This window comes from Sturnus vulgaris, chromosome 12, assembly GCF_052056855.1.
Source record: "Sturnus vulgaris isolate bStuVul1 chromosome 12, bStuVul1.hap1, whole genome shotgun sequence".
NCBI classification, from domain to species: domain Eukaryota; kingdom Metazoa; phylum Chordata; class Aves; order Passeriformes; family Sturnidae; genus Sturnus; species Sturnus vulgaris.
The window spans coordinates 10,462,773-10,606,951 of NC_142254.1; the positions used below are offsets into that span (position 1 = coordinate 10,462,773).

Genomic DNA, 144,179 nt, shown 5'->3' on the forward strand with positions numbered 1-144,179 from the left:
ACCCTCCCTGGGCTCCATCCGGCACGTGTACCCTCACATCCTGCCCCAGCCCCTCCATGGGCAGCCTCATTATGCACCAGCAGTTGACACAGAGCAGTGGTTTCCAAATTCTTGCTGTGAAAAGCTTTTGAGGTGTTTCAGCAGAAGGCTGCTGGTTGTGAATACGAAAGCAGGGGCTTTCCCCTGTGCAGAGGCCCCTTCTTAAGTATAAAGTACAAACAATGAAAATGAAAAGCAATAAAAAAAAGAAAGATCTGGGCTTTGAATGCTTCTTAGGGTCAAGCACTAAACCCTCTTTTGACAGCTACACAACCCACACTTGTTCTCCTCAAGAGAATTTGACCTCAAGTAAGGAATTGAACAAAGTGCATATTTTGTCTACAGTGGACAATTACGTTGTTCTAAAGCAACAAACTGCAGATAAAATATACAGATAACGATAGGGGAAAAAACCCCCCACTCCCTAAAATGAAACCCCACTATAATTTATGCACATTAAAAAAAAAAAAAAAAGAACAAAGTATTTTATTATTTCATTGACTTTGTGTTGTATGGCAGAATCTTATTAAAACATTATATTTCTCCTCTGTTATTGATTAACCAAAGTCAAATAACATTATCATTTTGCTTAATGCATTTAAAGCACAAATATTTTCCCAGATGCTCTGCACAGGCACTTTGCAGATTTCAGTGGAAGTTGTTTACATGCTGAAACATTGAGCCTGGATAGAAACACTTTGCTGTGATAGCAACACACACCCAACAGTTTTCATTTTCTCAATTCAGAAGGAAAATTGCTGTTCCTCCCTCTCCTTCAAATTCTTTTTCTCCAAGAAATATTCCAACGTCATTGGAAAAAATTACAAGTGTGCTCATAATGGCTGCATTTCTCTGTCCATTTTCAGCTAAGTCCTGGTCCAAAGTATCCTGAAATAATTTGGATTATTTTTACTGGCTCGTATTTAGCCCTGAGCATGCTGCAAAGCCCGTTTAAATTTTCCGTAGGTGCAGTGCTCAGTGGTGCTGCTGGTGCCCCTGGCACTGGGGACATCTCCTGCCCCACGGAGTGCACTGCACACCCCATGGCCACGGGGACCAGGGCATGCAGAGCCCACCGTGGGCTGCTCTGCTCCCTCTGAGATGATCACTTATACCTTGCTTTTTAACGCCAAAGTGACATGAAATGAGATAAACATGGAGCCTGCTGTGCCTGGGACCAGCACCCATTCCCAGTGGGAGCTCCTGTTGTGCAGCTGGATGGGCAGGGATGCAGAACAGTGCATCAGTTCTTTTTCTGCTGATCAGCAGCTTTTAAAATGGAAAGAAATAATCAGAACAAACTCCACCTTCAGTTTAAAGCCAAGTACAGCTACAGGAAACATCAACAGAAATGAAAGTATCACAATTTTTGTTCAAGGGTGTTTAATTTGTCCAAGCCTGCCAGCAAGTTCTGGTCATTTTCTGAAGTGAAGGATAACTTAATTTGCCTTGGGTTAAAGGAAAAAAGGAAGGAAAAAAAGAGATTTCCCAGCCTTTACAGAAACACAAGAATCTAAACAGACACTCAGAATTACATGTATTTCACCATGGGCTCAAGATTTGCTGTAATACACCTGTCTGCTGTAAGTGACCAAAACTCTTATAGATTTATCTGCCACCATTCTACAAGAGAGAAAGTCTGTTTACACAAGGATGATAATTATCACTAGCTTCAGCTATATTCTGTCAGTGCCAAGGCATGCTAAGCAGTAGCCAAATCCTTTGGCAGTCCATGCAGAAAGGCACCTAACATGTTAACACCAAAATCCCCAAAAGCATGCCCATTTATGATATTTGTATATTTTAGACATTTTAGACATTTAGACATACAATTAAGTGCACCCATCTGGACATCTCTTTAGTAAAACAAATACGTGTTGTGTATGTGCAAAATCTATCAATTTCCTTGTGATCTGCTGGAACAGGAGGAACATGAAGGGAGGCTGAAAGAGAAGTTCTTCAGGAGAAGCTTTCCACAGATGATGAGATAGGAGCAGGGTACAAGATTTTATTCATTTTATATGTATATATGTACACACACACATCAGGGCAGCAGTGATAATCCCCTGATCAACAGTCCATACAGCAGAATTTTCCAAAGTGAGTAATGATTTCCAGACACTGAATATTCTTCACTTCCAAAATTAGGAAGAGGAGAGTAAGAAATGGTACAGCTACTTACTATTTCTTTAAATGTAACAGGCAATTCTTATGATTCCTGGAACATAAAAACCAATTCCAAGATAAAGTAGCTTTAACTACCAGCAAGAAAATTATAACATGAGGGATTTATTATTTATGTACTTTGTGCTAGTGCAATGTATATGTTTCCTATCAGTACAGTATGGGCTATAGCACTACAATAAACCAGCCTGCAGCAACTGCACCCTTCAGGTTTCACAAATATTGCCAGCAGGTACCCTGGCACTTTGTTTGCCTGCATTTACTTCTCTGTTTTGTAATTACAAATATTTGGTTAAGGCATCTGCTCAGTCAAGAGCTGTGACTGCTGATCGAGGTAGAACTTTTCAGACCTGTGCACAGATGACTGCAGATACAATTCGCCATCAGATGGGTAATTCTTTACACATTTATGATGATTCAGTCATTGAACCAGCACTAAGGTTAGATATCTGTACTTGAAAATGAGACCTGTGACTTGTTTTGAATAGAATTTAATAAAAGAAAGTGCAGAGAATGCAAGATTACTTTCAGGTTCTGATTATTATTATAAATACGTGGATCTGTTTGGAAAACAAATACAATGTTTTGCAATTTGACCCCTGATCTATGAAAGCACTTGAGAACTGTATAACAGAGCATATGAGTAGTCACTTCAATGAAATGACCACTTTTATGCATGAATTATCAGTTCATTTCAAATTATTTTCTGGATCAAACCTCTCTTTTACAATTAGAGCAGCAGAATTACAATGATGTAGCAACTCCAGTTTGGAGAAAAGCAACAGACCACAGGTAACTGCATCATAAAGATATTCCTAGAGAGGGGAGAGAATAAATGATACCTGCAAGAGTGTCCATATAACTGCAAGACGATTATCTGTTCAACTTTTTTGACCTAGAATATTAAAATAAATTTAATTTCAAACCTTCTAAGTAAACTCTCCACTACTTTGGTTTGTTTAGGGGCTGAAGATGTTAATGCTCCAAGAACTTGGACAAAACACACTATTTAAAATACCATTTCTGGTTTTTAACTGAAGTAAACAGAATGCATTCTAAATCTCTAATGTAGCCTATTCAAGTGTCACAGCAACTTGTTCAAAGCAATACATTCACTTCTCAAAGATTTTAGTATTATAATCGAAAATTCTCTCCCTTCGATGCACCTGAGAAGCATTAACTTCTTGGTGACTTTAAGAACCAAATCCTTTAATACAAACCTAGCTTTTCCCACAGGCACTTGAAAATATTTAGCATTTTTTCAGTTGGATGCAATTTTCATAATAAAGTAGCTCACTTGGCTACCTGACACCACAGACAAAGACGCCGAGTGAGCAGCTCCTGCCAACTTAGAGCATGATCACAACCCTCAGTTACATATTAAGTAGGCTTTGAAACATCCAATTGCTGTAACAATGCAAGCAATTTATGTATTATATATTACTGTTGTGTATTTTTTCATGATTCATAACATATTTATTTTCTTCTGTAACATTCAGGCACAAGTCTTTCATGTCTCATGTCTTTCAGTCAGCCTTAACAGAGTATACAACAGTTCTTACGTTTATGCAACATTTAAATTCCACTTCTCTGACCAGTTTTAGGTTACCAAAGCAGCCCTTTGGTACTATTCTGAATGGAACTGGCCCATCCCTATAGATGCTGCTCCCTACATTTGTTTAAATTTCACTGGCAAACTTCACAGAAGTTTATGGGAATTACATGTATTTTTTTTTCTGAGACAAAATACTCAGCCTCAGTCTATCAAATCAGAAATGTTCATAGTTCACTGCATTTCTGGCAGTTTCAAGGGTACAATTGTAAAACTACAGTATATTTTGTCAAATCAAACCCTACAATGATCCTGGTTTACTTCCATCCACTTAGCCTATTAATGCAGGGTAATACTGCATGTTCTTGTGGCAGCAAACCCTAAAGTGTACCAGGAGACTCTGGTGATAGATTACATGTACATGCTGTGTCATATCCAATTAACTCAAATTGACTGTGTACTGCATTATGCTGTTAGTGCATGGAAGATCAATAAATATGGAGAAAATCCAACGAGGCGCTCTCCATTCCCATCCAATTCTAGTAGGTCTGAGACAGATCATGCTCCTATGATGTGTGTGCTGCTGCTGAAGAGGGCAGGTGGTGCATAGACACCATTCAAACTTGGCCTATTCAATCTAAACTCCTCTAACTCGCCATTCATGCATAGCAAAACACCATCTGGTCCTATTTTGCCTCCAGCAATCACAGCTGACCAAAAACGATAATAACAGCTGTTGCAAAACAAAAGCCAAACAAAGGGGGGAGGGAAAGGTTAGAATGCAGTCCAGTGCTGCAAAATACTCCATGAAGTGAGAAATGGAAAAGGAGCCATTCAAATAGGAATCCCCACTGAAAAGAGTCAGTGCAAGACTCGTGGTTAAACTTGAGATATTTAATCCATCTGTCCTGCAAACCACAGTGTTCAGGTGATAATATAAAATTGAGATTATGTTGCACAGAGGTATTTAAAGGCTTTGTTCTCCAAGTTAGAAACTAATGACCCTGTGTCAGCTAAAAATTAAACCTCCGTATGTTCTTTCATCATGTGTCAACCTGGGTTAATGTGAAAGTAGAATGTGGTTAACCGAGGTGATAAAGCATCTGAAACCTTGGGAAAAGAAGGGAGCAGTTAAGTGCTTGTAAATGCTATGAAGAAAAACATTCTTAAAAGCCATGCCTGACACTGAAACCATACAGATTATTGCATTTTTCTTGTATAAATTGCATATCAAGCGATTTAAACTAACAGTTTTATTTATGACCTATGATAGCACAGTTATTCACTTAGACTTAGGGAACATGAACACAAACTTGCACAGTTTGAAACACAAGATGTTCTGCAATATGCTATTGTGGGTAATGCAAAATATAATTTTGTGGCAAGCAGGGGAATGCTCCAGTATTTCAAGATTCAAATTTTGATATTTAAAATCTATAGTCCTGCTTGATGATTAATTTTCTTTTCTTTTTTTTTTTAAGCTGCAGTAATTAAAACTATTTTTCCTGGAATTGAACATCAGTAGTTCAGCAGCTCTTAATCAAATGTGATAAAACCCAGGATTTATGAAACCATTTAATGAGTGTAATAACACCTGCTTCTCGCTGCAAATAGTTGAAAACAGACTTCAGTTGTAATTAACTCTTATCACTTGTGACATTTTTCCAACGATACTTCATAGGTCTTCAAAATGACAATTATAGAACTAATACACAATTACTGTCACATGTAGTTTAGCAATTATTTCTGAAGACATTTGTCTAAAGGTTTCAAAAACTACTATAAAATGGTTCCCTTTGTTATGTAACATTGGTTAAAACTGACACACACAAAGTCTCTCCCAGGCAGGCTCTGTCGTGCCATTTCTAAAGCAGACAGGCTTCCTTGCACTTGGAATAAACACCCTCCATCCCAGGCATTATTAGATATCATGCTAAGGCTATTAGGAGCATGGGTAGCTGTCAACTAACACCTATTATGAAAAGCTTCAATTTATACATGATTTTTTCTGCTCCAAGAAATCTATAAATTTATAATTAGAATCTCTTGCTGTTCAATATTTGTACATAATAAACAGAGTACCTGAGGATGATGAAATATTGAAAGCTGAATTCATTATGAAGAAATTCACATGGCATAGTACTTCTTCCCTCAAGCCTGGCTGCAACTTTTTGAGGATCTCTGTTCCATTATTTTGGGGTTGTGGTCTGAGCATGGGAGCCATGCCTCAAACAGGATTAGGATTCTGCTCAGGCTTGACACTTGCTGTTTTTAATTTTCATTTTATCATAAGCAGTTTAAGATTGTTGCCAGTGGTAATTTGCAATTTTTATCAAGACCTCTTCATTATAGCTTCTGACAGGACAGATGCTGTAATTAATCATGCCAGACAACTGGGGATAGTGGTCAGACTGCACTCACAGCACAGATATTGCAGGCAAAGAAGGGAAACAAGAAAATAAAGGCTCTCTTCCTTTCTGTTCAGAGCAAAAATATATGAACAGCACACATAACCTGACACCACACTGGACGTAAATGTTTCGAAACCCTTCATATGAAAGACCTGCCCCCTCCATCCTCCCCACTCCATCACCGTCCACCTTAATGAGAAAATAAAAGTCAGACAACTCAGGACCAGCCCAAGCCAAGAGCTGCTTACAGAGGGAAGGCCACAGCAGTAGCTGCGTTTACATCTGAAACTCTTGGATGCACAGAAACCCACAGTTTGTGCTGATTTGCATTTCTGAACAGGACTGCTGAGAGACAGGTTCAGTTCCCTGTTCCTGGAGATCATCAGCACAGGGCACCATGACTGTTCTGTGACTCCAGCACTTGCTGTCTCTCTCTGAAGTCACAGACACCTCAGAGAAGTTGCCCACAACTCTTCAGCAGAGCATCCTGGAGGGTACAAGAGCCAAGTGCTTACCCTGTTCCCACTGGAATGTTCGATAAAAATCCAAGGGCGTTTAAAAAAGTCCAAGAAAGCATTTGCAGAAGGAAACATTTCTGGCTTCACTATCAAAGACTTACAGCTCCATCAGTTTTACTGAAATGTGTTTATTCTATAGCAAGATAAAAGCATTTATTTTAGATAAGCAAAATACAAACAACTTAATTGCTGCTATCATAACTCATAAAAAAGTATAAAACAGCATAAAAACACAATAAGCAATGTAGCAATTAATAATTCATGTTACCAGTGTTTACATTAAAGCCTCATTTATGAAAACTTTACAACACATGATATGAAAACTTACAACTTTTAAAGAAAATATTTACATTGATTATTCAGTTGTGGAGTTTCATTTAAATATTCTACTGGTTTTACAGCGTATTAATAACTTGCATTTCTCATCTTAGCTTTCTGTAATAACAGTTTTATTTAAGTGCATTTCCCTTTTAAAAATACAGTGTATTAAATCTGAAACTCATCACTTCGACACAGAATATAATATTCACATTTGTTCTGTAATTGGAATTAACGTAAGAGGGTAAATGTCAATATATATTATCTTACGAACTATGGCAGGTTTATTTGGAGAAATGAAGTGAAAAGTTGGGTCAAACATTTAAGTCCAGTTACTTGCATTTGTTTTTCTGAAGACATTTAAGAGAGAGAAAAAAAATAAGAGCTTTGGCAAAAATCTGTGATTTACTCTATTTTTTCATGACAAAAAATGCCATCAACTAACTCATGTCATACAAGTATGATTGTATGAAATCCAATCATAATTTTACAGGTAGTTACAACTGTGCTTTAAGGGCTCCATGAGTTCATACTGCCTTGAAGTGCATTACTCACTTTTAGAGAAAGAAGGGTTATAGCAAATAACTCTGAAAGGCCATTTTGCAGTCATAAGGTCCAGGCATTTATTAGGCCAGTTGATTCACATATTGTAGGTAAAGCTTAAATAAATTAAAAAGGCATCACATGAAAAAGAGAACAGCATTTTTTCTTTTAAACAAAATGATTTATAGTCAGCTAAAAGATGATACACAGCTACATTGTAGTTCTTTATTGCCTATCTAATAGACACTTTAGAGGATCATTTGATCTGTTATGCATCCCTGCATAACTACCATCAACAATTTACAGTTTTCAGCCAAATATGGTTTACCCCTAACCCCTCCATCAACACAAAGCCATGTTGCAAGATCATTTATCTTCAGAAAATACTGACCTGCGACAATACTTGAGTCTGTGTCTGAGATTGTATTTGTGACTGGTGCTGCTGAGGTGCTGGCTGAGGGCTCCCAATGGCAGGGATGGGAGAAGTGATCTGCGGGGCTCCTGGAGAATGCTGCTGAGGAGAAGGCTGTGACTGGTGTTGCATATGCTGCATTTGCTGCTGCTGCATTTGCTGAAGCTGTATGTGCTGCAGTTGCTGTTGCATTTGCTGCTGATTAATCTGCTGCTGAAGATGCTGCTGCTGCTGCAAATGTTGCTGCATGTGGTGCTGAAAATGCTGCTGCTGCATTTGCTGTTGTATTTGCTGATGCATTTGATGCTGATGTAGCTGCTGCTGCTGCATCTGCTGCATCTGCTGTTGCTGGAGCTGCTGCATCTGGTGCTGCTGGCTTTGCAGGGAGGGACTGACTTGAGATGAGGACGGCGTTGCCACCATGTTTGTGCCCATGGAGCTTATCAAGGGAGCTGCAATGTTTGTCGGCATGTTTGGTGCAATGGTAACAGAGGCTACAATCTGATTCATTGGCAGTCTCATGGTCAAGGGTTTTGGAGCAATTGCTCTGGAAAGGGGCTGCTGGAGAGATTGGGGAGACGCCGACACCGCCGCGTGTTGAGAAAGAGAACTATTCAGAATAAGGGAGGAAGACAAATTTGTGGATGCCAGTGTTTGCTGAACAGAACGAATTGTCTGGGCCTCAGCAGATTCTGCAGCAGCCTGCGTTTGGAAGAGAAATTAATTGTCTTTTCAACAGAAAAAAACATAGTTACTGTTTACATGGTAATAAAAGTAACAGCTACTCAGAGACCTTTGCCATCTTTTGTTTTCTATCAGAAAAGATCAATTTGCAGTCTGAAAACAATCACTCATCACCAATACATTGTATCACCTCTTTATCTGCCTCCCTATATGGTACCTCCAGGTCTTACTTGGACAAAAACTAACTTGTGCCCTTGATCAACACCAGAAAGTCACAGATGTCACATACACTTTGTCACTGAACAGGCCCAACACGTTTACATGTTTTATAAAAAACTCTGCTCTTTGGGAGTCAGCAGCACACACACTCCTCACCCCATAAGTTACCAACCAATGAGCAATTAACTGACACTCTTTAGACATTTCCCTGAGAATGTAATAAATTGTGCTGCACGAGTATCTATCCCATCCCTACCCTGAGCAACCATCCCACATGAAAAAGCTACAGCAAGGATGTCTTAATTTAGAGGAGATGAGATACAATGACTTTGGGTGTCATTTCTACCTGCAATCTACCCAGAAGTTACTTGGTGGTCCTGGTCCCATGGATTTGGGGAAAAAAAAATATGATTTCTGATGGTTTTCAAACGGGAACTTAAGATTTACAAAATAATATCCCACAAAGGTATTTAGACTTCCTGATGCTCTTAAACTTAGCATTGTGATACTGAAGGCTTGGCTTTTAAAATATTATCTGAGTCCAGAGGCAACAGAAAAACATAGCTTCTTAACACAAGGAGAAGAAATCTTCCAGCTTTCAAAAACATGTGTATAATTTGTACTTTTAATCATTAATTAAAACACACAGCAACTTTCTGTATGATTTACTAATGCTGTGCAGTTGTACGTTCAAATAAATATTCTCAGGACTTAAGACATCATCACCCTCTCTTGCTTTCTTGTGATTGAATATATTTTTGTAATTGACCTTTATAAAATATTATTAGATAAATAACCACCTTGGTAATGTTTTACCCATATTTTAGATGTCTGTAAGCTCATTTCCATTTATTATATTCAGATGCAACAGAACCACAACCTGCATAGTGCTGCCATCTAGAAAGGTAAATTCTCAAGTATGATAGCAGAGCTTTTTTTTCTTCACAGATTTTATTTTAACTCAGGATCCACTGAAACACTCCATGTGGCTCACTGCCAGCTAGTCCATTTTTTTAGTACTCTCCAAATTCAGAGCCACTACGAATTCCTTTCCCCTCACCTGCAAGAACACTTAAGCTTTGTCACACAACAATTGCCTCCAACTCCACGCAAAGCAAGCCTGTCCTCTGAGAAGCAGCACTTGAGGAAAAACAAACCTCTGCAAATATTCATGTCAAAAGGTCAGTATATTTTTCATGACTGAATTTTATTTTCGTGGTGAAGTGCATTATTTTGCCTCCACAGCTCAAGGAAGATATACAATTACAGAGATGTTTTCTGGTAATCATTCTGCCAGTCGAGAGATAAAATTATTTTTACAGAGACTAAGCAGGGTTTAAGCAGCAGCACAGCATCTTGTAGAGATGTATTACAGAAATCCTAGGATTCTACTTCTGTTGTGCATAGCATCCCCCCCCTTACCCCAAATATTTCAATATCATTGGTAAAAGCTCACTTGCATTACATCGAAGGCAATATTAGGCTTACCTTAGAAACAAGGCTTGCTCTGTAGGCAGCAAGTGCCTTTAGGTATTCTTTTTTGGCAGCTTCAGTTTTTCTTTTATATACCTATTAAAAGAGACCACAATTTCACCAACTTCAGCTATTAAAATGTTTTTGCCAGAATGCTCTCACAATCACTTGCAAAGAAACAAAACACATAGACCAAAACTTCTGAAAACACTCTAATATTAGATGTGCTTTTTCTTCCTTGAGAGTTCTAAATATTCTTGCAGGTGGTTACAGACTTTCAGGTCTACTTGCTGAACTTTATCAGTTTATGTTGATTATCAGGAATAACAAAAGGCTGCTATACATCAGTCTGAGCAGCCAGCTGATTGACAAGACTTTCCTTCCCCAGAAAACAAGTAGCATAGAGATATTGAGTATTTCATATGGCAAAATGTATCAGTAGTAATCTAGAACAGCAAAATACACCTGTGCACTTTTTTTCAAAACAAGTATTTGAACTACATATTAAAAAACCTGTATACCTTTGAAAAAAAGTGGATCAAAGAGCTTGGACTTGCTCCAAAGGCAGCATGAGAAAAATCCCATTGAGTTAAACAAGAAAATTTAGGCAAAAATTACTAAATCTGTGTTTTTAATTATCAGTATATTTAAAGTTCACCTTTAAATCATGTTCATTATCATCTATTAGATCAGACTAAAAGTTTCCAAATGTATTTCAGAAACAAGTAGCATTCATCTCTTGCCAAAAGGTATCCTGTCTGGGAATCTCTTCTCTCATAAAAGTTTCTATTAACTGTTACTGGGAACAGACAAACAAAGGGGATTTTTTTAGCCCCCTTAAATCCATGTGCAGCAGTTCCATGTGTATAGGAAGAAGAATAACCCTCAAGGAAGTACAAAACTCATCACTCTGTACCAAGTTGGAGTTGGAGATAGCATTTCACACACAACATTGTAATGAGACTCAGAGGATTGGCTTCAAAGGTTAGAAATCAACACGCTTTGTAACAAATTCATAAGGCAGATCAAAGGAAATGGTAAATATGCTGTACCTTCCTCTTTTCTAACTTATTAATAGGAAACAAGGGCTTTGAAATAGGAATCATCAAAAGATGGTTTTAAGAGGACTCTAGGACACTATAACCTGAGCTCTTTTACAAACTGCCCTTTAAAATTTAAAGACAAATACAGTCATTTAACACTACCTGTTGGCTCTTAGAAAAAAATTTTTAGATGACAGGTCTTCAGCAAGTTCAAAACTCAGTGTAGCCCTACAGAGGTAGAGTTCTACATCAGCAAGTAGCATGGTCCACTCAGAGCAGAGGTAGGAAGATTTTTTTACAGGGATTACTATATCTTGTGAGACAACCCTGCACCAATTTACCTGTTTTTGTTCTTCTCCTAAGCTGTCCCACATAGATGCCACTATTTTTGAAACATCTCCAAATGTAGCATTCGGGTTCTGTCCTTTAATTGCAGCCTGTGTGTCCCTGAAGAAAAGGGCATATGCTGACACTGGCTTTTGTGGCTCGTTGGGGTCTTTCTTTTTCTTCTTCTTTGGAGTCTTGGGCTTCTTGCCAGAATCTGGGGCAGCTCTTTTTTCTCCAGTAGCCTAAAAAACAGTAAGAACAAGAATAGTCGATAAATGCATGAAATAACTCAGATAAATTGCAAAAACTTATTGACAGTCTTATTATATGGATAAAGCTATTATGTAGGCAACTCTTGAGAGAGTCCTGTTGTGCAGGCCCTTCTCTCTAACAAAGAGTAATTAGTCTCAGCATAATCTCATTGGATCTACTGGAACTAAACACGAGTAGCTACTACTCATTTTAAGCATGGATCTGAGTGTCACATCTTATGAGCTTGACCTGAAAAAGGAGACCCCAATGCTAATTTCTATTAAAAAAAAAATTAAGATTTAGTTAATAGCATATTTTGAAGAGACCATCTATGTTTTTCCATTAAGATACAATCTCAACAGTTGAGAGTCAAAAGGCAAAAGTTTGGAGGAATTTCCAAATTCCCAGGCTTAGACTGGAAACTTAGACACGGGCCAGGGGTCAAAAATTCTCACCTTCCTGCAGTTTGTGTTCACCTGCAGGGGCACTGGCTGTGCCCCCGGGCAGGGCAGTGATGTGGGGGAGCTCTGGCCAGGCACAGACAGCCTCTCTCTTCCCTCTGGGACAGGGATCCCAGCAGCACACTCAGGATTACAGCAGCTCTGCTCCCTGCCTGTGCCTCGTGCCCTGGACTTGCTTTTGTTGAACTATGCACAGATTATTGCAACAAGGGGATCAAGTGGCTCTAAATATACCTCTATGATAGTAATTTACTTTGATATTTTGAGGATCCTGTACAATGAGCTTTCCACATGTATAACTTCCATCAACTTAATGAGAAGACCTTTCATGGAGCTCTTAAATTAGGCCTTATACTGCTATAACAACATTTGTACTTCATTTGATCGATATTTTTTTTCCTTTTATAAGAGATTCATTTAAAGGAAAATATAAGTTAATTAAACTTTCAGTTAAAAGAAAGCTTATTTTATTTCTCTCTAAACACATCTATGTTTTACATGACTCCAGAGAATACCAAAATGACAAAACTGTCCAAATAGGTTTATTATTATGGGGTTAGTATGGAAACTTCTTAAGTAAAGATGAAAATCAGGAAATTAATCATATTCCATTTTACCATAACACTTGTATTTTAAATGACCACACTGCAGCTGAGCTGACACTGCCACATCCTTGAAAATACAGCGTGTGGATGCATGAAGCTTGCTCAGTGCAGCACATGGAATAACTTACTCTGTTTGATTCATCTGCATCTTCTTCATTGATAGAGCTAGATGGGGAAGGAGTGGCTGATTTACTTGCAGGAGGGGAGGGAGAAGTGTGTGGCAAATTAGTGCCTCCTAAATTTAGCCCCAGCTGCGCACTCAGCTGAGACTGGTTAATGGTGGTGAGCTGAGATGGAGGCATAATTCCCGAATGAGCAGCATCAGTCATATGGACAATAGATCTCATAATCAGAGAGTGATCCTGGCGGTACTGGGAAACTTGTGTGTGACTCTGATCCTAAAAGAGATGGAAATGTTGTTTAGATATTAGCAGTTACCATACAGCAGTATCAGGTGAAGTTATTTTCACAGGCTTACAGAACCAACACTGGCAACGTGCAGTTTGCTTCCTTTCTTTTACATGAATTAAATATATTTTTAACAAATTAAGTGCAGCAACAGTTACTATAATTGCCCCAGGCTTCACTTTTCCTCCAACTAGGGCTGGTTATTTTGTTTTTTTGACTAAGAATTTCATTTCTCTATTTTTAAACATTTCTTCTCTTGATGTAGTGAGAAATACCCACATAAACAACAGGAAAACAGGATGACTGAGGATTCAGGAAAACACTGCAAATGAGGAGACACAAACTGTTGCCAGAAAGTAAACAAAATTAGGGCAGGATGACAGGACATATATATATATATATAGGAGAGAGAAAATCATCTTCCTTTACTGACTTTCAATTATTCTTGGCCATTACCAGTAACAGCAGCAGGCATAAACCAGTCCTGTCTGAGTGGGATCAGCAGGTATAAACCAGTCCTGTCTGAGTGGGATTTTAAAGCTGTTTTAAACACAGAACACTGCCAGGTCTGGAGTGCATTCACTGCAGCAGGCTGGAGAACGAGTCCAGTAATCCTAAACACTCCTAAAGATCCCTGTTGGCAAGTACCACATAAAACTGCACATTTTTATCTTTAATCTAACAAGCAAACGTGTGGAAGTAACAATCAATGTACAAATCACCAACTTTATTTTTCTTGTACTCCACGTCTCAGAAACACAAGTGCTTGCATGGTTTGGTTTCTACTGTTTCTTGAGGGCACAAACTGTGTCTCCTACATCTGCACAACATTGACCACATTTGTAAATAAAAAGAAGCAAGACCCTGAAGGTAAAGTCAACTGCAATCTGCCTATGAAAACTATTTTTTTGTGACCACACACAGATCAATACACAATGAAGGAACATGTAAACAGAAAAGAAGATTTTTTTAAAAGTTAATAAGAGAATAAATAGCTCACAAATTGATTCAGCAACCTGATTAATCTACAGTCATTGTTTGAACAGCCAGAAACATGAGAAATAAATTAGATTTTGAAAACTCTTTCATTATTAATAAGCCACATTGCAATTAGCAGCAGGTGCAATGATCCTTAATGAAATGACACAGAACAAAACAGCAATTGTGGCAGCCTACTGGACTTCCACAACAGAGTCTGACCTTCCTGGTGCTCTCTTATTAAGTACGGATAAGTAAAAACCAGTTTTCAAAAATCTGTGTCAGCATGGAGGTAAAAGTTTAGCCCAAATGTCTTTCCCTTACTTTTTAAAACTCTGCCCTCAACAGAGGCAGTGGTTCCATGCTCCTGGAAGCCTTTCCTTGGCTGGGACAAGGGTGGCCACACAAAGAAGCAACACCTGTGTCAGAGAAGAGGCACACCCTGCCTTCGTGTATCTTCATACACAAATACTGCAACTCACTGCTTCCCCACAGCAGGAAATCACGTTAATTCTGAATTTGACATTCGTGTCTCTTTCAGCTGAAGCCTGTACAGTACAAACCTATCCTTCTTCAGCACAAAAGTACACGTGGTGGTGCAGCTGGGTCCAGCACAGACCAGGTTAAGCTCACAGGCTCCCAATGCAGATCCTGTGCACCAGGGCTCACCCTCATTTTTCCTGTGCTTCCCCAGCCATTGCCAGCTTGGCTCATCATCCCTACCATACCACACTGCTTTTCCTACCTCTTAAATGCTTTTAATATTTTCAGTAAAGGACTGTAGCTCCTTAGAGATGAGAGTGTGTGCCAAAAGTGGAGCACTTGATAGAGAGAGATCAAAACATCAGACTTATTGGCTGAAATACCCATTTGCTTCAGGGCACCTTTCTGTGAAAATTTACTGCTGTTAACCACAGGGTCATTTTGATTGTGACTTGTATTGGCAGTGGCATCTGGAAGTCATTCAAAGTCTTTTGTGAAACGATATCACTCTGCCTATTACTCCAATCATTTTAGCTTACAGACTTTATTGCATGAAGAAAAACTCTGCTGGTTTTTTTTTTTTTTTTCAGCAAAGCTGAAGATCATCAGAATAACCTTCTCTCATAAAAACTAACTTTCTTCATTATTGTACAGACAGTACTTTCTTGGAGGTGTTCTACCCCTAAAAGCCTTGCTTTTGTTCTCCCTTTATTGCTACACAATACAAGCCTTTCTGGCCTTTACACTGAGGCAACAAAATATGATGACATGGGTTACAAACCATTTACTCCAAGTCTTGTCATTTTGGTTGCATCTATGATTTTATTGAGACTAAATTCTCTTGACTTGCACTGACCCAGAATCTAATTTTATACACAAGCCCATGAATTCTTAACTGTCCCTTTTTCTGATACTATTTGATGCTTGTGTGGGTTTTCTGCATCCACTTACTTAATTTCAGTTTTTCTTTTCTGTATCTTTTCCTGATTTCTTTAGCCGTTGTTTTTTTTTTTTTTTTTTAAATCTGAAGCGCTTCAGTAAAATTTTGTAACTGGCCATTTAGAACTAAACTGATAAGATATATTATATGAAAGAAAATGTTTCATATAATATCCAATCCCTTATTGTTCATATTGTATGTACATATGAAAACAACAAACCATGTATTTTCTGCACTTTCAGTTTAAGTTGTATGGCTGATCAATATTAAAAAAAGAAAAGAATAGGAGTTTCATTTTTTTGCTTTGTGCTGTGGGCTTGAACAACCTATGATACCTATACAAGAGCTTTCAGACAAAGAAGGATAAGCCATTTTTTATGTGTGTACAGTGGTTTGAAAAGAAGGCAGGGAGGCTAGTTCATAGCAATATTAAAGTCCATGGCATTTTTCTATAGCTCCTGAGCAAACAAAAGTCTTCTAAGGGAGCTAAAATCAAGAAAACAAAATTTCCATCAATTATGTTTACTCAGATTTTTTTCCCTGATACTACCAAAGGCCAATGCCAAACTGAAAGGATCAGTAGCATTTCAATTATGCTTGAGATGTTTATCAAAGAAATGTTTAACAACAAAAATCATCCTATATCAGAAGCACACATGGAAATACAAGAGCACTGATGCACCCACATGACATCCTAATTACATTAGTACATGAAAATTGAAAAGCTCACATATCCAAAAATAATCCACTGAGAATACTGGGAGAATTTTAGAGAATAACACAAGCTCTTTTACATTAACTTATCCCAAAGTAAATGTGATACACAAGTATTAAAAGCATTCAAGATTTTTTTAACATTAAGCAAAAACAAGAGATTCATTCTGACAAAAATTCATTAATTTCTCAAGCAGACAGTATTGAGTTTTGATTGAGTCTGATCTGCTTTACAGCCTCAGATTGAAGTTAGGCAAAACCTGGTGATCTTAAAACAAGTCAGGCAAAGCTCAACCACTGATTTACTCAGCATGACAATCAAACAAGGACATAATGTGTGAAACCAAAACCAAAAGAGAAATAACTTGTCTAATTCCTCTGCAGACTGGGATGGCTTTGACTCAGATCAATCTGCTGTCATCCTACATGAGTGCTTCAAACCCCTGAGGTACAGAGACATTTATTGAGGGGAACATTGGCCACCTCTCTGGGCTCTTCAGTGACAGAGCTCTAAACGGAGAGCAAGGGCCTTGGATAAGGTATTAAGGAGCAATCCCCTTTAATGCGAGGGTGATGAAGCCTTGGACAGAGAAGCTCAAGGCCAGGCAGGATGGGGCCCTGACCAACCTGGCTGGAAGGTTTCCTGCCCATAGCAGGAGGGTTGGAACGAGATGATCTTTAAGGTCTCTTCCAACCCAAATAATTTTACCCTTCTACAATTCTAATTATACACACAGATTTTAAAAAAAATCAAAATATAGACCAAAATGTTTTCCCCTTCTCAAAACAACTTTATGGTGACTGTGTAGACACACTGTCTTACACAGCTGTCACCACCCTGCTGCACACATTATAAAGACATTCAGCACTTGGTTCATAGAAGGCCTCATCAAAGGAAACATAAAGATATCTGTCCATCAAACTATCCTACTCTCAACAATTCTAACCACTTTAGAAAGTCATGCCATAAAAGTCCTATTATTCCTATTGCTAAAGGACACATCTCACAGCCTATAACAAACATATAGCTTATTTAACATTGGTTTGTAAAAGAACAAGTTCTCAAAAATATATAAAACAGCAATGGATCAATAGACACTGAAAAGCAAATAATGGAGTAAGGAGACTTTAAAAAAAAGAAAATAAAAAGAAAGGAATGTGTAAACTCTCAGATTTTAATTTATACAGTTTTATCAAAGGTGTTTTTCAAAGTACCATAGAGTACTAAGTGAAAAAAATATATTAATAGAAGATAGTTTGTTCTTCTGTTAGCAACTCATTAAGCATCCAGTACTAAGTATAGCTTGTAATAGAGTTAGTATTTATTTTGACAGATAAATGCATCCAGCCATTACATTGAGAGATGTCCTAATTTCCACTTACTTACCCTGCATTTTAAGAATCATTTCCATACAGTAATTCTATCCTGAATTCCTATCCTGATATAATTTTAATTTCTGGGAATATTCAACAAGACATTTAAAAATATAACTAGGAAATTACTTTTCAGAACATTTTTGAGCAATACTGAAGTCTTGATTAAAATCAATGTCTACAGCCTTCCATCATTCAAATATGCAATACCTCCAATGAGACTCTGGTCATGTGAGGACTGATGGAAGTGCCCCATGGAAGTGCCTACAAGAGGATGGAGGGCTGGGATCTGACCCTACACTGCATGAGATAGTTTAAGGGAACTGAGAAATCTGCCAACCTAAATAACTAAGGAATAACTAAGCAAAACCCAACATTTATGGTTATGTTCAGTGTGCCCTGGTTTCAGAAGTTGACTTAAACTATTATATATTCTATTGCCTGAGGAATTCATCACTGTCAATGGAACATAAGCTGATGCAATATTTTAAAGGATGTATTTAAGTTGAAGCAAATGCACTGCATTGTAGAGTGAAATCCTCAGTTGTCCCTGACTGTAAATTACTCCCTTTGCTTTTAGTTAAGTCAGCATATCTCTAGAAGAAATCCTCAATATTCTTTTTCTCCACAAGTAAAGCATAGATAAAAGAATCCATTAATCTAAATTTTTACAGGATTGGACTTCACTGCCAATCAAAACAAATCAAACTAACAGGATGCTTTTCTCTGTCAGAGATTAAATCCTTACTTAATAGAATACAAAACAGTTGCACTTGGTACTGCCACCACTGAAGAAGTGTCCTTCCTCTCCCCTCCACACACACACCATCATCACTAATAGAGCTGTCAAACTGCAGTTATCAGGAGATCCTACAAGCAGCAGTTTCTTTTCTCTGGCAGTGAAAAAACTCCCATGTTCCACTTCATGTCTCTGTAGAAAAGTAAACCTTACCTAATTTGATTCCCAAAAAAAGTGTACAAGAAACAGTACATGTCAATTAGTAAAAAAAATTATATCTTCATCTGGATCTAAGAGGTGGGTTGGTGACAAGAGGTTCTCACCCATTCCATTGCCTGAAGAACATAAAGAACATGCCATTTTTTGGTGTGCCCATCCAGTCCCTCTACTCTCTTCTGTTCATACATAAACCACAGAAAAGACATGAAAAGAAAACAAACAAACAAAACCCAACTGATTTGTTCTTTAAATCTGAGCAACTTATTTTGGGGGTCATGGGGGCTACTATGGGGGTCATGCAAGACAGGTATTCTCAAAATCAAATCATTCATTTGTGGCACCAGTACTTGCACAGAGTTGTTATATAACATACTGCAGAATATACTGCATATATAATGGAGCCTGGCAGTGCAAAGTATCAATTTTGTTCCTGCCTATCCCAGGACTGAAATTTTGCCCCTTTGTGGTTTGTGCATAATGCCTTGAGAGGCTGCCTGGAAGAGAGGTAGGCAGTGCTAAAGGAATAAAGTAGGTATTTACTAAAAGGCCTTCAAAGGCTACAGCTTGGGCAGCACAAGAGCCTGGCAATGGCTACACCCAAGATGGATGACATCCCATGAATTTTCACACTTTATAAGTTTTGGTCCATTTACATATTAGGGTTAATTGTCCAATTCCAGCTCCAGGTTATGCAGTCCCATCCTCCCAGATTGCTCTCCTCAGTTCACTGTTTACACTTTTTGAGTCTGAAGCTGCAATGGTGCCCTTGGTTCTCAGGCTGGAAAAGGTTTTGTCTAACTAAACTGTGAAGAGAGCTTGCTAACACTTCATATGAAGTTCAGAGTTATGTGCTAATGCAGTACAAAATCTGGAAAATATGAAAGCTAAAACTTAAGGCATCAGCATAGGCACCCGGAATGTTTTCTGCAACAATTTTCACCACTGAGCACTTTAGTTAAAGGCACATACTGCAAGTGTCATTAATGCTCTCCTTGCACTCTGACAGGGGTGGGAGGTGCCATGTGAGGCCAGCAAACCACAAGTGAAAACCCTTCTGTGGAAGCACACTCAGGGGTCAGGCAGTAGGAGCACAGTGACACCAGGCATGCAGCACCTCAGAGATGTGATTCCAAACACCAAGGGGCCAGGGCAGGGACAACCACCCGGGTACCTGCCAGACCAACACAACTCCACATCCCAGGACTCACCACCTCTGCAACATGGTGCTGTGGCCTCTGCTGGAACCAGTCATTCACAGCATGCTCAGCTGTGAATCTCTAACAAAACACTCTGTTATGTGATGTAGAAATACACAAAACTCAAAACAAGGTCAAAATGACACAACTACCAAACTAAGGACAAAGACTTCTCTCAAATGCTTACAATTCAAATTCAAATTCTTACTGGAGATGCCCCACCATCCTGTCCTGGAGTGTTTTCTCTTTGGAACTGTGTTTTTACCCAGTTACTTTCCTGTGAGCTCACAGATTCCTCTCATGATCCCCAACCCAGGCTGAAGGGGTCACACGTCTTGGTTGCCTCATTTGCTATTGAGTCCTTCTGCTCTTGCAGACAAGGACAGGCTGGTCACAGCCCTCCACCCACTTACAGTGGCTGCTGCTGCTGTTTTAGCACCACCTAATTGACAACTTCTTTATAATTTACTTTTTACACCATTTTGTAGAGGCATATTAACACAGACTCGCCGCTCTCTTCCTCCCAAGCTTCTACCATACTTTAAAGCATATTGAATCGCACTCCTCCTGGGCAAGGCACCCAACAGCATGATCACAATTCATGTGGCTCAGATCACAGAGCTGGGCTCTGATCTGATGAGTCTCTTGGCATGAGGAGCTTCTCTCCAAATTAGCAGTGCAAGTTTAGGTCTGCCGTATGCAAACAGTGACGACACATTGCAAACAAATCCTGGATAGTTGAAATTAAGTCCCAGAACGTCAGATAAATACTGTTAGCAGTTTTGTTACAACCTCCACAACTCAGGTGCTTCAGCTCCCAAATCAAAGGCAGACTTCAAAGGTTCTTATTATGCAGTAAGGAACATGGGGAGAGAGTGTGAGGGAGCATGACAATTAACAAACATTATCAAAGGTAACAAGAATTGTGCAAGGAATTGCAGAGGGACGGACTCAGGGGTTACATGGCATTTTTATGTTTAAAAATTGCTAGAAGTGTTGGTAGCTACGTTCAGGGATATGTTTTCTTTAGGTTTTGAGGGGATTTTTCTTTTCTGTGAGGTTTCTTTGTTTACTTATTTTTGGTTTCTAAAGTAAATCAGAAAAGTAGGTCTCATGTTTTGTATTACAGACCCAGGTACCTGACAACAAAGAGTAATTAAAAACTCTAAAGAGAATTCACATTTCCTCAACACTTGCAAACTCGAAGTGGAAGCTGAGTATTGGTTAAGGGGAAACATGAGTGGTAACAGCAGAGAATAGCAGGAATTTCCAAGAAAGTTTTCAAATCACCCAAGAGCGAGGGTGGCTGGACCCAACTAAGCCTTTGGCCAGCATCTGCCTCATTCAGCTGGCTTATGAAAACAACACCTGATTTTAGAGTTTAAACTCAGGAGGCAGAATAGCTTAAAGCCATGGTCTAGGCTTAAGGCACAGTTGGTGTCAACAGCCATATATGTCTGAGTTCCTTCTGAGCTCAGCTCTTAGGAATATCAGACACTCCACTTCCACTCCAATTCCTGACAGCTTTCCCAGTGAGCTATATCCTTTACCCCAGATGCATATGGACCTCACAATATTTTCTGGAGCTGATGGCTCTTGATTTAGGCACTACTGTTATAAAATAGTCACAGTCTCTTTTCCCAGACTGTTCTCCCACAGTTACTGTCCTTCTCTTCTTTCATGCAGGAGTCCCTCATGACCTCAATAGGTAATAACCTACTTGTTTCAATTTTTATTATTTTATAGTTTAGCTTAGTGCCTGCTATTCAGACAGGGGTCTTTGGCAACTGCTGCCACTTCGTTTCCTATGGACAGACCCTGTCTAGCAGTTACTATAAGTGGCCTATTTTTAAGAACAGCAGAAGAAATTTCCCTCTCTCATTAACAGGGGGCCCATTCATTGGTCTGTACCAATGAGCAATGAGAAAAGAGTATGTCTCAGAAAAATGATGCTCTATCATCCACACTGGGAATTACAATGTCACCAAAGATATGAAAATCTTCACACTATTGTTTAGCAGCCCAGCACCACCTTCCATCAGGCCAAGGCCACAGCACACAGCCCCTGTGCCAGAGCCACTGCTGCCTCCAGGGCTGTCACCCACCTGTCCCCCAGGGCCCTTCAGCTGGGCACCCACATGCTCTGAAAGGTAACTGCAAAATGCCCAACTACCTCATCAGGTATAAAATAAAATATTTAATTCCACACCAAAGAAAAAGAAATTACTCAGTAAAGACTTGGGAGTTCATCAGCAAAGCCCCCAGCTCTGAGCTGTGCCCCAGCCCAGCTGGGAGCAGCCACCAGAGCTGCCAGCTGAGTCCTAAAGGTCTCATTTTCCAGAGCCTCCCTCTTGTTCTGTGCATGGCCAAATGTCACTGCTCAGAGCCGCCCGAGCATCCTTTAATTCAGGGTTGCTTGAGATTAATTTTTCCTGGTACCACAAATTCTGAAGACCAGTGGCAGTAACAGCTGCCATTTCTGCTGGGAAAGGCCAGTGCAAACCAGACTAACACTGGTTTGATTTAAAGCTCAAGCTCAGCAACCCAGCACAAAAATCCAAGAAAAAACAGAAGAGAATCTCTTTTTCCAGTAAGAGTAATTGCTACTTCTATAAACTAATACCTAGAAACTTGTGAAATTCATTGTACATTTTGTATCAAAGATGACAATAAACACATTCATAACAATAACAAGAGCTTGTTTTAATAAACCATTCCAGGCGTTAAACACATTAATGACCCATGAAATAACTGTTTCATCTGCAACAACATTAAACAATGTTGTTATAACATTTTATTAATTGAAAACCTACTCCATTCTCTCCAGATAGGAGAATACTGACTGAGTATTAAAAGAGAGATATAGAAATAAGTTTCTTTGTAAAGGAAAATTAAACATATAAATGAGAGGCACCCAGTCAGGTGAGTAGTGAAATAATCATCTTTTGCCAATTTCAAAGCAACATTTTTAGCTTTTAGTCTTCCAATCTTATGTTAATCTATTCACTTAAAGTTCATTAGTAATTTGGGAATTTAAACTACTAAAAAAAGATTCTGAGCTGTAAGTAAAAGGCACCACTGTTCTGAAATATTAATAATATTTCTATTGTATGCAGCCTTTAATAAGCTCAAATTTGCACCTCATTTCTTTAAAACCACATTCTTGAGATGTTTATTTTAGAAGTCTCTTCTTCAAATAAAATGAATAGTCACCATTGTGTCTTTGATTTGAGCACAGTGCCATTCTTAAGGAGTAATATAATTAAAGATGAACGTATTCCACTATGAATTAGCCTTATCTGTGCAGAATCCTGACTGCACTGGCAGCACTGCAACAATTATAAAATATAAACAGGCTCAAATCTTCATCAAATAGGAAACACATTTTCTCTAGCAGTATAAGTAATATAGTGAGCAATATATGTAAAACTATCAGCCTGTTTTTCTAATAATCATACATTTTTGAATAAAAGAAAAAATCAGACTGAAAAAAGACAATTATTTTACTGTCTGTTTCTTAGATATCAGAAAGAGAATTTTGAAATTCATCAAAGCTAACCTTCTGTTATGTACAACAGGCTAAGCTGAAAAGAATGTTAACAAGTTCAATTTTCATTCAATCAGCACTACTGCTCTCTGAAATGTTTCATTGCAGGAAAGAAATAAAAATAATCTATATGGTAATTATGAGGATGAATCCCCCAGTAACTTTCAGCTACATGAAAGGTCAGTTCTATTCAAGATATTTTATCAGTCCCCTGCACATACTCCTGTCCTGTCATTTTAAATCTGAACAGCATTTTATTTTCCCATTTACAGCTACCTGCAGAATTAAGTACTTAAGCCAAATAAGAAAAAAAAAAAAAAAAAAAAAGAAATGTTGAATGCTGGCAAAGGCTATAATAGCATGGAGATAAATCGTTCAGCTGCTCTCTCTCAAGCCTCTGGGGCTGCAGATTTTTCTTCTCCTGGTGCACTGTGGGTATTCAAAACTTGTTCAACATGATTTCATTTCATTTCAGGCACTGCCTGAGAAAACTAAATTACAGAATCAATCATACAGAAGGTCAGAGTGAGACTTCATTACAAGTATTGCATGCTTGCATGAATATCTTTCATTTATGACTGACCCAATATGTCACAATAGCTGTCTAGTAAAAATAATCCACTTTCTGAAATTGATGTACTACTGATGTCAATGCTACTCAGCAGGCTGGGCAGATTAGAGAGAGGTGTTAAAAAAAGGAACCCTCAGGAGCAAAACTTGTAGTTTTATAGAATTGCCACAGTTTGCAGATTAAAATATTTTTTTATGGGCAGCTCAACAGAAAACAGCATTAATATAAAATATTGGGGGTTGATTTTTAATGAGAATATTGCTGTTTATTTCTGCTTATTTACATTCAAGTATTTATAGGGATAATATTTGCATCATGTAAATCCAGGCATTCTTTGAAGTCAAATGTACATCAACACTCCATTTTTCAGTAACTCCTTTTTGAACATCAGAATTTTATTTACATGTTATTAAAATATTAAAATTAATCAAACTGCCTCCGTTTTATCTCCTCTTTTTGTTGCTGTTGCCTATTTTTAAGCATTAAAAATGCTGTAAATATAAAAGTGTTGAGTTTCTTGCTAGTAATAATGAAGTTAATCAGCATTGTGATAAATTATCCCTCTTTCCACAGTACGTGTATCATAATACCATGAACAACTGTTAACTCTAATCTTTAGAAATAGCTAAGTCATGTTTATGCTGAGAATAAATATACAGATATCTTTCTTGCACCACTAGTGCTATTTTCAATATAATAGTACATGAAGACTATGTTAAATCTTTTTTTCTTTTTCTTTTTTGTTTTCCATGTGTGTGTCTTCCTGTGAGTAATATGTGAGATACTTGCAGAAGCATTATGTGGTACCCAGCCAACTCCATACCCTAAGGGAGACATAGGAAAACCTTGACATAACCTATTTTTAACCATGCCTCTGGCGATTCTGCATTCAAGTTTATAGGTGAACATGTCAGGTAGTACATAGAAAAAAGCCAAAGACACACAGTATTAATCATAATTCTGTCCAAGCCCGTTTTATTTTTTCAACATTTGTGATTTAAAATCTCATGACATTTCTTCAAGGTGAAATTCTTCTACCAGGCTTTGCAACAGGGTAGGACTACATTTACCTAAATTAAATATTGCTTACAGTAAAGCTCTCTAATGCTTCACGAGATAAGCAATAAACTCAATGCAGTTAATATGAAAATAATTTAAGTTTGTATTCAGCTCAAGAAGCTTTAGTGATTAGCAGTACACCATTAATACAGCGTTTAAATAAGACTATCCCAGCATCGCTGGATAAGAACATTGTTCTGTAAGTGTATACGAACATCATAATTATTTTACAACCCCATCTTTAGTTCTTTCAGATATAGTAAATTCAATTGACCATGAAATGAAATTTCATAGTCAAAATGCCTCCTTTACATTTTTTTATTGCTGCAATAAAGCTTTTATAGCTCCAAGGCAAGGTAATTCATGAAATTTCTAATTTAAAGATGAATTCTAATATTATTAATAAATATTTACCAGTTTAATAAAGTGCACATTTTCTACATAAAATATGATATAATGTTTTAATTTTTTATTTTTGAAATACAGATTAACTGCTGTAAAATTTGACTACCAAAGAGAGCTACGTGAGTTCAGGGCAAAGCTATGCAAGGACCCTCTGTTAATGTTTTTAAACTCCCCAAAGCTACCTAGCATTTATGAGCAGAAGAGAAAAAGACTACTGACTAGAATACCATGGCAGGGGCCACTCCATCTCACAGCATGAAACAAATCAAGCAGTTGTGGGGAATGTCTGACACACAAACCTCCCTATGTGGCTCCTCCATATCAAATCACACAATTCCTCATCAATTCTCTGCAGCAAAACTGTAGCACACAAGTTCCAATCCATAGCTTTGAACTGGAAGTCACCCTAAAAAATACAACTGGACCACTGGGGTAAGAAGGCAGGAGCTTCTCTGCATCTTTTCACCTTTTTCATCTTTTCTTTTTATATGGGAACAAATCTTATCAATGGAGTCAGTGTAAACTGTGCCATTAATTTCTACATTGCGCAGTCAAGGGAAAAGGCAAAGATGTGAAGCCTCCCATTCAGCACCAGAAGAGGTGAGTGAAGAAAGACAAAATCTAGAGGCCTCTTCTGGTTGGAACTGTTAAGGTGACAGCATTTACTCATGGAAGAATCATATTCAGTGAAAGGCTGCAAAATCAAAGGGCAAAACTGGGCCAGGTTACAAACCACTTGGTAACATTGAGGGGGTACTCAGACCCATCACACCAATCCAACTCACAATATTTTCTGACCAAGTTTCATTGTATTCAGAGCATACACTCTCCATCACTTTTGTTTTCAGGAACAACATTCCTAACTCTCATATTTTATTAATCTGATCTTCCTTCAGAAGGTACCCAAAATGTACAGTGCAAAATGATATCTAAACAAATACTATATCCTTCAAAGCCTGTTTTAGGCAGTGCCTGTTTTGGACCCACAGAATGACTGAATTCTGTACCTCCTTAGTAGTGAGCAGCTTGTGGTTCACTCTGCATTAGTGCTAGCTACTCTTCATGACCTCCAAAGAAATATTAAAATTTGAAATGAAGTCAGCAGCCTGTAGAATTACAGAGAAATATTTACTGCCTGTTGGTTTGTAAATCTTTAATTAATTTTCACTTGCCAGAATAATAAAAAAGAAATCACAACATAACAACACAACCTTTATTACAGTCCAGCAGTAAATATGTATTTTCACTATGCCAAGTTCAGCAAAAGGTCCTATATAAAAGAGCTAATCAGAAAAAAATATAGTTGATGTAAAATATCTGTTCAAGCTAAACATTCACTCGCTCTTCAACATGCTACACAGAAATGAATTCTAATTGTAAGCACAGAGTTTAAAATGCTGAGTAGGATAAACTGGCTCACAGCTGTGTCCCATGGCTGGCACTATGGATGTCACTGCACAAAGCTCTTAGAAACCCAGGCTGGGAGATCCCCCGAGCCCAAAGGGAAACACTGCAACACCATGGGAACTGCCCCTCCTTTGGAGACTGCAGCCCTACAGTGCCTATAGGTTCTGCAGGACACTCCACACATCCCTGCTTTTGATTGCTCTAATTAACTCTGGAATTAGCCTCACAGTAACCATCACTCAGCTATTCCACACCCAGATCATGTCTCCATGTTCTTGAGGGCTCAGACAAGCCCAGGAAGAGAAGACCACCCTGCCCCTGCCTCTGTGGCCAGCAAGAGCACTGGACACAACAAGGTCTTTTTATGGCCCTGTATTTCTGAGTATTGTCAAGGTAATACATCCCTATCACTCTATTATGAGTTTTAAAAAAAACCAAAAAACTAATTAATTCCCTTTTATAAAGAGTTAGCCCACGGAATATACAGGGTGAAGGGAAATACACTGCTTTTTACCTGCTGCCATACTGTGTCTGGCTCTCCTGAACTACTCCAAATACTGCACTCTCAGAATATCCTGATGGATGTCAGATGTGGGTCCTACACTTCAAATACAGACAAGGAATTCATTCTAAATGCTGTAGTTCACCCTGGCCAACACTATGGTCTTTCAATTCTTGACACCAGTGCCAACTGTGTAACACATTTCTGAACTTTAGGAGCACTTGGAATGCACATGATGCCAATGAATATGGGCTTCCAAGTCCATTCCCAAAATGAAAATTCTGTGTTTGTAAAGCCTGACTGCTTCTTCACAAGAGATCTGTTCACAAGCACTATAACATTGCACTGTACATTAACAAACATGTTTATCTTGCTGAATCCACCAGTATTTAACCCTTAACCATTTGACAACTGCCTTAGGGAACTGAGTAACAGCGAATCACTGTTTGCTGTGTAACAACACGTGTGTCATCGTTCATACAGAACACGCCTGACACATGACACAGAACCCTGACAAATGCTTGGTCAGGCACCCAATAAAACACACAGATCTTCTGAGGGGTCAATGAAAACTAAGAGATGGCACAGATCTACATGTGACACACACCACTAGGCAATGGGAACACACAAAGAACCAGACCTACCATATGCAGTCCATTGCTGTGGATGACGCCGTCTTGCTCCACGAGATTCCGGGATATTGTAATAGAGGGAAGATCCAAGCTCTGGGGGGGAAACTGAGGTGTAAATTCATTTCCTTGTGCAGGCAGCTGGTCTGCAAGGCCCTGAAAGGGGAGCAGGATATCTGCCATGCCCAGTGCAGGGTCTGATTCGGGCGGGGGGGTAATGGGTGGGATTTCAAACTCCTCGTCCCCAAGGCTTGGCGTATGGAACGTCTGCTGGAAAAGGACAGGCAAACAGTGTTAGGGCACACAGGGCTCAGCAATCACCTCCACACCTGCAGTCCAAATCCTGGTTTGTTCTCAAATGCAAACTCTATAACCAACAAAATTTTTAAATTTCATGTGCTGAATGGGTCTGTGGATCATTCCGATTAAAGATTTAAGTCTCATTATCATATGGCTTAAATGGAGTATCAGTATTAACAGTTTTTTAATGTGTACTTAATTAGCAACATCTGTCTGTTGTTAGTCCGAATATCAGCTACATTGGATTTGGCTGCATAACAAACTGCCACTTTATTGATATGTTAGTAAAATAGCACAAACAGCTTACATTACTCTCACGCTTCATAAAACACTGACAATTTCGTAGCCCACACACAACAGGAATTCAGCACTGACCGTTTCACATCTTTTGTTTGCTTTTATCCACTAACAAACATGAAATATTACCATTCTTTATTTCTTTTCCATCCCCAAAATACAGTGAAGCCTTTTAAACACAGGTTGTAATTTGGAGGAGAGATGTATGAAAGCGTGAGGGTGATTACAGCAGCTTCCAGTGCTTTCTGAAGCAAGCCAGCTTTGTTTGAACAGTAGGTTTGTTATGAACTAAACACCTGTTAAGATGCCTTGAGCAAAACATTTACTGCCAGTTATCTTCAGGGTTTGTGCATGTTCATACATGTGCATGTGTCTGTCAAAGATAATCTTTATTCAGAGCCTGTATCTGGCTTTAACATTGCTGACTTTTATTTGGAAAACAAATGAGCTACGCTTATTCAAATTTTCTGAGAGTTAAATGAACTTTCATGTATTATTTCAGGTCCACTGCTACTTAATAATAGAAATTCAGTGCTAGAAATTAGGCCATTTTAAATGTACCCAAATCAGAACTGCCTTGATCAAATTGGGCAGTTGGCAATCCTAAAATAGGCACTCTTGTCTTGTTCTGGATATGCAAGGCTGCTCTGGGATTTGTTTGTTTCCATTAGTTCAGGATTCAGGTTGGGGTGGGAGGGAGAATTGTTTTATGTATTAATTACATTGTTTGAAAGAGTGACTTAATGCCAGTTAATTTAAAAATGATAAGTTCAGTGAAAGATCTCATTAACTGCTGCAAATTGTCATCCTTCAAACTGTTAATGATGATATAAATTAATAACCGCTTGAGAGAAGATGGAAACTGAAACACAAGAAAAACCTTTGCTTGCATATAGAACCTGTCAGCTGTCATTATTGGTCTCACACCAGAAATGATGGGGTCCCAGATTGCTGCAGTCTGCAGCACCATCAGAGTCTGCTGAGACTGTGCCCATCTCGCTCCAACTGCAAGGCTCTAACTTAATTCTGGATGTGAAGGCTGGGCCTGGATTAGGGAGATGCTTGACTTCCCCACTGCTATATTACAAAAGGTGTGAATTTTTCTTCTCATGGACCCTGTGGTTCACAAGCACAAAGGATGGATTGGCCAGGAGAAGTGGTTGGCTAATGAACATAACCCTATGGCTGCATTTGCAGTTATTTTGGCACTAATGTGGTCTAGTAACAGATGCAACTGTAATTTGTGACTCATTTGCTACCCCATTACTGCTTAATGAAATCTAACATATCACATTAACAATACGGATAAACACTCATTCTTGATATGTGGCATTTGGCTGTTTTCATTACCACTGTAATTAACACTTGAAATATTATTTCAATAAATATTTAAGGTGCTTTAAAATGAGCTGTAGTAATCATGACATAGAGACAGAAAACATAAAGCAAATGTGTGGCTTCTAAGCCTGAATGTGCTCTAGGATTACACTCTTAAGGCATTATTTACAGAAATAAAATGGGATTCTAGCTCAGCAGTGCTCAGGCCCAAAATAATACTGAGAAAGCTACATTCATGTTAATGCAAAACCACTATAATTAAATACATTGTAATGCAGTAATTGCAAAGTAAGGTTCACGCTTTAATATGAACAGTAACACTTAATCATATTTTTATTCCTTGTTCAAGCAAAAGGGTTCAGTGAAATCAGTATTATTATAGTACATTTGAACCTCTCTTTACTTGACATATTTATGAGATATTAGTAATTATAAGAACTGGATCTTTTTTCCCCATCTAACAGAATAATTCCAGGACATCTGCAGAAATATATAGCACAGCTAGATAATAATACAATTTTTTAGTTAGAAAAGTAGCATTCATCTTAATACTTATAGTTTAATACAAATGGGAGAGTAAATTGATGAATACCTTTACATTTTTAAATCCGAATTTAATTCTGAGTGTATAATTTATCCTAATATGCGTATATCTTTAAAAAAAAAACAAAAAAAAAAAACAAAACCGCAAACATAAAATAGACATAAAATTGAGAATAAAATATATGTAATCCAAGAAGAAAGCAAGCCCCTTAGTGAAGTAGCCTTAAATCCAAATCACTGGGCTATTCAGTCTGTAAAAAAAGCCTGAATAGTATGCAATTTGGGACTGCAGAAAGGTGGTGTTATGGCCAAAAGATGGTATAACATTTGTGAGATTTATCTTACCAATCACATTTTTAAAGTTATTAACTTTTCAAATATTTATATCTCACACATATATTAAAAAAAAACCCAAAACTGTGTGCATGGTTAAATGCCATCTGTACTGAAATGTTCAAAACATTTGTTCCTTTTGATAAAAATGCAAATCTGGAGAACTGTTGTATCAACATATAACAGCCAATGTCTGACACGGTGAATTATCACAGCTGGAATTAAATTGTCTCTGAACAGCTGCTGGCAGCAGAGCTTTCATCAATGTTTGATTCAAATGTAGGAAAGAAATTCTACAGAAAGAAACATCATGTTGTCATTACAGATGGGGTTTGTGTTCATTATCACAAATAACACTGGAGCTAGTGCCAAACAATATTCCCTTATCTAAGCAGTCTTGCTGGGTAAAAAGAGATGGTGACCATTGTATAAATGATTCATAAAATCCTACCCTTAATTCTAACCTTCAGATTTATTGTTACACCTTTCTGCTTATTTTCTCTGAGGTCATTGTTTTAGAAATGCACAGGAGTACCTGTGACTGAGTCCCCACTTACAACAAGAAAATCAGGGCTTCCTGGTTTTCTGCCCTTTCCTCATGTTGGGAAGATCATTTATGACATGCACCCTATAAAGAGTTCTTGTTCTCCATATTGCTGTGCACAAACTAGACAGTCCATGGAATAAGAGCTTGGGTTTCAAGGATGAACAAAGGCAGTTTCTGTCTGGACTTGAGGTTGGGATTAGTGTGTTGATAGTCTTTTAACTGGTTATAATATATTTATATGTATATGACATTTAACTGGCCCCACCTAGCAGAAACATGGAGCCTGAAGTTTCCACACTTTCTCCTGTTTCCATTCTCAAAGGCAGTGATCAAATATATCATCTGCACAACCCAGCCAGCCTCCACCAGCCCAGCCTCTGGGTTTGTTCTGGACCCTGGATTCAAAAGGTTCCTTGATGTAACACATGCATTTCATGCAACAGAGCTGGCTTTGGTTTTCTATCTCGTATGAGTATTAAGAACCCAAATTAAACCATTTGTATCTATAACAAAAATTAGAACATTAGCTAGTAATGACTACTACTAAGCTTGCTTTCAAAGTGTACACCTACTGTGCCTTTTATTTGTTTCCTTCTGTTCATAATTTCCATACATAAAGCAGATTTGTTTCTATTGACATGCTATGTAAGTAAAAGCCTTATGGACAGCTAAATTGACTAGTAATGGAGAGCTGTCAGGTTATTTTCTTTCTCATTAAAGTCTTTATTTTGTGCTCCATAAAACACACAGAAATTCGGCACTTCACTCTTCATCCATTCAAAGTCTGTTAAATTATCACCACAAACAGCAGAATATGAGCATAGATAAAAAATAAAAACATCTACCTCATTTGCAGCAAGAAATGCATTATTTGCTTCTGCCATGTTCATGTAGTTGTTATTGTTTCCAAACTGAAAGAAAAATAAATATTTGGATTTAATGTATGCCATGATAAACTTTCCTTTACCCCATCACTGGCATAGAAAAGGTTGGGGGAAGAAAAAAAAAAACAATTAAACCAAAACCAACAAACAGATAAAAAGCATTTGCAGATGTTCTTTGAAATCAGAACTCAATTGGATTCAACATCATCATCATTATTATTATTATTGTTATTGCATACTCTGCATCCCCCAGTCTTTACAAGGAAGATATTCACGTGTATCTCTCCAACTTTCTTTGCCCAGGCAACAAAGCCACCCCAGAGACCTAAAGGTGACTTTGGAAATTAAGAATCCGTTAGGAAGAGACTCCCAGGAAAGACATTTCTCCATCCTTTCTGATGCACATTATAATATTTCTGCCAGTGATCCTGACCCAGAGGATGCTGCCGCCAGAAGTAGCTGCTGTATTCCTACTCCAAGTGGACCAGGCTTCCAAGAGCTGAATCCCAGTAAGGGGAAGAATAAGAATCTGCAATGCTGCTCCTGAAGTCCCATTCTTTCGGTGAAATTGAAAAGCCAAACAATCCCCCTTTGTTTATCTTTCCCTGCAGTGGAGCTCCCACTCTCCCAGTGACCATTAACACCAGAAAATGTTGCAAATCAGACAAACTGTCCAACACTGAGACCCCGAGATGTGCCCAGTGCCCCCTTGCTCCCACTGAGGTGTCACTCTCATGCCACATGCCATGATCACAAGGGATTTCCAAGGCCAGTCATTTCCTCCAAATTCTCAAGTATGAACATTTGTTGAGGAAGGTAGGTACTTTTACTTCTACAGACTGAACACAGACAAGAAAGAGATTATCAGCATAATACTGTGCCTTATGCCCTTGAAGAGCCCTTCCAAAGGCATGCAGGCTGATAACCAGTCCTGCACATGCTCCCAGAGGAGGGAGGCATCCAGAGCCTTTGCTTCAAGGAACAGACACCAGGCATGTCAGGCACCTAGAGTAAAACAGGCTTTCACATGTGCACACTGCTCCTACCAGGCACAGAGCACAGTGCAAGGTACAGTGCTGAGCAGGGGAAAAGTCCCCGTGCTGTCCCTACCACACACTGCTGCCAAAGCCACTCCCTTAACTCCCATTTTCTAGTTTCATGAAACAAATTTTTTAGGAAGGCTTTTTTTTAATCTTCTCTTGCCATATCTTGGTGGACCTGCACCCCCTCCTCAGCCCCACAACAGCCAACACTCCCAACAGCAGCATAAGCTCTGCCAACAGTGCATGGGGACAGGTGACCATGCACTTGCACAGGTTGTTCTTTCCAAACAAGAAACTCCGGGGTGCTTTCAGAGCAGCTGAACCTGTCCTGAAAGGAAAACCACTTTGCTTCTGCTCAATTTGCTACAGCTGCACTTGGTCCCTGACTGTTTTCAGCAGTGAAATGTTTCAGACTCTCCAGTTTCTCACTGGAGGGACCAGTGATCCTTTCAAGAAAGGCTCTTCCCCTGAAAACTGAAACATCCACTTCTGGCAATAAGACCAAGTTAAAAGGAGGTTTAAAAAAATTAAAAAGAAAGCCTTGTGTACCTGTTGGATTGACAGATTGACTAAATAGGACATCAACAAAATTAGGAGACACTCATAGGGGAGGGAAGGAATACAAGATGAGATCTCTCATTCTGAAGTAACAAATTCCATTTGTGTACTTATCATTCTGAATCTTTCAACCTATAACACATGTTAAGCAACAGAGGCCTTAGCACAATATGTGGGCTGCCTCATAGCTATTAAAACTCTGTTATCCCCAGCTATGCAGATACTCAAGTAATGTCATCCATTTTTTAAAAGCCCAGATGTCACCCATGTTTGGAGATTAAAAAATCCAAGTAAAATTGCACATTCAAATGACTGTTTTGGCACATACGGATGTGTGTGTGGATTTGTTGCACAAAGACACTACTTCAGCTCAACAGTGCGATCGACAGGATAGAATTTTTCATGTCAGTTAGTGGCAAACTAAGAATGATTTACATGGAAAACTCGATGGCTCGAATAGAGCTGTTCTTTCTACAGGAACAAATAAAAGAAAAAAAAAAGAAATCAAGTTCTCAAAGGATACCTAAGGGCAAAGGCACACTAGACAAGCATTACTCTAACACTGGATAAATAAGTGGGGACAAACCCTACCCTATTTTAATGACCTTAGCATCCTAAGGGCTCCAGTGCCCAAAACAGAAAGGTGGCTGATTTTTTTTCCTTGAAGAGTAAAATTGTACATTGTTCTGATGTACATGTATTGCTCACAGCACAGCTTTCTCATTGCCAGGGTGGTTTTCTTCTTTTTTGCTTTATTAAAGTAAAACAATGGGGAGAGTGACAATTTAATTTTCCGTTTTATTAAGACTCTGGAAGCAAATGATATAACAAAGAATGTCAAAGCTAAAAGTTACAGGTACATATCCTTCAAGTCATTCTGCTCTTAGGCTATAACATTTAAGACCCCATTGTGTATGACTCAGGCAATGATGTCAGAAATTGGAATATTTCAGCTTTTGTTACTATGATCACAACTAATATTCTTTATTTTTTGTCTCTGAACTAGAAATCCATTGACGGCACATAACAATTATCAGTGAGTATTTCTAAGATTAAACTTCCATATTATTTAATGGTACCTATAACAACAAAAGAAAATAAAATGGTTATTATCTTAAGGACCTAAACAATTCAAAAAACAAATTAAGCTTAGAGTGAAATAAGAACTGGGTTAGAAATCCTCTTCTGAACAGTTAGTCTGCGAATGTAATTACTGAAGAAACTACAGCTAATCAGCTGTGAATTGTATCCATTAATTAGTATTTGCCCTGGAGAAATGAGAAAAATCAGTAACAATGTTAACACTGCAATGCACTGATGAGTACTGAAACACAGGGCCCTCAGCATTTAGTCAAGCAGGTGGCTCCAATGGTCCAAGTAATTTAAAAAGCTCTCACCTGAAGTGCAGAGCTGGAATTACAAAGCACTTCTTGCATATCTTTGTATCTATATAAGGCTATAATTAATGGCTTTTAATTTAGAAACACTTTGTGATCAGCTGGGAACAGTTATAAATCATTCTAAATAGAATGGGTTCTTGCCTATTTTAGCAAAATAATTTTTTGTGAAAAGACAATATTTTTCTCCATTTATTTTCTTCACAATCCCTTGCTCTGACCCCTCATAAACAGCTCAGAGCATTGGTACAGCTGACAGCAGGGATTCAAATTAAAGGGGAGACCCAGAAATTTGGGCTGCCCAGGTGGACTCCCAGAGGCTCCCACCTGTTGGGTTTCCCTGGGACAGAAGAGTAAGATGCAGCACCTAGTCCAGCTGTCTCTTTGTTTTAGGATGCTGTTGGGATGCTTGGCTAAGAACTTTGCCAGAGCAATTAGCAAGGTTTTGCATAAACTTTTTCATCTGAAGAATTCAGAGCATTCTTGCTCTGCAACTAGGAAAGAGTAAAATATCTCCAGCTTCCTTTGGCAATACACACCATTGCATTACAATTTTTTCCCTTTGGTTTCAGTTCAAACTCTCTCTTCAGTTTTGATGAACACATTAAGTGGGAGTACCCAGCTGACTGCCACCACCAACCCATGGAAACCACAGGCATCTGCCCATTTCAGGAAATGAACTGCACACAAACAAAGCCTCTTCTGAACTTGCTGTGAATCACAGCTTCCATTCTTCATGCAAATCACTGCATTAAAACTACAACAGTTCAGTCCTCTACTCTTGTATGTTGGAAGGGCACCTGAATCTTGGCCGTGCTGAAATCCCTCTGGGCAGACATGAAGACTGGAATGAGACTGGATGCTTGGTTTACCAATGCCTTGTATAAAGCATGTCCAGAAAATTCACTCATTCTAAAATAGCTGGTTGAAGCTCAGCTCTTCTCTTTGACTGCCAGACCTGAAGCCAAACACCTGGTCTTTTTCAGCTTCTCTAGCAAAGGTGTATATTTGTAATGCAAAGGGAAATTCACACCCTCTCCTTCCTCAACAGATGCCCTAATGAAGGCCAAATCAACTCCTGCCCAGCATTGTGGATATCAGTCTGTATCACTGCCACACTTCTACAGAGTGTGTGTTTTCTTAGACCAAACCTCTGGGGCCAAATGTTAGGCTGTTTGTAAATCAAGGGATAAGCCACTTGGAACTGACACAGCACAATGCTACTTGGGTTTTCAAACTACCCTTTGTACTCACTAGAGCTTAAAAATTGGTTGGTTATGAAAGCTGAGACTAATGAGCAATTGTTTTAAGGCAGAATTCTGATATGATGAACACCACAGAAAACCCTTGGCAGCTTGGGATAAAAATCAGTGATTAAATGTCCACTGAGTCTGAATTCCTACTAAACATATCTTCAGAAAATCTCAAATGTTGAATTGTGGCCACTCTCTGGGCGCTTTGGCAACTGTGATTGACTCATCGTCACAAGAGATAAAATAGGCAAAAGAGAACTTTACACCACAAAACTGTAAGAGTTTTACAAAAGCTTCAAAACTAAAGTAAATAACATTTAAAGGTGTTACTATTATGGACACACAGAATAACATTTTGAACCTATAAAAGTTAATCAGAATTTTGCTACTGATTTTAATGGAGAAATCATTTTACTTACAATGTTCAGTCATTAGCATTTTTTACAACTTGTCTTTAAATCAACTGACTTGTGGTGCAATTCTAATCTGAAAAAGGTTAGAACTCATATCCAACTATTCATCTCCTCAAGAGGTCACATACAGAAATACATAAGCAACTTAAAACCAGACATAAAGGAGCACAGACATCTCAACAGTATCTCAACAGAACTAAATTGAACGTTTAAAATACCAATACTTTTACACTCAAAAAGAAAATTTAATTCAGCAGGTAAATTTGTTAAATATGCCAAATAATTCTTTTTACAATACTGCTGTTTAATAGTGCAACATGAAGGAAGAACCACCACTGGAAAGGTTATTGTTCCAGCAGAGAACAGCAACAAAACCAAGAAATGTGAATAAATTTCTCAAATGAAAAACTTAAAATATATCCAGAACAGGAATTAAACACATTTTATCATCTACTCATAGCTAATCCATCAACTTAAATTTTGCTTAAAAGGAATGACTGCAATCTATACTCAAAGACTGCATATCATATATCTGAGAATAAATTAAAATAGTAATAGTTACGATAGAATCCACTCCCTTTTTTTTTTGGTTGGTTGGTTTTCTTCGTTTTTTGTTTGGTTTTTTTTTGTTTGTTTGTTTGCTTTGTTTTTTTTTAATTAAAGAAAACCTTATACCAACTCTTACTGGAAAACAGAATTCAGACTTAGTTATCATGACACTAGCAGTCCTTTCATAATTATTAGTTAAAGCTTAGTCAAAATACACATTTCAAGTTTGTCAGGACCGTATTTCGAGTCAAACTTCTCACTGCCTGTAGAACAAGCTCTGAACAGTTCTATCACAGCACTACATGTCCATTGTGTAGGTATTTTAGGCAGTTACACATCCAAATTCTATTATTTCTGACACCAATTTACTGCTCATGGAAAATGGCACCCTCAAATGAGCACACTTTCAGTATTTCTGCAGTAAAATTGGAACCCATATTTTTTAAAATATAGCCATTAATAAAATCATTCTTTTAAGGTGTGACGATTCTTGTGGTTTTCATATAGAGAAATATCAACTAGCACAAATACATATTATGGCAAGAATCTCAGTTTTATCTTCATATTTGGCAAATTAATTCCTCTGAGGTTACACTACTCTTATGAGTAAAATGAAAGATAACAATCCCAAAAGATGTAATTACAGACCAAAACTAAATTACTTTGCAGGTCTAAGTACTGTATCTTAATAATTTCACTGGAGAACATCTTCACTGCATTCGGGCAGATTTGATTTTGCTGCCTGACCAATAATTACAGCTCTGGCAAATACAATGTCTGATAAGGACATCAATTAAGAATGAGCATTGTGTTATTTAAAAAAAAAAAAAATTCATCATGTTCACAGCCTGTCTGATTGAATGAAATGCCAAATTAAATTAATGGAGATTGCTAAGTCTAGCTGGCTGGTGGGGAACCATGCAGAAAGTGGGACAGCATAGACAATAAACTGTCTGTAATTAAAAGATGAGAAGCTGGACTAATGCTACTTCAGCCTGATTATTCCAAACAAAACAATATACACTAAAATTATTCTGGCAACAGAAGTAGAAGGAGTGGGAGGAGGGCTGGGACAGGGGACCTTTTTCTTTAAATAGTATTAACTATCACCATCTACAAGCAGCAGTGTCCTCACCAGATGCATTAAATTAAATACTGAGGGGGTTCTCATCAGAAAGCACAATTTATTTTCTCAGTGAACATAAAATTCTCCAATCCTTTCTGTTCTAGATGGATATCCAGCTAATCTCTGTAGAGGCTTTAGTCCTAAGTTATTATGTCTTCATAGGAGGAGCAGGGAGTTCTTTACTGGAGAAGCAAGTCATTCATGGAAGTTTCAATACTTCTGAAGCAGTAGATGGTATCCACATAATTTTATAAAATACAAGTATTCTATTTTGCTTTTGCTGCTAGAAACAATGAGGCAAATTGTTGTTTGACAGGTGCCACACCAGCAACGTTGTTAGGGATTCATATCATTGTAAGTGAATGAAGAATTGTTTTAAACCTTCCAAATGTAGAAGAAATTTTATCTCAAGATGAATGCAAAATGGTAGCCTTGATTTTGACACTACATTGGTACCCAGAGAAATTTTAGGACTCACTCCTCTGGCAGGATGCCAGTATTTTGGAAGGTACGTGTTGCCCAGCACCAGAAGTATTATCACCACAGACAATAGGCAGCTCTAGGAGGTTTTGGGTTGAGTCACTGAGCAAAAAGGAGCTGGACCAGATGCAGGCAGAAGACATTTGGGTCAGCCTCTGACCACAGGTCAGTCACCACATAAGGTATCCCAGTTCCATCTAAGAGCAAACTGCACAAGGGTAGGGACATGTGCACAGACACAATGCTTCTGTCAGCAAAAGACAACATTTTGAAACACTTTCATGAAATACTGGACCACTAGGTAACATGTACTATATATGCCAAGTTTATATTTGGGATTTTCTGTTCATAATTTTAGAACAAATTTAAGATTAGTGATTTTATAGAATAGTACAGTAGCAATCCACTTTCTGAGACAGACTACACTGTTTGCTTATTATTCAGGAGTTCATTCTGGAAGAGGGTTAATTTCCTGCTAGGTTCTGCCTACAAATCTGCTGGGACACATCTTCATGGACTTATGAAAAGCCACCCAGAAATGTCAGCCTTGGTGACTTTGGCCACCAGAGCCTGCTACACAGCAGTTATTTCTCTCCATTTCTTCCCCATCAGGATTTTCCATCACACCATATCAGGACCCTCCAATGACCTGGAGGGAATGCAGGCCCTGTAGAAAACCAAAGATGTTCCTACAGGGGGATTTCATGCCAGAAAGCTGCATTTGTTTACAACCACATCACTGATGATCAACAAGCCAACAGACAGGAGCACAAAACTTTAAAGTATGAAGTACCCATCTTTGCTGTCACATTCTCAATCCTGAATTTTAGGCAAATGAATAATCTCATTACTGGTTCATTAATTATTGAATCTGTTCATAAATATGTGTAGAATCATACATGTGATGGTCTTTTTGATATTTAAAATCTTAAAGCTTTTAATTCAGGGGACCATTTAGATTCCAATTTTTGAGTCTCAAACATCTGCCACACTAATTGTTATATATATGCTTATATAAGTCAGGCTATGCCTGTATATATATGTATATATACATATTCTCTAACTCTGCTTAGAGCCAAAAAAAAATCTTTGTGGGATAAAATACTTGAGTAGATCCAAAAGAAAAACAGACATTTATATATTATTCATATAGCCTCAATATCCATCAGACACACTGCAGATAGTACAGATTTAAAAATTTTGGAAAGCAATTAGAATGGAAACATTTGAAGTTACTTTAAAAGCTTTCAGCCAGCAAATAAAAACTTTGACAATAACAATAAAAAGCACTGACTTAATCTCTGTGATTCCAGCCAAACGCTTTAATATAAACTCCTTCAGTGAGTTCCACAGCCAAAAGCTGTAACTGAATGATATTTTGCAAAGTGTGATACTGAACGAGTCTTAGGAACAGTAGTGAAAGGAATATTTAATGGTCTCATGTTAGACATTTTCAGATCTCTTAAGGAGGACACATTCTATAAATGTTTTTATATGCAAGAAGTAACGTTGTATGAATATGCACAGTATTATTCTGCTGACTGACAGTCAAGGCAATTCAATATATGCCAGACTTTTAATGCTACTTATTCCATATTGAAATGCATACATATTAAAAGGTGGTTCAAAGAACAGTACTGGTCCTAATATTTATACAAGATTAAGGTGTTATAAAATTAGTCTGGATCTTGAAAGTGTTCTCCAATACAAACATACCAACAATTTCGCTGTTACATGTTCAAAGAGTTTCAATTTACTATTTTGACTCTTTGTAGAAAAGAATGTCTGTCCACAGTCTGTGGAGCTGTGCCTTCAAAGGTGATAAAATGGACACTCAAACATAAATCCTGGATGTATCTCTGTGTCTTCCTACATATGCTAAGATTACTTCTCCTCTGTACAAGCCTAATGCAAATAACCCACTGAGTTTCACGTTAAAAAGACCTTACAAGATCTACAGATGTTACTTCCCATATTTCTGAAGTACATTCCCTATTCACCACACCCTGTTATTGCCTGAAGCTTGAAACACAGAAAGATACCAGATGTTAAGATATTCAGTTATAAATCCAAGGAGAGGCCACTGTAGTTTAAGTCTTTGTTTAAAAATATATGAATATTTAAAGAACATGTTTTCTTGCTTTGTTTTTTAACCTAGACGTGTTTGCAGTGATGAACTATGAAATTATATTCCAAACCACTCTCATGAGCACATACTTGTTGCTAAAATAAACCACATTAGGCATAAATGTCATGGAAGGAAAAGATTGGCAAAATGCAAAAAGAACTTACTTATATTGCCTCTGTTTGTATGTATTTTTCTACAACTGTGTGGCAATTTTGATTCCACACGAGCAAAGGACTTTTCACACATGCAGTTTTCATCTCACCCTCTCAATGTACGTATTTGACATTACTCTAAACAGCTGAAATTCTGCATAAGATTTCATTTGTGATGATATCCAAGGACGTTTGGCAGTTACAACATGCTCTTCTTACACAGCTGCTCTAAAGAACGACTCAGGGCTTGAGCCCAGTCAAGCCTTTTCCATGATCCTGTGAGAAGATGGAAATGTCTCTTTTTTCCATGACATTTATCAAATGGGAGAACCACAGCTTCTCAGAATGGCCTCCAACACACCCACAGAATAATCTGAAAAAAGGACCCAAACCAAGTCTGTGGCCCTGCTGCTGGGGCTGCCCCTCCTTACCTGGTTCCCCAGTCCTGCCCAGGTGGGGGCAGGAGCACTGGGTGCCATGGCTGGAGCCACTGGAGAGCTCCAGCACCACCAGGACCTGAGAGGAGCAGCCCTAAGGCACCAAGAACAGCACCAAGGGCCCTTCTTCAGCCCCCCTCCTACACCTCTGAGCACACCTTTACCCACAGCAGTTCAGCTGCTGCAAGGGATATTCATATAGGGAGTTTTGTTTGGTTGGGTTTTCTTAGAAGGTAAATCCATAAACACACAACTGCTTTTGTCATAATGAACATTTCTGTTTCGCTTCCCCCTTTGAGGAATTAAATTCATACAATCAAGCTGTTAATCATGTCTACCCCCCCTTTATTTTATATATACTGTCTAAGCATTGAACCTAAGCATTTCTTAGCATAATGACAGCATTTTATACTTAGGATCCCAAGAAATACTTTTACATCACTATATTCAAGATTACTGTAACATTTTCGCACACGAATTTAAAGTGATGTGATTATACTGCAATTGGGGCTGTAAGTAGCTTTTCTTACAATCTTATATCAAATTTCACTCACTTCAGTGAAAATTGTGAATTCCATTCTAGACTGTGAATCAGCTCTACTACACTAGCAAATTATATCAAGTTTTAAATGTAAAATTGATAGAGAAAGGGTGAAGCAGATGTAGACAGACATTTTATAACAATCATAATGGAGGATCAGTCAAGATACTTTCAGTCTAAAATCAGTACATGCATAAAATCTTAAATATCTCAACTCTCAGCCATGCTGATAACATGAGTTCCTGCATTTTTACATGAAATTAAATGCTTTCCACTTTAGAAGCATTCATCATAACCAAATAGATAAACAGCATTTTTTAAAAGTCTCCTTTAACTCTACTTCACCATGTGCAAGGCTGTACAAAGCAAGCCTATTGCAAAGACAGCCTGTGGGATGTAACTGCTCTTATTAAACACAGACCCCGGGGAGCAACTGAGGAAAGGCACCCAGAAATGCCCCAAGCCCAGCAGCAGACCTGGCACCAGTCACCTTCCAGTGTTCCTCAGGTGATGACATTTTTCAGTCCGGAAAACTCAGGTGTGTTAATATAGCAAAGATCACAGATGTATTTTGTAAACAGGCACACAACAGATCACTTCCTCCTGTTTCTTTATTTCACATAAATCTGAAACCTGGAGGATTTCTCCACTATTTTTAGTTGGGGCATGATTACAAGTCCCACAGCAGGGAGGCCTCTGGAGAGTCTTCAGCAGCACCTGACTTTATTTAAACATGCAAGATGGAATTGGATGCAATGCTCTAAAATAACAGTATAGGAGAATTAAATTTAAGAGTAGAATAATCCCTCATGGTGGTTTGTATTCCTAATTTATGCCACAGAGACTAATCAGGCTTAATTTATCTATCTTTAGCTTCCCACTGTTTCATTCCAACCTAAAGGCAGCATTTTGGGCAGCAGAAACTTTCTTTTGTAGGTGAGTAACCTACTTTAATTGCATTTTCATCCCTTACTACAGTGAAGCATTTTCTTCACTTAATTGGGTCACTGTATTTCTTCTTGAAAGTGGGCACAGAAATTACTTCTGATATTGATTGCAGCCCCTGAGGTTCAGCTGAGAGTTGAGGACACACAAAGGGTACACAGCAAATTCCATTCATGACAAATGAAACGAATAAAGTTTCAGTCAAACCTTCATATTAAGAAACTCCTGACATTAAAATATAGAGATTCTCTATAAAGCATCAGACATGCAGGGCTGGAAATGCCTGGCACCGTTGCAAAACCATGCCTCTCAAGTCTTCAGGTGATCTTCAGCATCGATGTGTCAAAATATTAATGAGTAATTAGTGTTAGAATTAAGTGCATATTAAAAAGCACATCAGTAATTCCTTCTCATAATTTTCAGATGCCATAGAAAAACCAAAGTTTTTAAATACAAAACTAAAAATGGTAATAAAAGCTCACTTGAACAGTCAAGTACTACCCTTCATGTCTTGATGTAAGCAAGCATGGGCTTTGATACATGCAAATTCTTGCATTTCTTTTCTTGAAGTATGAGAGACACCAGATCCTAGTGGCATTTCTGCTGCCAAGCTGTTCCACAGCTCACAACTCACACTCTGAATACATTCTCCTACTTTAGTGGACTGAGATAATTCAGTCTCATGCTATTCATATCAAAGATGGGCAAAAAGTTGAATACTTCTTAGATGAATTTAAAATGATCAGATGTAGCTTTAGCATGAATTCAAAGTAGATGCATGAACTGTAATCATAATCAGCAGATGTATAAAAGCTGTAATCTCTTCATGATCTTTCTTTGTCTAAATGTTAGAAACTATGCAACATATTCCTAGGGATACCTGTTAATTCCAAGCCAGGTTGAAAACTGGAGGTCAAATCAGAAAAGTCACCAGCTTATATACATGCAGCACTCTTTTCCTTGTCAGCTGATTACATGACTTGTAATCAAAAACATTTCTTTGGCTGTCTCTGAGATAGTATTTTTGATAGAAACCACTCTGAAAGAACCAAGTAGTACTTTGCACCATAACCACATGCTTCTGGCAGGCAGATGCCTGCTACAACTAGCTGCAAACTCCAGGGAGTTCTCTCAATTTGATTTTATATCTTGAACCTTACCATTCCATCCCACTTTTAGAATGGAAAATTTCCCAGAGATCTGAAATCTTTGGGCACTAGAAATGAGTCCTGGAGTCAGGGCACTCTCACAAAATCCTGTATATTCAGGGTTTTGTTTCCCTAATAACCAGGGCTACAGCTGTTTCATTACTATATTATATTTTGGATCACACAGTAACTTTAGCCAAGTTTTACAACACAGACATGTTGTGCTTCTGTGGTATCACAGCTGTGTGTGAAGGTTCAGAACTTCAAATCCCATGTCCAGTTCTAGTGAGCCAGTGAAATGATGTGAAACCATGCAAGGGAGCACAGAACATCCAAATTGCTCTGCCTGTTCACAGTGAGAACAAATCACAGGAAATCCATTCTGTTGGTTGCTTCATCACCTGCCAAATTGGGGTGATTTTGCTCTACCATAAAGTTTCTCACTCACTTTTTCTACCTGAATTGGGAAATGCTGCACAGTGTTAGTGTTAATATAATGGAGAAGGCAGGAACATGGAAAAAGCATGTGATGTTCTAGCAGCTTTTTGCTACCAAAAGAGGAAAATAATAACAAAGAGTGGGAAAAATAACTAATGTGTCAGTTAAAAATAAAAGGTATTATAAATAATTGCTTTCTCTTCATTTATGTAAGCATCTAGAACAGTTTCTGATAATATTATATTGTCCAGTGATTTTAGATTTAGAAAATCCCAAAACCAAGCCATTCTCACACTAATGGTTTTGCCTGTAATTGCTCGCCTGATCTGCCCTGGAATTATAGCAGTTTTCCAGTGAAAGAGACTTCCTTTGCTAATCAAAACAAAGTTGCTGAACTGTATTTTCAAAACTGGTGAAGAACAATAAATGTATTTTAATGGAAGAAGTGAGTTGTCAGATACAATATACATAGTATGGTTTGAAGAGGAACAAAAGGATATACAAGTGGCAGGAAATGCTGTTCAAGTGGTGTGTAATAAGAGGCAGAGAAAGGATGGAATAAAGACCCATAGAAAAGTATAGTAAAACAATGATTATTAGAACAGAATAATAAAAATTAGCTTATCAGATAGATAAGGAAAGGATAAACTGAAACACGTAAAAGTTTAAAGTGAGATTGAAATAAGTTTTGAAGAATGATTAACATAGAAAGGAAAATTTTTCAAAATTTAACGAAAAATATACTATTTTGTAATACCTTGCACAGCATGATTTTGAGAGCATCTAGAAACAATTCAAAACACCCATTTTTACACACACTTTCATATAATGTCATTTTCTCATATTTTTAAAAAATTGACAGCATGTAACAACAAATATGAAATTTAAATCAATCTCATCATTGCAGACCACCAGTAAAGAGGTCTAAAGCAAAGAGATCCCTTTCCTTTGTACCCTACACAATCTTACAGTTTTTCCCTTTTCCAGTTGTCCATGTCCAAGTTCACATTCACCCATGGGAAACTGTGGGTAACATGCTGTGATGACCCTTCACACATTTCCACGTGGGACCTTCCTTAGTGCCACTGAAACCACCAAGGACAGATTCCAAGGGACGGGAAACTCTTCACTGCTCTAACCTCACCTTTGTCCAACCTTACAGACAAAACACTGATTGTAAGAAAGCACTCTGCTTCTGTTTACATACCAAACCCCCAACCTTCACACCCCTCATCAAATCAAAATTCAAACAATAATTTGTATAAAAATTACCTAGGAAAAACAGAAAGCTGCTGCTGTGGTATTCACCAGGGAGAAAAACGCTGAAGGGTTATTTGCCAGCATAAACCAGGCTGTGCCATTTGATTCAGATGGTGGTGCTGGTTTTGTGCCATATTCCACTAAATGGAATATCAGCTGTAGCTAAAATAACTACTATAAAAAAAATAAAAGGGTTATCAATTTTCACATCAACATATATCATCTGAGACAAGGAAAATGTTTTTGCATATTGTTATACCGTGTATGAAAAGGGGCTAAGCAGTATGAACCCTTCACCATTCTCAATTTTAAATTCTCTTTCTACAGTGTTCACTCTTCCTATGTTTTCCTTCATAAACATAAATTTAGGGAAATTCAGACCTGTTTCCAGTCTCTTCCTCCCCTCAGAAGCACAACCCATGCTACTGGCTCAGTAATCCCTGTTTGCTTCAAAGATATGGAATTGTGTTCAGCTTGAGAATATCACAGCCCTTCATTAGAATGATCATCATTAACAATGAAGAATATTCACAGCATTTCCTGCCTCCAAAAAAAGGTTATATGCCATGTAACAATGAAATGGTTATATCAGCAGCAGTGGGAAGCAAACTAAAAGACATTCCAGTGACTCAAAGTCCTGATGTCAGCACTGCCACCAGCAGAAATGATGCTAAGTGACCTCCAGTCCCAGGGAATATCTCAGCGTGCATCATGCTTCAAACCTCCACCCACTTGCTTATTTAGTTATTTGCTCTATAACTCAGTACACCTTTGCTTATGCTGATACAAGTATTTCAGGTCCCACTGCAAAAAATGAAACACAGAATTTGGGGAGGTGAATGTATTTAAAGATTTTCCATCTGGGGCAGAAATGAAGAGTAGATGAAGGGACATGTTGAACTAACAACAGTGACAAACATGGCACCGTGTAAAACCACACACTTATTCACCAATAGAAATCGTAAAATTTTTAGTCTTCATCTTACTGCCATCAGGGGACTTTTTTTTAAAGTCAGCTTTTACACTGAAGCTGAATCATTAGAGACATGGCCCGGAAGGGACATGCTGGACATGTACAAGTCTGACTTACTGCAGTACACCAGAAATTCTGTGTACAACTGAGCCCTGACTAAGGAGAAAGAAATGCACATGACCTAATGGAAGCAGTGATTATTAAGATTTATATAACCTCTAGATAAATTATACTTTGCTGTCGTGCACTAGCAAGAAGCTTACAGGACAGAAGCAGGATTAGTTCAGGGAAATTATTCATGTAACAGTTAAAGCTTAAGAAAAGAGATCTGGCTTATACCAAGTTGAGGTTTCAGATAAGAGACTACATTATAACAGGTTATAGTTGCAAAAATAATTTTGATTGGCATATCATTTATACTAACTACTGCTTGGAACCCACCCAGAATATGCAGCATACTATAAACTGTTAGGACATATATCTGTGTATTGTTCAATATTTACAATGTGCTTTATTTTGTAAATATAAGACCTGGCAGAAAAATTGTAGAGTATTAAAAATAGTTCTGCTTAAAAAGAATGCCCCTTTTTCCTATAAAAAGAAGTATTTCACTAACAGTAGTTTATAATTTTGTTCAAAAACGTTCACAGCGAAGCTAAACAAACTTTCAATGAGGAAAATTTGATTGCTTTGTTCAGCTGCTCACACAGATTTCTATCTGTACTTATTTGCATATTTCTGAATATTCTCTTTCAGGCCCACACCACTTTTGTTAGCAAAATCAATTTTCTGTTGGACAAAAAGTGAGATTTGCTCTAAAGATTTTAAGCTTTTAAATAAACATGAACTGAATGGTGTAAAGAGCTCTCCTTTTAAGAAAAGATTCTTGCTGTTTGGAAAGAAAAGAATTCTTTGCATTCACAGGTATCAATTGACAGCAACAGATTTTTACATGAAGAGAGAAAAAAATATACAAGGGCAAAACAAAAAGAGCTGCAATGTAATTATGTAGCTGTAACAGACTGATGCTACGTTTCATTTTTAAAGAACACATGTCGATATACAAAACATAAAAAATAATAAAATCTGATATAAAAGCTTTATTATTAGCTTTATTATTGATTTTCCAAAGCTCAAAGAATACTCATGATTATGAAATTGTATCCTCTGTATCTGAACAGAAGGATTGTTCTAAAATCCAACAGTTCTACAGAATCCTCAGCAAACACCAAGCAAACACAATTTTTTCTAGGTCTCTCTTCAGCTCTGCTAATAGTTATTGTTTGCACAACTGTAACTAAGTACATTACCAACTAGTTGTTCAATCTATATAAATTTAAGAAACACACATTGCCAAGGAGTGACTCATATATCAGTCTATTATATGCTACAGAGCTGACTGTATTAAACAAATCACTTTCCCTACAGCTGAAGAATAGAAGCTATATACAGAGCAGAGGTTATTGTCTAATTTAAATCTTGGCTCCTTTCCCAGAGCTGTACAAGATTCCAATTTGTGGAAATGTTACTCTCTGCTACTGCCAGAAAGGCTACAGAAAATGGTATTGGGCGCCTTCCAGAAATATGTCTGCAAAATGCCAATCAACAAGTCACTAAAGATTAACAGTATGACTGTACCAAATTAATTTAAATTATAGAAACATATGGCTAGGATGTTTGCACTGCACTTAACACAACACCTGCTTCACAAACAGCTAAGTTTCCTTCCACAGTATAAAATAATATATGTCAAACACCTTGAACCCGATTCCTATAAATGGAAAAAAAAATTAGTTCATAAACAGTAACCACAGGGTACCACTATCAGCTACAAGCCACCATTTTGTAATGGTTAAATCCCTTATTTATTTTAAATTCTACACCAACCCAGACTAGGCAGTCTTTTCCCATCATAGAGAAAGTAATTAGTGACAGCAGAAATTAAGAACAAAAAGATGACAGAAATAAACATCTTTATATTCCATTTTAGAAAACAAGTATTTTAAGTTGATTTTGCTAGAATACTTCCAGACTTATATTAGTCCTTCTAATATGGCGTTATTGTGCCTTCTCTCTCCCCCTCAATGACATTCTTAAGTAAAAGAGTCTCCTGAAAGGCTCTATAAGCTCAAAGAAAGTTTAAAAATTAACAATCACAACCAAATTCAAATATTTTGTATTTCCTCAATGCAGTTTTTCTATTATTTTTTAATTCCTCAATATATATGATCATGTCATCAAATAAATAAAAAAAATTAAAATCTGTGGCAGTCTCAGAAATATTTACACATTAGGGTATGCCATATTTCAGCTGAAGAGGAAGGGAGCTGTTTTATGTTTCTCTCCACTGCTTTTCTATTATTGCCTAGCTAATGGAAATACATCAAACAAATGTTCTACAAGAGCAATAAATATTAAAGTTGACCTATCCATCTGGAAGAAATGAGAACAATACTGCTCACTTTTAGCCCAAATATGACACTGATAAATGAAGCTGTGAGATTCCATCACACTTTCAGCAACCTGGGCTAAGCGCCCACCACGTGATTCTTGTACCAGCAATTTTCTCCATTCATCTTCATTAGGCAGTCGCTTGACCTGCCTCCTAACATCCCTGTCAGATTTGAACCTTTAGGGGGCTGCTTGTAGTTTTTAACAATGCACTCTAAAAGCTTTACTCCCTTTTGGAAAAAACCTCGGATGAACATGAAAGAATACATGAGCCATTTCTTCTGGAGAGAGAACCATGAGCTGCTCATCTGGACGAAGGCAGGGATCACAGCACCCAATGTGTGATGGCAGAACACGATGGCAGCCCTGTCCTTACAGCCCAGAACCAAACCACAGCCTGGCAGGAAGCACAAGTGGGCAAAGCCATCACCCTTTCAGTCATCAAAACACAATTACATGTTGAAAGAAGAATGTGTGTAACCTCGTGCCACAAACAGAACACCCTCCACTTCCTCCCTCACTCGCTGCTTGAAGAAAGCTGGAACAGGCAGCCAGGGCACCCTTCACCCAGCAGAGTAAGAATGCTTCATCACATTAGCAGTGTTACATTATATCCTCGTTAGTTCCTTTTCCAACAGTAACAGCACAAATTTGATTATTCTGTAATAGTGAAAATGAATACCAATTCAACATGAATTTGCCAGTGTAATAAAAAGCTCCTAACAGGATTTTCAGCAACTTCCTCGAAAAACTTCATGGCTTTATGATCACTTAGGGAAATCAGAAAGGCTAAAAGCACCAAAAGGCATTAAGCTTTTGACATTAAAACTATCTCAGACATTCATGCAATTGCAATACCTTCATTAGGGTAGCTCTGCAATGTTTATCTGACAGGCATCTGATGTATTGACTCTTTTCTATTGCATACAAGCAGCTTATCTTTCTTGTTTCAAAGAAGTCTTTAGAATTATAAATATTGTAGACTGTCATGGTAATGTAGCAATTAAAATATACCCACATAGATTTCTTTTAGGCAGTAAGTTCTTCAACCCTTTTTCATGTTGATCAGGTCTTACATGAGTGGTTCCATGCAGCTGCTAAGCACACCAGGGACTTTACTCATCCAGGAAAACATTGCTGAATTCAAGTAAAGACTGCAGAATCAAACAGAAGACAGGTACTCCTGATACAGGCTTGAGATGGATTTCACTGTGATCACCAAAACATGAACAGACATGACTTTTATACAAACCAAATAGAACGCTTTCATGGACAGGTACTTCAGTCATACTAAGCTGGATTTACACCACTACAATTTTTACTTTTCTTTTTAAAAGCAATCAAATATCTTATTCTCCCTTATAATTTAAATGAGTTCTGCAAGTATCAGAAACTCAGCTGAAAACCTGAAAACACTGCCAAAAGTATGGACAAGGAAAACTACTGAGAGATGTGCCATTTAAAATCAAGATCTCGTATAGGTTATTTGTGGTAGGTACATTTAACTTCCTGAGCACAGAAGACATTACAGCAACACACACTGAGCCTCTCTTTGGAAAGAAAATAATGGGGTAGGCTCTGTCTTGCTTGTCTGAGATGCTGAAGATTTCAGTTGCTCTGCATCAATTCCAAGCTCAAAGTTTGTCACATTTCCTTCACTGATGACGTGGCCTCGGTCATTGTCTCTGAATGAACAGATTATTCTCAAGAATGAACAAATGTCTCTGTGATGACAGAGATCTTCACAGAGGTTTTTCACAAGTGGGTCAGTCTATGACTGCTGCAGAGAGCTGATTCTCAACACAAAGCAGCTTGGAAAGATGAGCTTGTAGATCCAATGGTCCTCAAAATCACCCACAAGTCCATTATCTGCCAGGTCTCTTTGTCTGAGGTAACTTCCTCCAAAAGATTAATATCAAGTTAATAATGAAACAAACTGCTCTAAATGGAGTCTCTGTTTACAGGATGACAATGACTTTTCAATATTTTACTGTAATCAGTTCCTGACGGGGGCCTGATAGTGACAAGATTGAAAAAATTGTTTTGCCAAGGTTGGGAGCTATAAAAATCAAAACAAAATACAAAGAAAAAGAGGAGCCTGAGGCAGTTTTCAAAAAACTTGCTATCAAAAAAGTGAGAGAGATCTCAACACAGCTTTAATGATCCCATGTATAGCAAGAAATACAACGTACATGAAAGTCTAAGGTATGCCAGGGAAACCATCCTTAGGTCTCTGAAGACCTAAGGAAAAAAACAACCAATTAATCTGTTCTCAAGAAGACACACATATATATAGGGAGAATTCCTGTCTGTTGAAGTTGAGAGGGAAAACAAAGCAAGCAAATAACAGATATTCCAAGAAGGAGAGTCAAAGAAATGAAGTGTATTTTCATCTATAGCTGATGTGTGCTGGGAAATGTCTCATCCAAAGTGATGACGATGTGCTATGATAATGTCAGCTTTACCAACACCATCATCTGTCATGCCAGAATTATTCTCTGGCTCTTAGTGATGAAGAGGTTCTTCAATTCTTCAAGACTGAGTGACACTGAAGCAACCTGTAAAAGTATTTGCTAAAGACCTTCAGAAAATGAAGTATTCTATATTGCACTAGGCTATGCACACATTAGCACAATATTCTGGTTGGAATTAGTCTTTCTCTGAGTAGAAACTTCAGTAAGCAGTTGTGCCTTGACCACAGACAACTCAAATTTCATTAACTTTTTTCTAAGATACTTTCTTAACTTTCTTCAGAATGCCCCTCAAATGCAGTTCAGTCATGAGCTCTGTCATTCACAGTGCAGCATTGTTTGTGTCGAGTCTTTGCAGCAGGGTTATCACTACAGGTTAATGGATTTGTGTTCTGAGAAGCCATGATTAGAATAGGTGACCTGTGTTCTGCATTATACAGTGAAAAACATATCTAGCAGCACGATTGCTATCATGTGTCAAAAGAGATACTGAGAGCTGTGTGTACAGACAGCACTAAACTCAGACGGTTTTATTACTCCTAGGCATTGTGCAGTGGTTAAATTTGACATGTAAAAATTGCTGAAGTGAAGATTTGCAAAGTAGCAGTATATATCAAGGCTAATGGCTTAGTTAAGAAAACGATGTGCAGGATTTCAAGCCCAGCATGAATATGCATTTAAAATATTTGTGACAGTTTAATGGACATTTTCATTAGCAGAGGTTATAACAGTGGCAAAAATCTGAAATTTTAGACAAGGAGTAATGTTATTACAATAATTCCATAAAATTTGAAGAGAAAAATTCCTACTATTGGAGAAGACATTAAAATTAAGACCTTTGAAGTCCCCTTCTGACACAACTATTCCAATAGAAAAACCAAGTACAAATAAAGGAATACATTTTCTTGTCCCTTCTGGAAAATGTTTCAAGCACTGTTTAGTAGAAAGTAGTAGAAAACTTAAGCTGCCTTGGCTTTTCTCTTCCTCTTTATCATTACAATACATGAGCTGACATCAAGGAGAAAAACCACAGAAATTTATACCTAAAGTGGACTATAGTGCTGCTTGCCATGCTAGCAGGGCATCAGAAGTGGTCATTAGGACAACATTTAATAGTAACTCTAACATTAGTAAGAAAAAGTAGCACATTCGAGGGAGAAGGCAAACTAATCACCTAGTGAATACTAACTTCTGCCAGAACAAACTGCACATGTAATGCAGTCTTGGACTTTCAAACCATTATGTATGCACAGCAACAGCCTTCCCTTCTTCCAAATTGGCCTTTTACACATCGACTCTTTCAGCAAATACAGCGATACTGCATTATGACACTGAACCCAATCAGTTATGAAATGTGCATCAATAAAAAAAAAACTTGCAAGGAGAGACTTCAATGGACACATTCAAAATTTAAGCACTTTCATAGCATTGTGCCTAGAAAGTCATTGACTTTCATGAGAGCTATACCTAGCATGTTTCCAATTCCTGCAAAGGAAAGAATTCTTTCCAAGTTATATTCAGTATGCTTGGAACAACCTGGGCTACGAGGAAGAGTGAATTCAGGCTGTCTGCAGCAGTCTCATTCACGGATATACCTTAGAGAAGTCCAGATTTTGACAACTCTTTGTCCACTATTTCAACTGCTTGCAGGCAGGCATTGCTGTACTCCCCAAGAGTAGCAATCATATTATGTTCCACGTGCACACCTTCTGCCTACACAGCTGAGTTGTAACAATGACACTTAAAAATTCATGTTCCTTTTTTCTCCTCCCCAATAATCAGTCCTGAATCGCCAAACCAGTTAGTTAAGCCAAATGTTTATTACATTTACACAAAATTAAAAAAAAAAAAAACCACATTGCTTCCCTTCAGAGGCAGTAACGTATTAGCATCTGAACCAAGTTGTCCTCAGGATATAATTTCATTGAGCAGCTCTTCCTCATTTATTGTAGTAGCTTAATCTGCCTTAGCTCTTGTTACAGCTTGTTTAAACGGTTCTCAGATTTTTTTCTACCTAACACTTTCTACACTGGCTGTAGAATACTTTTGACATGACATGCTGTGCTAGGAGCTGCTGGTGATCATTTCCAGGGTTGCCACTGACATACTGTTTTCACTAATACTCATAACAGCACTTCCCTTTAGAAGGAGCTGATCCAAACCTGCTAGAAAATCCTTTCTCCCTTGCATATTCTGTTAACCGGGGTGTCTTCATGCAGCACAACTGCAAACTTTGAACTAAAACCTGTTTATGACTTGCCAAAACAGTTAACTCCTCGAAGCATCATCTCCCAGACTTCTCAATGTGAACCTCTGCTACAATGAAATAATGATCTCTGGGATAATGATTCCAAAATAATAACCTGTGTGAACTACTGAAAGACTGAGCCATTAAGTAACTGTCTCAACTTCTGCTGTTACCACAATCAAGTAAACTGCCCTAAAGGCTCTGTTTTCAAAGCCTGGAATTTGTCACTCCACAATTGGTGACAATGTGTTCACCATCACTTGCTCAATGGGATAGGACAATTCAACCCATTCCAGTCAAATAAGCACTTTCAGCATTCTGTTCCAAAAGTCATTACACTCATTTCTGTAGCACAGAGGTAAGTACTTTCTACAGAAGAGCATCTTTCTTACTTGGAACCACTCTGTTTAAAAAAAAATAAATCAATGTGAATGATGGAAAATTAAGGCATTTGGTGAACTGAAGCACCAACCACATAAAACTTTTGTTATCAAGACATTTCCAAGCTGAAAAGGCCCAAGATGTCATTGACTATGAAATATGGATTATTTTTAAAAATCCAGATGATACAAATAAGCTGCTTTGAAAAAAAGCAGTATTTTGAATGTCAAAAAATCAATTTAATGCAATGTGAAGTAGAACACACACTTCAGTATTTTTTTCAGGAAAACATTCACAAACATTACCTTTTCTAATAGGGCTTTGTGTATTTTGAAGTCTACGTAAGGAAAAAAACCCCATAAACTAAAGATTTTCTTTTCAAAGGGTAATATATTTGTCTTTTACTGCTTCAACAAAAAGCTGGTAATTCAGCTCTCTTTTTATTTTGGAGCAAATTAATTTGCAACTTACTGGATGCTAAGGTCTGTTCTTGAAAGCAGAAGGAAAAAAGAATATTAAGAGCACATAAACAACGTCCAGTCCAAGTAAATGCACTTTACTAAAAGTACAAATACCCTATGAGAAGCCCTAGATAACTTTGCTAATTTGAATCTGTATGCCTATGTATGCTCATTTTGAGCTTTTTTTCTTTAAACAATGGTAAGTGCCATTTAAGTTAAAATCATATCTGCAAGTGTTTCTGTCCCTCAGCAATAACCAACAGGAACATATTCCTCTGCATTTTTAATTTTTCTGGCACAAGAAATACTCTCACATCTGTGAGGACTGATTTGGAATCACTACTCTTGGAAGACAGATTCTTTTATTTATTTCTTCAACATGATTCCCTGAAGAGTTAGAGAGGCTTCAGAGACACAAATGGAGTAACCCAACAAAACCCCAATCTGTGCCAAGGGACAAGGGGAATAGTTTTAACACCACAGTGCAATCTCCTGAGCCCAGGGAACTGTAACCAGCCTGGGGACTTTTACTGATTACAGTCCAAGGCAGCTTTTTAATTTCTTCCCTGGAAGCCACTGATACACATTTAACAATCCCAGTGGAGTTCCTTTAGATTTCTACATCTTGCTAAGAAACATTCAAGAGGAAGGATGGAATTACAGCTAAGGAAATACATGTAAAATTCCTGGTTCTGCCACCTGAGTCTCCATGACCTTGATCAAGTTACTTAAGTTCTCTGTAACTCTTGGCCCTGAGCAATTAATGAAAACAGTAACATTTCTAGCATCACCCCGTACAGATTTTAGGTAATGCTAAAATATAAGCAGGAAGACTTAAAGGAGCGTTGTTCCAAAGGCAAGGAGAATAAACCAAAAGCACCAAAATCTCTAAGGATAAGGATAAATGGTGGCATTGCTGGCTACCTGGAGAACACAGGAACTTTTTCTCAGTATAAAGACTTTTGAGAAAAATTACAGGTTCCTATGGACTTAAGGGAAAAGAACACTGAAGCAGAGAATTTTAAAGCTCAAACTTTTAGATTTAGACAATTTCTCTGTAGACCTCAGTCCAACACACTAGGATATAAACTTCTAAAACATTTAGGTTTCTAGATAGCAGAAATAATATTTGGTTAATTAGTTCTTGCCCTACAGGATCAGCACTTATAAGAAACAACTGACGGATTTTATTGTGGTAACTGATCTGTCTGACTCAAGTAAGCTAAGACTTTTTTTTGCTTAGTACAAGGATGATGGTGCAATGCAGAATATTAGGGAATATGAAGCTATCTTAGCTGTACATGCAGTATTCATGTGCAATTCAACAACTCCCCATATATGTGTGTGTATATACATAAATACATATACATATATGCACTGAGCAGCAACTGCTGCTGCTGCCTATGGAAGCACTGAAGAAAGCCAGAACTGAAGATTTATGTTCTTTAAATATTTGCTTAATTCTCTTGAACAGAGACTTTTTTCTATTATCCAACTTGATGATTTAAAATAAAAGTGATACTACCTCTGCACTTTGAGTTAGTGAAGGTTATAAATAGTTTATAGAGCTTAAGAATGGCTGCTCCCTTCGAGCCAACAAAGAATGGATGTTAACACTGGTGTGAGATCACAGTCAATGTCCAGAGCCATTACTTCATGCAGGTAAGAATTCCAAACTCACTTCACTACCACTTAGTTTTATTCTAGTGTGGAGTTGCTGGCCTTATTTTAATCTAGGAAGAACATAAGGATCTATTTCCATTGCATAGTCCTGCAAGGAGAACACATAAAAAGTCTTGCAGGTTGAGTGTGAGATAAGGTTTGTATCTTAGGCCATGACACTCGCAGGACATGTGTTCTCTGTTCACACTGCTGCTGGCACAAGTGGCTCTCCTCGGGCCAGGACCAGCTCCAACATGGCACTCTCCTGCAGAGGAAAGCCAAAGCTTGCCAGGCCAGGAGCTGTGAGCTGGGTAAGGTGACACTGAAACTTCCAAAAGGTTGCCGAGGACAGAGGAAGGAACAGTAGAAACTGCTGTGCTGGAAAATTGCACTGCAACAGAATAAATCATAGGAGAGCCACAGGAGCTGCATTTTTCTCCTTCCTTTTTTTGCTAAGAGAATGAGACAGAGCTTGGCCCAGGAGACTGACTCCAGACAGACTCCTCTATCTGCACATGAAGATTCGTAAGAGGTAAAAAACAACTCCCTTGTTTTAGGATGTGAGAAGTTGGTGTTTTCAAAATTGACTTTATTTGTTTGGAGACAATCTTCCCAACTGCATTTGGAACTAATACTCAACACAGAACTATTCCTACTGCTCTCAATCCTTGGCTTACAATGCCTGTTTCCTTTTTGAACTACCTTCACTGCAAAAGGAGCATCGCACAAAGAATTCTTCCCCAGGAAAAGCAAATCAGAAAGCACGAAAGATGCTACCTTTGCAAAAAACGCAGCATTCAGACAGGAGATTATAATTAGGTTTCTATTCCAAGTATTTCAATGCACAGTTAACCTTAGATGACTGTGCATAAACCTTTTAATTAGCATGTTATCTTTGGAGCAATTAATATCTTGTACCTCATATGTTATCTTCAAATTAAAACTTTCACTTGCTCAGCATTATTAATTAATCATTGTGAATCTGAGATGAAATAGACATCACTCAAGAGAATGTCAGTGTTTTTAGAATGTCACAGCCACTGACATTTCAGAACAATTATTTAGCTGTCTTCCAACAGCACAAGGCTATTGCCTTTAGCTTACACTGTCTCTGTAGAACATACACAAACCCATGACATACATAAATTACATAAATTGTTTTACATCTCCAAACAAATTTTATTGTTGCATTATACAAAACATCTAACTATGGCAGTCAAGATAAATCTTAGTCAAAAATGTGAAAGTACATTTTTTAAAATCCTTAATAATCCCCTCAATACAATTATGAATCTTCCCCTCTGTCAGGGCCTGTAGTAGAGCACATAGCCAGTAGCCACAATTCAAAGTAACAAGCAATATGACTATTTGACCCTGAAGATACCAATATAGATGAAGTTCTCTTATAAGCCACTGTGCCAACTTGATTTACTGTGATGAATGAATAAATTCATAGCCTAATAGCTTGTCTCTGTACGTTTGATTTGAGACATTACAAGAGGAAATAATTTCAAGGGGTGAGTGTCCTTATAAAAGAGTTTAAACTCTGGAATATTTAAATTCTTTTAATATGCATCACATATGACATTTAATGTAAGTAAATACAAACCAGTGTAATGCAACTGCTCTCTATTAACAAATAAAGCTACCTTTTAAAACAATAAATTTCCTGTGCTTAAGCTAGAAACTGTCTTATGTCTGCTCATAAGCAAATAAATCTTCATCTGGACTGCACCAAAGGAAATTAGTATATTTCAAAGAAAACACAACAGGAATCAGTTGGAAAATATTGTGTTTTCTTTAATTGGCTCGGACAATGAAGAGCATGACCTATAAATATTTAACAGACAAGATGAATATTTTCTTAGGGCTGCAGCCCATCTGATTCCCAGTTTTATTCCACAATCACTTGACTCCATACAGACTTAAACATGAAAATTTTCCACAGAAATAAACGTTCTGAGTCAAAACATCTGCGGATTTAAGAAAAAGAATTTGCTCCTACTTCTTCCACCTTTATTCCACAATAATAAATGGAAACAAAAATCTCAGTAGTATCAAAAGATGGGTCATTGGTGAACTATAATTATACAGGATTGTGATGAAACCTGCTGATACACACAATGTATACATATATACCTCATCTATGCCAAAATATATTATGCACAGTTATAATATGCATGAAAGTGTAGAAATGCCTGCAGAGCCCAACACAACAGCCAGGAACTGAGCTACAGAGCACTACCAGGAGATCCCTGTATATCATCAATCATCATCATCATCATCATCATCATCTCTACTTTCACAGGACAATCAGTGAGGGGCAGGCACCACAAACAATGCCCAAGGTCACACAGCCATGTGATAGCTGAAATGTGATTGGATTCCAAAGGCCTGACTTTTATTTTAACAAATACAATATTTCTTCACCTATAGTAAAGAACAGAAAAAGAACATGTATTATTTTAAGAGAACACACTTCCTAGCTTGAAGTAATCAGATTTCATAAGTAGATTTAGAAAAATCTTGAACTCCATTTGGAAATGTACGATGAAAGAAGAACAGGACAAAAGTCTAATAAAAGAACCACCATAAATTTGATAAGGAGTGAGCTAGATTTATATCACAGCCACATCAATGTAAGTGAATTTTTTTTAAAAATATACAATTGTTAAAAAATTGTTGAAAAAGTTTTACCAAAATTAATATCTTTTAAATTTCCTACCAAGAAACTAGATGGCTTTCACTAGATGTTCATAATAAAATGCAAAGGAATTCTGATGGTAGTAGTTGTAAATCAAATATAATCTCTATTTAAATGCATTTTCTTTTTAAAAGTCACTCTCTTTATACAATAAGCCCCAAGAAATATATTTCCTGCTGAAATTACTCCACATCTTTCATGCCACAGGGAGAAATGGAAGTAGAATAATCCAAATGAAGTTCTATTCACTTAAACCATCTCTAGCAAAGCCCACAGCCTGAAGGTCACTTTAGTGCTGCCTCACACCCATGTACATCCAAACTGTCTATTTGGATACTGCTGACTTGCAAACATCCCTAACCCATAAAAATCAAGATAATGGCTAATTACTAATTACTACAGCACAAAACCTACAGATTTTCAACTATTGCTTCTAAAGCAAATCTGGTTTACATTGAATTAATCAGTACAGGTAGCAACAAGGAAGCAAATTCCAGATGTAACTGAAGGAAACAGGGCGGGGGGATCAAAAAACCTCTTTTGTGGCCTTCCAAAGGGAATTTGGAAGAACCAAGGAAGAGCCAAGCCCATTCCTGCTGTGCTTTCTGCCCTGCACAACCTCCCCATGGCTCACACTGGAGTGCATTCCACCCAACTCTCCTCTCTTGCACCACAGTCAGGAATCTTTTCCACAGCAGCAGTGAAGATGGATAGAATATTTGGTTTTGCCCTCACACCTACCCACTGATGGTTGGTTTGCTTTTTTTCAATGTCTACTGAGAAAAATCACCATTGTTACATGTCTCCAGCTTTGAAATTCCAAAGAATTGTATCACAAAATAACAGGAGCTTTCAAACCCAAAGCTATGCCAGAAGTTACTCCTTTTCCTGGCACATCTATAAACTTTTCAATTCTCAGCTAGTGAAATTATCACACACAGTAATTTAAATCTAATCTTAAACAAAACAATGATGAACACTGGAAGAATGATAGACATGATATAATATATTTTAATTTTTTTTTCATTCTTTAATCTGCAACCATTATTCTGTATTTTCCTTTCCAAGGAAATGATGACTCTGATTAAGAGAAGAAATTTACAGAACTTTGTTACAAACAGTTTTCAATTACCTGTAATAAATCTTTGGTATAAATGTGAATAGCTGCTTATGTAGTTGAAGAGCATTAAATAATGAGTTTAATGCTACTGAGCAAATGTCATTAACATTTTTTGAAGACTGGATGAACATTAGCTTTGTTGGTAAATGACATTTTGAATATTTAGGGTTTTATAAGGGTGGTTCACTTCTTTATACAGCAACAAATCTTCAGACAGTACTTGTGTCTGGTTGTAGAAAACTACAATTGATATCTTTTCCATATATACTTAACCTCCTACAGATTTATTTGATTCTCAATAATTACTATTCTCTGGTAAGAGGCATATGTTATTACAGCACACTGCACTCCCACAAGCTGTCCAGTCAGTGTATTTTAATAAATCTCTGCCAAAGCTGTATAAATTTGATCCTGTTTAAATTTAATAAGGATCAGAATATATCAAAGCACAGATTCCCATGAGAGAAATAGATATTTTGCATAGTTATTGAGTGCCCTATTCATAAATACAATGTGTAAGACCTAGACCATCAACCTTGAATTAAAAAAAAGAGAGATTAATGTGTGCAAAGCCAGCTACTTCTTAAATAACTAGTGAAATTAGTGTTTAATAAAACATTTTCCCCATACAACTGTTAAAGACAGCAGCACTGGCACAGTTTTACTATTATGATTGTAACACATAACTATTGAATTCCTGCTGTATAGAAACCTGAGAGTACCTTCTCAAGTACCTTTTACAATTCTTCCATTGAAGATTTACCTACATAAGGACACAGGTTCCTAAACATGTCACTTTGGGGCTGTGCTTCACCCTTTTCTATTCCTCACTGCCTTAGGCAGGAAGCAGATCAGCCACCAAGAGCCACAGCTACTGCAGAACTACTTTAGGACAATGAAGAGCATAAACATGGATTTGACATCCACTTCCTTCCATTTTCTGGAAGGATGTCTAGAGGAGGAACAAATTCTCAATGCTCTATTAATTCTAGGTAAATTTCACTGATTTTATGTAATAGCCCACAAAATTTTATGTTCTATTAAGTAGCTCATGTTTCAGAGTCTGCTGTGCCAAAATACCAGGACACATAACTACGAAATTAGATGCTGATCTAGCAGCTTATGAAGAATTTTGAAGATCACTATCATAAATACAAATACAGCACGTATTCCAAACACAAATACATTTATATAACTAGTTCTTAAGATTCCAATGTTTTCTTTGTTTTTGCTCTAAGGAAAAAACCGTTCATATATAAGGAGAAAAAAAACAAACCCAAACACCTAAACCAGATTTCCACTAACACTTGTAGGGACCACACCTGATAGCTGCTAGTCACAGAAAGAATTCAACAGTCTTCCACTGGAAAACTGCCTTCCTCATCATTAGTTTCAATTAGCAGTCATGTATATAACTGTATGTACAACCTACCACTTTAAAAAGCTCTGTTTCTTTTATCACCTTTGATGTGTACATACTCACAGGTATGGGAAGGAGATCAGATTGTATTTTTCCTGAATTAAAATTCATATTTTAGTGTAAGAGTATGAAAGTCATTTTACACAGAGTAGAGCTCTTTCCCAAGGGGAAAAAATGTACTAAATCAATTTGCCATTGTTTTATAAGTCAGCTACTGAGAATGAAATTACAGACAGCTGAAATTAATGTGAGTTTTGCCATTGACTTCAGTGAGCCAAAGATGTCATCCTCAGTGTTTTACTATACACAGAAGCCTGATGTCAGAACTGGTACAGCTTTATGAAGTACATTACAACATAATTCAATCCATCAAAGTGAAGACAATCATGCCATCACTCAATCATTGGTCCCATTCACATCTAAGGTAAGGTTCATTCTTGCTTTCTTTTTCCCTTAGTGGCATGTAAGTGTTGGAGCTGGGAAACACCCCACCCATGTTTGTCAGCAATATTCCTTTACCACCATCAATGTTATGGTGAAAGTGCAGGTATAAAACTTAAGTTGAAATTCAAACTATACCAACTGAAATGTGTGGAAGCCACACCACAGGAAATGTAACTTTGCCAGAATATTGTAATCAAAATCATAGCATTTAAAGCACAATTCCTTTGAACTGAGATCAAACAATATCAGAATATAACTATTGATCCTGTGTAGACATACACAGTGTAGGCCTTCTATGTACCACCTGTAGCACAGGTCTTTGTTTCCAAGAATTTTTGAAAATTTTAGAAAACACTGTTGGTTCCACTCATTTAAACATCAGCGTTTAAGTACAAAGATGCTGAGTTAAGAGTATGGTGACTTGATTTCCTTACTTTTACAAGGTTTGGGTCTTTCAACTTTAATGTTATTTCAACAAAGGGCCTTGTGTTTATTATGGAGATATTCTGTTGTATTTCCCTTTTCTCAGTTCATGAAATTTTCAATATAAAAAGAAAAAACACAGCTCAAATTCTTATTTTGAAAACCATATTGTCATTTTTATTCAGCCTGTATTTTAATATAGCATCAATATTTAACTACTTCATTAAATGAAGTGTGACTTTTATAGTGAAAATGTCAGTCTTTGCAGTTCATTAAATTCATTTAAAGTATAGCTGCTTGATTTTTTTTCCTGAAGGAATAAAGGACTATTAACTGAAGGCATAAACTTAGCATTAGCATGTACTTTTTTCTTCAAATTAACATTCAAGATTTGCAACAGTCTTTACAAATTTAAGAGATTGTTTGTATCCTTTTGCATTATCCTTATTTTTATAATAGATGTCACTTTTATAGCACATACCACTGTTTATCACAGTTGGATATGACCAGTAGGATGTCGCAGAGGATATTAACATGTCACGTGCTATTATGAATCTGTAGAATCCTTCAAGTAATATTAAAAATACATTATTTTTAACTGTGGCATCTGGAAAAATAAACTGCATATGATGTAAAATGTAATAACTCTTGGAATCCAGCAGGGTTTATGAGTTCTCTTTTTCTGTTTCATAAAACATTCTTTGATGAGTATCCTTTTTCTTTCAAGGAGGGTTTCTATTAACTAATACAAAAGAAAGCACAGGGAAAACACCATTTCCACAAAGGCAGCACCATGTTTTTGCCATATGTAAGAAGTCCTGGTCCATGTTATCTAGGGTATGTGATTTCTAAAACTGGAAAAGCTAATTACTTCTGATTAATAAGTTGGTGTGATTATAAAATATTTTCATAAGAATAAAAAAGCTTCTTTAAAATGTACTAAAATACAAAGGTGGTGATGCTTTATTTTCAACCTACTACTGCATTCACTGTTTGGAGCAGGTGTTAATGACAATGAAATCTTGGGTTTTTGGAAGAAAATCATGAGTTATTTCCCATTTCAGTGTTTAGGTCCTGTCCTTTCCTGCCCAACAAAGCAATTTTAAAAGGCCACTCTCTTGTAGTGATGATCTGAATCACTACCATGATGATTCTCACACTTCCTATTCCCAGACTGCACTAACCAGTCAAGGCTTAATTTATTACAACACAGGTGGTGACTGGTGGAGGGGTTTGGGCATGTGACATTTTAAAGAGCTTCATTGCCATAACTATGACATCCATCCTCTGAAAATCAGATTCTTTTCTAGTGTCTTAAATGCAGAATCCAAAACATCCTACAATGAACGTTTTGGGTACCCTTACATACCACAGAGATTTAGGTTGGAACTAGGACTTTGAAAAGTATCAAATTATCCAACATATGATTTTAAAGTTCACCACATTCCCTATTCCTCTCACACATGGGCACTTTTGTCAGTTCATGCAACCAGCAACTGGCACCAACTACAGAGGAGGAAGAAATGTAGAATGCAGTAATTAACATCTACTAAAGTTAAAAGCTTCCTTCAAAAACCTTCTTCCAAGAATGCTCTGCACAGTAAAGTTTTATTTTCTAAGAAAACTACTTTATATCTCCAAATTTTTGCTGCTACTGTAATTTGTTTTTCCTGTGTATCAAAAGCAACAGGGTTTCTAGGAAATTCTGATGTTTGAACTACCTTCCTTTGGATGAATTTCTCTAAAGAGTACTATAGAGAATAAAAGCTGAATTATCATGTGGATGGAGTTCTGAAGAAGAAGAAACTCTAAAACTTAATTATAGAAGCAGCAGCCAAGTCACATATATGAAAAGCTAACGGGTACCAGTGACACCTATTCCAGATTGGAGTTTCAAATAGTCTTTACACACTTTTTTTCTACACTGTAACAACTGCCAAACCAAACTGATGGGCTCCATTTTAGAAATCCCTTACAGCAAGGTTACATGGAGCTAAACAAAAATCGTTTGTGTTAGGATGTCCTGAGTTAATACCCATCTCCAAAGGCAGGGGAATCCAGACAGCTGTATTAAATCTCCACGGTCTGACAGGTCACAGTGACCAGCTCACTCCACTCGAGAGCAAACTCCTGCCCAGCAGAGCAGAGATGGTTTATCCTGGATGTCAAACAAGGGCTCCACTCTCCCACTGCAGGGGCCTGCCAGGCAAAGGCTGAGCCATGCCACCCTTCCAGAACTGGTTTTCTACAACAGTGCAAGGAGAATCAAATGGATCTTGGCTGCCTATTCACCTTGTGCAGCCCTAGGAAGGAACATCAGGAGATCTCTAATCAACCTCTGCTCAAAGTACAGACCACACCAAACTGAGAAACTTCTTGCCTGGGGCCTTTCTAAAGTCGGTCATCAAGTATTTGGGCAACCTTTTCCAATACCCTAGAGAATCCTCAAAGTGTTTTTTTTTCTCTTTACATCCAGTCTGAAACTCTCATTTCAGCTTGTGCCTGTTACTGCTCAACCTCCAACCATGAACCCTTGTGCAGACCTGGCTCATCTCCTGGCAGGCACAGGGGATGCTGCCCAGGTCCCTGAAGTCTTTCCTTCTCCAGGCTGGTCCAGCCCTGGTCCCTGAGGCCACACTCAGGGCAGTGTCAGGTACTGACCACTGTGCAAGCTCTCACTCCAGGTTTTTATGTTTCAGTCCACCAGGACCTGCTGGTCCTTGCCAAGAGATTGCTTCCCTGCCAGTCAGACCCCAGCCCTTATCTCTCAAACCAGTACCCCAAAATCAGTGTTTGACACATTAGGCCAAGGATAAATTCGTTGTCATCGAGCTTCAGGGGTCTGGGATGCTACAAAAGCCCCATGTATTCCCTTTTCTAAAGTCCACTTACCAAGAAAAATAATAGATAAAATATTTCATTACCCATTCTGATGCATAAGCATAAACAAATAAAATCCCACTGTTAGTACTTAACAGCCAAAGTAGGAAGAATAATTACTTTGGACAACTGAGGTTTTGAAGAAAACTTTTACATCAGCTACAGCCACCTACTTCAGAGTTTAACTTTCAACTATTTCAACCCACTCTTCAAAAAAATACAAAGCTAGAATCTTCTTGGAAAAAAAAAACCTATACTGGTTTTTTATCACAATTTAATAGCACAAAATTAATATACTTGTCTTGGGACATATTAAGAAATAGCAGCAATTAAATTTGACAATAAGATTTTTGCAATTAAACTGCCTTATAACCAAGCAGCACATCTTCACGGTATATTTCAGAGCTCAGTAATTCCCACAAAATCATGCTGCAAATACAAATAATCAGCTACTTAAACATAAGGCTACCAGTGTTCAGAAGGAGCCATCTAATTCTTAAAACCTCAGAACTAGCAGATAGTTACTGTTGTTAAATTTTTCTGAACTTCTGAGATTAATCTACAGATTTTTTGAGTCTGAAACTCAAAACCAGTTCAGCCAAATGATCACTTCCAAAAACATCAGTGTCACATCCAGTGTTAGGAATGATTGGCTTTCAGAGATCTGTGATTCACCAGGTTTCTGCCACACACTTGGGCCCTGTCTGTTGGAAACTAAACTGAACTGATTCCACTCCAGTTGAAGAATTCTCAAGAGACTGTTTGTTGACATACAACTTCTGCAGCTTTACCCTTATTTCATGCGATTTTTCAAAGAAAATTACTTGGATGAAGTTTCAATTTTATATACTCCAACTAGAGAATCATTTCAAGAAGCCAACAGATAATCTGTGTTTAAAATGAAAAAACACACTGCTCACATTTTTCTATTAGGTAACAGGCCTGGAAAAGGACATACAGGGAAAAAACAATCATTACATCAATTAGAAAGATATGATGTTAATAATAATAATAATGGTAATAGAGAACAGTAGAAACTTCCCTAAAAGAGTAGGTAACTAAGTATGCTGCTATATTTTTTTTTACACTGAACTAAAAATATAATACAAATGAACTTCACAGGATCCAGTACAAAGTATATTTCCTGGAATGCTGTGTTGTCAAAAACTGAAAAGTTTACATGCTCACAGTTAGCAGAGCATGGAGGTGAGGAAGCAAATCATTATCTGATAAGCACTTGCAAAACACCCACATCAAGACAAACGAATGATTTAATACCACACTTCTAGAGACTGTGAAGGTTCCAGATGTGGATTGTTCCACCACCTCAGATGCTTAAAGGCCTTTCCCTCCCTCTTCATCACCACCAAGGAAAAGCTCACCACTTCTGAAGGATGAACTGAACAGTCTCTCCACATTCACTAAGAAATACTAGACAACTATCCACCATCTATAAATCTCATTTCTAATTGTTTTCCACTCTATAATTAGCCTTCAGACATGATTTTTCTTTAATAGCTGTTATGCCATACTCCAGGTTGTTATTGAGTAAGTAACTATCACATCTGTGGTTGTTGCCTTGTCCAGAGTCTCACAGTCTCACTCTAAGACTCACAGAGCACATAACACAAATTCAGTATCACATATTTAGGAATGTAAAGATGAAACCTAAAAGAACAACATTAAACAAGATAAAAAGTACAGCCAATCCTATGGCCTGTGTTTCACCCAACCAGATGACATTTAGCACCAACCCTGAGCCTTAAAAGTGATTACAGCTCCTTCCCTATGTGAAGGCAGCAGCTCAGCCCTCTGGAGAGAAAGGCTTTCCTCTCATTCTCAGTCTAAGCTCATGGCCAGTGTTTATACAGCCATGCTTGGAACAACACTGTTTTATTTCTCATCCTGCTCTTTCCATTATTACTGTTAGGCCATAGATACTGTCTCTTATGTCTTCTTCTCCTAAGAAAAAAAAATTCTCCACTATAAGCTACTTAAAAGAAAACCCTGAACTTTTCTGCCAGACCTGCAATTTTGTGTGTCAGTTCTTTCACGCTTCAGACATGAAGATTATCTACACCTTCTCAGCTGAATGCACAATTTTCCTTCATTTTTGTTTGGTATCTAAGCCAGAGAAAACATAACAATCATTCGTTTATTTAGTAAAAGCACAGACAGAAGCAGTGAGACCAATGTGTTGCTCGTGGTAAGGATGGGAGGCCCAGCAGCAGTGGTGTTTCCTCCAGCCAGAGTTAACACCAACACTACAGCCTGGCCTCACATAACAGAGCAGCAGCAGCTCTCATTCCTTTGTCTTGTCAGCAGGTACAAAGAACTGGCTTTTTCCTTTTAGGAAATGAATGGTTTAGTGCCCAAGAAACTATTATTTCAAAACCCTCTGAGCTGAATTTTTCCCAGCAAGTTTATGAAGCCCAATTCAAAAGCAGATACAGCTCTCTTGTTCAAAGAGAGTATATTCCTATGTGCAAAAGCAGGATTGCACCCTTTCCTTTTGAAACCACAGAAGATTTTCTTACGAAGTAAGGATGAGAAAGAAAAAGCTGAGTATGATTTAAATCAGTTCTTACATGAAGTTCAGTTTGTTTGTCTCATTGATTGATTATTTTTTTTAAGATAAACATAAATCAGCTTCACAGGGAAAACTTCAGTAGCTGGGATCAATAAGCAACTGGCCTTGCTCTAGCAAACATACTGAGATTCATCATCTAAAATCTTCTTAGTTCTCATTTCTGCATTCAAAGATCCCTGGATACTTGAGTTTTGGGGAAAAAGGCTGCAGATAGGAGCTCCTTTGCTTGGGTGCCATAAACAAACTGAACAGAGAAGCAAAGATGAACCTGCCTCTTTCTTTTGATCAAATGAGAAGCAAAGATCAGTTCTTTAAAATGTAGGGATAATTTTAAAATGGGAATAACATGTATTTTCACCCCCTTCTACTCCTCCTTCTCACCAATAAAATTTAAGAATTCAGAGACTGAAAACACTTGATCCTCAAATTGTAAATATTTAGCAGTGTTCCCAAGCCACTATTCCCTCTTTCTCCCCAAGGTGTTTCACATCCCTTTTTCTATCCTTTTAAATCAACAAATGGCCATTTCCTTTGGCAACTGATAATGATAACTGATAAACTTCCTACCATAGAAGTGTGGAACATGAAGCAGAACGCTAAGAACGAGTAAGATAAGAAGAATCGGGGGAAAAAAAATCTTTAAAAAGATCGACGATTTCTCCCTGTCAAAATTCTGTGTCAGATGGGTGGTGCATTGGTTGTATTCACTGCAGCTGCAAAGTATCAATCTGATTTCATGAGTATGAAGGTCCAGAATAACTTTCCTTCGTGGATACTGTTCCTTCTTTTACTTTTGCATTTATTTTAAAAGAAAAAGGTTTACATCTAGGGGAGCAGAAAGTAAAATGTATCCTTGATATCAGGCCTCACCCACACAGAGAATAAATGAAACTCAGAAGATCTATAAATGCTTTATTTAGTCTAAAAGTATATGGATAGATACTTATAGTATTATGATTTCTAGACTTTATCCTTTCATGTGCATTTAAAGTACTCCATTGACGTCATGGTATTTTAATGGAGTCCTTTTTGAGTCACAGAAACATTCAGAATGAGGCATAACAACAGTGTTCACCTGCAGTTAGTCATAATGAATCAAGCTTTTTATCACTGTCTCTCACTTATGCCTCATGATGGAATAACCTTAAAAGCTTCTATTTAGAAATAATTCTGCATAAACACACAAATGACATGGAGTATGATGCAGAGTGCTCTATAATGGAACTCAGTTAGCAATCCAAAAGTTACAAGCCATCATAAGGAGCCCCATGATCTCCAACAAGAGCTTTTTATCCTAATGTAGATATTCTGTGCAGGAGCAAAGTGCCCCTCCCCACATTTTCCAAGCAGTGGAACTGTGTTAAAGCTGATGCAGACCACAATACAATTGTCTGAGCTTTAAAAATGTGTGACTCTCCAAGAGTCACGTTTTCAATTTCACATTTATTAGTTACATGTATTACAAGCAATAGCTGCCAATTTTCTCTACAAAACCCAAGACAAACCTCAAAAAAAATCAAAACCAACAAAAAAACAAACCAGAAAAAAAAAAAAAAAAAACACAAAAAAAACCAAAACAAGCAAGCCCTTTAATATGTTATCAAGTGAAGAATCAGGATTCTTTTCTGGTATGTAAACTCTCCAGCACACTATTAACAGAAGGGCAAATTCTGAGACCTCCCTTGAAAAATTGCTATTTACTAGAGACAAGAATACAGGAGAGGAGATAGGCAGCATACTCCTATGATATGTTATCACCAGCATTATATTTGTGCTGATAGAAGTCAAAGCCAATCTTCACCATCCCTACTCAAACACTTTCCAGCAGAGAAGGCAGAAAAGGGCTGCTATCCTATCACAAGTTGTTTGCCAACTAAATTTAGAAAAACAGTTTTCTACTTAAACTGGGCAAGCTACAGCTGAAGATTGAGGGAAAATAAACACAGAAGCTCACACTACCATTGTATAGCTGTTTGTTGTGAAGAATTACAGGCAGAAGAGCAAGATTGATCTCTGAGCTGCACACTGGACATTCCACACATCTGTGTATGCACAACACTGAAGTGCTGTTTGTTTGCCTGCTTGAGTAGTTAGTTAATGAACATATTTTCCTTTCACATGATCTCTGTTTTATCACTCTGAGTCGTATTTAGCCCTAGATCACACTGCCTGTCTTTCACCTAATTCAATCTGAGCCGCACATACACTGAGATTCTGTCCCAGTTGTGGGTGGCTCCAGGAATGTCAGGTTTTTGGTATGTGCCATCAGCCAGCGAGACCAAGCCAGAGCAGGCAGCAGAGCCACAGTGAGAGGGAGAAATCCACCCAAGGAATGTGCTGAGGCAGAGCTCACTCCAAGAGCCCTCTCACAGCGAAGGCACCCACAAAGCTGATCCCAGAAAGTGAAAATCTCAGAAGCAGCCATTGTCTCCATCAGGCAGGACAGGGAGTGCAAGGGGCACTGAAGCAGAGCACTGCAGCCACCAACACACAGGGACAGCCCGCTCAGAGTGCTGCAAACAGACCCAGGTGAGACAAACATGAGAACTGGGACTGCACACACAGAGGGCTTGTCACATCCTTGAAACAACACTTACAAGAGGCCATACAATACCCAGTGCACCTTACAAGCATCACCCAAGACCCCAGCACAGAGCAATTATATTAAAAGAGGCTTAGATGAAGGTATGGGAATGAAACAGAAGCACTTGTGCTCTGTCATAAACAGCAGGTAGATCTCTATCATGGAAGCAGTGATGCAAGCCACTGTTTAGGAAGCCTGGCTGCCCCGTGTGACATAACATCTGATTTACCACTCCACATGCTCTCCTTGGGTCTCAGCTGCACCACGGGAGCATAAAGATAGCTCTAAGTAGGTTTTAAAAACGTCAGGAGGAAAGGACAGCAGAAGCATCTGTTAAATCCTTTTATTTAACAATATCCTGAAATTGCAAATTATTTGGCAGAACAAAATAAATTGATACAAATTACTTCATCTTATTATTTGCAATACAGCAATTGGACATTCTCATAAAACCACAAACTGAAAGCCGCCTAGGCATAAACATATTATTTACTCTCATGATTGCTTTGTAGTGCAAATCTGTACTAAGCTCTTGTGTTTGCACATCACAGGGTATTTACACCTATGTTTTGTCCAGTGTAGTTTTGAGGTCAGTCTTGTTTTTACTTAAAGTTCTGCAGAGAACGCATCATAAAATTCTGGGGTTTTTACCACATGTATAGAATTGGCTTTTTTAAAATGCAAGGTATACTACATATTATCCAAACTGTATCAAGCAAAACAACAGCAGAAAAAAGAACCATGTTGGGTTGTGGTAGGAAACCACAACAACCAAGTTTCTTGCTACAGCAGATCAATAGCACAATAGCCCCACATTTACATGGCCACCACCTATTATCATCATAATTTCAGCCACATGCTTTTCAGGAACCCACAAAAGTAACAGCATTTATCTATTAAAGCAAACAAAATGATTGTTTTTCCATGCCTAATAAAAATTCTTCTTTATTTAAACAATGTAAATAGGGGACTGTTAATCCCCTATCAGGTAAACAGTTTACTGATAAAAGTACAGTTTAAAAAAGAGCACTTTATTAAGAACAAATTTTATTAATAACAAATACTGAAATCATTCAAAAATTCAACTATTTGTATAAGCTTTACAACCACAGAGAGCATAAAAAGAACAGCAGATAAATATGATCTGCTCTGAAAATAAGCTACTCCAACATTCAGCAATTGATTTCTGCATGGTTTTAGCACCATTTTCATATCAAAATTAGACAGTTAATCAATACTGAGGTGTTTAAATATGTCCTGAACCTACAAACCTTTATACAATTCAGTGACTTTGAATACAGGCGTTGTCCCATTGGGATAGGAAGGATGATTCATAAAGCTCATGTTGTTTCCTTGCAAAAAATTCACTAAAATCCCACAATAAATACAAAAACAAACAAAGCCCCACCCCAAAACAAAAAACCCTACTTTATTAATTTGGATGTCTAAAATTATTTAGATTTTAGGTCCCTATCTAATTTCTCTCATATTAATTGTTTAGAGAATTACAATACTAACTATAACCACCTGGAATAGCAAAACCAGCAGAGTTTCTCTTGACAAAATTTAAGGAAATCAAATGGATAGATGAAGACACCTCGCCTCAAGTGACCTCAACCATCTGCATACAGACTTCATTTTCCACAAATCCTACCATGCTGGTAATTTTATGTATTTCTAACCTTCTGTTAGGTTGCCCAGTTGATGAGAACTCTTCAGAATATTCGATGTAGAGAAGGAAAATTCAAATACAAATGTACCTGAGAAATATTCTGCTTTAACATAATGATTTAACAAAACCATCACTTACATAGGTGGTAAAGCAGATGAGGAAAGTGAGGAGATCCCTGTGCTGCTGCCTCTGCAGCTCTCACCCAGGCCAGTAGCTGAGACCTCTGATCCCTTATTTCAGAGGTTACCAGTCCAAGTTCTGGCATTTCATCCCAAAACATCCTTTGTTTTTAACCTATGTCACAACCCACTCTTTTCCATGTTAGTCTCAGCTCTCAGAAGCCTTTGGCCAGGAATGATAAAATGTGGCTCTAGTGATCCAGACAGTAAGAAGGGCTATACTTTAAAACAGTGAAAACAAAATATTGAATTGATAAAAATTTGTCCCATGAAATACCAAAGTCAGGCCTGATCTAATGCACATGTAAGTACATGAAAGATGCCCACACTGAATGGGTCTTCTATGGATGTAAAAATCACTTTGACACAAGGGCTACTTTCAGCTTGCCATTTTTGAGAATGGATTGCTTTTCTTTTCCCTCTTGATATGGAGCTTTTCAACCAAATGTGACTGTTGGGCAAACTGGTCATGCAGGAATAAACAGCAAACACTGATGCCAAGAGATGGAACATGAACTATACAAACAAACTGAAAACTAGATGAACTGTTTGCTTAAAACAGTTTTCATTTTCAATTATAAACTAAAATTGTCTCGTTTCAGTAGCACACTTTTTCCAACACAATTCAGCCTGCAGCACTGGTCAATCATACTTCCAGCACTCTGCTCATAAGACTAAGTTATTTTTAATGTGATGAAAGTAATATTTTCAGCTAATCTATCCATCACCATGAAGTGAATGAAGAAGTTCATGAACACATCTGTTTGGATATTCAAGGTATCCATGGCAGAAGCAGCTGTGTAATGACAGTCTCCCCTTTTGGTTTTAATATTTCAGCGGCTCTGCAATGCCTGTGATTTTCAATACATTGTTTCAGGTATAAACAGAGAGAATACATTCAAAAAAGGATTTGGACTGTTTTGACACATGCTAGCATGCAGCGGAAGAGATGTGAAATAGAAATCTTGTTACAAAAATAAATAATGAATAACGTGGCAGCAAGCATGATCTCATCTAAGTCTTCATCTGAACAGAGCACAGAGGCAAAGACCAGAAGGCTCTTGTGTGACATTGTTATCTAAAGTCCTGATTAGATTTTCACCTCAGAGTTCTCAATTTTGGTAGCAATCATCGCAAAGATACTATGGTGACTGGCACTCTATAAATACATCACACAGACAGGTAACAGTACAGAACACAGCTATCAGATAAGAGTGTGAAGCATTTGAAAATTCAACCCTGCCATTAGGTCTGTATAACAGTACTCAATTTTACGGCAGTAGAAATGTGATTACAGATAAAAAGGTAGGATTAGTGCTGTACAAATTCTTCTCCTCTTAAATTTGATCATCAGCGTTCAATAGCATTACCTAGGTTTTTAAGGAGTATCAGAATTCAACAAATATACAGGCATGAATTAACTGTAAATTTAATAAAAGCTTCAGCACAAACCACAGGTCACAGTTTGACTGGCCTTGCTTTGTCAGACACTGCACAAAACTGCAACAAATGAATCATACAGCTGAGAGCCTCCTCTCGAGTATCTGCCAAAGAACAGAGGCTGTTATTTCCTGTGCTCCTATTTTAGATTTTATTATAAATTTGTGATAATTCCTTATAAGGTTAGGCTGGACTGTGTACCTGTTTGTGAATGGTGTACTATGGGTGGGACTATGGGAATGAGGTTCTTGTCATCCCAGGGGATTTGATCAATGTTTCCTCACTCCAGAGCCAGAGGTGTAAAGTGGGCCTCCATGTCCACAGTGAACATGCCCCAGAGTTGTGATTACTACAAAATATCACTATTTTATAAACTCCACCTACTAGTGATTTCCATAGATACCTTAAGTACTCTAAATATCTCCTAAATTCAAACTCTTCATGTATTTCTGTACATTACTGCAAGCATCTTACTGATGTGGTTGTAACCCACTGTTAATGAAAACAATATCTAAAAAATATTTCTAAAAATTGACTTCTACCAAGTATATTTTGTATACAATCAACTCAACCAACAAATGGTACATTCAGTACAGGAACTGCATTATCTGAGCAACAGAAAAATTGTACACTGCATAATCCAGTCAGTATCCCCATTACAGGTGTTCATTCTGAGCACCACAGGCTCTTGCACAGCTGTGACATACAGGGGTTTCCTGTTTCACAGCCAGCTCTTCAGCTATGTCAGAAAACCTCAGGGATGACTGTGGCTGCACAACAGCACAGTGCAAGGCGGGGTGATCATACAAATCATAATTTTCATTCTGGTGGATATACTCATAAGACCATTTCAATGGATATACTCATAAGACCATTTCACCTCCTCTTCCAGGGACTAGGAATTATATATCCAACAATTTTTATGCTGGACTGGACAGACAAGTATTTTTGGAACTTTTTTACTCCCTAGCAGTAGTTGCCTACATAGTCCTGAGGTCTTGAGATATCCAAGGCAGGGGCTGGCTGTTCTGGGAAAGAAGCAGTTCAGCACACTTGCCACATGTGCCAGAAGATCAGTGGAAAACAGTGGTGATAAAACGTCGTTTACTGAGTTGATACTGCAACAGAAAGTTTCCAATCCCCTGCCTAAATTGTCTCCAACAAGACTTGTATTTGTGTCTCTGCTACACATCTCTACTTTTCGGGAGCTCCCTGGTGCTTTGTGGCCCCCTCCTCTCCCACGAGCTGGGGCCACCTCTGCCATGGTCAGGCTGTGGATGCACACACGAGCAGAGCCCAGAGCAGCTGAGACTGCCCCATCTGCACCAGAGCACGGCCCAGATGTAAACGAGCACATTTGCAGGGCAGCTGATGAGTGAGCATGGAGCTTTCTATCTTAGCAACCTACATGCACCCATTGTCTCTCACCATCTGCTGCAGGAGAGGAAAACCTATGCATATAGAGCCACACTAAATTTGCAAGAAGAGTAGTTTTAAATTATTTGCATAACTGTAATCCACTTCTTCCTAACAAAACACACACTAATAGGAATGACTTAGAGCCCCAGTTTAGCTGCTACTAAACTACTGCTGTCTCTGCTTTACCTCTGGAAGAACAAGATAAACTTCCTGAGCTTCCTTTGTAAAACGAAAAATATTTCAGCCAAAAACATCAAGCTCTGACAATCTCATATGTATGGTAGTGCCTAAATTAAGGTATGTATGTTTGAAATTTGGATCCTTCAAGGACAATCTGTGTAGTAGAGATAAACATTATAAAATGCAAGCAGCTAAATAATGAAGTGAGGATTCTGGAATTTAATATGATAACTCAAGCACTGAGCTGCATGTATTTAGGTTTTGGAGTTTTCACTTTTTCCAAACGGCATTATAAGAATTACAGTTCCTTTAAAAAAAAAAAAAGTACATGCCAGGATGAATACTAGTTCCCTAGTTCCCTAAATATTTTTAGTACAAGACATATAATTTACTCAATAAGTGAAAAAGTTTGTTTAGAAAAAGCTACTCAACTGTACTGAATGTCCAAAATCATTCTCCATCTGCAGAACCATAAAAGGGCTCAAAACAGAAGCAGAATGTTTTACAACAGCTGGTCTCTTTCAACTTTCTGTAATTTTTATAGCTCCTTTTTGGTGAATTTTTTTTTAGTATACTGCAGCAGGATTCTTCTAGAAGCAGGCAAACCATGATTTCACTTGTGCAATTCCATGAAGCAGAAGTGGATCACTGTTATCCTGAACCACCACCAGCCAGACACATGCAGGGTCAAGTTATGCACTCTCACATCAGGACTGAAAACTTATCAAATATGGCCCTGATCCAGCAAAGCACTTAAGCACATGCTTTACTTTAAACATGTAAGTAATCCTATTAGAGTAAATGAGATTCAGCATAAACCACTGGACTGAATCTCAGAATACCTTGGTTGTGGCCCCGATTATGTCAGTGACCGACTGTGTCACCTTGGGCAAACCACTGCACTTCTGTGTCCGTGTTTCCCCTCTTGCCCTCGACATGAGCATGCCATGCTGCACCACCTCACCAAAAGCTGCCCCAATGAATATTCTAGAAAATGCTGTACAGCCAGTGATGGCAGGGATGCACAGCAGTCAGTTTTCAAACACCTGTCATGTACTCAACACTAATTCTCCTCCAGAAAACCCCAAGATGACATCCCTTTCCCTTAGGCCTTCTTATCCAGTATTGAGCACCAATTCCAAAAGCACGACATTGCTCTTAGAAAGCAGCTGGGATGGAATCCAACCGAAGCCTACCTGCAGGTCAGGGCCAGGACAGCTCCTCAGCATGCCTGGCTCCAAACCCAGCACTCAGAATGCAGTTCTACTCTCACCTCTGACCCTTCCTCACAGGCACCTTGAGATCCCAAGTCCTGCCTGGGGGTTTATGGGTCAGTCTGCCACATTCCTGCCACTGCTGTACCCACTAAAGGAAAAAAAACCCACAGTCCTGGGAAATTCTGATTAAAGCACGCAGGTCGAGGGCAGCATTGTCTCACTGGATGCAATGTATTTCCACTAAAAAGCTTTATATTTTATATTTTTAGACACTATGATGCAAGATACAATTTTCCACAGGTAGGCCATATGCCATCAACTCTATGTCATAATAATCTTGAGAATATTTTCACATAAATAATTCTGCTTTTGCACATAGATACAACCAAGCAGTCTGTTTACTCTTGCCATCACGCTGTTTCCCAGCAGTTGTCACAGGCAATGTCACTGTCACAAGGAGAATAAGGATTCAGCTCCTAACAATGAAGCAGGCATGGATGAGTGGGCAGGATACTCAAATGAGTTTCAGAAAGACTTGAGGTGAAATACTCTCCCTAGTGAAATCAATAACAGTTCTCCCATTTACTTCAGCAGAGTAAATATTTCAGCCCTTTTTTTCTGTGCCTTCTGGTCATATAACAGAACAATCATTTATTTTCCTTAGAAACACAGGGAAAAGGATACAATACAAGGAAAGCAAAGCAGAGAGGTAAAATACCAAAATAGATGTAACTGTCTTTATCAGAATAATTTCAAAAACCCAATTTTACAATGACTCCTATAACTACAGATTATAAACAATGCAGAAAATGAGATTAGATTAACACAGTTAGGACCATCCTTTCTAGGAACTCATTCACAAATTCTTCTTCTGTCCTTGAAACACCTGTACACCACGTTGCTGTTCTCGCAGCTGAGCCAATGAAGAGCTCACAGCAACAGCAACACAATTCTGCATGTGTCAGCCTGCTCCAGATCAGGCCTTTTGCATACAAAGATATCTATTATAAAACACAAGCTTCATAAGCTGTACTCTGTTCATTAAAATATTTTCTGCTGCAGACTGGAAGCCTGGCCTACAAGGAACTTGCCAAAAATATGTTCAGGAGCACAGCAAATGAAATGTGTTTCTAATAGGCCAAAAGTTAGTTACTTTTGACTTTTTCTGAATGCACGCTCTGTTCTCATTGTACAACGATGGGAAATACAGTTAAAAGGTTATATATAACTGTGCACTAGCAGCAAGCTAATGGACGCAAGAAACTACCAGTATTCATTAGATATTAAAATTTTGGACGTACAAAATAAAAATTCAGAAAGAGCCTATAGAGTAACCTGAACTTGAGCCTGAATTAAATGCCTGCCATGCACAACACAGGAAAGTCACAGAACAAGTGAAATTTACAGTAAACATGCTGGCTGCCAGTAAGCGCTGCAAGTTTCCAAAATTAGCCGGCTTATCAACCAACAGCGGACATTTACTGCGCATTTCAGAGCTGCCGGGGTCCTCAGCAGCGCCCGAAGCTGGCGCTGACATTCCATCCCCATCCCCATCCCCAATCCCCAATCCCCATCCCCATCCCATCCCCATCCCATCCCCATCCCCATCCCCAATCCGCATCCCTGCGCGCTCCTCCGCCGCGCCAACAAAGCCGCGCGCCCCGCGCGGGCGCATGCGCGGGCCGGCCGCGCGCACCGCCACTGCGCGGACGCGGACACGGACACGGGGCGAGCACCGGACACGGGGTGACCACTGGACACGGGGTGACCACTGGACACGGACGCGGGATGACCACTGGACATGGGGTGACCACTGGACACGGGTGACCACTGGACACGGGGTGACCACTGGACACGGGGTGCCCGCCGCGGCCACACGGGCGAGCACCGGACACGGGGCGACCACTGGACACGGGGCGAGCACCGCGGCCACGGACACGGGGCGGCCACTTGGACACGGGGCGAGGACCGGACACGGGGCGAGGACCGGACACGGGGCGACACTGGACACAGGGCGGCCACCGCGCCCCGCCTGCCAAACTTCAGCAGGAGCGGCTCCGATGGACATCAGCCCGCAGAGCGACACAGGAGTCCTCCCACGACATCTGTCTAGCCAGACGCGATTTGTCGAGGAAAAAGTTTTCTCCAGCTGCTGAATCTATTTGAACCCACCTTACTTCTCTCTCTGAAAGTGAGCTTTGCATTTCAGCAAAGTTTATCTCTTCATTTGGAAAAGATTTTTGAAAAAAAGCTGGATTTAACGTAAGTTCAGGCTTCATGCAGCACCCTTCTATCCCCAGCATCTCATACAGTGCCTCACAAAAGGCCCCAGAGGTTGGACAAACATAGCACCAGGAAAAACACAGTGTGAAAGGGATCTTTATGTGTGCATGTGTGAGGGCCCAGTGCTAATAGCTCAATGTGCTATTGACACATCACAGTGCAAACAGCTAAGTCTTTTTCAAAATAACATGAGTCAGAGTGTCATTCTCAACTTAGCCTTTCCCAGATTTGGGTAATTTGTGAAACAAATCATCCCCGTATTATTAAAATGTATTTCTGTAAACAAAGGTAAGACACTGGGAAATGACATTGCTTCTGACTAAGGTTTACTCCAAACACTGCACATGCCGCAGAGGTGTGAACAGACAGAAGTGGTACTGCAACTTCTCTGACAGCCCTCGCCAGAGCGGAGCGTGAGTTACCCTCCTGTACCAGCAGCTGATGCACTTTTAGATAATCCTCCCGTTTGGATAATCCTCTAGTTAGGAACTGGCCATAACAGAGCCGGCCTGAGCCAAGAGAACAGATCAGAGAGAGGCTCCGTCCTCTCCTCACAGGGCCGTCCGAGCCCACCGGGCTCAGCCCAACGCGCAGGGCTCCCGCCCGGGGAAAGTTCGGCAAGTCCCGACCCCACCGCGAACGCTGCGCGCTCGGGACGCGCCTTTGTTCGCCGGCCACGGGGAGCAGGATCGCCTCCCCGAGCTCTTCCCGGCTGTCTGCTGCTCGCACCCTCTGAACCGCCCGGGCACCGGCCCGAGGGAAGGTTCCCCGGGGCGAGCCCCGCGGCGACCGCGGCAGGAGGAGCCGCCCGGCCCCGCCGACCGCAACTTTCCGGGGCCGAGCATCCCCCGGCCCCGCCGAGAGCGGCGGGCGCACCCGCCCCGGGCTCCGCGCATCCCCCAGCCCCGAGCCTCCCCGCCCCGACAGAGCCCCAGCTCCGGTCCGCGGGCAGCAGCACGAGGAATTAACACCCGCGGGAATAATCACCTTGTTGTAGTTGTAGTAACCCAAACACTGGGCAAAGTCCAGGTTGGAGGGGTCTCCGGGGAGCGCGCTGCCCGCCGCAGCCGGGTAAAATCTTACATCCATGCTGGAGATTTGGTCCACTTGGAGAGACCGCCGGGAGGTTTAATAGATCCACCTTCAAGTGCCTTCCCCGGGGTAGGGCCACGGGCAAAGCGCCGAGGGAGCGGAGCTGCGGGGCGCCGAGCCTGCCCGAGAGCGGGGACAGCGAGGGCCGGGGGGCGGCGGGGACAGCGAGGGAAGAGGCGGCGGAAAAGTGCAGGTAAACAAGGAGGAGAAGAGAGGAGGATGAGAGGAGAGGTGGGCAGCGGACCCCAGGTGGGTGCCCGTCCACCTCGGCGGGAGGAGGGGAGGGGAGGGAAGGAGGGAGGGCAGGGGATAGGGAAGGAGGGAGGGAGGGAAAGAGGGAGGGCTGTTGTTTTTTAAAAGCTCAGTGCCAAGCCACAGGCTTTGCCTCCGCATTCAGGAGCAGCTGCTGTACACAAAGGAGCCACGCGCCCGGCGCGGACGGACTGACGGACGGACCGGCCGCCGCTGCTGCCGCCCGCCCGACAAAGGCGGGGGGACCGGCACGGCGGCGGGGCCGGGGGAGCGGGACACGGCGGGGCCGCGGCCGCCCCGCGCTGCCGGGGAGGGGGCGGCTACCCCGGACTCGGTGCAACAGGGCTGCGCTGGCCGGGCGCGCTGCGTTGGCCGGGCGCGCTGCGGGGCGAAGTGCCGAGCGAGCGGCGGCGCTGGCAGCGCTCCCGGGCGGAGCGGCCGGGCCCGCGCCCCTCCCCGCCCCGCCCGCCGCCCCCCCCCGCCCGCTGCGAGCCCGGAGCGGGGCCGCCAGCGGCTCTGCCCATGGCTGTCCTCGCCCGGAAGGTTCCAGGTGAGTAACTTCCACCGCTTCCACCAGTCTTCCTCCCCTTTTTTTTTTTTTTTTTTTTTTTTTTTGGATAATGCACTTTATCGATTCACGCCGCTGCCTTGCTGCGTCAGGTCAGTAGCAGAAGAAACGAGAGTTTTCTAACGTGCTGTCAAGAGCAAGACTTTAAACCACAGTAGCCTGCATCGCTTACAGAAACCTCCTCACACTCTCAAAGTGTCCGGATGGTGAGTCAAAGCAACCCGCTAATAACCCGAATTTGTTTTGTCAGTCGTAGGCACAGCCCAGCCGTATCTGCTCCCTTGCACAGAGCTTTGCTGACTCGAAAATATGCTCCAGAACTTTTGGAGAAAATACTGAAGCAGCACAAGGCCATTTAACCTCACGACTTGAGCCCTGCAGACAAGATGCAAGGAAGAAGGATGGAAACACGCCCTGGCTTCTGTGGCAGGGAGAGAGGATTGCCTTTTGGGTCTAGGGCGGATTTCCGGGCAGTTCTAAATGCAGCTGAAAGAGTGCCCCAGATGGAGTTGACTCCAATCGGCTGCAAAATAGCAATGGTAGCATAAGTAGACAAGGCTTAACTGTACAACAGCAGCAAAACCTTCTCTGAAGGACAGACATCCTGGGCCCGTGCTCAGTCCTGCTTCTGATGCCTGCCTCAGGAGCTTAGTGCCCCATACTTGATCTCCAGGCATGATTCTTCACTGTCTGAAAACATTGGGAGCCAACTGTAAAACAGTCAATAGCTACATCATGTAGAAAGGAATATCCTCCCAACTCCATTCCTAGAAATCTTTTGTTCAATATTTGTGGTGGCACAAGTAGCTCCTGGTTGCATAGGACATGCCAGATCACCCTTATTCAGGATAATGATTCTCAAGTATCACACTTTGAAGCAGAGGTGTCTAGCGTAGTATTTTGCACTAAGAGCAGAATTAAACATAGCACAGATAAATATTTGTATTTCCATAGAGTATTCAGAATTCAACTTTCTAGAAAACTGTATGAATGAGTAAATGCATCCATAGCAAAGATAACAGGCATACACTGTCAAATACCTAACCCAATTTCATATTCATTGTGGCAACCGTTTTTAACCAAAGGGAAAAGACCAAAACATAGTCTGTTGCTAGAAAAGAAATTGTTAAGGCACATTCAGCACAGAGTATTCGCACAGGCACACCCCGTATCTGTGGCAAAAAATTACTTATGCTCCTGAGAGATACAAATTGTTCAGAAAAAGACAATGAAGCTGTTTCAGAATGCAACATCACATTAGAGCATTTCTCCAACACAGCGATGGAAAAGTGGTAGTGTACAGGCACAGCAAACACCTTTCAACTGAGGCTGAAAGTAAAAGTAGAATTTTACCCAAGTGCACGTTAGATTAAGCAGATTCTCAGGTATAGATCGTTGCCCTCAGGTTCTGGCCTGCTCTGCTATATGAACACAGCTATTTCCCACTGCATAGCTCTGAGTCTCTACATTTTAATGAAATCTGAAAGCATATTTCCACCGAAATCAGAGGAAGACTCGGTGAGGAATGGACAGCAAATGATTCCAAGCGTGGCTTTGGTCCTGTTGTCACACTGCAGGCAGGCAGTGCAGGGCTGCAGACCTGCAGACCCATGGGCAGTGCATGGCCTGCTCTGGCTGGGCACAGCTCCTGCCTGGCAGCCCAGCCCAGCCCAGCCCAGCCCAGCCCAGCTCACCTGTCCTGTCCCCCTACTGCAGGGCCAGGCACAGCAGGTGCTCCAGGGACCTGCAGCTGCTGCCCCTGGGTTGGGAGACTCAGCATCGGGAGATAAGTTAATAATAGTGATGTAAATAGTGATGATTTTTAGTATTCTGCTGTTTCCAACACAGTTCCTTCTGAAAGGAAGAGAACAGGCACAACAGTAATACCTCAAAGTACTCTGTTTTGACATCACTGGTTCAGAAACTTAATTTAATATCAAAACAGACTTAGCATTAAAAAAAAAAGTAATTACATTCAAGCTAGGCAAAACACTCCCAAAGTATTATTTGGTGAAATGTTTTGAAATACTGTCTGTTTATACTAAACTAAAACAGAACTTCAATATTTTCAACAAAAAAAAAAAAAAATTCCAATTCCTGGCTATACTCTCTCTTTGTCACCTCTACCTAGGGCCCAAAGTAAGTCTTTTACAGAACTAGCATGACTGCAGTGAAATGAATAAGTGATCTAAAATGATCTAAAGAAAAACAGAAGTGAAACTAGGATATATATGCTAATTTATTTTTCTTTTAAAATAAAATATTATGGTTTATGTGATAATGTACCAGAGCGAATTGTACAAACTAAAGAATTAGGCAAGTGTGTGTTTTTCTTTCTCTACACCTCTTCAATGTAGTTTATTAAATAAGTAAACTTGAGTAATCTCTGCTATGCTTTTAATCCATATACATGGCGTCATTATGTGTTTTTTATGGCAATGCATTTATCTCAGGAGTACCTTAAAGATGGAAAATGAGCCAAACTATTTATAACCTTCTGTACATGACGCTTGAAAGGAATCCAACAAATTCTTCTCTCAAGCCATTCTCTTAAAGGTCCTTCGGTAAAACTATGGCTTTGAAATTCTACTTCTTTTTTTTTTCTTTCAGAGTAGATGGAAGTATGAAGTATTTGCAATTTTGAGTAAGTATTCTTTTTTTACCTGCTGGTTTAATAAAAGCAAGTATCTATCTACAGTAAGTGGAGTACTCCAGTAATTTCCCTGGTCCTGGGTAGCCTCAATTTCAAAGAAACTTTTTGAAAAGTCTTTTTTCATAAAGGTTTGAATGTATGCCTGCTGATGCCAACAATTATGATTCAGGAAGCAACACACAAATGGTGACTCTGTTCCATCTTCAGCTATACTTTCTTCTGACTCATCATCACAATTCAATTTTAAAAGCCATTAAGAACACTCAAACTGCTTTTCTGATGTAAGAACAGAAATTGTATTGAGTGAATCAGTCATATACAGGCTTGAAAGTATGCCTGCACAAATTCTCACTGCTGCCCAGAAACCTTTCAACTTGCACAGGTAAATATGAATGTTCCAAGCCCCTGGCTGATTCCCACACAAGTCTTGCAACTTTTTTTTTTTTTTTAAATTCTTAACACCCAAATTCTCAGGTAGGCAGCCAAGTCCTCCACAAGCACCACACCTCAGCAACCCCCCAGTCTCTGACCATACAATTCCCTCCTTCTGGCAAAGACAGGAAGCATGGGAGGGGCAGGAAAATGAGGGAGAAGGGATGGAATGAGCCAAGGCTGGACTGAAATTCTCTGCTCCAATTTTCCAATGCAGAGTCAGCATTAAAAATATGTGACATTCACTTCCACAATGCAGGGTCCACATCTATTGCCCCAGCCCTCTCCACAGGCTTGGGGGAAGGTGGTTGGATTTACCCTGGGATGTGTGTGAGAGAAACACCCAAATTCTCAGGAGAACATTTACCCACAAACTTTAGAACTCTTAAATAGAACTTGGCAGATTTTAAAACATCCAGATGAAGTAAGGCACTTTGCAAACTTTTACTCATCCAGACACAACAAGGTACTTACTGGAAATTTTTGGTTCAGCTTTAAGAAGAGGAAAGTAGAAGAAAGATGGAGAAAGAAAAGGGAGAGAGAAAGGTGAATATTCATGATCCTAGGACCCACTATTCCTCCAGTCTCCTACACTCTTTCTTTTGGCTTCTGTAAGAACTGGGAGGAACAAGAGGAAAGGGAGGAAGACAACATCTCTGCTGTCACCTGTTAAGACTGTCTTAGTCCCTTCCCCCAGAGCACATGTGGAGGATGGAAGAGACAAAAAGGGTGGAATACAGAAGGAGGAAAGAAAGGCAGAGCACCAAGCAGGTCTGGTTTAGAAAAGAGTCTAAAGCCTCCTCGAATCAATACAAAGTCCCTTTAATTGACTGCAATGGGCTTTGAATTAGACCTATATTCTACTTATCAAGTACAGCTGCTGAGAATCAATAATATTTTGACTTACCCTTCAAAGCAACAACTACACTACTAACTTCTGGCTAAGAAAAAGTACAATTAATAGTATATTAATTCATTAGAGTTTATCTCACTGAAGTTCCCTTCTCATCAGGTGGTAGAGTCAGATGGTGTTTAGAAGTGATCACACATGCATGAATATCCTGTATAAGTGAGGCCATAAAAAAAATACTTTGGTTCTTAACATTAAGTCAGATCAAATATTCATTGATATCTACATCTCTTAGCAAGTATCTCAAGCAGCAATCAATAAACACTTATTAGTCACTGACTACGTTTCCTGCAGTAAAGGAGGGAATTTCAGCCAACAGATGAAGGAAGCCAAACAATTGGGGGAGCTGGAGTTTAGTGCTTGCCTGCCAGATGATCTTTACCTTCTCATTGCCTCAGTTGCTGCAGCTAGAGAACTGCAGATCAAAGGATTATTTAAAAACATTAGTTACTCCTTTAAGATAGAAATAATTATTTCAAAATACAAGTATAGATTATTGCAAGGGAACAAAAAAAAATCACAACTGCGAGTTTTTGGTTGTGAAAATTTTTTCAGGCCCAAATCAGGAAATTTTGAAACGGGGAATAAAAAAAAATTAACCTTTTCAAATATTTACATATGCCTCTTTGATGCTTCTGTGGTTTGCTGAAGTCTCTTACTTTACCTAAATTATTTTACCACCTCAAATCACATACAATATTTCAAATAATATTCTAGCAGAAAACCAGATATTTGAGTTGTTTAGAGAGCAGAGACGACCATTAATACTGCTGAACTATGTTACAGTAAAAAGGTTTCTGCTGCTTTAAAGAAAGTATTCCATAACCTTCCAAAATAACCTGTGTGTAATGGACAATATAGGATTACTTTTTGGCAGAGAGAATATCCTGTTGCTATTGACTGCAGTGTTACAGTATCCTCACATACTAGTACACAGTTATTGTGAGATAAAGACCACGTTGAAAAACAAACTGATGGCAGCACTGAAAACACTGAAGGAACTGTCCAGTGATATAAAAATTCACTTCTTTAGGAGAACAATGACTGGAACAGTGTCACTTCTAGATTAGCATTAAATAATAAAAGTTTTAACTGAAACTAAGAAATTAATGCAGTGTATTCCTTTCTTCCAGTGATGCCATTTTAAAGCAAGACAGAAAACTTAGTATAGAGATGCTGCTGTATATGGTTATATATATATATACATAAATATATATACATAGATATATGTATAACTACATGTACATATATATAATTTGTATCATCTGTTGATATAAAGTTGTGTGGTGTGTTCCTGGTTTTCTCCTCCAGTTCTCTCCACATTCATACATTTGTTGAATTTAAACTGCTGGAACTATTATGAGGTGGAAAAACAGCTACTGGCATCTACATTTTACAGGGAATTTACAAGGACAATGTCTACAGAAAGAAAAATATGCTCACCATGAATAATTCAAATTCTTTAAATTTCTTTGTTAGGATAGGCAAAAACTTACATTTTACAGTAGAACCAAATCTAATTACTGAAGGAATTATTTTAATGAAATTCTTAGTGAGATATACTGAAGAGTTTTTCCAGGTGAGAAAGGTTACATTTAATCCTTGTATCTGCAACAAATTCACTCATGCGTGTTTTTCAGTTTTAATTTCATCCAATGTTCTTTTAGGCAATAATTCGAAATACACACGACCTCTGATACATTTCGGGTGCACACATTGCAAGATAAAGCACCTCAAGAAGGATGTGGGGATGTTTCTGGAGCGATCAATGAAATGTCTTTCTGAGATTTTGTGAGTTTAATTCGACAATCCCCAATGCAAGGGCACACTCACCCTTGAGAGCTGTGTGGTACCCAGGGGGGAAGGCGAGCAGCAGTGCCCTGGCTGTCCCCAGGGCTGGGGAGGTGGCTCTGTCCACCCTCAGTGACCATGATGCACATCCTTTGTTGGTGGCTGTGGAAGGGATGGGCTTTTGCTCATCTCTTGGAAGCCAGTGAAGGACTTGATGATGTATGGTTTCACAGTCATGCCTTAAAAACAAAAGTAATGATTTTAAAATGCTGCTGTCATCACGTCCCTTTCAAATGCTACAGTGACTTACTATGGTATTAATGTCACACCATCTACCAGCACAGGTTATAACATAAAATAATTAGTGACCAATGCTAGAGAATGTGAAGATATATATTAAAAAAATTAATAGGGCTGTAACATACAGCTTTATTTGGATAGATCAGATCCATACAATAACTGGGAGTAGGCTTCCAAAGGACCCATTAGTTATCCTTTAGGTCTTCTAATTAATGATCTGGTCTTCTGAGAGCATATTAATAACTCTGATATTAATAGCAGCATAATTCTAGCTGAGGATTAAAAAACTGAAGCACTTTTATGAGTACTTGTACAATAGAGTTTGGGACTTAGTAATAGACACACGTAAATACATCAGATTGAAAGTTAAAGAACAGAAGGTGTGATTAGGGATGGCAATAACATCTCTAAAATGACTGCTATACTTTCATTCAGGACTTATGTTCAGTCATAGAGCTGAACTTTTGTTTGTTTGTTTGTTTTTGTGGGGGTTTTTTGTGCCTCAGTGGGCCAGATTTTCAGGATTGAAAAGCTAATGACAGATTCCAGCTCTCAAGACTATTTCCTGAAGCTCATGAACAGTATGTGCTGAGCTGGTCTTAAAGAATCAGTCCCCATTAGCATGAATGGCTAATATTTAATAAAACAGCTGATCACAAAACCAAATCTAAAAAAAAAAAAAAATCAGTAGTAAAATAACACTCCAACTTGCTACTAAATGCAATGTTCTTTGATATAAGTCCATTTCAACTTCATTTATTCCAGGGTTCTACAGCAGTCAAAATAATCAATGCAGAATTTTCCATGTGATTTACACATTGCTTTTTAAAATGAATTGTCTGAAACAAAAAATGCTTTTTTCTGCTGCCTGGCTTGTTTTCTAAAACATATTCTCTTTCTCTTAAAGTGAGAGAACGACCCCTGCTTCAGGAACAATTTTCTGAGACAGTGTGTTTATCAAATGGCTTCTCTGCTTTCATGAAAACAATTTATTTTCACTGAACTCCTCAAGATAAGCATTGAAGTCAGGAAGAATGTACAATGACATTTATAATTACATTCAAGAAACAAATATTTTGCTAAAGAAAGGATTTGGATTTTTATCGATTTTGGAGATACAAAATATTTTCTTTCTTCCAACATACCATTTAAAGATATTGTCTCCCTGAAATTACAAAGTATATTTTCATATGCATGGAAAGAAAAGCCCAGGACAGTAATCTTCTCATAGAAAGGCTACAGTATGCATCCTAAACAATGAAAGCTGTAGTATAATCCTTACAACCAAATTGCCTTCCCTGCCCCACTCTTCAGAAATAATCTGCAGAAAAGGACAATTTAAGCAGGAGGATACATGCCCCTTGCAGAGCCTCTTCCAAACAACCCCTCCATGCCCAATCTTAGAAAAGAGACAAAACAGTTGTCTCTTGAGAAGGCACATCCTTCTCTCCAGCTTTCCTCCCACGCTTTCCCCTTGCTCACACGTTTCTTAAAGCTCAGTGCAGAGCCTGTGGACACAGGGCATGGTGCCTCCCATTCTCTGGGGAACTGGAGGACCTTGCTAAGAAATCTCCCTCTGTTTCCCTTATAGATTCAGCCCTGGACCTGTTCTCAACCACCAACAACAGAAGCTCAGTCATGCCAGACAATTACTGCTTCCTGCTATATTCTCAAATACCCCTGAAATCAAGGTAGTCCACAGTGTATCTCATCTTTCAGGACAAAGCAGCCACAGATTTAGCCCTATAGTGCCAGTATTTTGAAATGCAAATTCAATAACTACCTATGCAAAAGCTGCCCATGAATACATTTAGGAGTTCCATTTGGGCTGCCTGGAAACGTGGGGTTGGTTGGGGTTTACAGGATTAAAAAGACATACTGCTATCACTCCAATGAATGCCCTTTAATTTGTGGGAATTCATTTTAGAATAAAAAATTTAAGATCTGGTTTATTCCTTGTCCGTCAAACATCCTAGCTTTTCATTATCCCGTTTTTTTTCAGTCCATGTAGGTAGTTCTCATCATAAAGATCCCCTGATAAAGTTCTCCTCCAGAGACACACTCTTTTTGTAGGCTCAGCTAGTGAAGAAATATCATACATTTGTAATACTCAAAGAGAAGTTGAAAAAAAAAATCAAAAGCAGCTGAAAAGAGATTGTATTTCACTAATATACACCAAGGCTTTATTTAAAATATACAGTGTTAAATTTGATCAAATATCAACCCACTATTCAGAGTGAAATAATCTCTTTTAATTTGCATGTATCTATGTGTGCCAAAGAGAAGTGTGTTTGCTTTCAAGCAGGTGCACATCCTGCTATGACTAAATCTCTAACTCATCAAATTGCTTTACCAGTGTGGGACATGCCCTATTTCTGGAACAGCTTCAAGTATTTTCCCCAGCATTTCAGCCACCTGTTTACTGAGTTCATACTCCAAAGGAGATGCATGCAATTAGAAACAAGGAAATGAAAATAAATGACCTTGTTTGTTATAAATAACAAAGAGACTCAGCAAAATTAATGCAGTGAAGCCTGACCTTCTGACCTGAAAGAAAGAATCACCTCATTCCTTTGTAGGAGGCTCACAATGCTCCAGCACCAGGCATTGTTGTGCAGCTTTGCCTCTTTTGATGGATCTTAAAGGAGTATATTCTAAATATTAAATGTTTTACAAGTTAGATTAGGAAATTTGCATTAAAACAAATGTTGAAACAAAGTCAAGAGAGCAATGATAAAGATTATCATTGCTTAATTTAGAGAATACAGGTAAGCTGTGTGTATGGCAGTTCACAATAATACAGTTTTTGAATTGAAAAATAAATATGGCATTCGAGGTGCTAAAAAGCCATGAAATGTCTCCTTCAGTGTTCAGTGAAATCATGAGGGAGAAAGTTTTTAATTAGCCAACTCCAGGAAAAGGAAACATTTTTCTTTTGTTAATTGTTTGTGCTATGATGGTCTGACTTTTGAAAAAAAAAAACAAAGTATTTCCACAACTACTGCCAAAAATAAATACTTGTTTTTTCCTCATTCTTTAATTAGGCAAGTAGAAATGCTTTCTTTTGTATGAAGCTTACTGAATAATGTTTCTGTGGGTTACATTTTCACTTTTAATTGATTCATGTCAGTCTGGAACAGTGTCCAGCTGCAACGGAGGGCAAGGTGTTAGAAATTTGTTTCCCTGCTTGTCTTTGGAGAAAATGAGAACACAGCGTTGTTTTCATGGCAGTCCTCACAAAAAGAGCAGTGTGTAATTACAGTGCTGGTTCCCATCTTGTCAGTCTCCCAAACAAGTCTGTTATTAATGAAGCAGCTCAGAACCGTTGTAGAAATGAAAGGAAAATGCATTTGCATCTCACTGAAAGCAGTTCCCACAACAGGTATTGTTTGATATAGATTTTTCCAAAACTTGTTGTGCGGGTTTTCTTCTCCTCCTTCTCTCACTTTCAGTGACATCCATCCAGCTGCTGAGGTACAGCTACACCTTCACAGCAATCACAGCCTCAACTCTGCAAGTTCCTCTTCTGCCCAGAGCACATTGATGGGACTGGGGATGGGGTGATGGGCACAGCCCAGGGACACAGACAGCCACCAGTGCAGGGCACAGGAGGCATGGCAGTCACAGAGAGGCACAGGGAAATCAGTCTCATACACAGGAGGCAGCTCTTGGGCTGGAGCAGCAGCCAGACCAGCAAAAGGCACCTCATGCAGGACCGTGACCAGGATCAGGAGCATGAGGGGGCAGTGGCTCTTCTCCTCCCCACCCTCTCACCCTTCTTCCATCATTCTGCATCCAATGGAGCCTCTCCACCCCCTTAAACTCTTGCCATGGCTCACTCCCACTCCCAAACTTTGACAGTAAAAGGGTGACCTGAATGAATAATTTCCAGCAGAAAAAGAGCTGATCAACACAGCCTCTCCTTCTGCTCATGCAAGTCTCATGAACAGCTTGTGCTTTTGTCCAAATGTGTGTATCATTAAAAACTATGTACTCCACATGGCTGAAGATAGGGATATGTTGAAGTGTTTGATTGAATCAGAGACCTTTGGGGTATTATATTCTCAATCAATCTGCATTTGTCCACACAGACTGAAACCAGAGCACTCATGTGTCTGAACACTGAGCTTTGAGGCCCTGTATGACAAGCCCCATGTGAGAAAACCTGTATGACAAAGAGCTTCTGAGAGCTGAGCCCAACCAGAAGAAATTCTGCATTTGTGGAGCATGAAGTCACAATCTCTGTCCTGCTCTGGGTCTCCACATGTGGTCCACCAAATACCCAGGCTGGAGAGGGGCTGTGGATCTGTGCTGATCCACCACTGTGTGATGTGCAAGGGTTGGAAAAGGGAGAGCAGAGCTGGGGATCCATTACCAGGGCTCATGCTTAGAGCAGGACTTACACACAGACTTACACTGCCTTCTTCTTCAGCTGATCACCTTTATTTTAGAGCAAAGACTTCTACCCTACAGTTCCAGCCAAGTTTCCTGCAAATTGTGCAAGCACCAAAACCATGCTAATGTGCAGTTCTAACATGCAAGTTGGTTGTGCAAGCACAACCATTTGCTCTGCATCACATCCTTGAATGTCCTTGCAATACGTGGGTGAGACAGACCTCACTGCTGGGAGGAATGGTCTCTTCTGTAATGACAGCCTAAACCAAACACTAACAAAGGCAAAGAACACAGAAGTGTTACATCCAAAAATCAGCACTAGAGATATGCAAATAAAAACAGTACTTCAAAAGGCTTCAAATGAGTAGCATCCAAAATGAGTGATATTATAAATTTGGTTTAAAAAGCAGCAATTTTCAGGAGCATTAGTTTACATGAAGCACATGCATAACTGGCTTTGAAATGCAGCTGAACTCAAGTCTCCCTGGAAAGCAAATGGTGTAGTTTTACTCCTTGGCTGTTTCACTGATTCAGGAAGGGTAGCTACCCACATTGGAGCAGGAGAGCAGATATTTTTTTTCCCAGTAATACAGGAGGCACTTGCTGACTAGAAAACAGTTGTGAAAAACAGAGTTCCTACACAAAAACCAGGGCTCACCCAACTGCAGCTCTTGTAATTCACAATAAAAGGCACCACATGGTCAAAGTTACTGCCACTGGAACTGGGGAAAACCTCAGAATTAACAAAAGTTTCCTTCTTTCTTCTACTGGTACCCATCTGAAGAGAGAGTAAGCAATACCACAGACAGTTTGAGGAGACAAAGAGAGTGTCAAGGCCAGTGTCCCTGTCTCAGCACGACAGCCCTTACTGGCCATGGCTCTGTGAGCTACTGCTGAGCACACAATGATTTTGCACTGAAAGGCTAAACCAGCCATTGCTCTGGACTGAACAACCACAACTCTTAACTCATTCCTTCATTAAATGCTTTAATTCCTTAAGAATGAGAGGGTCTATAGAAAAATCACACCGTCCTGTATTCCACTGGTAAACAATATCTTATATATATTAAACTGTTCTATAGCAGTCATCTGTTCTTCCCAAGCTGTGACAGGACTTTGAATTCTGTGCTCTCTCAGCAAGTGCAGCAGTGAATTCCCCAGTTATGCCGTGCATGGCCGGCTTGCGGAAACACCCGTGACAATGAAGCCAGCAGAGAACTCACACATGACGGAATCCACGCAGCAGACTGGTTTTTGGGGACAGTTGGGCCTCAACAAACAATCCTTTCTTCTCAGTCTATAGAGGAGCTGCACTGGGGCCTACTTTGGCCATTAGTCTAAGGAAAGCCTTTGTTGAACATATAGCTGCTTCTCACATTGAAAGAATAAATCACATTCTTATTCTGGGTATGTCTCCACTGCATTCACTGATGTGAATGTTGTTCCATGGCTGAAAAACTGGGTAAACAGCGTGCCCTGTGCAGCTCTGAGCTGTTGTGGCTACATCACTGCCTGAACAACCTCATTTACAGCCAGCCTGGATGTGCCTGTAAGAGCAGCAGCTCTAGCAGAGATCTGTTCCTCAGACAGCATACCCCCCCTCTTTTCAAGAATATTTCATTTCTCTGGCTGGATTACCAGGATTTGAACCACTTTGGAACCCACTTTGCCTGAGAAGAAGAAGGGAAAATCCTATCTTTTCTATGTGCCTAGTGAAGCAAAACACAAACTAGGCAAGTTTCAGGAATGGTTCTGAATCTACAGGGTTTTTTTTAGGGTTATGCAGATATATGTTAATTTCTCAGGCACACATCCTAGAAGTACATGTATAGTGCATGTTCCCCTTCAAATACTTAAAATCCAGAGTAATTAATGTTCCTAACTGCTTCAATGTACAGCAATTCAATATTCATTCACCTTCACAATCATGCACCTCTCTCCACTCTTCAATGTGATTCATCTTTTACTATTAACTTACCTTTATGTCCATCTTCATATCCTCGAAAGAAGAGGGAAGCTGCAGGTTTCAGCAGACCATAGGGACCTCTGCTGACAGTTTCTGTAGAGGCGGTCATCGTTGGGTGAATAGAAGTGGTCTTGCATCATACCTGAGCCTCAGTTACTGGAGATTAAGTTTTCTATTTGATAGAGTGAGTCTGATGATCCATCATCACTCTGCTGGAAAGGCTCCCATTTCCAGGCAGGATGTTACAGCTTCAGCTCAGCTTTTGAAGGACTCCTAATATTAAAAAAATATAGCACTTGTTAGTCCACGTACAAAATTCTGCATTTTTACATTTGAACAGGAGTTTATTTGTCTCGGGCAATAAAATTTGTGTGTCCTTCTACCCCCCATTTCAGTTTGGCACTTTTCCATGAGGTGTTGTGTTACAGAAGAGGATCATGGCTGAAGCAAAAGGGAAGCTCCTGGTTGAACAGGGAGGCTCTCGGGAGGCACTGACCCCTGAAGGGCTCTCACAATTTTAGTTCAGAACTACTGCATGCAAATTTCTGGGTTATGATACCATAAATAAACACACAAATATATATATATGTGTGTGTGTGATATGTGCATTTGTGTACTCCTCTGCACAGATGCAAATTTAAATTCATTTGAAAAAAGAACCCAAAACCAGAAAAACCCAATCAAACCCCAAAATCAAGTAACTCCTCTGATGACACAATCCTTTCTGTTATACATGTCTTCAAACAGAATAAATGGTAGACACAGAAGTATATATGGTAAAGTAGTGTTAACTCCCTCTTTCCACACACAGTTTACTTGTGCTGTTGAGGAATCACCACAAGAAAATTTCCAATAACCAGAGTTATAACCACCTCTAAATTAAAACTCCTATTTTGAGGGTTTTCTGCCTTCTTTTATTATTTGTTGCAATAGAGGTGCCTTGCAAAAAGATTATGTATAATTATTTGCAAAGAAAATAGCTCACTATAAATGCTAATGTTTAATATCTGTTTTTAAAAGCTTAGATACACTAACCCTTTAAATTATTGTTTCAATTGTTTCTTCCTCTTGCTGCCATTAATGTAATATTTTATATATGCAATTGCTCCAAATTTGTGTAAGGAATTCCAAATAAATACAGTGGCCATTGATTTCTCTTAGTTCTTCTCCTTTGTTCTTGCACCTCAAAAGAGTCCAACTAACCTGGTAGTGTTTATCCTGCCTGTTCCCTTCAGAATTATCTCTGACTCAATGAGATGACCTCCTAATTTCCTCTGTTCCATAGACCTGCTTTCTCTAACTTCAGCAAATAACTAAGGTCTCTCTTGTACCATACTAGCAGTGGTTTTGAAGCTTTTCTGATTGTACAATAACTTTTTTTAAAAGATAATTAAAACCAGAGGCTGGTCTTTTGAGCATTACCATGATACTGTCATGCTTCACCAGTATCAGACTACATGAAGCTTCTGTATTTGCATTTCACACCATGCTCTGATTCTTTTGCTGTTCATTTTTTCTTTAATTTAATAATTATTTTTTTTTCTTCTGAGAACTCTTCAGTCTTACTGCTCTCCATTGGTCTGGGCTGTCTTTGAAAGCATGTTATACATTCTTTACCTGATTGCAAGCTCGTGGTCTTTCCTTTTCTCCTAAGTACAGTTCATTGTGTTTAAATACCCTGACTCAAACAGAGTGAGGATGTGACCTCTCACATCAACTGCTCCTCCACATCAACCTCACCTCGGTCTCATTTTGGTGAGACTTTCTCTCTCCTGCAAACTTTGGTGCCCTTCTCTCTATTGAAAAGGCCCATAGTACACAAGGATAATGGAAACTGCTGTGTTCAGAACCATTCTCTTGTAAGCACAGACTATCCAAACCGCATGTCATGGCTTAAAATCTGCCAAGAACTCACCATCCAGGACTATTCTTCAAATCTTCAGGCCTTTCCAGCCAGGCACTATTTCCAATAACATGGTCAGCATGTTTGTGTCTCCTCCTGAGTGTTTCATTTTCTCCCAGAAATCTGGGTTGATTTTTAAAGTTCTAATATTCATCAGTATTCAGAGTCTATATAAACTCCTTTTTCTGTTTCGGTGTCTCTTATTTGTATTTGTATCCTTATCTTCATCGAGAAAACTGACTCAAAGAATTTAACATCTGAACAATGTATTTCTCTCAACCAGAGGTAGGTTACCTTTGCAATGTCTCAAACTCAGCTGCATTCTCCAGTGACCTCATTTCTTGTGTATTCAGAAAATCTCTTATTTATCTTAGCCTTCACACACACTTCTTTTATTTTCTTCTTTTTACTTACACTTTCCCCTTTGTTCTGTAATCTTTCAATCTTCCCTACCTGCTTTATCTTACAGATGATTGATATATGCATTTCAACAGTCTCAACTGCTTTTTTATTTATCCCAAATAAATATCCACACTGGATGGCAGGTAGAATTCTCTAGCTACAAAACTTCAGCTTTGAAAATCTCCTATTTTATTTTCCATCCATACCCTTCCATGATCCTCTCATGCTTTTCAGAGCTTTTCTTTCTTCTTGCACTTTTTGATTTCACTATAAACCTAGCTTGGTTATAACACCTCATATCAAAATATTCTCCCATTCTTACATCTCTAGTCATGCTATATTTATTATGCACACCTATGAAAAGAATTGTTCCCTTTTTAGTCCAACCTTTTAAATTCTGAAAAGAAGCAATATTATAGCATTCAATCTGTGATTTGAGTTACACACTCAGACTGATTTAAAGCTAGATGGAGGGGCAATTCAGGTATGTTGTGTGTTTAAAGGACTCTGTGTGAAATAAAAAGAAATCTATAATGTTACCCTCAGGATTTCAGGCAATGATATTCCAAGTCTGAAAGAGAGGGAATAAAGAAACTGAAAAAGGATACACACCACTGACCAATCAATTGAAAAGTACGGTAAATGGAAAACAGAAGCCTCCCTGGATTTGCCTTATGGGCTGACAGCAGTGGCTTTGTATAAAAAGACAGAGCACTTATGATCCACTTTCTACTTGAGACATTATAAATTAGTTTTTCTGAAGGCATAATCCACCGTAACAGATTCTAAGGTGGTGTGGAAAAATCCCACCACTCCTTGATATGAACACTAAATGATGCCCTGTCTGTCATGGATCCCATGTCTCTTTGCTCAGGCAAAGCCTGTCTCTGGGAAACTCAAAAGTTATTGAAATGCACCAACCTTTATTGCAAAACTGAGCTGCACTGAGGGTGATTGCAACCTTTATTAAGACTCAGGAGACTTTGGTTAGGCTTTACAGTAGACAAGTTACAAAAGGCTTCTGTCTTTGTGCTACTAAGTGCAGGAAAGAAACCTCCTACAGGCTTTGAATGAAGATGAGAGAACTCCCCTGCACCCTGATTTCCAGCAGGGATCCTGGCTTCCCAGCTGCTTCCCAGCACACCACAGGCAGCCAGCTCCACCACCTTTCACAGACACAAAGCCCACCTCATTCCTTCTGGACCCCAGATAGATCTTGGGGACCTATTTAGTGAAAAGTCTTATGTAAGAGAGAAACTATCTGAGGCCGGATTCCCCAAGTTCCCATTACGCGGCTGGAAAACCATACAAATACCAAAACAATAAAACTGGAAGCACATAGTGTCTGACCATTGTAATAGACAGAGAGATCTCTCAGAGGATCAGTGGTTTTAGAGATGGGTGGTGATGCAGGGAGCACTCTCTGACACCTTTTTAAATATCTATAACACCATTCATTTCTCCTATACTTCTAATTTTCTCTCAGCTCCAGGAGTATTATAGTGGCATCTCTCCTAATATATTAGGCTTTATAATGATGTCAAAGAATTGTCAGCAAAAGGAAATGGAATTACACACTAGAAGAGAAAAAAAGGGAAGTCAAGCCTGCCAGTCAGGCTTTCTACCTCCTTCAAAAACTTCCTTTGGAAACATGGTGGAGAACAAAAGAAGTCTGTGCAGGCAACCTGTGCCACTCCACACTCATTAGCACTGCTCTCCAGTGAGCAGCACAGTTAAGCTCATCATGACTTCTATAAAATACAAATCGTGATTATTTTCAGTAGGATTCCTTGCATAAGGAAAACCATAAGAGACTCTGCAAGCTCAGTTCTAAAAGACAGTAAGTGAAATACTCTCCTCTACACCACTTTCCTCAAACAAGTGGAACTTATTTTACAAAACCACAACTCACCTTTCTAGTACAGGGACACTCCAGGCTGTAAAGTAAACAGGCAAATATTAAATGAGGTGACTCAAATATTTACACAAGCAAAATCACTCTTATTTTGTCAGAAAACAAATAAAGTTAAAGTTGGCAGAGTTTTATAAGCCATCACACTTCACTTTGTTTTTCTACTTCTTTTTCATGGCCCACACTTGAAAGGCAAGGTAACCTTGATGGCTGCTGAGGTGGCACACGACTGCTCAGGACTGTCCCACCATCCTCAGGACTTCACTGGGTCAGGACATGCAGACACCAACTCCTCAGAAAACTGTGTGGTGGGCATGAGATTGGGATAAAGAAAAGATCAAACAGAACCTCAGCCTTTCCTTTTCATCCTGAAAAAAAAGCTTTGTTTCCTAAGCTCAATATATAAAAAAATGTAATGAGGTAGTTTTTGTTTATATTACAGGCATTGAAAAGTCCAACCTCAACATCTCAGTCACATCATTGTTTTGCTAGTAGGGTTCTCAGAAGGTGACAAGAGACAATGGAAAGATAAAATCTAATGGACAGGATAAGCACCTTCCTTGGAAATAATGCAAAAATTATACAGGGACTATAAAAAACCTACTTAGTTTTAATGACAGATTTATTTCAGAACAAATCAGGCTTCATTGAAATGCTTAGCTTAGCTATTTTAGCACTTTTTGTGTACAGCTTAAGTGCTATAACTTGATAGGGAAGACATTGACTGGAGACTAGAAGGAGATAGCTCTGTTCCAAAACGAGGCGTGTAAAGGTTGTATGCATGTTTGGTGGATAGTGCCCTAATTCATTACAGAATGGGATTCGTATACTTACACAGTGAAAAGCTTGGATTAGGCACACAACATAATTTCCATTATGTTAATGTTGCTTTAAAATATATTGCACGGAGTGCTGCAACAATCAAATTATCAATTATAATGTCTACTCAGAGTAGGAAAGTGTTGCAAACAGAGGGCTGATTACTGCTTCAGTACTTCCAATCTGCATACTCATTGTTTAGTACAGGGAAAACAAATTATCTTGTGTTGGCCCTAGTTCAAATTTAATTAAATGAGTGCAAAGCAATTATAATAAAGTACAATAGTATAGTAATGAAAGGAAAATAACTCATTAACCTATTAATCTTTATTTATGTTCCTCTCAAATAAGTATGTAATTTCTTTATCACCACATCCCATAAGAAATAGCAGCTCTCACTGCTCATGGCCTGCTTTAGTGGGGCTTATTTTGCTAAAGATCATTGTATGACTTCACTGTTACTATTTATATAGATTTTATTTAATGTGTCTGATTTTTCTCTTCTCCCTTACACAGTGTATTTTAAAACCCTTTCCCACATATCTGTGATGTAGATTATAAACCTGTTCGCACCCCCCATTTTCTTTTAACACTTGTCAGCTCTGAAAGGTAAACCTCTCTAGGAGCATTGCTATGCTTCTGTCATTGCATAAGGGAGGGAGCACTCCCAGAACATCTGCTCAAAAAGACGCTCTTACATTAAGACATAAGATGAAAGCGTATTATTTTTAAGAGGACCTGACACAGCTATTGCTTTACAACCTTTATGGGTATAACAACATACCCCGTATTTTCAAATGTGTTTTTTTGATTCTTCATTCTGACATTTATCTAGGCTGCTGGGCTGTTTTGTGATTCTGGCAAATCTCAAGTTTAAGGAAAACCAATATTTTTAGGTGATTAGCCAAATATTACACTGTGGTGTACTTTAATTGTGCTTGCTGTATGCTAGCTCTTATTATTACCTTATCTCTCCAGAACTGGTTTTGTTTTCAATGACATCTTACATTCTAGTGTGTACATTTAATGTCACACACCACTGCTTAGCTTATTGCAGCCAGTCAGGGTTGACTCTGTCCTTTCACTAAGCTGAGCCACTAACAAAAAAAAAGAGAAAAGAAAATACAAAGCACAAAACCCGCACCAAACCATCACCAAAACTACGCCATAAAGAAGTAGCAAGATTATGAATAAAAATACGTTTTAGAATTTTTTACAAAATAGCAGTTTTCTGCCTATTAGATTAAGGAAACTAATAAATTTTTTTTTTTTTTTAATTTTTACTAAATGATGTAGAGGTGGGACTCTACCATAAGCAGTGATTGAATGCAATCCTGGAGAGTGGGACAATTGGTAACTCCTATATAAACTGTAAGAAAAATCAAATTAGAAGGACCACAGATTTAAAATGCAGTTTCCGCTTCCTCCACAGACAGGTTTAATCTCTGGCACATATTGAAGAACAGAAGTACCTGTGTGAAATATTTAATCAACAGAAATAAAATTCTGAATACACATAAAGGATGAATGAAGGCTGCTTTTGAAAACTGGGAAACAAGACTTTCACAACAGAGTTTACAGTGTCAGATGTCCCAAGGCTTCTTCCTTTCCATGTACGGACCCTGTGCAGGCAGGATCCAATCTTACTGCCTTAAAGGATTCAAACAGAAGAGCTTCCAAAAAGTTATTAACAGATTCTCTGAGAGGACTGTAGAGGTGCAAATTTACAGCTCAGATGGCTGAGAAACATACAAGTTCACCATATCTTTCCTCTTCACACATAGCAAAAAACTTCTGCCTTGCAGAGTGTATTTCTGGTTTCACAATCTGCTGCTGAGAACTCTGTTAGCAAGAAATGGAACTCTTTAATCATAATGACACTTAATGAGTCACTCTATTCTTTGCACATTTTTAACACTCAGTTCTTTATTTCACACTTACTGCTCAATTCTTGCTTTTATATTATTGCAGCACTAGTACTGCATTAATACAAGCAGGCACAGAGCTGTGTAGCCCTGTTGTGTGGTATGGGACAACTGGCATTGTTCGTGGTGACATTGCCACTGACCTGCTGGAGAACAATCAAGAAGTGCAGAGGCATCACCAATAGGTGGCACATTCGCATTTTGCAGAGTACAATGCCATAATTCTTTTTGTTTGTTTTTGTTTGTTTGTTTGCTTTGACAATGAATCATGTTTTAATTACAGTATTTCAACATGTGAAGTAACTAAATCATTAAAAGAGAAAGAAAGACAAATAAATAAATTTCATTCTGTACAACCATCAGAATCTCATGAATTGTCATCTTTTCTGTCCAGAGTTAAATACTTGTCATCAAGCTAAATCAATGTTTATTCTCTGTGTACAGCAACCACTAGAGGGGAGTTTGACACTCACATTGCAAGTTCACAACAATATGCTAAACTGCAGGGAAATGTAGATCAGAAATCTGCAGTAATTAAAAAAGACCATCCTGCCAAACTCACGACTTCTCACCATCTTTCCAGATTACTGAGTGAGATGATTTCTATCTGACTTAATAAAAGTCTAAATCCTGCTGCCAGTTGAGCTTTGTCCGGCTTCCTGATACATAAAATGAAGCAATGAAGCTGCAGTGAGCCGAGGAACAGAATATGAAGCGTGCTCAATAATGAAGACAAATATAAAATAGAATTGCCTGAGATGAGACTAGACTTCACAGTCACTGAACTTTTTGAGCCCTAGGACAGTTACACAAGGAAAGATTCTTCCTGTCTTACCTCTGCCTGCAGATCACTGGCTAAATGTGATATTTGGTGAAAATATGCAACTTGAAAATATACAGTGATGTCTTCAGTAGACTGTATAGCTAACTGGCCTTGATGTTTCCTCCTGTGTGTTTCTTGTTTTTATTTAAGTGAGCTGCTACTGTATTGCATACCACAGGGAGATCAGATTCTGAAAAAGGATCAGTCTCCCTTTGCTGTGGGTACAGTGCACACCATCCATTAAACTCTCCCTTAATGCAAACACACAACTTCATTCAAGTCAACTTACACCTGTAAAAGGTTTGGCCATACCCATAGAACCATAAAGATACCTGCCAGGACATCAGACGTGTTTCAGAATGCTTGCTGGGGGTAGGAATTAGGACACAACTCCTCAAGTGCCAGGGCACAGGGAGCTACAACTGATGCATGATGTTTGATCCAGTTTGATCCTTTGTACACCCACCTCTTTAGCCAGAGGGAATACGTTAAGCCTAATTGCTTTAACCTATGAATCATACACAATTTCATCATAACACAAGCTCTTGTACCACAGCATCATACACAACTCCTGTAATAAATAAATAAAACCAATGCCATAGATTCTGCTACTTCTTAAACTCTAGTTTGTATGATGTGGATATTTTCAGGTGCAAGCACACATCCGTCAGAAGCAGAAAATATATATATATAAAATAATTTTTCCATAACTTCATCTAAATGTACTTCTACTGATCTTCAGAATACTGGAAGAGTGCAGATTCAAAATAATGAAAAAGATAATCTGCCTGCTAGATGAAAGAAGTGAATGCACTGCACATTGCTTGTCACAAAGAATGTATTTAATCCATGCTCTTATTTATAGCATTGAAATGCTTTTGACATAGCAAGGAGAGTAAAAAGTCAACAAACATGAGACAAAGACTAAACAAAACTGCACTCAAATTAACTCAAACAGTACTTAAAGGGACACCAATCATGTAAGAATATATAAAGCATATGTTTTAAAGATGTTATTTATTACAGTGACATTCCTATTGTGCACCATAACATCCCATTCACCTGATTTACTCTAACATCCAGCAGTGTAAATCAGTGGGTTTTTCCATTGACGAAAATGACATTTCTCTGGCATACAACTGATGCAAGTGGAGAATTTGACCCTATATCTGAAAACCTTCCATTAAATAAGTAATTAGTGTACACAGGTGTTGTTTTTCCCTAGTAATTGATGTGCAAGTCTAACCTTTTCTAAAGCCTGGCCATTTGCTTGACAGACAAGAATTTATTTTCCTCAGTAATGAGCACAATTTCATATGGATGGGCTTTTTTTCCTAGTAGAAAGACCATCTAGATTTCAGCATTTAATCTTCCTCATGACAAAATCTCATATGGCCCTTAAAGATCTTCTGCAACTCCAGTGAGTTTATGCAAGATACTGTAACTAGACCTGCTGGAAGGCATCACCTTGCACACTGGAATATACACATGCCTGAAGATCTGGAAATGTATTGAGAATAACTGGAGATTTCTGCCCTTGCCATTCATACTGAAAAGCTTCCAGGAACCCATAGGTAGTTCAAGGCAATGACCAAAAGGCATTTCTTCATGTTTACAACTTAATGACAATATTTTGCACAACAGCTCTCCCTCCATGGGGCATGGGACCAACCTTATAGAAGTGATCACACTTTGGCTGCAACACCTGCAGTACTTGCAGTACTTTTGTCCATCATAAGAATGGTAGATTCTTCATAGATTAATTCCCAACATGAAAATTAGGCATGTCTAGTTTAAAACGAGAGTTCAAAGATCAGTGTAATAATTGTTCATGAAAGGACTATAGGTCTCCACTGTAACCCTTAAAATTATCCCAAAATACTTCATGAAAATAGTTAGAGCACCATGTCAATGCTTTCATAAATCCATTGCAAATCCTGCATCTGGAATAGTCCATAAGTTTTATTCTGTTCAATATTCCACATATCAAAGAAGATTATACAGCTTATACACATGAATGATGAACATGGACATCAAGACCTAAACTTACAAGGACTGGTTAGAATTTGCCAGTCTCACCAAATAAGTAGCTCTGGAAAAAAATCCTTAAAGTCGCTATTTACAAAGTGTGATTCCTCTGTTTAATGGTGACAGAGAATTCAGTATGTAGTCCAGATGGTTGGTTGCACAGATAACAAATCCAGCATGGCTTTTTGGTGCTATGGGCAGGCTGTCTGACTGGCTCACACTGTGACAGACAGATAGATTGATAGACAGACAAACAATGACTTTCTCTTTTTCAAAGTGTTGCACTGATAATACGCACGGTTTTTTAAAAATCCAGCTATGCATAGATTTCACTCAGTTACAGAACTACTACAGAAGAGATGGGAAAACATCAGCAGAGTTTCATTTCAAGTTTACAAGTTCAGATGTTTCTGTTGCCCCCTTAGGAAAGAAAAGGGCAAGGACTGAGTTCGAAAACCTATTCAATAATAGATCTTAAGCTCTTAGCTAGAGCAGGACAATTCTGGGCCAGCACAGTGATTCCCCAACAGCTGGTATACACACTTTGTAGTACTACAAGCTTTTGGCAGAGAAACTCAACTAACACTGGATTCTATTCCCAGTACTGTCTTTCCCCAACTTTTAACCCAGGGCAATTTAGCTAACTTCTGTCTGCTCCTGGTTAGCCATCTGGTAAATAGATAATATAATTGCATCCTTTATAGGCTTATTGTGGGGCTTAATTATTGAAAGTCTTTAAGATAAGTCAAAGTTCTTGGTGAAGAGTTGTGCAAAGCATTAATAAATAACGATGGGGGCAGCACTAAGAGGGGGGGAAGCTTAAAGCTGAATTGTTGAATAACAAAAATGTGCCCAGCTGAGGCAAGAGAAATATAGGCAAGTGATTAGTTGACATGATGTGAAAAGGAAGGGAGCAAAATCACTCAGCTAATTGCACTAGAAAATGTAGAAAAGGAAAACGGGCTAAGTTGAAATGACAAAAATAATAAACTTGGACAAATGGGAAAGGACAGACATGGCAAAACAGAGTAAGTTATGTGTCACTGGAGAGGTGTCAAGACTGGACTAAGCCAGGAAGCTTAAACTGACTGGAAGGAGAAGTCTGTGCTTTACAATTCGTGTTCTATTCTGTTCCGGTTCGCTCATTTCTTTAGAGTGTGGCTCACACAGATTGTCCTAATGGATGGCTCTGCCACGGGGCATTTGCCCTGCTCTGTCTCATCTGAAGTGGGTGGTTCCTCGGGGAGCTGACAGCTTCTCCTGAACGCGTGGCATTTCTAGGACAGACATCTGCACAGGCATCTCCATAACAGCCTAAGGGGAGCGGTGTTGACTCCCTTCACCAGCCTGATCATGTGCAAATTACATCATCTGCACTACCTTCATTTCCTAAGCATAATTGCCCTAAGTGATCCATTGATTGCTATCTGACACTCAGCTTTTCTGTTCTCATTTCCCAGATGTTCCTGGTTTTGTCATGACTCTCAACTCCATTTTATCAGAGATGTGACAACGCATATTGAAAGGGCATGGTCGTATGCAAAGAAAGAATTATATCAGATAAGTACAGTAAAGAACCATAGTGTTTAAATAGCATTATCACAAATTTAATAGTTCACAAATTAAACACAATTAGCTTACTGTTTATTCAGCTTTCATTGGAATAGTTGTTTTATATGCTGGATTTCTTTATTGCAAAGGCCATGCACTGTAGATAGCACGGCAGCAAGCAAAACCTTGACCATTTTTAGAAGCACCCTGATTTTTTGCGGGGGAAATAATAGATGCTGACTTAAATAGTGGGGGGTTTTATGCAAGTCCTTCTTTGAACTGGAAATTTTTGGATAAAATTATATTTATAAAACCACTAACTATATCTTCTGCTTGTTTCACATAGTTCTAAGGGACAGTCCAGTGGGGGTGGGAGGGAGGTATGTGGACAAAAGACCTTGTCTACCAATGTCAAAGGGCTCTTCTCCACTAAGGTACAAAAACCTTTGGCTTTCCAAAATATTTTAACCATACTGACAAACACCCCTCAAAAAAACAGAAGGAGTCATTAGGTATATCATAAAGAAGGATACCAGACAGCAAGGAGAAAAGATGGCAGAAGGACCTTCTGGTTATTTTCCATATTGCTGAGTCCACAGTGCTCACTCTGAAGCATACTGAGTAGTTAAGTGACTTTGTTCCACACAGTAAGTTTTGAAAAACCATTTGGCATCCTCACTTTTTGCTAAACATTGGGTCCTGCTCAATCTTGCTCTTAGAAGTATGAATTACCAAGAAAGAATCCATGCCTTTTAGCAATACAATATTAAATATGAGCATTGAGCTTACCTTCTGTCACTCCACTACTCATTTGCCTGTTACTGACAATGAACGTGCATCACTTCCAATAAAACTTCATTCCAGCTTTCATGTTTTTCTCTAAAAAGAAAGCAGGTGAATCCTTGATCTGTCAAAGACAAATGTTATTTTGTTTTAGTCTGTCTGACCAGTCCATCAATTACAGTCATTCATCTGCTGTGGAAAAGTGAACAGAGCACCATGAATTTGCTAACATTGCATCTGCCATTACATTTTTCTTTGATAGTAAGTGAGGCATAATAAACCTTGATCTTTTCTTGTATGCTGCTTTTTGTTTGAAAAGTATGACTCACTGGATAATACATGCTGTTCCTCTCCAGAATCACATTCTACAGTCAAAACAAATTTCTTCTTTGGATTCAACGAAAAACACTATTTATTGTTCTTAAAAAATAATAATATAATGGAGAAAACTCTATGTGAAAATTTTAGGCCCACATTTTCAATGCTAACACCTGCTGAGTGATGCATCAGAGAAAGAGGGACTATTATCACCGTAAGAACTCAAGAAAATTCTTTCTGAATTCCAGTAAATATCTTCCTTTTCAACGGCTTATTCGAGATATATGAATGTGATGAAATTCTATGTTCTTTGTGAGTGAAAGTGTTTTCATTTTCATTCAGCAAATAATCTGTAACCCCCAATGACATTAGAAGGATTATTTGTCTTTTGAGTGCTCCGTGGAAGTCATTTGAACACCTATGTCACAACTTTTCAGCCTAAAAGCTACATTGGTTATCATTTACAAACACACAATTGATCATTTAGGGGCTGGAAAAGTATTCTCAGACCTTTCACTGCCAATGCAAAGGAATTTTCCTAACAGTACCACTTCAGTAAGCCTGCCTCACAAATAGAATGCACTACTGAGCTGCATGTTTCCTGTAACACACTCATGACTCACCTTCTCCCATTATGCTTCCCACAGAAAAACAAAAAAGCAAGGACAGCACCATTCGATTCTTGTCTTTCACTTAAAGATAAAAACCTACAATCTGTATCACAGATTTATTTATTTTCAGATGTTTATTTACATTGTATTTAGAAGCTTTCCCCAGTCTGGGTAATATTTTTCACTTTTTGAAGAAAGAGAACACAAAAGAAAGAGGAGAGGGCCCAAACTAATGTAGATAGAAATAAGCCTACACGTGGGTGTAATCCAATTGAAAGAACAGGTTTCAGCTTGTGTTTATTGCTGTCTTACCTGAAGTTAATGGATTCACAGACTCTTCTGAGCCCAACCCAGTATGTCATCTGTGCACAGGTGAACTGACATTAATTAAATAAAATCACAACAGAAAATAGTAGTAATGCTCCTGTTAAATATCTTTTGCCTGTATATTTGCAAGTCAGTATGAAGATAACTTTGATTCCACTGTTCTTTCCAATGCTGAGATACATGTGAAAAAGATTTTAAAATAATATGATAATATGAGGTTTCTCTCACCCAACACTGAGATTCCTTTAAAAATAAGTGAATGGAAATGTTGTTGTATGATAAAATATTCATTTCTATTATTATTATTATTATTATTATTATTATTATTATTATTATTATTATTATCCCCATGTTGTTTTCTTATCTTGACCAGTAGAAAATTATAATCTATTATATAGAAATATAACTTACTATATAAGGACATAAAACAAGCAGGTACACGAAAAGCTGAGTAATACAATGTATAATTACCATATGTAATAAAAATTATTACATTTTCTATGTTTCATGGAGGAAACACGTTTTCAGCACTATGGTAGTAATTGCTTGCCCCTCAAAAATTGTCTCTTGCAATGTACACACTCTCTACAGGGAGACTCTAGCTGTATTTATAAGTACACAATGAAACACAATATTCTTAATTGATTTGAGTCAGGAAAAATATTTGGAACAGCTTAGCTCACACAGTAGGTACATTGTGAAGCAACTTCCAGTTATTAAAACTCCGAAACATAATGGGAATTTAAACAGTAACAGAAGATCATACATACGAGCTTTGTTTGCTCAGTTAATATTAAAATTCTTTCATGGAATCACGGTAAGATACTTTAGTTTTCCTTTTTTATATCAAAAACTGGTGAACTCTTTACCCCCTAATGTAACTTTGTATAGTCAGAGCAACAGGAAGAAAAAGAGAGAATCATCTTTATAAGCTAAAGGCCCCATCTGCCTTATATTTCCAAATTACTATAAATATTGTTATGTAGTTTCCATTTTATGGCAGAACCAAGGAAATCAAACTCTGAATCAGTATTCCCTTTCACAATGACAAGTACAAACAACAGAGAAGCAATCCTTGCTCCAAAGCCATTACATCTAATCAAATTATTTAAAATAGTAATACTGATCATTATGGTCTGTCTGTAAGGCAGCATGTAAATTCATCAGCAGATGCCACATCAAGCAGGATGCAGTCATAAATTGTTACTTAATCTGCTCAAGGACATGAGACCAACACTTCTGATCCACAGCTAAGGGACTGTGACTGCAATGAACAGTACTTGAGAAAAATTAATTCACTGAATGCTTTGGTTTGGACCTGACTCCTGTGGAGTAAATGCAAAACATAAATATCTTCTTGCAGGAGGACACAGCTAAGACAGTCTTTAACTTTAAGGTCCACAAACCTGAACTACCTTAGACTGCTGCCAAGTTCCTAGAAAGGCCTGGATCTGTTTAGAATATTAACTGGACCTTGTGCATTTTCTGAATTCCATCAGGTCTGCATAGTTTTACTTTAATAGTACCATTATCATTACATTTCACTAAAAAAAAATAAAGGGGTATTTATATCCATTTATATCCTTAAAATAAGTATTGCTACCAATTATGTACAGGTTTTTTGAGTCACCTTAACTGCATAGCCAAAGAGTATGTGAACTAGGCAGACTTCAGTGTAATTATGTAGAATTGCACATTTTATCTTGCTCATGCCATTCTAAGGCTTTGACTCAGTTTCAAAATATTGGGGTTCTTTTGTGTAGAGATTTATAATAATTTCTGACCTCCAATAAACAATATTTCTAGACTTTAAACTTATAAAGGGTCAGCTATTAGCCATTCTCACTTCAATAACTGCAAGGTACCTCTCATAGGTTAATACAACCTATTATCTAAGCTACCAGAAATACTCTATAAAACATCCAGCATCCATCAGCTTGGAAAATGCTAAAGAAAATACAAATGGTTTGCTGTAAATTTAAAAGTTGAGAATCTTTTCTAAGCTTAAGAGGAAATGCAGTCATAAAACTGAAGAAGGTTCCTGGCTGTATTGACATCTGTACTTATGATGATGATGATGAGGATATCATTCTTATTCTTATTCTTATTCTTATTCTTATTCTTATTCTTATTCTTATTCTTATTCTTATTATTAATTTTTTTGAATTAAGACGGTGGTGAGTTCAGATAAAGAAACCAGACCATGTAGTTCAAAATGCTAACCAGTAACAATTATTTCCAGAATCTGTCTCCCATCGAAGCAAGCACTGGTGTTTCCAAGCCAGGATTACTTTAGCTGAGTTACTTGTACCACAGTGTGTATTAGTTCTGTTTCTGAACAGCTCTGGGAAGCTGAGTGAGTAGGCCCATAAAAACTACACTCTGTGGATTTGATACAAGTCTAAATGTAAACAACAGAACTTACAACTAATTGCCTTTTAGATAAAGCTGACTTAAGCAATTGAGATAACAGAATCCTACAATACTCTGGATGCAACATACTAAAAATGTGAATTAATAAGTTAGCTGATATTGAGCTCCAGATGTTTCTTACTCTGGCAATGTTCCTTAAGTGATGATAAGCAGATTTACATACTTAACTAATATGCTTATTTAAAGAAAATTTCCAGATCCAGACTAGCATCCAGATTTCTTACTTGGCTTCAGATCAAAAGACATACTATCAAGAAGGACGGCATCCAGGAAAACCTTTTCAACATCTGCTTAGAACTGAACAACAGATATTTGATTTTCTGCAAATTTAATTTCAGGCAAAATTTTACTTCATCCAATAATTTTTATATCCTCAAGACAGCCTGACCTAGTCATTTTACATATTCAAATCTCAGAATGCAGCTCATACACTGAAAAGACAGCAGTTGCTACGGAGAAACTCTATTAGTTTGTAGTTCACATTTAAGATTGCTACAAGCAATTTCACTTAGAGTGAGACAAGGGCTGTTTTGGAAACGAAGCCCTTCCCTCACCAATAATATCAGTGATCTAAACAAGCAGGTTCAAAAAAAATTTATATCTTATTTTAATCTAAAAAATTAAGTTCCAGCATGAAAATTTTAGCTCAGTACTGTTTCAAAAGGCTGAGGAATAGAAAATAACTTAATATTATTGAGTCATAGGTGGTGTCCTTTGAAATTCTTATGGAAAGTGTTTATTGTCACATTTAAGGCATGATAAGAAAAGACCAAATCCAAGCAAAAAAAATAAAAGAAAATACGTGGTGGAATGGATACTATACCAAATTTCTTCCCAGGTTACAGAGAGTAAAACACAAATACGCTGGGAAGGAATGTGTATATTCCAGGGCAGAGTAAAAAGAGCCAGCCAGGAAATACAAAACACGGACTTCATTTACAAAATATATTATTTTAGAAGAAAAATGAAATTAAAAAAAAAAAAAAAAACAAAAACACTTTCAAAATAAGTTGTGCACTTCCATAAACTTCTACTGAAAGCCAAGATAATGATTATATAAACACAAAGGAGGTAAATGTTAAACAATGCATTGTGCCAGTAAATATGCAGAGTGCTTGAGGAATGTGGCCAAGCATTAAGAGAGATGAGAATAAAAACTAGCCAGTTTTTCTTGTGGTTCCTTGGTGTACATGAGAGAACAGGAAATGAACCTACCAGGGACTTGGCACAGAAGAAAGCCCTCTGGATATGGACAACCACATTACATAGTTGGTCTCTAGCACCTCACACCCACAGCTCTCAACCTGCTTTGCAAAGCATGTGAGTGCAGGAAAACTGCTAATCTGAATCACCCTGCAGGGCCATGGCACATTCAGAAACATGACATAAGAAACAAGAACCCTACCTGCTGCACACACTGATTCTTACTTTAACAAGAGAACATACTTCTACACTTCATCTGTTGTGGTGGAGAAAGGCAGAAAATGTGACAGGATTATTCTCTATATTGTACTCATGAAAAGAAAATAAAGGGAAAACAACATTTATTATTTCATTTAATAAGTGCAATTATGCTGTTGTTTTGTTTTGTTTTTGCTCACTGGCATTGAGACTTTGGAATAGCTGGGATTAACAGTACTGCTATCAGATAGAGTCAGACTTTCCCAAGTCAGACTTGCCCACTGATATTTGTTTTGCCACCAAGTCCTTTCATTCCATCCACTTCCATCCTGAAGACCATGGCTTTTCCCTTTTTAACATCCATACACTACACTTCTACTTTTGATTTAGCCTAAGTCCCTTGACTCCTTGCCTTATTAACTTTAATTCCTCTTTTGCTCAACTGCAGGATTAGTGCTGGATGAACCTGCCCACAGGGCATCCATCCCAATGCACCTGAGTGCAACAGCAAACAGAAACCAGTAGGGAAGTTTGCAAATGATTGCAAAATTCTTACATGAATTTTGAAAAGCAGCGTCTGATGAGATGAGTTTCTCCAATGTGTTCCATGTGGTTTCACTGAGAAGGCATTTGGCACGTTGTCTGAATGTGACCATGGAGTAATTTGGGCTAAAGCCTGTGCAGCTCACTGGGCAGGCGTAAACAGGATGACAAAAATTTGTGCTAATTCTCTTTTTCATTTTCCCCAGGATCTGAGTCCTGTGAGGTTGCACAAATCTATGGGCTAACTAGCTCATGAGAACACCCTGCTCCAGTTCCTGCCCCATCCCTCGGCCTCTTCCATCCAGTACCAGCACCAGCCTCCAGTCCTGGGGGAAATTCTGCCTGAGGTTTGCTGCTTCCTGGGAGAACAGGCGGGTTTTAGTGTGCCCTTTGTACTAACCTCCTTGGAATTAGCCAGGCAGGCAGTAATGTAAATTTGTATCTCAAGCCCCAAGGAAAAGGAAAGGTATCACACCACTGGAGAAATGTCCTTTGGAGTGAAACTAGCCAGCTCTGGTTCTCTTGTTGCTCCAACTCCCCAAGGCAGGTGCAGATGCCTCTTTTTACTTATTTGAGGACACCCCAAGACATGACACTGCTCTTTCCATTTTGGAGAGTCAGCCAGATTTCAAAGACGTGTAAAAGATGTATAAGGAATCTGATCAAATGTGTTCTGGTACCAGAGCCTTTTACCTTATATCCAGGCCTCAGTCATGAAGAAAAACAGAGCTCTTCTCCTTGCAAACCATAAAATATTTCCCTTTAATTATCCTGAAACCATTAGGCACACTCAGTCACCCATAAATTTATGTAAATCATGTGAATATCATTTATCATAAAACATACACCTGCAAAGCACAGTAAAACCTTATTTTCCCCCTTTACAGGCAATGACAAGCATTTCAGTCAGTCCAGAATAACATTGGCCTGATATTTAATGATCCAGCACTGTGCTAGTCAGCTCTATGACAGATATCTGTGCATAAAGTATTCAGTATAAAATAGATTCAAGGGTAGAAACGGGGACTGGTACACAACATTTCCAAAACTATTTAGGTGATAAAGGAGCTGCATTACCAATTTTCACAAGTGAATTAAGATGCATACGAGATTTTGAAAATTGTAATAAACTGACAATGATTAGGCATTTGTGTGAATTATACTTTTTATCTCCATTTAATTATTCACTTTTACTCACTTCTGTGATTAATTAGATTTTGTTTTGAAACATTATTCCTAACAGCTAACAATAAAAGATATACTAACTTCTTGCAGCATAAGGAGGTTTATATAAGTCCCTTGATGGGGCTCAGAAGAAATGCAGCCTTGTAACACTGCCTGAGGACTCACAGCAGGAAAAGGTGCTTACACTGGTGATCTTCTACCCTGGAGCAAGGACAGCTGTGAATCAGGAAGGGGAATCCCATAAAGAAAAAGCAAGTAACAAAAAAGACTTCTTCTTTCAGGTTTCAGGAGGACTGCAGGTGCTGTTACTTTCTAGAGAAGCTATGCAGGAACTAGAAAGCAAAAAAAATTAACCAATAGGAGGAGTTTTGTCAGCTAACTGCTGTGAGGAAATGAGCACTATGAAGGCACTTGGGCCATCTGACCAAAGAATCAAATATTCTAGAGAGGGATTTGTGCCATAACTGGCAGAGAAATTGAAATGAGAAAGCACAGTCATGTTGTCCTGAAAGAGTAATGGGAAGGCTGTTCTAGGAAAAGCTGGGTGGGAGGGATGCACGTGGTGCATGAGGGGTGTTCTTCCTGAGCTATGAACAAACAGATCCAAACCCAGCAGCACCCTGGGGTGACGGTGCTGAACCTCAGAGAGGCTGACCAGAGATACAGGTGTGCTCTGTTTCCTTTCTTGACTCAAGCCAGGGCTTCCCAAAGCTGCTACACAGAAGAACCCCGACTATAGAGTGGTACCCCATGGATCTCTCCCTTATCTCTGTGTGGAGTGAACAAACCTCCCCTTCCTCCCCTGCCGTGAACACAATTCCCCTGTTCTTTCCATTACTTTTATTGCTGACAAACACTGAAAATTTGAGATGGAAATGAATACAAGAATTTAACAAACCAAAGTGATTTCAGCATCAACCGGATAGTAGTACCAGCCTGACATGCTAATACACGAGTGTTCCTTTAGTATTAGAAAAGTTATCAAGTCACGATAAGGGAGACAAAATCACTTCCAGTCTCACCTGGGAACTTGCAGCTAACAGCACAATTACACACGATACTAGATCAGAATATACTAAAGCAAACATTAGGAGGGTTTTTATTTATATGCATTCTGTCTGTGCAGCAGTGTCAGTTGACAACTCAAAAGACTGCTTTTCCCCAAACTCCTACTTTTAATAATCTGCAAACATGATTGAAGGAAGCAGTAAGAAATCTAATAAAAATGAATGCAGAAAGGATTAAGGAGACAGCTTCATGACAATTTACAGTTCTACACAGCAGTCTCTTGCTACAAGTTGTGATAAGACAAATCTTGTTTACAGTGTGTTAATCCCATGTCCCAATAATTCTGGTATGCAATGGATTCAACTCTTGCAGAATGGAGATGCTTCTGCATTAAATGAACAGCTGCAGGTAGCAATAGCCTGAGTGAGAGAGCAAAGGCCAAGGTTTAGTCTAGATTATATTTTCCAACGAATCATTCACATCTCTCTCCCTCAGAAAATGTTTAATGTAAGTTGCTTGGTTGTAAATTACGAGTAAAGCTATATTTGAGCTTTTCTGGGTCAATGATTGACTTTTATTGCACTCTATAGAGGAAAATTTGAAAGCTGGCTTTCAGGTTTTTTTGGATAATAGAGATTTATGCATTTTCTATGACTAAAGAGGACTCTCACATTGTGAAATACCTTTAGCCATGAACAGTGTGTTTATATAATGCGAGGTACCCTCCTAGATCAATTCCCTCTAGGAAAGTAAAATTTAGTAATTCTCTTTGCAGAACCAGTAAAAGTTCATGGACTATTACCTTTTAATCTCTGTAAAGGTGTTAGGTTCTATCACTGCTTACTCATGTCCAATCTCTTCAAAATATTAGCTAATTAGACATTGTCCAAGCTATTGGCTTCAAAAGGTAATGGTTTAACCCAGATAAGACACATGTCTGCGTCTCAGAAATCAGATTATATTCCTAGATCTGATATTTAATTTTCTGGAAACTTTAGGCAGCTCAATTCATCTTCTGTGATGGTTTAATCTTTGACCTTTATTACTGTCTGTGTAAACCCTAAACCACTCTCTTTTTCCATATGTATACCTCTCCTATTTTCTTTGGCAGTATCAATATTCCACTAGTAAACAAAACAAAACAAAATCATTTATAAAAATAAGTTCAAAAGTTTCTAAAATCCCACACAGAGTATCTTCAGTTGCTGCTTATTCATAATAGTCACTATTCTTCTGTTTCAGTGTTTTATTCATACGTTTGAGAATGTGAAAATACATTTTTCTCTAGGCTGCACTTTAAACCAGTAAGGGAAAGTTAGCTGTCCTTTAGTCAACTTTTGTTTTGTTTATGGCCAGCTTGTTCTTGGAAACAATATCCTAAGTTTCTTTTCTTTCTGCCATTGGAATGCCTGCATCCTGGATCAAGTGCTAACCACTCTGAAAGCCATGAAGATGTATTGTGTTTAATCACATCTGTCATTACAGGAGATGGTCACCTTAGCAGAAAGATCGCTATAATGGGTTGCTAATGGGCTATTAAGGGGCTTTTCAAGTATCAAGATGATCATCATAAGTAAGAACTGAGAGTCATTCTTTATTTCTGTTAAGATTAATTTTTCCCCAGTAATTCCGTGGATTAATAATGCAAGGTTTGTGCACCTCAGGAACTGCTTCATGGTTTCTTACCATATGCTATGCAAATGAAATAATTACCTCTTGACTTCACAATTTAAAAATAAGGTGCTACTAATTCTGTTTAAGGATGGGGAAAATACCAAGCTGAGCATGAGTCCTGAAAAGAACAATTAAATGATATACATTAAAAGGGTCATGATTTGATCAGAGTTTTCAGAACTACACTAACACACAGCCAATAATAGTCCGTGGCAAAAATGAAGAAAATATTTGTCACCTCAGATCAATCTTTATGATTGCTTTGTTCTCAGATTAATTTCTGGATACCAGCACTTCTCAGAGCTTTGCAGACTATATCAAAATGTTCTACACTGGTGCCTAAACTGGTGCTCTCAGGGTTGATATCCTTTCAAATGAAAGCAGAAAACATGAAAAGCGGCATTATACCTTCAGATGTGGAATACTGAATTAAGTTTGGCTTATATAACAAATGGAAAGGAAGAAAGCAGGTTCTTTCCAGTCCTAGCTGGTTATATATCTTATAACAAACTGTCAAACAATTTGACTTTTATGTCAGAGTTTTTCCTAGGTTTAGTTCCCAGGTTTTTGTGACTTGAACAGGTACCTGTCACTAAAAGACAACAGAATAAAGAGGTTTACCTGCACTTACACCTCTGAGCTTTATAGGTTATCATTGCAATGCTGTGTACACACACACAAGTAACATATAAAAAGCTTGGTTTTTTCTTTTTTTCTTTTTTTTTTTTTTCTAGCAATACACTTAAGCTCTTCTTTACAGTTAAATATTTCTGCTTTCTTTTGGATCTGCCCCGATCAACGTGGTCAGTGTGCTCTATGTTTAATAAGTCTTTTTGAAGCTGCTCTGGTGATTCTGCCTGTATTTTCTGACGATCCTGAGCTGCCCTATGTTGCGTCTTTTCCTCTCTTACTATTCCAGCACTGTCCTGGAGGATAAGTGTCAGCAGGTGTAAACAGGAAAAAGGAGACAAGTGGCACCATTATAGCACTGCTTTCACTTGAAAGGGGCTACTTTTAGAAAAGAAAGCACTTGCAGCAACTCTTATTTGATTGGCATCATTGTCTAGTGAAGCTGGCACACCATCTTGTGAGCAGGCACAAAGCCATGGCAGCAGATGGGCATGTGCATGGGAAGCCAAAAGATAATGTACGAGTACCAAATGTGTGTAGTGGAGGGCAAGTTTCCCAGGCAAGGAACATCAGAATGGCAGTTTATAAGCTCCTGCACCTATGTTTAAGGGAGATAACACACACACTGAATCTTTACAATACATGCATGGGTAAAACACTCCAGAACAATAGCCTGGCACCCAAGAGTCTGGAGTTCAGTGAGTGCTGAAGGATCATCAAATTTGCAACCTCCTGGGAGTAAAGGAGCCATGTAAAACCCCAAAGTGGTATCTTTACAGGTGCAAAGTAGGGTACTCTTTCTGACCTTGACATTAACCAGGAGGAGATAACTGCAGACCAGGAAGCATATATCTCCAAAATATTCCTCTCAAGCAAAGCTTTCTCAGATGAAGACTTCATGTGGACCTTCACATTTAATAACAGCCGGACTCTGCATTTGTGTTACATTGCTGTGAATCCTTTTATAGTTTTAGTTTCCACAACACCTTAATGAATTCTACATGTGAATCATTCATAAAATGAGTGAGCACTTCCTTTAATTTCTGTTAAACTTGTCCCTTGAACAGAGTTACAGGGTAGCAGCATAGTCCTTATGTTGCCAGAAGTAACTGCTTCTTATTCCTCTCTTCTATGCTGCTTGTGAATATATGGACTTCTACAATAGCCCCCTCCTGCACTAAGTTATATTTATATTTCACAGCTATCATTTCAGGTCTCCCAGACTGCCCAAAATGGACACAGACAATTCCTAAGGTCTAGTCAGAAATCTGGTTTTATCTAGAATTTGGTCGTTACTTTTTGCCTGCCAACACCACTGTCACCATCACTAATCTGGTCAGCAGCAATGTTATGTGGAATAAAATAGAAAAAAAAAAACAAATCAGAGACATGATAAATATTCATGAGTCTTACCAGTCAATTCATGCTTGGCAGAATTACACGTCTTCTTTAAATGGGCTTGAATGACAAGAAGAAACAGATCACATCAAACAATGCCATGTTGCACTTCAGTATGAAACCACATTTTTTGGACCCCCATAGCATATGTGCTTCATCAAGGACTAAAGCATAGTAGTAGAATATAAAAATAATAATAGACCGAGATGAGTTATCCCAAGATGTGCCAATGAGTATTTCTCAGCATCTTTTCCTGTCAGCCCACTGTATACCAATAAAATTATATTAAAACATCCATTCATATTCTCAACACATTGCTAAATATTCTCTTAGCTGTAGCCTTTTTTTCCCCCTCTATTAGGAGCCAAAGGGTAAACAAGGATATGACTATAATCTGTTTCCATACCAGCACGGGGATTTTTGATACTTCTAACAGTTATACCTCTAGACACACCTAAGGTAGGACACAGCAATGTTCCCTTTGATTCCCAAGAACAAGAAAAACAGAATAACTGCTCTAAGTCTAAATGCTTAGTATTGGTATAAAATTACCAATACAACTTCAGCAACCTCACACAGCACAATTTTTTAAAATACAGATAGCATATAAGTGATACTGGGTTACCTGTACAGAAAGGGCATCTCTTTGTCAGTGTAGCACCATTGTAGACACAACAGATCAAACCAAAAAACTAAACTTTAGGGTTTGAAAAAACACTGTAGTGTTTTCTCCAGTAACACCACTGGGTTTAAGGACTCATAGACCTCTGTACTGCTGAATATACATGCATATGAAAGCTCATTAACACCTCTGATTGCTTTCAAACCTTCTTTATATATAAAGCATATATATACTTTTAGATCCTTGATGAGTATCTAAATACTCCAGATATCTAGAGTATCTAAACACTAGATATTTTAAGAGGCATTATGAGGCTTCACATCCTAACCTTATTTCCTAAGAACAAATCCAGCCTTCTCCATTTCCTTGCCTTTGTACATGTTTCCATACAAGCAGACCAAAGCATGTTTTATTCCCAGTCACAAAAACTTGAAAGAGAAAATCTATGATCTTTTTTGGTATATCTTGGAGCATTTGGCGATCTTCTTTAGTACTCACATAGAATAAGTGATAATCAATAGTGAAATCTGTTTGCATCTGGATGATTTGATGGAAATACTTTTGAAACTTATCACAGTGCCTGATTTGCTGTAACTGGACCAGCTCTTCTTTCCTCTGCAGCAGCAGCACTGTATCTAACTTATACCAGTTGGTAGGTGGAATCTATTAAATGTTATTATTGGCATTTAAAACTGGTTTCACATTTCGCAAACTGACTAGGATAGTCTTTCACTATCTCACCTAAAGATACGAACAACTTTCTTACCATTTTGTGTACTAGAACATTATTTCCCACTAGTTCTACCAAACCAGCTTCAAGAGTTTCAGGAAAACAAGATGAACAATTATTGCAGTGGTGATTTTACACGATTTAGATATACAAATGTTCATATAATGCCCTTAGCAACATGGCAAAATCTGGCATATTTTGAAGCTCATAGAATCCTGTATATGCTTTCTATGCTTTTCTCTTTTGCAATAAGTTCACTTTTCTGGAGGAAAAAGTGTATTAATTTAAAAAAAAAAATTGCCAATATTTCTGCCACAAAAAATGCATATGTGAAATATAAAAGCTGTTATTTTTAGCATTCTCATTTTGTTCCAAATTTATCACAGAGCGTTTTTTCATAAAAATTCTAATGTTTTTATGGGGAATTTGTTTGTACCTAATGCAATTTTAATTCAATGTGAATTTGGATCAGGTAAAGTGCTATTCACAGAGTGTATCTGCCAGAGTATAAATTGCTCAATACTAAAATGCCCACCCTCTAGAGAATAACTTCTGCAGGTACTTTATAAACAACTGCTGAGGTTACTCAACCTGTTAATTACCGCTGAAAATTCAGCCTGGTATCCAAATTATGTCTGTTGCAAAGAATGTTTATGCCAGAATTGTCAGCAGCAAGCTGCCTGCTACATCCCACCCCCACTGCCACTCTGCAATGCCCTTGAAACTAAGCAGATACAGTGTCAGTGAAGAATAAAATGAGGAATTCATGGGAGCACTCATATTCTGCAGGTACACACTCTGTAACGACACACTCCTGCTCTGTAAGCAGTTCTTATACATCAGATGCTCACAACCTAAGTTACACACCTAAAAATAACTGCTTATGTCAGGAGGTTGTAAAGCAGGAGGAACAAGTACTACTTGCACCCAAGTCCCTAAAACCAAACGGATAAATACTCTGGCTTTAATAATCACAACAAGCACCATTTCAGAGCACAATTACAATTGATCTACTGATGAGATTGGGTTCAGAAAAGGCTACTAGCAAAAATCCACACCTCAGGGTAAAGTTAATGAGGCTGTCGAGGGAGCAGCAGGGCCAGATTTAGTGCCAAAAATGCACCAGTGACACTAGAGAGTCGAGGAGGGTGAAGAAAAAGAGTGCTAAGTGATAAGGAACAGTGCAGCTCAGTGACAGATAGATTTAAACCTCTTAAGTCCAATAACCACATGACAAAGATTGTTAAATCAATTCATAAGAATTATGCTGAATCCTGACTAAGATGCACATCAGACAAATAGCACAGCATTTAGAGCTAGGAAATATAAGTAGTCAAGAAGGTAATCTATGTGTCACATGAAATATGAACAAGGAAGGGGCTCTTGGACTATTTGTAAGCAGTTCAGTGCTTTCTTGCTGAGCTAGAGCAAATTTCTACCATCGTGATGAAGACACCCTGGCACCCTTTCCCTGGCACTTCAAATGCAGAACACAGGAGCAATGGCAGAGGATGTTGAACTCAGAAAGGGCCCTTAATCAGGACACACTCAAAGCTCAACACAAAATTTTCAGTTCTGCTTCCCAGGGCTTTTGAATAAAATTTGTCAGCCATTGCGCTGGGGGTAAGAAATAGAGGAATGTGGTGGCATGTGCAGTAAATCATTATGTTCCAAAAGCTCATTTACATTACATACAGTTCAGAGATCGAGTCCAATCTGCCATTCCAGTGTAATCCTGGTACAGTGAAATCCTGAGATCCTGGCAGGAGATGGTGGTTTATAAACCTGGAGTCCCCTCTAAGTGAACCAAACTGGATTGGAAAGTCATATTGGATCTCATCACTGTAAGGCCAGAGTGAGATCTTTTTCTTAGTCTCAGAATACAGGTGTCCAAATCCTACAAAAGCTATTCATTCTATGTCTCAGTTAAACAGTTATGAAAGAATGGGGAATTTTTCATAATTGTGTCAGGCTTCAAATCTGTCTTCTTATTTTGGCAAAGCATTACTACTGCTCAAGGATGTGTTTGGTAGACCTATTGCTGTCTTTCAAATGGCTTAATAATGTAGGTCAAAGCCACTGCAAAGAAATTCAATATTGATGAATGAAAATTAATGTACATTGGGGAGGCAATGGGAATTATTCATTCATTTTAGAAAGTTCTGAGCTGATATAATCCAGGAAAGGTATCTAACCAATATTGTGAAGACCTGGAGCATGGCCTGCAGCAGGAATGGGAGCTCATAAAAAGAAAAGAAAGTTTTACTATATAAGGAAAAGAATGAAACAATATGGACTAAAACACCTGGAGATTTTCTACATCTCATGAGGGATATTGAAGAAATGGGGTTCACAGAAGCAGACAGGTATGATGGAAGGAAAGAAAAAAACCTCTTAGATAAGGACAAATTGCCTTTTAAACTTATTTTGTTTATTTTCTTGAAAAGAAGACAAATAAGAACAGGCATGACAAAAAGTGTATTAAGAAGTAATGAAAGCTATAAAGAAGGTCAACTGGGAGCTTTTCTTCTTCTCTTCCATAATACAACAAAATGAGTTAGTTATTAAATTGAAGTGGGGCAAATTAGGAACTGATAAAAGGAAAATAATTTTTCTCACACAACACATAATTAGATTTTGGGACTCCTTACCATGGCATTTTGCTAAGGCCATAAATTAAGCAAGATTCACAGAGGGAATAGATTTCACGTAGATAAATTCTTGAAATACACTGTGGTTGAAACAAAGAATTTTACCTAATGCTGACAAAGAATTATTTGAAGTGTTTTAAAACTCTAGGTTTTAGATATTAAGACAAACTTAATGAGCACTTCACAGATGACCCCTATTAGTCAGAATGCTGGACAGCAAAACTAGAGCTCTCCTTCAGTACAGTAATTGCCAGGTTCTTGTGTTTCAAACATTACTCTTCATGGTTATAAAGCTGGAAGTATGAGTTTACAGTGCCCAGGGAATAAAGACAAGTTTGGGGTCAGGGAGTTGAAGGGAAGGGGATAATTCAGGGAGCAAACTAAGGGGCCTCCCAGTTACTCCTCCTTGAGATTTACAGCCACAGCTGAGGAGAGATTCCATAAGGAAGAAGCTTGCAGAGATTGTTTTTGCCTCCTCCATCTTTATCAGCTACTGTTACTGTCATCAGATCATTTTTAAATGCTGTCATGGAACAATCCAATTTGGCACTTTTCATACTAAAGTACATTGATTGCTTTGTTTAAAAACTGGAAAAAATGTGCTCCTGCACATAGAGAACAAAGGTCTGTTACATTTCCTTCTTAAATGCCATCAGTGCCCAGAAAGGTCACTTGACCTGTCTCTTTTTCAGCAGTAGTGGTGCTCAGAAATGCTTTTTGTTAATTCTAAAATTCTAAAATGACAATATACACAATTTACAGTTGTTAGCTTAAAGAGCAATTTTTTTTTCTGAGTGGGAAAATAAAACATTAATTATTATAAGAAAGGCAGTAAGTAGCTACTTGAATGATTTATCACAAAACACAGAAGTGTTTAAATTTGGAGTATTTCAGTTACTGGGGAAGAAGTGAGCCATTTATGGGGGCAATGACAAGAGAATAGCCTGAGAAATAAATGAAATGGAATGGAATCAGAAGAAAAAGGAAAAAAGTTGAAAATTGCAAGGACATCTAAAACTGGAAAGATGCTGTAACTGATAGTTTGGCCTAGCAGGAATATGGAATTTTCCAAACCAAAATAAGCTCCTCCTTACAATTATACAGAAATTGTCTATTAGACAACCTTTGTTGGCCTGTGCTCAGTGATATACATCAGGTGTTTAGGTCCACAGAATTTCATTTCTTTTTGCTCTTCTAACTTACAGTTCTTCACTGAACTTCAGTATTGATTTACTTCCAAATCACATACTGTACCTTCTTGCACTATTGCTTTTTTAGGTAAATGTTAACAACACTACAAGATGGAGCTGATCCAAAGTGTTTGTTAATTCATCAGTAGTGGGAAACCTATGTGTTTTCAAGCAATGCAAATTGGTTTGGCTTCTGCACAGCTCCTGCTTTTTCCAAACACTGATGGCAAAGAACATTTCCCAGGATTCATATCAAGTATTCATTTTAACAGCATTAATTTATGATGTAGGTTATTCCATTCTACCCTGAACAACATGACTTATTCAAAAAGCAAGCAATTTTCCAAAGTAAATAGTCATTTTCCATTCTAACAGTAGTGCTCTTTGTGGAATTTAAGAGAAAGGGGTTGAGTCTGGAAAACATATTTTCTACATTTTTTTTCTTGGGGATCATTCATTGTACTATTAGAATATTTTAAATACTTGCCCTTCCCACAAAATTTTAAAACTGTCTCATGCATCTACTGTAGAAGTGGAATTATGAAGTAGAATTAACTGTCTAAAAGAAAGTTCTTACTTTATTTTTACTGCTACAATTTTTGTCCACTTCTCTGGCTTCAAAACTCTGTAGATGATTATAGGATCACTCAGCTTAAAAAGAATAGTATTTTTCAATACAATATTGACCTAATTGTCCATGAGTCTTAATGATTTAGGAAATATGTCAGTGTAACTGTGCCCTTTGTGCTTGAGTGAACTTGTCTCCTGGTAGAATTGATAAATAAAGCAAAATTGAAGCTTAAGTTGTTGGAAGTCATGACATGGGTGCATGTTCACAGACTGGCATGCCCATGTTGACATTAACTCTGCCAGCCAGTTTGTCTTTGGGATTGTCATACAGAATGCAGGGAGAAGGAGTTTCTGGCCAAACTGTAGTTCTGAACTTAAGATCTGCCACTTGAAAGACCAGTTAAATAAAATACCTACCTAAAATATTAGAAGAAAAACACAAATTTGGACAGACTCTCATGGGCACTGTGGGTTTTGAATGCAGCAAGATTAAGAATTGCCCAGGCAGTTAAACTGAGACAACTGAAATGCTGGGATGGAACACTAGGGTGTCTGATGACAAAAAACATCTGGGATTTTGAACTAAACATCATTAAAAAAATTAGAAAAAAATTGTTTACAATGCATTTCTATAAAACAATCTCTTAAAAATATCTTTTATCCCTACATTGACCTGTTATCTCAAAATTATTAACTGCCAAAGAGAAGGCAAAATACAGCAATTCTGTAGTTATGAATGAATACTCATACTCTATCTGTTTTGATAACTAATAATGTAAGACTAGCTAATTAAACACCCTCTTAAAATGAATGCTTGAATGAATTTTTAATTCACTTACTGTTACCAGCACGGTTCTTAATAGAACACTGCTCTGTAGTTGATATCTAAATGGATTTTCAGAGTCAAAATTACACCCTCCATCAACTAAGAGGGAAAAACGTGTGGGTGTATGAATTGCGTGTGTGTAAAGGGGAGGGATCACAGGGTTATTTTGGTGGCTGTCAATTATCAGGAAAAACCATCCCAAAAATTAAGCAAGTTACAAGAAACATTTTTTCTAGATTGTTGATAACACAATATGAGTGTTTCTACTTGATGTTTTACACTAGAGAACTTCAAATACTAGTAAAGATAATTATATACAAGAGCAGGGGAAATGTATTATTGTGACATGATGGGAAGCAAATCATGCAGCTTGGAAAAGACAGGTGTCAGGATATCTCCACACGTGAGAGAAGCCAAGCAGGTGATAACACCCAGCCTCACTATCACAGCCCATAGTGTGCAATACTGTGACACCTGCTGCTGTGTGACACTTTCTCTAAGGAATGATGGCTTCGAATTGGAGTTCTCAAGCCTCCACTGCAGTTGGCACTCTATCTGATTTACTAATTTATTAATACTAATAGCATGCTAATAGAAATTGGTGAGGAAGAGCCTTGGTGTCATTCACACTGACACTGTGCCCAAGGACAGGAAGGGACAAAAATGCACCACAGGCATGAAGAACACAGGTGTTGTTACAATTGTTCAACTAAATCCATGAGCCCCTGATCATCTGATTTTTTACAAAAAAAATGAGCCATTTACTATTTCCCCAGCCACATCAGGGAGGCTGTAGCTATTAACATTTCTGTATTAGTAGTGTTTGTTTGTAGGACTGAGTACTTGGAAACCCTCGTGCTGGGCTGCTGCCACACTGCTCAGTGCTGCAGGGTAACTACTGGCATCAACCACCACGGTGAATGTAAACTTGAACCCCAAACTAGCAGCCTCTGCCTGAGCCAACTCAAATGACCAAAATCATCAACAACAACAACAAAAATAACAAAAATAACAAAAAAAATAAAAAAAAAAAACCAAAAAAAAAAAAAAAAAAAACCAAAACAAACAAACAAAAAAACCCAAAACCCTCCCCCCCCAAAAAAACCCCACATTTGGGATAGCAAAAGTAAAAATAAAAGTCCACCCAAAAAAATCTATGAAGGTCAACAGATCAGAACATATTGCTCTCTCATTTTCACAGCAATCACAACTTGCATGAAGCTGTCAGCATTCAGCATAAACACTCGGAAAATTTCAGAAGACAAATTACCTCCTGCAATGTGACATCAAGGTGGTATATGGAATTTTATACAAATTTTGTTAGCTCAAAACATATTCGAGGTATAGGCCAGAATGTTTATAGGAACTTTGCATTGAAATGCAGAACCAGCATGAGTTCATGCACCAAATAATGTCTAGATAAGACATTTTTGAGAAATAGGCTTATCTTAGTAACCACAAAAGCTTCAGATGATAATTTGGAAAACACATATAAAAAAATGCCATGCATAGTTTTAAATTATAATCCTTAGACAAATATATATTTTCTGGAAAATTCATACATAAAAGCATTTTGAAATAATTGCAGAAGCTTCCTATAGGTGTTTCAAACTTCTACTCAGTAAGGACATTTATCTCTATTTGAAAGTTATTTTCTATGAAACTAACATTTATTTTGTTCATTTTGGGTAAAAGAAAAAAAAACAGGTTAAACAGACTTCAACTTTTTTTCTCCTATACTTATTTTTCTGCCTTTAACAACATTATTTTAGTTTTATAAAACAAAAGAAGGTTTTGCTTAATAGTGTTTGCAAAAATGCATACTGAAGAAACAGTTTTGGTTTTATCAGCTCTTAGCTTTTTCCATTAAAAAAAAAGAAAAAAGTAAATAAGAAATCAATACAGCTTTCCTTTCAAAGCAAAACCTAAACTGCTTAATAAAAACGTATTTTTCAACATTTTGAGTTATGTACAGATAATATTTCAAACCACTTCCTATGAAAGATCACCTTTTGAAAAAATATCTAAGAAGAACACACTCTTTCTAGACATCTTCCTTTTTAAATTTCATCCTGACCTTGAAATAATCTGAATAAATTCAATGTGGATCAAACGTGTACTAAAATAACCCATTTATAAAGAGGAAGCTACATAGCCATAGAAATATTTATAAATAGATGGTGCATATAGAAATACAAAAACTGATTTTGCAGAAAAAGCATGATTTTAAGAGATCTGCAGCTGTTCTCAACCTTTAGCATTGCTTATGTGAGCCAAGAGATTTTTGTCTAGTACTGAAGCTAAATTAACTTCATGGCTTGGATTTATCCCCTTGGGTAAACCCCTAACGTACACAGTACCAGGCAAAAAGCTTACCCTCAATTTCATTTTCCCAAAATTGAAATGCTTTAAAAAATAAGCATAAATGTATTTCAAAATCCAATTGCTTTGGCCCTAAATCTATCTTTTCTTGGCAGAGTGCAGTTGTTTTTAATCTGAATGCTAATATTTTGCAATGTGGCATCAGATATAAAATACTAATTTACATTGTGCCAGAGATCTATAGTATTTCAGTACTAGTCAATCAATAAATGATTAGAGTAGTGGGTTTCTGAACAAGGGAACGTTATTTAAAATATAAAATAATACTGCAAATTATGCTGTAGATGATATGTACTAAAATGTCTAGAGGAGAACAACTGCATTCATTACACTGCCTCAAACAGAGGGGAAGCAGAGTAGAAGAGCTGTGTTATTGTAGAGTAACCTGTTAAGCACATGTAAAATACAGAGGTGCAAAGGCTTCATTAAAGGAGGATAAATTTAACAAAATTCTGAACTAAGAATTTAAGTAAAAATACCTTTAGTAACTGAAAATTGGAAATATTTGCACACTGGGAGTTTCAATTCCAACTTTTTTTCCTGCCAGCGTACCTTGCAGTAAGTAGGGAAAAAATTTAACTTGTTTAACTATCATGTGAAATATATAATTTATAAAATTAGTCCATTTTTTATATGTAGATATAAGTAGAATTCATAACTAGAATTTTTTTGGAAGAACTATAAAACAAGCTGTAGTATTAATTCTTGGTGTTGTATTTTTTTTTCTTTCATCTATTGGATTGATTTTCATTTATCAGAAATAAGTAACCTAATACTAACATTCATCAGTCTAATAAACCTTATGTAGTCATCACTCATGTTACAAACATAAGAACTAAAGGAATTTTTCCAATTATATAAGGGAAAAGTTTTTAAGGAGATAAAAAACTCAGCAGGAAAATTATGCACATTGGACAGTTTTTCAGCTAATAGTTTTCTCTGCATCCTTCAGGTTTTTGCCTCTATTAGAAACAACTCTACAATGATGCAGCTGAACTACTAGAGAAATGAATGGATACACTACTGCTTGGAAAAAGCTTTTTTTTTTTCCTTAAAAGCAACACATTTTTCCTTCTTTCACCAGTTTAAACATGATATTCCCAAATACACTCTTTATTTATCAGCTGGGTACTTCCCTACTTACTGAACAGGAGCATTTCCTGCAAATAAAGATTTTCACTGCACACTCCACAAAACCATTCTAGTCCAAATAGCTTCATTATTCAACACCAAACCCCTCATTTTCTATTAGCCTGAGTCTAATGCCTTTTTTAGCATTATTTATTTACCTCAGCACACCTTGTGAGTTGGTACAGTCTCCATGAGACATTCCATGGACCTGCCACACAGCCAGACCAGGGCAATGTTGTGGTCGAGTAAGGACACTCCTTTCTGCTGTTCCCAAGCCCTCCCTTGCTTTCCCAAACACAGGAGATGGCACTCACCGTTCACAGAATGGGCTGGGAAGGGAAGATGTGGCTGAGGGAGGATAAAGCTGAAATTACAGGGGTTGCATGACCCTCCTGTGCCCACCCGTGCAGCAAAGGGAAGGTGTCAGCTGAGGTGTGCAACAGAGAGAACACACTAAGTGCCTTCCTCACAGCAGCGTGTCCTCTTCCCTTTCAAACACTGGGAATTAGGAATAGCAGACTCGTGCCTCACAAAGAGGAAAGGGCCAAAGGGCTGTGTTAAATAGTGGAGTTACAGCACGGGAACAGGAGATTAGCACAACCTGCCTCTTCCCGTGACATCTGCAACCGTAATGATTTAAGAATCAACCCAAGAGGGCAGGGTGGGGTCATGAAATGCAGACTGGCTCTGAAGCACTTAAACATTTTACACTGCTACTACTACAGCCAAACACCACATTTCTCCAGAATTAAGGCTGGTTTTCTGAATTTCTATGGATAGCAGTTGTGCAGGCTTAAAGAATAGCTATTATGAGCCAATAGTAATTTTAATACTGGAATATACATATTTTTGTGTTCTAAGTATTCTAAGTATTATATTTGAATTTTTCCATTTCTGTAGTCTTTATTTTGCTATGTAGGGATTTGGAGTATACTTTATTCTATAGCTACTATGATAGCAGTAGCTTACTGTATGTAGTTTATATGAAGTTTTACACAGCAGAAGCTTATTTATTTCACATCCTTTTACCGTAGATTTTTACTTTAATATTGGGATTTGGTTTGAAAAAGTTAATGATATTGTAAGCCCAAGTAGCTGACCAAGGATTACTGAGCACAGAAAGAATAATATTATCACTTCAGTGCAGGATCATAACTGAAGAGGAAAAATCTCTGGAAGTTTTAAAGTCTGTCTAATACTATAACCATGAATCCACAAGAAAATTCATATTCCTGCACTCCATCTGTAGAATGTGCAGAGGGAAAAAGTTTTTTCAGTGGTATTTTTATAAAAGAAGCCTTGTCAGTTTTCATAACAAAAGAAGTTAGCTTAAATTTCCTTTGAGTTCTATTTCTTATTGTGATATATACATATATTCTGCTTCAGTTTTAATCCAATCATCCAGCAGAACATCAGTAATATCTCTGGCCCTACTTACCTCTCTGTTTTCTCTCTTCCCAGTGATACTGTATTTCATATTTAGTTTGCTCATCATACATTTAAATATCTGATTTACTTGAGCCTGAGAAGCAGTTCAAAACTATCTGGACTGGGGAAAGGCAAAGGCCTTGTCTAGCTCCCTATCCCACCATTTAGGAACAGTTGCTATTTTCTTGATGGTTGGCTCTTTTTCCTTCAACATATCACAGACACAGAGGAACAGGGCCAAGACAGGTGGAGCTCTTGTCAGGTGCTTTACAAGGGAGTCAGATTCCCATATCAATGAAAAGATCAAATTTTAAATCAGGGGAGCTTTAAATAATAGGAGAATAATATTTTACATTGTTTTAGCTCCTATACCCAAGGAGTTTCTCAGTTTCTTCACACAATTCTCAGAGTTACACCAAGCAACAGCACCAACCACTTGGGGCATAAAAGTTGAGGAGCACAATAGTCCTTGGGGAAACTATCTGTAAAGGCAAGGGATGTAATGGAACTTCTACATGAAGAGGTGCCACTCTTCTCCCTGCTTTTTTTCAATTATCTATTTGCTACCTGACAATAAAAGCAGGTATTGAGTAAAGCAACAGCTTTACCTTATATAATTGACTTCTTTATTATTTAGTCTGTTCATCTACACACTGTGTAGCACATAATATGCCTTTCATTTCCATTCATAATTGCCTGCAGTATATGTCAGCCTAAGTTCTCCATATATATCTCTGCTAGCAATAAACTCAGTCATTTTTAATATGGCAAAATCGAGGAAATGAAACAAAAACATAATCAAAGCTAAAAAATAAGACAAATAAAGCACAATACTGCAGAAGGGAGTGGAAGGTAAAAGGCATCAAGGAAAATAAAGATGGAAAATAAAAGGAACATTGTAACAGCATTTGAGATAAATTATGACATTTTTAAGAACAAAGAAACCAGAGGTTATTACAGAAAACAGTATGACTTCTGATGCATGCATATTCTGATGGCTGAAGAAGCAAACATACAGTAGACACTGCTTCCAGTAAATTACATGAATCATTCGGCAGAGAATGGAATCTGCAGGAAACGTGGAACACTGCAAAAATTGCACATGTGAAGATATAAAAATGACAACATCAGAAGGCTTCTGAAGAAAAATACTTCACAATCTTGGAATGATTTAATTTTAAGTGGCAAGGCACAGAAGAAACATGAAGAAATATCTTTGAAAGCAAGACAACAGGTAGGAACTTTTGATGGATAATATCTCTCAATTACTCCATGCTTGTATAAATTACTGCTTTTTCTTAATAAAGGTTTATTTTAATATAAGTAAAAGCAAAACCACTAATACAGCAGTTTATATATGAAAAATACTGTAAAACCCATAATGAAGATAGATATCAGACTACCAAGATGAAACTCAAGTTCTCATACCAATCTCTGAGTCAGTGGCAGAAAAACTAGGAATCCAAGGACTGGTCATTTCCTCCAGTCAGTGAATTTTAGCCTGCTCCATATGGCACCATTATCTTGCAACAAAGGAAATGTAATATCTTGGTATAAAGCACTGAAAGTAATTGCAATCCAGAGCAGCAATTTCCAAGCTAATATCCTATGTTATAAAATTGGTGGGCATTTTGGACTTCTATTCATAATAAGCAACATGAACTGGCAGGAAATGTGGGCAGGCTTGAATGCTTACCCCAAAACCTGAAGGTAAACCTGCATTTTACCTGTGCTGAGACACTCCTATAAAACATGCTGCTGGAAGAGAGGGGAATCTAAACTAAAAAATAAGTAGATTTTTATATACTTTTTGCTTTTACACTGCATTCTTATTCTTCAGCTGGTTTCTTTTATTACCTACATCTTTAATAACAATTGACAGTTAAGGAATTTTATGATCTTGATTCTCATTTTTATAATGGACTTCTGGAGGAAAAAAAACCCACTCGTTTGGGACAACCTGACTTGCCAATGTATGACAGTGCCAATGTCTGAGTCAAGCATTCCAACATGTGATTTATGCAATGTTTTTACCAGTCAACAGAATACTCTTCATACTTTCAGGCAAGACAGCAATTAAAGATCACCTTCTGTGTTTAGAAATTGAAATATTCCTGCTTTTGTGACCATTTTTTTCTGCTGCTGACTGTCTCGGTATCTATCTCACAATTTGAATGCAATAATTTCTGAATTGCATGTCAAGAACTGACTCCCCCCTACGTTCTTGCAACTTCACTGTAACCTATTTTACAGGGAAAAAATAGGTGTTAGATTACTGTCATTTTTCTTGGGATTTAGATATTAGCTATTCACAGATATCACTAGTAAAATTTAATTTTTCATCTGGATATTTCCTGAATCAACTTTCATCCAATCTTTACTTATTATTTTATTCAGCCCTATAAATCACCTTGCTAAAGAACATGTGCAGTTCCTTGCATATCTAGGGCCTATAACAAGGCACAAATGCATCCTTTTTCTGCTTCCATTTTTCCATGTTACTTCACTTGAGACACCCAGAGCCAAGGCAAATCAATGCCACCCTCTCTGTGTCTGGCCCTTTCTTTGGCTTTGGTATGATCATAATCAAGATGTTGCTATTAATTACACAAAACTATGATTAGAAACTGACGTGCTTTGAGGTGCTCAAATATTTATAAAAGTCTAGAGCAAAAGATAGACATGGTATCTGCCTTATGTACAGGCAGGGGAAACATGCACAGAGAACAGTCCAAGATCACAAGTCATCTGAAAAGTAATACATTTTGTTTGTCTGTATTTTCTGAAAAACCTATTGCATTATGTTAAATACCCTGAGGGTTTAGAGTTAAACGTGACTGGAATGAATATAAAGAAAAAACTTTCTGTCTCATTAGATGATCTGAGTTTCAAAATCTGTTCTAAAAGTGTTGTAAAGTGTGTAGTGTTGTAGATTAATGCACTGAATACATTTCCACAGTGCTTGATGTGTTTCATAAAAGGTCCATTTCAGAAGTGTGCTGTATTATAGGTGAACAGTCGCAGTAAATAATCTTGTTACAGAAACCTAAGCAATTTTTACAAGGCGTATTTCTGGCTGACTGAACAATTTATTCTCCAGATGTCACATTGTATTTTTCCAATATAAAATGAAACAGCTTTTTTTTCTTTTCTTTCTCTTTTTTTTTTAAGGCAGACTCTTTTGTTTGGATCAAAGGTACTTCCTTAAATAGAAAATTCTATTATTAAAATCCATTGCATTATAAAATTTACACTCTGTGTGATTACTACAGTAATTTATAATTTTATTTGATTTAGTGGGATAAAAGACCACACCAAAGTGTGAATATTGCTGAGGATTGCTGTGTACATTTTAAAAATAGGAATCATTAGTTCTCAAACCGATTGTGTCTGTTGATCCTAAAGGTTGCAGGCATCTTGACTAGATCTATGTTTAGTTAAAACCGTGTCACTTCAGATGTTACCCACTAATAAACCCATATGTCACATTATAGGCCTTGGAAGATTACATGATAATGTGATATGATAAGAACTGCTTCTCTGGAAGGCAAGGGCAATTAAAAACATTTTCACTAGGCAGACATCATCAGTAGAGATAAACAAGGTAATTTTCCAGCATATATTTTCTTGGCTTCAGAAAAGAAATACTTTCACAGGAAGCTCTCTCCCAGGAAAATTGACAGACTATCAGCAACCTATTTTACTGATGAAAAAAAAAAAGAAAAAATAGTCCTATGCACTAGTGGATACCACACATTTCTATTTTCTCATCCTGTTTTCTTGATTATACAAACAGAAAATTAGCATCAAAGGATAAATTTCTTTAAAATATTCCCCAGTTTACTCTTCATTGTTTTTTAATTATTTTTTCTGTTTCTACCCATCAAGCTGTGTATTCATATAGATCTATATAAGACTGCCAAACAGTTGAAACTAAAAGTTTTTGCCTATTAATATGCAGGTGGCTACCTAAATCCAATTTCACCAAAAATTTAGGATATTGATTTTGCCAGTGAGTGATTTGTTTGATCCAAGGCCTCGCTCCCTACTCTGTATTTAGGTTTCTGAGAGATAGGGACCTCACAGCTCTGAATTTTAGATGGTGTGGAGCACATGGAATAGGACTGCTATGAATTATCTCCAGGGAAGGAGACTCCACACCCTCTCTGGACAATCTGTTCCAGTGCTTGGTCACTGCACAGTGAAGATCTTCCTCATAGTCAAGTGGAACTCCTGGTGCATCAGTTTGTGCCTGTTGCTTCTCTTTTTATTGCTTGGCAATGGATGGAGCCTGGCTCCATCCTCCTACATCAGATTAGCAAGATTGCCTCCAAAATAATTCAGATAGATTTAAAACTCTGTAAATTTGTAATGCAACTTCAGCACAGCCTCTGAAGAAGAGATTCTTTGCTTTACTTCACTCTCATGATGTTTGGAGTTTTTTTCCTATTGTCATCTGTATCCCTACCCCTGCTTCTCATCTGGCAACAGAGGTCACAAAAATTGAGATAATCTGTGCAATATGGAGAGAATATTAATTAGAGAAGCAGTGTTGATCACAGTACTTATTGCTGGCCAGTGTGTTCGAAGGCCAATGTGCAATGACAATGGCTCACTAACTCCTCAGCTTCTCAGTCACTTCCAGGGTCCATTAGCAAGCTTTGGAATTTCATTCAAGTCCATTATTTTTGTGGCTGAATCGGGATAATTGGCGTGGTCGATCTTCTTGCTTGAGAGCTGGAAGGTCTCTGACAGTCTTCTTATTATGGTGATAACCTGTCAAACCCATGAATGTGCTGTGATATCTCCAGTCTCGACAGACAGGCCCCTCTGCCCTACAGTTGGCTTCTACTAGAGTTCCCTTTTGAAAGTCCAATGGAGATGAATGAGAAAATTATTTTAAGGCTATTCTGTGCAAGACCCTTTATATATACTGAGATACTGATAAGCACTCTAAAGAATCCTTCCATTGCTAACAAGTTATGAATGAATACAGAACAGCAATTTTGCTTTTTACCTAAGTTCAAATGGATTTCAAGGAGTTTCCTCATGTAAGACTGGCTCGATTCATGATCAGATGAAAGTAAAACAGTGTTTTCCATTTCCAGTGTTTTCCAGGTTAGGTCTTCAGTATGAATATCAGCACCAGCTGTATGGCTTTGTGTTCCCTATGGCTGTTCATACCACAGCTATTTAATATAACAGACAGGGTACTTTGGTTGGAATCCTTCTTTTTCCTGGGATGTGCTGCTCCTACCCTGAGAACAGCACTGCTGAAGGACATCTTGAGCAGAGGAAGGTTACAGGAAAGGAAGACCTGGAGCCAAGATGGAGCTTTGAAAGTCATGGAAGGTGCCAGAAACAGAGGAGTTAGACAGTAATGGACTAGACATCTTAAAAAGACTAAAAGACTAGACACTTCCAAAAGCACAAGCCAATGAAATTAAACATTCTTATCCTTAAAATAAGTTCCCTGGGTTGTTTTTGCATGCCTTTCCTTCTTCCTTACTTTGGAAGAGGTGTAGAAAAGAAGGCAGACCTGTGATGTAGTACTCAGTAGCAGATGGCATGGGAGCCAAAAAGAGCAGTATTATTCATTTGAGAGATCCAAAGACAAATATGGTGGTCTCACATTAAAACTTTTTTCCCCTCTGCTTCCAGGTTTGGATTGCATGAAAATCAACTTAAGGCACCATCACTTCCCCCTTTTCGAAGTCCAAGAAAGTGTCTGGACCAGAAGGAACATGTTCCATTGCCACTGCCTTGTCCCACTGGAGAAATGAATGTGCCAACATGAGGTAGATGGTGCCAGTAAGAGACTGGGAACACGAGGATCAGGTAAACAGGATCAGGTTTTTAAAACTAACACAATATCTTCTTGCCTAAAAAGTTTGCAATGAGCAACTACTGAAGCACAAATCAAGACACCATAACATAATGGCAAAAGCACTGAAGCATACTTATTAATTAGTATTTCTGACACAATTCTTAAGGTATTGGTGAGCTGATAAAATATGAGAAAGTTTCAAATTGAGGCAAATTGGAAGTGAATCCTTTCACAAAAATACTTTTAATTGGCCATCATTTTCTGTGTTTTTGTTTTCTCCAACTCCAGTCACTTGTGTCCCTGTTAACTGCCTCCCACACAGTCCAGTCTTTCTTTTTCCTCATCCTACAATGAGGCAATAACACTGTGCTCATCAACTATCCTATTACCATAGAAATGATAGCTACATCACAAATTCAGCAGTCTGATTCCTTGACAGGGTTGATTAGGAATAGAATATGAGCTGGAGAAAAGCTGAACCCTTGATTAAACACAAATAGCTCTTATAATGAAAATAGATATGGGAATAAAATATACTTAAAATCAGAAGAAGCATCTTCATATCCTACATGAGAAGTATTTTTGGCATTTTTTTAATTGTTTGGAATTCTTGGCAGAGTTTCCTAACTTCTTTTTAAATCACTCATATAGGCACAATTAGTTGTCATATGTGCTCCAGAATTCACTGAAAAATCAGTGAAAAGTACATCTTGTAAAACACTAGTTAGGACTTTACATTTCTTTGACAATAAATATATTTAGAATTGGAAATGCACTATAGCTAAGTATACACAGCCACACAAACTCAGGCAAACCTGTAGGTTTATTATTTTCAATCAGATTTACTTGAATTCAAAGGCTGTGTTATTTAGAGGCCTTTCTGGTAAGTTCTGATTGTTCCCTTAATAAAACCACCTCCCACAAGGTGTTCTGCATCTTGCCCCAGTCCCAGAAAAACAATTTTCCCTACACCAAATGAAGACCTTGGCTCAGTAGGACACTGACCCTTTCCTCCCAGAGCTTCAAGACCCTAATGAATGAATCAAAGTTAGATACTTTATTGTCTCCTGAATCAAAACCAGTATTGAGCCCACAGCCACTAAAGTCGGAAAAAGACTATTTTTATCATTCAAACCATTCATCCCAAAAGAAGAAACACCATATATGAAAATAGAAGTGTTCTAACAGTTCATTTTTCAAGAGACTGTCTTTTCGAGTTCTCACACTAAATGTAAGTGCTAAATCCTCAATTCATATTTTACTGGAGACTTGACAACTCCAATTGCAACCAGTTTATTTTACCAGTAAAAGTGTACAGTAGGGTGTGCATACTCATTCCAGGCCATCTCTATTCTCAGGCCTGCTGCAGTGTTTCTTCTACTTCAGACTATTTAGTCAATGCCATTAATCAAAATCCTATAGCAGAAAATGCATGCATAAGTCCTACACATTTATTGCCATGGCAACAATTCAGGCTCTTGTTCATATGTCAAGCTACATCAGTGGAGATAAATTCTATTGTTTTCACACTGACAGTTCTCTCTGTGTTGGACTTAATCCATAGAAAAATATAGCTTTACCTCTTATTAAAATAAAACACAGACCACCCAACTCTCCAAATTCTCATTCTTCACATCATATAAGTAAACAGTCTGAATAGTTATAAAATTACAGTTTGATATTCAGGTTTATGATGGTAATTAAAGTGTAAAAAATGGCCCAGTACTCATGATATTGTCTTAATCTGTGAGATTGGTTAGGAATGTAATTCTTCATGAAAAGATGAGCTCATTTCTGTGAAGCCAAATAGCGATGATACCAGAGCACTGCATTCTTGAATTAGATTCCAGTATTTTAAAATAAATGCCTTTAAGCTTTAAGTGAAGTTGATGCAGTTCATTTTCCAACTTAGCTGTGATACTGTGGTTTTCATAACATAAAAATTAATGATTAATGCATAATATCCTGAAAAAGATTTTATATTTCACTCAGCTCATGATAAAATACACTGTCATATGGGTGACTCACAAGTGCAAAAGAAAGATAAGAATCATTTTTCATACAAAAGCCTCTATAGATTTACTTGCATATGCTCTATTATGAGGAAATCTTAATGCCCGATATAATTTTATATGATTTTGCTGTGTACTAGATCACAGTTTTGATTCCTATTTCCATAGACACAGTATGCTTCTCATCATCACAGACTAATAAGCCAGTCTTTCATTAATAAAATACTTCTAATACTTCATTCTCTCATTATTCCCTGTGTACAGAGCATCACGCTCCCTGGAAAGGCAGAAGCCTCACATCAGCACTGAAGACACATCCTTTTCAATCTGACCCTTTTTCCACTTCCTCATGCAGATTTAAGTCCCTGCTTTTCCAGCATGCTTCATATTGACAAAGCCTATTACTGTGATATACTACACTGGAGTTCATTTCAACTAATATCCACAGCTACATCTGTTACTGTCAGTGCCCAGTCCAAGTTCCTGCCTCAATGAAGATGAAGACAACCATTATTATTTACTTATTGTCACGCCATGTTATGCCAGTATCAGAAACTGCTTCACATACACACCGTGTGTGACTTGCATCAAATATATATGTTTTTAAATGGGGGGCTTTGTGTAATTTGTAAATATCCTGTGAACTTCATTCATATTAATGAAGCAGCGTTTGCACTTTCCTGGCATTTTTATGCAAATTGCAGTAACTCTTTGTGTGCCATGACTCTGTATGTGACTCAGGCCACAGCTCCTGAGGCAAGACTTATTTCCCTGGATGAGCAGCACCGGACAGAACATGCCTTTTCCCACTGTCTAAAAGAGAGAATCAGGCATTCTGAAGAGGCTAAGAACAGGATATGTCAAATAACTTGAATCTTGTAATGTTCTTAAGAAGAACTAACAAAATATATTTCAGGGTCTGAGCAATTCAGAGCAGAGCATAATCTCTTTTCTGAACTCCAAGTAATGTTTTACCATTCTTTTCCTTGCACCAATTAAAATCATCATGCTTCTCATTGCTCCTAAATCAGACACACACTAGTTTCAATAAAATATGGTTTTAAATAGCAATATTTGAAGCAGAACAAAAGCAGCTTTTTTCCATATGCGTGAATTACACATCAAAATAAAATTTGAGTTCCCAGTTTAGCACTGCCCTCTGGTGATACATATCTTGGATATGTATGTGACCTATTTCATCTCAGTGTATCAGGCCCAGATCTGGACAAGACTAAAATAAAATTTAGGGATTTAAACCTAAGACAATAACTCCTTCATTCTGCCCACTAAGTTCCCATCCTGAAGCTTGCTCTGTGCATAGGCAGAATTCCAGCCATCTGGGATGGGCTTTGGATGGGGTCTGCTAAAATCTTACAGATTTGTCCTGTCATCCCCTAGAGGAGTCCCTCACACAGGAGTGGGTTCTCAGCTTCCCAACACACATCTGCAGTACAGACAATCTCAGCCACCCTTTATCTTCCAAAGCCTTAGGTATCTACTATCAAACAAGTGTTTTAAGCCATAAATCTGTCTCTAGGTGATTGTATCTGAGTTGCAGGGAGTCATCTTAATCCCCACAGGGCTGAAATTTATGAACCCTGCTTTCAGCAGAGGTTTTCCTGCAGCATTTGCTGTCTGTTTATGTATCTCATTAGGAAGCACCCAGTTACCATACTATTGTTATGCAGCTCAGTGTTTCCTAACATTTTAAAATCCATTAGGATGCAAGATTTTTGAAAAACAAATCGTGCACTATGATGGCTTTTAGTTACAATTGCGTGAAGCTAGGTTAATTTTCTATATTCATTGATTATCTTCAATCCTAACCTAGAACATTGGAAAACATTAGTCTGTTGTTCCTACCATGAGACTAATGAGCAATGCTCCACTCATAAATGGGTGTTTTGTGTATCTGGGATGAAAGGTTGTATGGAAAAATGATCTGCCACATTTTTGTTATTGGTGTGAAAATCCTTTTCAAGGCTCATTTAGGGAAGCTTTCAGGTGTTGAGCTACTTTGAAAATCTGACCTTTTGTGTGGGTGGCTCCTGTTACTATTGAAAATGCACCAACAAGGTGAGGAATAAAACAAGGGGATATTCTGAATACAACGTGGTGGAAATAACTGAGAAATGTAAGATTCTTAATAAAATACTTTAAGTGTAGGAAGATTCTATAATATTTGGTTGGTTTGTTTTTAAACACCAATGAAGATTTGTGCATTTGAAGTCTGGGTCATAGTTGCAGCTAAATAAATATACAAACCTTATGTGTCTCCTATAATGATAATCAAAACAAAAATAATGAACTTTCACTCCACGTTCATTGTGCAATACTTCACATTATTAATCAGAATTATGTCACAGGATTATTACTTTGCTTAATAATACATTTAATGTAAATTTAATGTAAGAGATCCGTGATAGAGGCAGTCAAAGCTTTGTTAAAATCCTTTTGAAGGGTTCAGCCACTGCATTAGTAGATTTAGTCTAATAGCCTAATGTTAATTTGGATTCTAATCTATTATTTCACATGATATTTAATGTGGTTTTGTAATTAGACTTTTTTTAAACAATGCCAGAAAAAAAATCATATGGGTCAGAGTGCATGACTGTCATTAACCACAGAGCATTTCTGGGACATGTATAATCATAACACAACTTCTGCAGTGAAACAGTGTAGATTATACTCCAGTCAACAACCTGTGTCTTATCCTGTAAGAGAAAAAAACACATGACAATGAAGTGATAAACACCTGCAGCTGTTCACACACACTGCTCCCATTTAAAAGGTTCTTACCCTCTTGGCTGATCCAGAATATTAATTTACATATTCACCCCTGGCTCAGGTTGAGACAAAAATGAATTATATATTATTATGCTTCTGATAAACTTCACTCCAAATGAGAGTTTGAGAAGAATTATACAACATTTTGTTCTGGGAGAAGCAATGATGCAAAAACCTCCAAGAAATAGGGCACAAATCTACCCAAGGAAAGACTGTTGAATGCAGCAAACCTCAGAAGCTATGAGCAGAAAGAAAGGCCATAAAGAGATGTATCTCCTTTTATCAACTTCCTCCTAAATTTCCAATGAATATGTACTAATCTTGTAATAGTGACCTAGAATAATAAAGTATTCTTTTTTCCCCTAATTCTCTTAAGCTTTAAATTAGCTGGCAGTATGATGACTTACTATAAAGTAAAAATAAAAGTTTATGATCTAAAAATCATACTTCAATTCAAATGGAGGCTTGGTATCCTTCAATTAAGGTGAAAGTAGAAAAAAAAATCAAGCAGCATTTATTTGCTCTTATTTAATTAAATACATTCCCTAATTCTTATCTTGCCTTTTAGGCCATATGGCCAAATCTTGCTCTTGTCAGCAAATTTTAACCAATTTTCTCTTCTCAGTGGATTGTCCTACTAAAAATACTCAAGAATTATTTCAGTGATATTTATCACAGCCTAATGTGACACACCTCAAAAATGTATAGAGCTAAGAGTACAAAAAAGAATCTTCACTTCTGAGGACCTCCAAATGCACAATTTTCATTTTAAAAAGGAAGCTATAGGAAAATTAATAAAGTCATAGGGTCATGGCTTGAAAAGCTGTTTCTTTTTCATCAGGACACTGAAAATTATACAGTCTGACTGAAAAAAGATTAGAAGTCAGCATCCTGTCCAAGACCTACTGTATTCACAGCTTGGTTTAACTTATACCTTAGTTTAGCACTAGTGAAAGGCACTGATTCTGTACACACCATATAAGAATTAATTTGTAGTTGCCAAGTGCAGAGATAGTTTCACAAAAAATGTCCACGTACATGTCTGTAAAGAAAAGAAGTGATTACCCAGCAACTCACTTGCTAAAAAAGAAAATATAAATAGAAAAAGAAGAAAAAATCACTTTCATTTTTCTCTCAGGGAGCAGCAAAGGCAGCAGAGACATAATGCATCACAAGATAATTTTCATTAAGTCTTAAGTTCTCTGCACACAATACCCAAATAAATGGGCTCTGTGTCCGAAGACTATCAGGAAAATATAAAAATACAATCCAAACCCACAGGACCTAAGATGTTACACCAAATTCAAGCTGAATCCCACCACTGGTGAAAGTTTGCCACCAGACCATCAAAGAACAGACATATGAAAGTACAAAAAATAACTCTAATGTGACACTTAGCAAACTAAGTCCTCCATTAGTCAGTCCCACAAAAATAATTATTATCTTCTATCTCATGCCCTGCTACCTGATGTCCACACTCTCAGCTGCAAAGGGTTGCAAGAAGAAAGGGAGAGGACAAAAAATTGTAATACTCTGTCTCATCATGCAAATATCAAGAGTAATCACTTAGATCAGAAAGCCACCAGGAGCATCTGGGGGATGGAACAGCAGTCTCAGATATCTGCTCTTCTTCACTGCTTTTAAATTCCATGGTCATAGACCTATCTAGGTTTTCCCCACCCCACAATGTCTTCTGCAATCACTGTTTCTCTCCTGGATGTAGCAAGGTGTAGATTCCTCTTATTCTGTGTTCCATGACAGCACAACACTCCTGGTGTGTTGGGAATCATCCAAAGTCCTAATGACTACTGGCAAAGTTCTCCTTTTAAAGAGCTTGTAGGTTTTCTAGTGCTGTCACTTAGAATTATAATTGTACATTAAAAGTGTTTTGTATTGTAGCTATTTAATCATGGTACAAATCTAATTAAATAAACATCACTCAGAAAACAATCTTTCAGATCTATCTTTCAGATAAATACTTATCTAAAATAAAAACCTGAACAAAGGCCAAAGGCTGGGACAGGGAAAAAATATTCCAGAGTGAACTGTGCAGTATTACATGAAACAGAGCTATCATGAATATAATGTAACTAAGTCAAGAAATATATGATTGATTTATTGTATTGGAATCCATTAAAAATATTCCGTTGCCATTTAAAACCATATAATCATTAAATATCTTTGAAAACACACATTCTCTACTGTCATTAAAAGATACTCTTGACAGCATATCATTTTTAATGGCACCATTATAAACAGGATTCCTAATGGCTCTGTTTAGTATGAACAGAATTGGAAGTCAGTAATATACAGAATCATATTCAACATAATCAGATAACAAAGAGCACTGAAGGAAAGATGAGTGCACAATTAATAGTTGAATAATTATTTTGTGTAAAATGAAATGCATTTTAAATAGGGTGTCAAATAGGCATTATAATGGAAAAACGGAACAGTGGAATAGACTGGATGTACATTACTTACAAGTACAACACGAAGTACTGGTGCTGATATATGATCTAAACAGGAGATAGGAGAGGGAAGATTATGCCCAAGGCTAATTGCTGTGATAATGCTGGTTTCCAACTGCAGCAAACTGTTCTGTGCTTAAACCAAATCCCTGATCCAGTAAATGTGCCTTAAAACACGATTTCAGATTCACCCTTGCTTTTGTTTGTGGTCCTTTCTAAAAACAGGGCATTCGATGAACAATTGTTTGTTACTTTTGTCCCTTGAAGTGCATGGGGGTAGTCAGTCTTCAAGTGTCATTAGTCGTCACCTTCACTGGAAGTATGGAATTTGTGAATATTAAAGGACCTCAGGAACAATAAAGTTCATCTTCTGTAAGCTATAGTTCAGGAAGCCAGGCATTTAAAATAAAAACCATGTTCTAATTCAGTACACTAGAGGCAAGACAGATTTATATAAACTAAAAAGGAAAAGAGAATTTTCCTAATACAGCACTATCCCTCACAGAGGTATGAAGAAAATAGATCTCCTGACTCACCATAAAAACTAATGGGACTGTAGCAATGCTCATCAGCACAAAGTACTTACTCCAGGTACCTTCTGCCCACAAGGCCTGCAAGTTCAGGAAAAAGGATTAGCAACTGAAAACAAGGTTCTGCAAAGAGATTCTCTAACTGATCTTTGTTGCAACACAGACACATTAACAAAAAGCTATAGAGCATTTTTTAATTATGGAGGTATAAACTGATATTCAGGAAGATCCTAACCAGCCACTAAACTTGTCAAAACTAAGGAACAAAATGAGTGTGTGTGAATGTAAACTCATGGATTCATATACAGATATCACCCTTTCCACAGACTCTCCAGTGCTTGGGAGAAAGCCTAAGGAGAGGTATTAAAGTGGGTCACCACAGGTTTAATTTCTTTCATTATGTCATTTGTGGCAGTGCCATCCAAAAAGAAGAAGTGTCTATATACAGTAACAAGCCATTCAAACTGACAAAATCTATTACATACCTCTGTATATGTAAAGAGCTGGCTTACAGCCACACTGAGTCAATTTAACAGTATACTTATTTGCAAGTATTAATGGCTGCATATATTTGCATACTTGTATGGTTTTCAGTGATCTGTTCCTAATCAAAATAAAGAACTATGGACTTCCATACAGAGGATCACTTTAACTAGTACTGTTATGATGTTCATCTGATCTTTCTAAAATATACAAGATTTGTGAATGCATAAATTTATTGTAACGTTGGAGCATTTATGTTTTGGCATGTGACCATTAGGACCGATTTTCTTTTTGCCTTTTCTGTTAGTAACTAGCTATGTAACTAAAAAATTATAATTTCCCCTTTCACACTCCACATTAATTATGTAATAAGGCAACATACAGAAAAATATATTAAATCTAAAACTAGTGTTTTTGTGAACAACTATGTAAAAGTTGTTCTGTGTCAGTTCTTTCCCCCAAACTACAGTCAGACATAGTTCCATCAGTTCTGTTTGCCATTTTGGTCTCGCTCCCCAAACTTTTACTCCACTCTGCCGTATCAAACATAAATCTAAACTCTCCCTTGCATATGTGAGAATCTCTGCACTCTCACTGGTGTTGTTACTTTGCATTACTACTCAATGTCCTATGCAAATAAAAAAAGCACTTTTTTATCTGTAATGCAAAACATTTTTAAAACTTTTTTACTGATATCTACTGTTCTGAAACTAATGCAAAAATATCTGCACATATAAAAAAACATTTTTTTTTAGTAGTCTAATGCTGTCGGTTCCACAAGGATTTTAGAGCTAACACAGCCAAGTGATAATAAGCAGTACATACTCTACCTCTGAAATCTGGCACATGGGTGGGGGGCACAGATCAGGTGTGAAGGTTTTAGCAGTCACATATTACAAGTTGCAAGGGCTTTGATAACCGTGGAGACTGAGATGCAAGTGTTGAAGGGACAGGCAGGTAACTCAGAACTCTGCTGTCTTGC

At 38.2% G+C, this 144,179-nt stretch overlaps 1 protein-coding gene and 2 long non-coding RNA genes across 7 annotated transcripts; 2 read left to right on the forward strand and 1 right to left on the reverse strand.

Annotated features, from left to right (window-relative positions):
- Positions 1 to 6,812: 6,812 nt before the first annotated feature.
- Positions 6,813 to 106,139, reverse strand: TOX3 (TOX high mobility group box family member 3). Of its 4 annotated transcripts, XM_088171888.1 has the most exons (9): positions 106,036 to 106,139; positions 98,101 to 98,125; positions 93,896 to 94,156; positions 32,416 to 32,481; positions 28,228 to 28,482; positions 13,170 to 13,439; positions 11,738 to 11,965; positions 10,369 to 10,449; positions 6,813 to 8,679 (listed from the first exon to the last, which is right to left on the reverse strand). In XM_088171888.1, the coding sequence occupies exons 3-9, from the start codon at positions 93,911 to 93,913 to the stop codon at positions 7,942 to 7,944; spliced, it is 1,656 nt and encodes a 551-aa protein (XP_088028014.1). In that variant the 5' UTR covers positions 93,914 to 94,156; positions 98,101 to 98,125; positions 106,036 to 106,139; the 3' UTR covers positions 6,813 to 7,941. The 4 variants fall into 4 exon arrangements, with proteins under 4 accessions (XP_088028014.1, XP_014738378.2, XP_014738371.2 ...); XM_014882892.2 differs by lacking the exons at positions 93,896 to 94,156; positions 98,101 to 98,125; positions 106,036 to 106,139 and adding an exon at positions 80,512 to 80,954 and having other exon boundaries at positions 28,228 to 28,479; XM_014882885.2 differs by lacking the exons at positions 93,896 to 94,156; positions 98,101 to 98,125; positions 106,036 to 106,139 and adding an exon at positions 80,512 to 80,727.
- Positions 81,351 to 89,470, forward strand: LOC148222364 (uncharacterized). Its single transcript, XR_015806259.1, has 2 exons — positions 81,351 to 81,418; positions 81,529 to 89,470. It is a non-coding gene; the product is annotated as an uncharacterized LOC148222364 (long non-coding RNA).
- Positions 106,140 to 129,200: 23,061 nt separating the features above from the next.
- LOC148222365 (uncharacterized) lies at positions 129,201 to 143,232 on the forward strand. Of its 2 annotated transcripts, none has more exons than XR_015806249.1 (3): positions 129,201 to 130,321; positions 134,749 to 134,925; positions 137,191 to 143,232. It is a non-coding gene; the product is annotated as an uncharacterized LOC148222365 (long non-coding RNA). The 2 variants fall into 2 exon arrangements; XR_015806250.1 differs by lacking the exon at positions 129,201 to 130,321 and adding an exon at positions 132,284 to 132,691.
- The last annotated feature ends 947 nt before the right edge of the window (positions 143,233 to 144,179 follow it).

What these genes read in the sequence shown, in the direction of transcription:
- TOX3 (XM_014882885.2), bottom strand. Translation starts at nt 80,613, where the DNA reads ATGGATGTAAGATTTTACCCGGCTGCGGCGGGCAGCGCGCTCCCCGGA. An exon ending in GTTACTACAACTACAACAAG is followed by an intron (nt 32,482 to 80,511) that starts GTGATTATTCCC and finishes TTTTTCTTTCAG; the next exon opens with TTTGGAAACAATAACAACTA. An exon ending in CATTTCTTGCTGCAAATGAG is followed by an intron (nt 28,483 to 32,415) that starts GTAGATGTTTTT and finishes GTCCTTTTCCAG; the next exon opens with CAGACGTTCCATACGCCAAG.